The sequence below is a fragment of the Lontra canadensis genome, unplaced genomic scaffold (genome assembly GCF_010015895.1).
Source record: "Lontra canadensis isolate GAN:19392208 unplaced genomic scaffold, GSC_riverotter_1.0 scaffold41, whole genome shotgun sequence".
Taxonomy (NCBI): Eukaryota; Metazoa; Chordata; class Mammalia; order Carnivora; family Mustelidae; genus Lontra; species Lontra canadensis.
This window is the reverse complement of record NW_022631035.1, coordinates 17,407,638-17,546,036: the sequence shown is the minus strand read 5'-3', so window position 1 is coordinate 17,546,036 and position 138,399 is coordinate 17,407,638. Positions and strand designations below refer to the sequence as shown.

Genomic DNA, 138,399 nt, shown 5'->3' with positions numbered 1-138,399 from the left:
TCTTGTTCCAGCCACTGACCACACTCCACTACCAGTCAATGCAGGTCATTCCTGTATCTTTGCCTCCCTTTACCCCTTTGGTTGCTGGGGGAGCAAAGCTCAGGACTAGCATCCTAGCTGCCAGCCTGGGTCTCAGTGACTTTCGGAAGAACAGCCTAGGATGTAAGCCCTGGCCTGGGGCCTGAGGGAAAGGACTGGGAGGATGGCCCCTTGCTGCCTAGAGGTGTGAAAACCCCGGGAGTGGAGGCCTGAGGGCCTGCATTTTATAATGAAGTTGTGTGGGTCCGGTGCTACAAAATGGCCACTTCTGCCTTGGTGAAAAATTCCTGAGCAGCCAGCCTTCCTGAAAATTCTCCTTTAAGACTTAGCTTTCTGTTATTTAAGGCTGGTGTCATTAGTTAGAAGCATCTGCTGAAAGATTGGGAGCAGAAGAAGTTGTCAACTCCAAGCCAGACCAACTGTAACACAGAGTCAACAGCCACCCTGGAGGAGGCCAAGGTAAGCCCCACCTTCCCAACCGCCTGAGTGCCCCGACGTGGATCCTGCCCACTGGGATTCTGGTCGTTTGTCTCAGGTGTGTTGGCTGATCTGGAAAACCAGTATTTCTAACTGAGTTCCTACTGTGTGTTGGCAGTATGCCAGGATGCCAAATCTGTGCCGTCTCATGAAATCCTAGGAGCCCTTCAAGATAGGAATTACTGTATCCATTTCAAAGAAGCTAAGGTTAACAGAGCTGAAATACCTTTTTCTAGATTCATGCAGTCAACGAACAAAAGATCCACGGTTTAAACTTGGGGCCTTCTGACACCGGAACCCTGCCTTGTATTTTGTCAAGGCTGAGAACCAAGTCTGACGCAGGGAAAAGAGTTTGAGTGGTTGGTTCATAATTTAGGGTGGGGCTTGGGGTTCACAGAGCATCCAGGAGACAGGGAGAGACCGGTCGTATTGGGAATGGTCACCCTCTGAGCTGGCAACAGCAACCCAGACCTTCTCTGCCCATGCTCTCTCTTGCTGCTCCCCACGCTGCCTATTCTCTCAGAGTTTACAAGTCCCTGTATGTGAGGAGGGGACTCAGCTCCTCTAACCCACCTTATGTAGCCCCTTCCAGTGTTTTCTGGAGTTGTTTAACTTGGAGTTCATGACATGTTGGGGTTAGATGTTCAGAGAGGGCAGGTGACTCACCCAGATCACATAGCTTATCTGCAGTAGTGGGAATGGCGGTGAAGGGACAAGCCTTCAGGAGGGAGGCGGCACTTGGGGCTGAGGTGGGGGGGGTGAGAGGAAGGATCATTAGGTGACACGTGCTGAGGGCTGGGTGTTGGTGAATGATTGTGCGCACACAAGCCACCTTGTCTTGGCACTGCCAGGGGCCTTGCCCCTTCTGGTGTGGGCCAAAAGCTCTGTCTCACTTGGTTCAAGACACTGGTGGAGACAAGGACTGTTCCCGATTGACGATCTCCCTGCAGGTAAAGTAACAGTACAACACAGACAACATACACGCCTACGCCGTACGCACTCTGACATACCCCGTCCCAGATGAAGACGAGAACCTCAGGGCCTCCCAAACACACAACACCCCTCCAGCTCCTACAGGGCTGCACCTCCCCCCCCCAGTGTCTGGACCTGTGCTGGGGTGTGTCTGACCCGTGGTGTGCATCGTAAAGCAACATGCCAATGGTAGCGGTTATTATTAGAATTCCCAAACCACAGACAGAGAGCAATTCATTCCCCATCCCCCACCCCGAGTGCTCCCACCCTTACTTACCACGACAGAGATAAACAGATGCTTTGCACACACACTGTCTTGACAGAATCCTTTCCACCTCCTAGATAAGTTCTAGAATGCTCTCTGCTGCAGACTGGAGGTTCACCCTTCCTCTCCCTATCGAGGGCCTCTTTCCTGCTGCTTATTTCAAGAACTGATACCAGCTTCTGCTTGGAAAAAATACATTCCATCTTCTTGACCCTAGACCAACAGAAATGAGTGTCTCGTGTCCCAGTGTCTTTTTTTTTTTTTTTCTGTCCGGTGTCTTTTGAATCTCCCTCTCTTATGGGCTTTATGTCCTTTAACCTGTTCATCAAGCTCTCACCTTGGGCCACGCAAAGGGACACAGTGGTGGACTGGACAGACAAGACACATTCTTGTAGGAAGAAGACAGATGGTAAATGGTATTGTGGTAGATGCTATGTGGGATGTTAACTGGGTCACACGGCAGTGTCCCTGGGAAGGGGAGGTGGGATCTTTAGATGGGGTGGTTGGGGGGGGTGTGGCCCTCTGAAGAGGTGACATTGGCACCAAGCACTGAGGAGTCAGCCATGCACATAGCTAGAAGCAAGATCGGCAGCGTAATTTGTAGGGCTCAGTGTAAAGCGTTCTTTACTCAAAAACTGTTAAGAAGTTCAAGACAAGAACTTAAAGCAGAGCATAAAGCAAAGCACAGGGCCTTTCCAAGCAGAATGGGGGTGAGGGGCCCTGAGGTTGCTTACCCACAAAACCAGGTCCGTTGGAAAGACAGTCTTTCTAGAAAGAGGGCTCATCAAGCAAATGCAGCAGGAGCCACACTGCCCATCCTGTCTCCTTCTCTGTCTTCATCCCCACCCTATTTATGTTAAGCCTCCTCTGTGAGGCCAGGGATGGCCACTGTTGGAGGCACTGCCATTCCGGAGTGAGCCACACAGGCAGAAGGCCCGCTCTTTTCATGAGTTCCCTTAAGGAGGGTTGGGTGAGGGGTGGGGGGCAGACAGGAGCCCATAAACCAACAGAGTTGCAGAGGGCAAGAGGCTAGAGAGGGACCCCACTTCAACTGCGGGAAGGTCAGTTTCAGGCCGGGTGGTTGCAGAAGGCTTCTGGCGCCAGGGACGTGTTGTCTGTGATTCGCTCTTCCTTGTCCTGTTTAGACCCCTGGTGCTCCTGGGAGCCCCCCAACACCCCCTGAGCCTCATGACCCTGGTACTGCCCTGCCCCTGACACCCCGGATAGAGAGCCACTCAGAGGAGGAAGATCCGAGCGGGGCTGGCAGTGGCCTGGGCTGGATCAGCAGGGGCTCCCGGACCCAGAGCCCCGGGGGCAGCTCGGTGGAAGCCGTGCTGGGCCGGAAGAAGCACCGCCGGAGGCCTTCCAAGCGCAAACGCCACTGGCGGCCCTACCTGGAGCTGAGCTGGGCCGAGAAGCAGCAGCGGGATGAGAGGCAGAGCCAGAGGGCCTCGCGGGTGCGCGAGGAGATGTTTGCCAAAGGCCAGCCCGTGGCGCCCTACAACACCACCCAGTTTCTGATGAACGACCGCGACCCTGAGGAGCCCAACCTCGAGGTGCCCCACGGGGCCTCCCACCCAGGCTCCAGCGGGGAGAGCGAGGCCGGCGAGGACGACGGCCGGGGCCGCGCTCACGGCGAGTTCCAGCAGAGGGATTTCTCCGAGGCCTATGAGCGCTACCACACGGAGAGCCTGCAGGGCCGCAGCAAGCAGGAGCTGGTTCGAGACTACCTCGATCTGGAGAGGCGGCTGTCTCAGGCCGAGGAGGAGACCCGGAGGCTGCAGCAGCTGCAGGGGTGCGCCAGGCGGCAGCCTTGCCGCCAGGTGGAGGAGCTGGCTGCCGAGGTCCAGAGGCTCCGGACAGAGAACCAGCGGCTGCGGCAGGAGAACGCCAGGTGGAACCGAGAGGGCGGCGGCCGCGGTGGGGAGCCAGGCACCTAGGGGGGAACCCCCCCCCCACCACCCCGCCAGGATCAGGTCCCGTTTCAATGCACGCTGGGGCCAGCTGGGGCTCCAGGAGGCAGGTGACAGATGAAAACCACTTCCGGCCCCTCTGTGGCCCCTGAGAACAGCGAAAGTAGGTTCAGCCTTCCACCTGGTCATTTCTGTAATTTGGTCTTTGATGTCTTATTTTTCACAAAGAAATTAAAGGATTTTCACGATCCCAAATGGAAGTGGCTAGGATTGATTTCACTGGGGCTGCTCTGAGAATCAGAGCATACTGTGTCCCAGAGAGGTTTGGGCCTGTGGTCCCAATCCCTGCCTTTCCTCAAGCCTGAGAGGCCAGCACACCTCTGTCCTGGGGAACCACCGAGACCTCTAGGATGCCTGAATTCTGCTCCGTGTGTCCGGGAACAATCAGGCTGTTCTGAAGGTATTACAGAGGATGAGTCAAGGGGAGGGGGTGCTCAGGAACCACCCGGTTGGGCCAGAACTTGACTTAAGATGCCAGATTGCTGTGAGGAGCTGCGGGTGTCCCTGGAGGGGAGAGGGCTGGGACTTAGGAGGGCTTCGGTCAGGCTTTGTTCCCAGGCTCCCTGTCCTCCCCATAGCGTGGAGGGCCAAGCTGGATGGCTTGTGTCTCCTTGTCCTTGGCAACCCCCTGGCCCCATACCTCGAAGCCAGTGGCTGGGCAGGATGTTAATCATCAGTTTTGCCCCACTTACCTCCTGGAAGGGCACTTACAAGTATGCCCTCAAGGGACGTTTTCTACTTTTCTTTTTTTTTTAAGATTTTATTGATTTGAGGGGCACCTGGTGGCTCAGTGGGTTAACCCTCTGCCTTCAGCTCAGGTCATGGTACCAGGGTCCTGGGATCGAGCCCCGTATCGGGCTCTCTGATCAGCAGGGAGCCTGCTTCCCTCTCTCTCTGCCTGCTTCTCTGCCTACTTGTGATCTCTGTCTGTCAAATAAATAAATAAAATCTTTAAAAAAATGTTTTATTGATTTGAGAGAGAGAATGCACACGCATGCATAAGTAGGAGGGGCAGAGAGAGAGGACTAAGTACACTCCGCTCTGAATGGGGATCTGGATGCAGGGTTGGCTCCCACGACCCTGAGACCGTGACCTGAGCCGAAATCAAGAGTGGGACCCTTAGCCGGCTGAGCCACCCAGGTCCCCCAAGGGAGGTTTTCTCCTAATGGAAAAAAAGCCCTGGGTGGGCTGGGGTGAGGGCGTAAATCAATTCTTAGCAGAGCTGGTGGCCTGGCTTTCCCACTGCTCACTTCCGCTCTGTGCCTCCTGCTTCTCTTAGCCTAGTCACCTGTGTGGTCCCTTCCCTCCTTCCCTCGTTCCCTCTGAGGTGAGCCCCTCACCTGTCTGCGATATCGACAGCTGAGTTAGCTGGGACAATGCAGGTCCCAGCCACGCGCCAGGTAGTACTGGGCTCTGAAATGAGCTCATCCAGCACCACCACCACTCCCCTGCCGCCCCGAAGACCACCCTTCCCCAGACACCGGTGTCACTTCATCACTGTGCCTGCCTCCATATTGGTTGTCAAGTTCAGGCAGGGGTGGTGGAGAGGGAAGTTAGCCAACTCATCCATGAGCCTGTGTCCCTCGGCCACACACCCCGTGCGCGGGGAGGGGCGGAGACCTGGCCAGTCCAACCTAGCTTCCATTCCAGAAGGCTCATCTTGACAGGCCACACTGGGCAAGAGAAGGGCTCAGGCCTCTGAGCTGCTGGGATGGAAATGTTGACGAACCCTGTGTTGTCTGGACAACTTTCATTTCTGCCCTGCCACACCCAGGCCTTGCCAGCGCCTTCAGCAAGGGAAGCGAGGCGAGAACTGATTCTAGGAAGGGACAGTTTTTCAAGAAAAGAGCAGACTCTCCTGTCCCTGGTGGGGGTGGGGTGGGGTGGGGGTGGGGTTCTGCCACAGATTTTAGCCCCCTTCTCTTTGATCCCCAAGCAGCTCAGGAAAGACCAGAGGAATGACTGTCCCCACTTTGCAGATGGGAAATCCAAGGCGCAGAGCAGGTGGGAGAGGCTTTCTGAATTCCTAGCCTGCCATCCTCCTTGGAGTGCCAGCTGGGGATCCGAAGGCCGACACCCCCCCCACCCCGCCCACCCCCACCCTGCAAGGCACTGGCAGCCCCAGGCAGCCTCCCAGCTGCCACATTCCTCAGCAAGGAGCCTGGGAGCCCAGAGGCAGAGGTTGCCTGGTTGGACAAGGTTGTTTACCCGGTGGTGTGCCGTGATTAGGAGGGGTGAGGAGATTGCAGAGGGGGCTGCAGGAGGGTTGGGGGAGGGGTGTGACGGGAGGGAGAAGTGCTGGGGGTGTGTCCTGGAGGCGGCTTGGGCCTGCGCGTCCCTGAGTAGGCCAGAGCTGCTGGGCGGGGACAGGTGAGAAGATCCGCCCTTCTTGGCTCAGAAGCTGAGGAGCCTGGAGATGGGAAAGCCCCACCCCCGAGAGAGAGAAATAGAGAGAGAGAGAGACAGTCACACACTCTCTCTCTCTCTCTCAACCTAGGTTAATATTACCAAAGGCTGGGTCAAGAAAAGAAGAGTGTGAGCAAGGAAAGTGTCTTTACTGAGAGGGGTCGGTGAAGGAGACTCAGTGTCCCCTCCTCCCCGGATCTGGATCCCTGACCTCAGTGCCCAGGAGCCCCAGGGCTGAGCAGCACTGGGGTTGGGGGGTGGCTCTGCCACAGGTGGTGGCCAAGTGTGGGCCCCACCTCACCTTGCTTCTCTCACCTTTTCCCCTCTCCGCCTGCTTGGTCCTGAGGCCTGGGCTTCTTTCTACCCCACAGCAGTGACAGAAGCTCCAACTTTACAGCAACCCCCACCCCACCCCACCTCTGCCACAATAGACACACCTCCTCAGCTGGGGAAATTGGGGCTTAGACACATTCCCATTCCCTCTCCAGGCCTTTTAGAACAAATGTTTAGTGTCTGCCTCCTTCATGCCCATTTGCTTTCCAGGATCTCCTTGGTCACCTGGGCCAGGAGAGGGAAGACCACAGAGGCAGATACATTCCACGGGAGCGAAGCTTCCCACTACCCCTGCGTACCCTCGCCCACCTCCTCCTCTCTTCCCCATCAGGACTCCTTCCAGCTCAGGTGGAAACTCCTGTGTCCAGAGAGGGGGCAGGAGGCGTCTGCAGGAAGTGAAGAAGGGGGTCTGAGGTGAAGTGATCAGGATGAGGGAAGAGGGGGCCAGTTCCCACCACTCCTGCTGGGTGTAAGCAAGGATGGCACTGGCCCTTTAAGTGGGGGTGCCAGCCGATGCCCTCCCCCAGCCAACCCAATTCGTGGGCACACTGAGCATGTGCAGGAGCTGTGCAAGCGCAGGGGAGGGAAGTGGGGGGAGAGATTCCGGAGGGAACTCCTTACCCCCCCCCCACTTCCTGTAGCTGCCCCCACTATCCTTCCTGGGTCTGACAAAGGAGCCCATGGTGCTCACCCAATCCTTTCCCCCACTTCAGGCCCCGGGTGGGTGCTGCCCCCTTGGGACTCTGGGCGGGCCCTCTGGGCCCTGGGAAGTCGGGCAGACCCCTGCCGCCCTGAGTGACACACACACTCAGCCCAGTGCCATCCCCACTTCTCTGGCGTGGGCGGCAGATAATCTTCCTGGTGCTTAATGTGTTTGATATCATTCCCTTGGCACCAGCATTTTTAAAAGAACCATCTACCTGTGACGAAACTGCTCTGAAAATTAGAAACAGCCAAAGAGATGAGGTCCCTGCCCACACCCACCCTGGAGCTTGCAGTCCACACTCAGAGGAAGCAAAGAGCTTGAGGTCTGTTCGTGCCTGTCCGCCTCCCTCCCTGGTTCTTCCCTTTCCCCTACAGGCAGTTGGCTTCCCAAGTCCAAGGCTCTGCTGCTTCAACTGGCTGCACCGTCTAGACCACCTTCCCTCTTACTGTTGTCCCACCTCAAGCCACCCTGTTCCTGCAATGCCCCCCCTATACCTCAGCCCTTCTTCACCTCCCTGCCCCCCTTGGCACTTGTTCTCTTCCTGCTTTAATCTCTTAGCTCCAGATTCCCTTATTTCTTTTTATTTTATTTTTTCAAAGATCTTATTTATTTATTTGAGAGAGAGAGGGAGCACAGCAGGAGAGTGTGAGGGAGAAACAGACTCCCCGTTGAGCAGGGAGCCCGATGCTGGCCTCCATCCCAGGACCCTGGGATCGTGACCTGAGCTGATGGCAGATGTTTAACCAGCTGAGCCACCCAGGGGCCCCTGGGTATCTTCATTTGTAATCGAGGTAAAATTCACATAATAGAAAACTAACCGTTTTAAAGTGAACGATTCAGTGGCATTTAGTGCGTTCACAACGTGTGCACCTGCTGCCTCTGTCTAGTTCCGACTTTATCACCCTAAAAGGAAACCCCTGTCCCCCATGAAGCGGTTAGTTACTCCCTGCTCCCACATTTCTCTAGCCTGGGCACCACCAATCTGCCTTCTCTTTCTATGGATTTACTTATTCTGGATATGCTGGTGGTAAAGCCAAGAGGGAAAGACTGGTCTCCTGGGGCTTGGATTTGAAATGACCTGAGAGGACCTGAGGGCATGTTTTAGAGGGAGCACTGTACCGGGAGGCTCAGACCTGTGATCCATCCCAGTTCTGCTTTTAACTCAGGGGCTTCCTTTCCTTTGTTCAAGGGCATAGTGGGGATGGGTGGGTGGAATGCTTCAGGCCAGTCAAGGATCCTGGCCCTCCAGGGCCTCTCCATGGCCAGCGGGCTTGTGTCTGGGAGTAGCAGCCTGGCCTGAAAAACAGAACACCTCCTTGATCCTCTTGGCTCCTCCCTGCTGGATCCAGGCAGAGCCGGTGGGTCTGGGGCACAGTGTGATTCATACTGGGGGGTTTGGGGTCAGATGCATGAGACGAGGCCTCTTTGGCTCGGAGAGCTTGAGAAGCTCACAGCCAGTCCTGCCTGACCGTGTTCGAGCCATTGACTGCTGTGTTCTCCTGTCTTCCTGAAAGATAAAGCAAGTTAAGGTTTAGCAAAGTGCCAGTAGTGTGGGAACGCTCTCAGATGGAAGTGGCCATAAACGTTTACTACTTGCAGGGTATTGTGTAATCAAGAAGGGAATAGCTCCATTCCAAGATGGTTCTTGGGAGTTCCTCTGGCCACCCCCTTCCCTTATCTTTTAGAGATCATTTCCATCTTGCCTTCTCTTCTGGCTTGCCTACCATGACAGCTTTTGTGGGGGGCTAAGAGGGGGCCGCCTGGACCTTGAGCCCTTGAGGGCAGGTGGGAGTGGGAAGCATGGCTTTCCTCTCCCCAAGATAAGATGCCATTGCTGCCTTCACCTGGAACTCAGTTCACTCATGTCTCCACGGCTGACCCAAAACAGAAAGGCCTTTGTGGACCCAGGGAAGGGAGTGGACTGCACAGGCCTTGCCTGGCGGTGGGACAGGGCGAGCAGCTGGTTCCCAGTTGGCCGCAGTGTCCTGGCTGCCTGTGGGTGCGGACATTCCAGAACCCACCTGCCCCAGAGATCCTCTCTGGACCCCATCCAAGATGGGCTGCCCAGATCAGCCCTCATGATGACTGGCATGGGTGCCCTGCCCTGCTTTGTCCTTACTGCAGGGGCTCTGAGAGGAAGGTTCGAGAAAGACTAAGTCGTGAGGGACACATTATGAGCCACGTGGGGCATCCAGAGCCAGCCTCTGCCACAGCCTGTCATTCCAGAGGAAAGGAAGGGAAAGGGGTCTCCATGGGCCCATAATTCCCCTGGCTTTTACCCCTTCCGCCTTCCTCCCCCATCCCTTGGGCTCACCTTCTGTCCACACACACCCCATCAGCCGCTCAGACTCCTGTACCACAGCGTGAGGATCTGGTCACAGGTCCGCACCTTTGTGCCTGAAACCAAGCCCTGTGGCTGCTGGTCTGGCCTGCTCCCTCTCTTCCCACTGGGTCTTCAGGCCCCACTGTCCTGCCTAGATGCCCCCCTTCCTTTGCTTCTCAATCCCAGCCTCAGTTGTTTCCCCTTGGGCCTTTGAAAAGGAAGATCCTTTTCCTCTGGGCCCCTAGCCCAACTGTCCTCTCTTGTAATTCCCATCAGCTGTATCTGTAGCCACAGGCATCTCCCGGGATGTCTCCTGGGACTCATCCCACTTGCAATCCCCCCTGAGCAACTCTAGCTTCCTGACCTCCCTGGGCAGCACTCCTCAGCTGCCTCTCCTCCCCGCTCCCCTAAGGCTCCAGGTGCTGGGGGCCTTGCCCCTTCCCACACAAATGTCTACACAAGTGTGTGGTCCTAACGCCCTCGAAAAATTTTTTTCACCACCATTTGAAATGCCACATTTATCATAAACTACTTTCACATGTCCGTTTGTGAGTTTTCCATTCTACTAGTTCTCCAACTTATTTTCTCTTTTTTTTTTTAAGATTTTATTTATTTATTTGACAGACAGAGATCACAAGTAGGCAGAGAGGCAGGCAGAGAGAGAGGAAGGGAAGCAGACTCTCTGCTGAGCAGAGAGCACGATGAGGGGCTCAATCCCAGGACCCTGGGATCAAGACCCGAGCCAAAGGCAGAGGCTTTAACCCACTGAGCCACACAGGTGCCCCTCTAACTCATTTTCTTACAAGATTTATCTATTTGTTAGAGAGAGAGAGAGAGAGAGAGAGAGCGCATGAGCATGCGTGCATGTGCGGGCCCTGGGAGGGGAGGGACAGCAGGAGAAGGAGAGAGAGAATCCCGAGTTGACTCCCTGCTAAGCTGGGAGCCCAGTTCAGGCTCCATGCAGGACCCTGAGATTACGAGACCTGATCCAAAATCAGGGGTCCGACTTTGGACCCACTGAGCCACCCATGTGCCCCTCCATCTCATTTAGTGACAAAACTAACCACACTTTAAAAAATTATCATGTGGGGCGCTTGGGTGGCTAAGTGGTTAAGCCTCTGCCTTCAGGGTCCTGGGATCAAGCCCCGCATCAGGCTCTCTGCTCAGTGGGGAGCCTGCTTCCTCCTCTCTCTCTCTGCCTGCCTCTGTGCCTACTTGTGATCTCTCTCATTCTGTCAAATAAATAAATAAAATCTTAAAAAAAAAAAAAAAAGCAGCTTGTCCAGATCCCCTCACCAAAGCACATCTTTTTTACCCCCCAAAGCGGGTCTCTTATCTATTTACCTATCATCTATCTATCTACAAAGATACAGATAGATAAGCAGATATCGACATAGATGTAGGTATCTTCAAGAGATTTTTAGACATCTAATTCCACATCAATCTTGAGGCTGGGTTTCCTTTCTAAATCTGCAACTCTGTCTCTTGCATTCTGTAACTGTTTGTAAGGGTGTAGTTCAGTGGCATTAAGTACACTCACGTTGTTCCGCATCCATCACCACCATCCGTTTCCAGAACTTTTTTCTTTTCATCTGCCCAAACTGAGACTCTGTATCCACTCAACAATAACTCCCTATCCCACCCGCCCTCAGCCCCTGGCAACCACCATTCTTCTTTTCTAGAAGCCTTTTGAGATGATCGATTCCCTGCTGCTTTCCATCCAGCTGGAGTACAGCTTCCCTCTCCTTGCCCCGCTCCTTTGTCCAACAAAGTATTTCTCTTCAACTTCACTGCCCATCGGAATCACCTGGAAAAACATTTTAAAGCTCCAATGTCTGGGTGCTGCCCTCCCCGGGGAATTCTGATATAATTGGTCTGGTGATGCTGTCCAGGCATCAAGGTTTTTAACGGGGGATTCTCCTGTGCAGTCAGGGCTGAGAACCACAGTTCTAAAGAACTCCAAACATTCTCTATGCCCTGCTGTCTGTGGCCACATATCCCATGTGTGGGGTACCTCTCACTTGCCCACATCCCCAGGAGGACTCCTAGGTGTCATGACCTCCAGTTTGCAGATGCCAGACAAGGAGGCAGGATGTTTGGGGAGCCCTGGAAGACATGGGGTGGGCAGAGTTTGGATTAAAGAGGAAAGAGGTATGAGGGCGCCTGGGTAGCACAGTCTGTTAAACCTCCAGCTCTTGGTTTTGGCTCAGGTCGTGATCTCAGGGTCGTGATCTCAAGGTCAAGGTCATGAGATGAAGCCCTGCCTCGGCTCCATGCTCGGCATGAAGTCTGCTGGAGATTTTCTTCCTCTCTTTGTCCCACCCATATGTGTTTTCTCTCTGTCAAATAAATAACTACATCTTGGCGGGGGGTGGGGGGGGAAGAGGAAGGATGTATTTCCATCAATCTCTCCCGAGACTCCTGGCCTCCATGGATGTGCCAGGGCTTATGAGGTAAGAGCAGAAAACATGCTGCAGGCCCCTCCAGCAGTCAGATTTTGAAATCTCGCCTGGCAAGGATCTGTTGCCTCACGGCTGCGGCCACAGCAAAGCCGCCCACGGCGTGTGTGCATGATGATGACTTCTGCCCCATCTGGGCAGGGGGGCCTCCAGACTGGGAGTTTACCCAGGCCTCCTGCTACTGGCATCCAGCTGTGAACAAGTGAGAGAGCGAGAGAGAGCGAGAGCACGCGCATGCGCGCGACTGTGTGTGTGTGTGTGTGTGTGTGTGTGTGTGTGTGTGTGTGTGTTTGCCAGGACTTTCAGAATCAAATGCTATCCTTGCTTCCATTTTTACTGGGACATTTCTTCATGCTCACCCAGAGCAGAGGGAGGACGGAGGAGGCCCCTTGGAAGCTTGGGCCTGGAGGATTTTCTAGAGCCCCTGGGCTACTCCAGTGTGGAAATGAAGAGCACAGACTCTTCCCCGGGTTTTTGTTTTTTTTTTTTTTTAAAGATTTTATTTATTTATTTGACAGACAGAAATCACAAGTAGGCAGAGAGGCAGGCACAGAGAGAGGGGGAGGCAGGCTCCCTGCCGAGCAGAGAGCCCGATGCGGGGCTCCATCCCAGGACTGTGGGATCATGACCTGAGCCGAAGGCAGAGGCTTTAACCCACTGAGCCACCCAGGTGCCCCCGGGTTTAAATCCTACCTTATTCTGCCCACAGCGGCTCCCCGCCCACACAGAGCAAGGACAGGCGCCTTCTCCATGGCCTGTCTGGGCACCCACACCCTCCTCTGCGGGCGAAGAGATGGCATGTCTCTCTGGACACACCAGGAGCTGTAACGTCCCTCCGACAGATACTCACTGGGTGTTTGGTGTTCTAGGGCCTCGGGAACAAGGCACCATGAACTGGGTGGTTTGGAGCAATGAAAATGTGTTTTCACATGGCTCTGGAGTCTAGAAGTCCGGAACCAAGGTGTGGGGAGGGCAGGGCTCCCTCCAAAACCTGCAGGGCAAGAAGCGCTCCTTGCCTCTCCTTAGCTTCTGGTGCTTTGCTGGCCTGGCCATCTGTAGTGTCCCTTGGTTTGTGGCTCTATCTCTCCAATCTCTGCGTGTCTGTCTGTGTCCAAATGTCCCCTTTGTATGAGAACACCCTCGTGCTCGCTCTGGCAGCACATATAGTAAAATAGAAGGACACCCCAATTATCTCCTTTCAACCTGATTACCTATGTAGGTTGTATTCTAAGGTATTGGGGATCATGATTTCAACATATCTTTTTTGTGGGCGGGTGGTGGGGGGGACTTAAGTCAGTCCGTAACTCCGGGTGTCCATGCGGTGCCCAGCACTGCGCCAGGCACTGGGGATGTCACAGAAAGCCTGATGGACATGGACCTTATCCTCTCTTGTGTTACCTATAGCTTCTTCCTTTTTAAAAGAATTTTTAATTAATTAATTAGTTAATTAATTATTTATTTTTAAAAGTAGGCTCCACACCAAATGTGGGGCTTGAACTCACAACCCAGAGATCAACAGTCCTGTTCAGGGGCACTCGGGTGGTTCATTCAGTTGTGTCTGCCTTCAGCTCAGGTCATGATCCCAGAGTCCTGGGATTGAGTCCTGCTTTGGGTAGGGAGCCTGCTTCTCCCTCTGCCTCTGCCTGCCACTCCCCCTGCTTGTGCTCTCTCTCTCGCTAGCTCTCTCATTGTGTCAAATAAATAAAATCTTTATTTTTTTTATTTTTTGAACATTTTTTTTTTTAATTTGAGAGAGAGCCAGCACAAGTGGGGTGAGGGGCAGAGGGAGAAGCAGGCTCCCTGCTGAGCAGAGAGCCCGATGTGGGACTCAATCCCAGGACTCGAGGATCATGACCTGAGCTGAAGGCAGATGCCCAACTGACTGAGCCACCCAAGTACTGCAATAAATAAAATCCTTTAAAGGGGCACCTGGGTGGGTTAAAGCCTCTGCCTTTGGCTCAGGTCATGGTCCCAGGGTCCTGGGATCAAGCCCTGAATCAGGCTCCTTGCTCAAGGGGAGTCTGCCTCCCAGCTCTCTCTCTGCCTGCCTCTCTGCCTACTTGTGATCTGTCTGTCAAACAAATAAATAAAATTAAAAAAAAAATCCTTTAAAAAGAAGAAAAAAATAGTCCTGTGTGTTATACCAACTGAGTGAGCTGGGCGATCATTCCAGCTATAGCTCTTTATTTAATTCTAACTCTTCAAAAAAAAAAAATGTATGTATGCATTTATTTATTTATTTATTTATTTATTTATTTATTTATTTAAGAGAGGGAAAGAGCTGGGTGATGGGCAGAGGGAGAGGGAGAGAGAATGTCCCGCTGACTCCCAACTGAGCGTGGAGACCCACACAGGGCTGTCTGGATCCCATGACCCTGAGTTCATGACCAGAGCAGAAATCAAGTTGGACCCTTAACTGACTGAGTCAGTCACCCAGGCGCTCCTTAATTCTAACTCTTGCTCACAAATACCCTGAATACCCTGGAGTGTCTTTCATGAGTGTATTTGGGCGATATGATGAGATTCCCATTTCACGGATGGAGGGACCAAGTCTTGGAGGACAGAAGTGACGTGTTCAGGGTCACATGACTAACAAGTAATAACACAAGTTAACAATCAAATTCAGCTCTTGCTAGATACCAGCCAGTGTGACCTCACACACTTCATCTCATCTGATTGCCACAGACATTTTTTGGGGTGAGGGAATTGAAGTAAGTTGCCCAGTGCCGTGAGGCTAATAGAAGATTGCACTGGATTTCAACATAGATGGTCCAATGCCTGCTTCCATGCTCTCTGCCACCACCATATAGTTCTCTACAGTGTGACATGACCTTATACCTTTTTTGCTGCTCTCTGCTCTACGCCAGCAAGTCAAGCCTGATTACTCGTGTACCCTCCATGCCTAGCAGAGAGCCACTCTCTGCTCTTCCTTATCCAAGTTCTCTGAAGCTCCTTCTCTCTTCCTCTTCTTCCCTCCCGTTCCTTCTCACTCCAGACAAAGTTGCTTTTTCAAATGTCTTATTTATTATACATAACATTTTATTTATTTAAAAATATTTTTTTAAATTTATTTATTTGACAGAGATCACAAGTAGGCAGAGAGGCAGGCAGAGAGAGAGGAGGAAGCAGGCTCCCTGCCGAGCAGAGAGCCTGATGCGGGGCTCGATCCCAGGACCCTGGGATCATGACCTGAGCTGAAGGCAGAGGCTTTAACCCTCTGAGCCACCCAGGTGCCCCAATATTTTATTTTTTTAAAAAAAGATTTATGTTTGTTTATTTGACAGAGAGACACACAGCATGAGAGGGAACACAAACAGGGGGAGTGGGAGAGGGAGAAGCAAGGTTCCTGTTGAGCAGGGAGCCTGATGCAGGGCTCGATCCTAGGACCCTGGGACCATGACCTGAGCCGAAGGCAGACGATTAATGACCGAGTCATCCAGGCGTCCCTATATACAATATTTTAGACATCAAACAAACACCCATGTATGCACCACCCAGTTTAAGAAATAGCAACATTACTATTACTGTTGAAGCCCTAGCATCTTATCACACCCCACTTGCATTCTGCCCCCTAGGGGGGATGCACCCAGGATCCTAGATTGGTGACAATCATTTCCATGTATCTGTAGAAACACAGAGTTGCTTTTGACTGACAGTAGGAATTTGTGAGCTTGATTCTTGACAAGAAAACATAGCAGGAGGTGGGGAATCAAGGTGGTGGTGTAGCTTGAATTGGATCTCTTTTGCAAATATATTATGCCAAAATACTTCAGACAGAAAAGCCTATAGAATGAGAGAAGGAACTTCCCCACTCAGGAAATGAAATATTAAAAATGATCCCCAGGGTTTTCCTCCCTGATGGAATCCTTCCCGATGAACCACCCACCTAAATTTGGGGCTTATCCTTTGGAGCTGAAACTTGGGAGAGAAACAGGGGGCTAGAGTCATCTGTGGGTGGGAAAGGACATCACTAGCAGAGAGAACAGTAGGGCGGAGACTCAAAGGAATGAGTTCAGGAAGCAGCTGTTGGGCAACTTTGGGAGGAGAGGTAGGGAGCTTGGGAAGGTAGATAAACAGCCATCCCTGTCCTCCTTGGGGACTTCCCTTCTGAATTTCCCTCTGTCATTGCCCTAATCACCCGGAATCCTAATCATTTGTTAGCATGACTCTGAGATCCTGAGGGTAGGGACCCTATTAATCATCTTTGCCATCCTAGCATCTGACACAATGGCGGGCACAGATTAATTTTTAAAAATCAAATATTAAATTGATTACATGAGTGAATGAAGAGCTGTTCAATTGATTTCAGCCTGCCCTGCGGGGGTGGGGAGCTGCTGCTGGTGGCAAGAGGACAGTCAGAATGGGAAGTCTGAGCGGGAGTGTTTTTGTAGAGAATTATCATTTTCCTACACCAAGTGCAGGACACCACTGTCTCCATCCATGCCAAGCAGAGGCCTTGCTTCTTAACGCAGATCAGTTAAGGGTGAAGATTTGCTGTGTAGACCGATGTTCGATGATGTGGACGACCGCATGGACGGGCTTCCAGCAGCTTCAGCCACACCGGTGTCATTTGAAACCCTTTAAACTCTTAGCTCTGGTTGGAGGGAAGCAGATAATCAGCCTCCCACAGGATTGGACCTATTTCTTTTCCTTAAAAACAATCCTCCAAGCCTTCGAGTACCCACCCGTGTGTGTGCTCGCTATGCTGTTAAGTCGGCTTGCTGGTACCGCGGAAGCCCATCGTTTGCATTCCTAGAAGCCCCTCTCGGGGCTGGGCATGCTTGGGTGGGTTTTGAGTGGTGAGAAGTGCTGTTCTCAGAGGCTGCATTCCACACAGGGCCTAACAAACAGATAGAATGCGTCTGCAATTAATGGCATCTCTTTGTGCGCAAAGAATTCACGAGCTGGGGGCTGGCTGTTTGCTCTCTCTTCCCAGCCTGATGTGTGCACCACCATCCTATCCTGTTTTAACCAAACCTTGGCTTAGAAAGCCCCCTTTTCTGTCCCACGGAAGGGACGAGTGGGCTAATATGAAAAAGACGAAAGCATCAAGCTGTCATACAGATAAGTCTTAAAAGGTTTCAGATAAAGAGCAGGTTAGGAAAGGACTTGGGCAGTGTGATCCGTAGAAATTCAGTCGAAGGGATTCTGAATTTGCAGAATGCGGATTAGTGAAGTCGTTTTGTGCCTTGCTTCTCTGTTTCCTGTAATTCAGATTAGATATGCAGAGTGCTGAGTAGGGCTAGGGGCTCCTTTGTTGCAGCCCTTCCACAAATGCCCCCCAACTTGTGGCAGGGTGGGGGAGGGGTGTGGTGGGGCATGCCCTGGACTTAGGATTTGGCGTGGAAAGACTGGACATGAACCCTGGCTCTGAGGCTTTTACTGACCCAGTGGTCCTCATTCACCAAACATTTATGGACTACCTAGCACTAGGCTGGCGCTGGAAAGACAAAAATGAATCAGACAATTTCTTCCCTCTCCTGCCCCTCCCCCTTTTTGTTTGACACTGAGGAGTATTTTTATGTTTTGTTATTATTTGTTTATTTTTAGAGAGAGAGAAAGAGAGAGAGATGGGTGGGGAGGGGCAGAGAGAGAGAGAATCCAAAGCAGGTCCACGCTCTGCATGGAGCCCAACGTGGGGCTCAATGTCATGACCCTGAGATCATGACCTGAGCTGAAACCAAGATTCGAACGCTTAACTCACTCAGCCATCCAGATGCCCCGAGAAGTATTTTTTTTTTTAAAGATTTTATTTATTTATTTGACAGAGATCACAAGTAGGCAGAGAGGCAGGCAGAGAGAGAGGGGGGAAACAGGCTCCCCGCTGAGCAGAGAGCCCAATGTGGGGCTCGATCCCAGGACCCTGAGATCATGACCTGAGCTGAAGGCAGAGGCCCAACCTACTGAACCACCCAGGTGCCCCCCGAGAAGTATTTTTAACATGAAATATGTCGGGCAATCAGAAAAGTATAAAGTAATAAGAATAATAAAATGAAGAGCTATGATAAGAACCACCTGGTTTAAGAAAACTAGAAAAACATGTGAAATCCCTCGTGCCTATCTCAGTCCCCTCTCTCCCACTAAAATGGTACCTCTGTTCTGCATTTGGTATTTATCATCTCCCCCTGTATGTCTACTATTTGTACTCCTTAGGGATGTATGTGTAAATAATATGTAGTGGTTAAGTAGTTTTGTTTGGTAAGTTCATTAAATTTTTTTTTTTTTTTTTTTTTAGTAATCTCTACACCCAGTGTGGGGCTCGAACTCACAACCTTGAAATCAAGAGTTGCATGCTCTACAGATTGAGCCAGCTAGGAGCCCCTGGAGTGGTAGGCACTTTAAAAATTCCTGTGGGGGCACGTAGCTGGCTCAGCTGGTGGAGTGTATGACTCTTGATCTTGGGGTCATGAATTTGAACTCCCCCCTATGTTGGGTATAAAGTTTACCTAAAAACATTTATTTATTCTTTAAAAAAAGATTTTACTTGTTTATTTGCGAGAGAGAGAGAGAATGAGAGAGAGAGCATGAGCAGTAGGGGGAAGGGGCAGAGGGAGACGGAGAGGCAGAGCCGTCACTGAGCAGGGATCCCAGCTCCGGCCTCGATCCCAGGACCCTAAGATCACGACCTGAGCTGAAGGAAGACGCTTAACCGACTGAGGCACCCGGACATCCCCTTAAAAATATTTTAAAAATAAATAAATAAAATTCCCATGAATCATACAACCCAAATACTTTAATCACTTGCTCTTCAGTCAAAAACACTTTAAGATTTATGTGATACAAGTTGCTCAATTTATTTGTCTTTTATTACATTAGTGTAAAAAAAAGTATACTTTTATGGAAGCATAACATTTAATACAGACAAGTGCATAAATCTTAAGTACAAAGTTGATACATCAGTGTAATCATACCCAATAAAGAAACAGAACATTCAGCTTTCAGAACTCCCTAAGCCTCATTTTTAATCACCAAGAGTACCCTGTATCCTGACTTCTAACATAGATTAGTTGGTTGTCCAGCACTTTGTCTGAAAAGAAACATGCTATCTGTACCTCGCTTTTGCTTGGTTTCTTTCCCCCAGCATTATGTCTCTAAGACGTATCTGTATTGTTATAGGTAGGAGTAGCTCATTATTTTTCATTGCTATATGGTATTCCCTCACATGAGTGTACTAACGTGCCTTAATTCATTCTGCTGCTGCTATTGGACCTTTGGATTGTTTCCAGTTTGGGGTTCTTATGATTAATGCTGCTATGAAGATTATTTCCCGTGTCTTTCTGTGTGCACATGCATACGTTCCTCTTGGCCCTGTATCTGGGAGCGACACTGCCAGGTGTTACTGAATGCATTTATTCAGCTGGAAGGGAAACTGCTAAATTTCTCTACCAGTTGACTGTGAGAATTCCTTTGCTCCACATCCATGGTGGGGAAGGGCTTATTTATTTATTTATAAAAGATTTATTTATTATTTGACAGGGAGAGAGAGAGTGCAGTGGGGGGCAGAGGGAAGAAGGGAGAGAATTGCAAGCGGGCACAGAGCCTGATGTGGGGCTCGATCCCATGACCCTGAGATCGTGACCTGAGCTGAAATCAAGAGCCAGATGATCTGGGAGCCTGGGCGGCTCTGTGGGTTAAGCCTTTGCCTTAGGGTCAAGTCATGATCCCAGAATCCTGGGATGGAGCCCCGCATCGGGCTTTCTGCTCAGCGGGAAGCCTGCTCCCCCCCCCCCCAATTGTGATCTCTCTCTCTCTCTCTCTCTCTCTGTTAAATAAATAAATAAAATCTTTAAAGAAAAAAAAAAAAAAAAGAGCCAGATGCTCAACCCACTGAGCTGTCCTGGCACCCCAGGGCTTCTCTTTTTAAAGTTAAACTCTACTGGGCACTTTATAGGGCCTCTTCTTATTTTCCTATCACATCCAACCCATGAGGAGGGTATGGCCGTTATCTCTGTTTTACAGATCAGAAAACTGATCCTGAAGGTCTTAAGAAACTTCCTCAAGGCTGCCCAGTGAGGGCTAGAGCAGGGCCCCCAGGCTTCGTGGTCTCTAGCCGCTGTGGTCTGGAGCCCTGTCTGGTAGAGGTGGGGGACCCACAAAAACACATCACATCCTGGGAGGTGGTGAGACACATGCTGGAAGTACATTGTTCGAGGTACCGTGGTGACCCCAAAGCTAAAGGAGGTTGGTCCCACTGGGTGAGTCAGAAGGAGCCACAGCAGAGCCCTGCATTGAACTGGATCCTTGGACAAGTCAGCGCAGCCGCACAGCGCCCACCTCAAGGGGTCCTAGTGAGGTTTACTCGCTGGCATCAGGGAAAGCTCCTGGGACCTTGTACAAAGCTGGTGTTCGGTGGAGGGTTGTTGAAGAACCAGTGAACATGGAGGACTGGGAGAGTTTCACAAGGTTATGGTCCTTCCTGGAACCACAGGGATGGACAAAACGACCGCTGTAGGCCCCTTTCATCCTGAATCTGGGAAAGACAGGAGAAAGCGGGAGTAAAAGTCCGCTCCACCATCCGAGGCAGGAAGGACTCCCACAACCCCACCTCCCCAGCCCAGCCCACTCTACTGTAGGAGGGGCTGTGTGAGAGCAAATCTTTCCTTCCTTCCTCTCCCCTCCTTCCTTCCTTCCTTCCTTCCTTCCTTCCTTCCTTCCTTCCTTCCTTCCTTCCTTTCTCCCTCCCTCCCTCCCTCCCTCCCTCCCTCCCTCCTTCCCTCCCTCCTTTCCTTCCTTCCTTCCTTCTCCCTCATCCCTCCCTTCCTTCCTTCGTCCTTCCTTCCTTCCTTCTTCGCTCCCTCCCTTCCTTGTTTTTCTTAAATTTATGTTAGTAATCTCTATGCCCCATGTGGGGCTCCAACTCAAGACCTGAGATCAAGTGAGCCAGCCAGGCAGTGGGAGAGCAACTCCTTTCTACCCAGGAAGAAAAAACACCACAGGGTCTCTCCCGGCCCTCCTCGGCACCCTGAACCCCCTCCCCAGCTCCATCCGGATTCCCAGACCAGCAGCAGAAGGAACTGGAGTCTAGGAGCAACAACTTCTTGCGAAAGGCCCTGGTGGGCTGGGTACGGGTTGAGGAGGGGTGTGTTTGTTTTGAAAGCCTGGTGCTGCTCGAGTCCAGGGAGGAGGAGGGGAAGAGGAGGGAGAGGAGGGAAAAGAGAAGGAGGAGGGAGTGAACGGGGGAGGGGTAGGAAGAAGAAAAGATGGGGAAGAGAAAAGAGAGGATTAATTTGCTACTCAGACTCTGGGGCTGAGGACTGAAGCCTCTTCTTGCTTATCCCCTCCCTTCCTCCACCAGGCGTCCTCCTAGGGAGTAGTTTTGGGGCATCCACGGTGGGGGAAGGGGTACAGGGAAGCTGAGGGCTTGGGAGTGTGAATTTAGACCCCGGCAAGGATGAGCGAGCCGGTTTACACACCCCGTGCGCCGAGATTTGGAAGACACTCGGTGGGCTGACCGCCTCCAGGTCCCGGCTGTGCCTCCGCCAGGGTCGGCCAGAGCTGGCTCAACAGCGGCACCTGCTGGCCGGGGCCCTCCCTGCGGGGCGGGGCTCCCCGTCCGCCCAGGGAGCCCCGCGGGTGAGTCACTCGGGCTCAGGTCCTCGGCGGCGTCAGCTGTCAGGTCAGAAAATGTCGGGGGCGAGGAATGTCCCCAAGCGGCGGCCTCGGCCCTTCCAGTCACCACCTGTGCCCCTGATTCTGCCCGATAGACTCAGCACCCCGACCGAGGGTCTGCCACGGGGCCGATCCAGGGACAGTGCTGGGGAAGAGCGGGATAAAAGTCCCTAACTTCGGAGCCTCCGGTTTGGGTAGAAGGGTTTTGTTTTGTTTTGTTTTTTAACTTCTTTTTTGTAACTTCTTATCTGGAAAAATTTCAAGCTTACAGGAGAGTTGCAAGAACTATACAAAAATCCTCCACATACCACTTACCCAGTCGCTAAAATATACCCGTATGCCATCACCAGTTGTTAAAATTTTGTCCTATTTGCTTCAGCTCTTACTGTGTGTGTGTGTGTGTGTGTGTGTGTGTGTGTGTGTGTGTGTGTGTGTTTCCCTCCCAAACTGAAAGTGGCCACCATTACTGTCCTTTGCTCAAAAATACTTCAGGGGCTATTTCCTAAGAACGAGGGCATTCCCTTGCATAACCACAGTAGACTTTTCAACTTTGCGGAAATTTAACCTTGATCCAATACTTGTAACTAATCGACCGTGCATATTCCAATGTTATCAATCGATGGAGTAAAGGTTCCTTAGAGCATTTCCCATAGGATCCAGACTAGGATCACACATTACATTTCTTGAAGCCTCTTCAATTGGGAGAAATTCCTTATCTTTTTCCATCTTTCACAATTTTTCAGAGTAGAGCTTCCCCCACCCCTCCCCCGCTTTCTTTTAATTGAGTGCTTCTCAGTTTGGGTTTGTCTGGTCAGGCCCCACACTCTTGTTGGAAATACTGCGTAAGCAATATTATGTTCTTGGGGATGGGGATCTCCACCTTAAGAGGTTTTTGGAACCGCTGAATCCCGAATTTCTTTCTTTCTTATTTATTTAGTTATTTATTTGACAGAGAGAGAGAGAGAGAGAGAGATCACAAGTAGGCAGAGAGGCAGGCACAGAGAGGGGGGAAGCAGGCTCCCCGCCCAGCAGAGAGCCCGATGATGATGCAATGATGCGGGGCTCCATCCCAGGACCCTGAGACCATGACCTGAGCCGAAGGTAATCCACTGAGCCACCCAGGTGCCCCTGAATCCTGAATTTCTAAGGACTAACCCCCGGAGTTATCTGTAAAAACTCCAATCAGATTTTCAACACAGGTTAAGAATGACACTATTAATTATATGTGTGTTTTCTTTCTGTTGATAATAGGCTTAGGCTCAGGCTCTGCCCCCCTTTTTCTCTCCTTTTCTCCCTTCTGCCTCCAAACTGCCTTTGAAATTCAGCAGCTCCTGTTGAAAGCATTATTCTTTTTGAAGGCCACTAGGTACACCCTACTTGTCCAATGTCTTTTTTTTTTTAAGATATTTTATTTATCTTAAATAAAGGGAGAGAGGGAACACAAGCAGGTGGAGTGGGAGAAGGAGAAGCAGGCCTCCTGCTGAGCAGGGAGCCCGATGCTTGGCTCAGTTCCAAGACCCTGGGATCGTGACCTGACAGGAAGGAAGGCGCTTATCCGGCTGAGCCACCCAGGCACCCCTGTCCAATGTCTTCATAGTCCTTACCCTCTTGACTGCCTCACAGCGCCTGGGACTCACTCTTCTTCCTCCCTGAAACCTCCCGGAGCTGAACTGCCTCAGCCTCCACCCATCCTCAAATGATACCAGCAAATGACCCGCAAATGACAAAATGCTAGCTTGTGGCTGCTGGGTGCTCTGGGAGTTGGTCCTGCGGGAGGTGGTTTACCTGGGGAAATCTGCAGGTCCTGGTTTTTCTTGTGGCCCCCTGAAACCTCAGTGGAGGCATCCTCCCAGTTTTAATCCACAGCTGGGTTTCGGGGCTTGTTTACCTCCGTGGGAGAGCTCTGCCTTCTTCTTCTTTTTTTAAAAAAGTAGACTCCACACCCAGCGTGGAGGGGCTTGAACTCACAACCCTGAGATCAAGACCTGAGCTGAAATCGAGAGTCAGACGCCTAACCCACTAAACCACTCAGGTGTTCCAGAGCTCAGGCTTCTAGTGGCTTCCACATCCCTTTCTTCTTCACCCACTTAGTAGTGCAGCCCTGAATCTCCACTCTCCTGTCTGGACTGGCCCTGTGGATGCCTTTCAGCTTCTAAGACTCCCACATGAAACTGTTTACTTCTTTTCCAATCCGTAGTGTCGTCCTTGTGCCTGTTGTGACTCACTCGCTCTCTGTCACCTGCTCTTCAAGCACTAGCTTGAAGCTTCAAGCATGAGCTTTCACCCTTACATCAAAGCCATTATCTTTCCTCTAAAAGATACCTCCCTTCCCTCCCCTCTGCTTCTCTTCTGGTCTCTTGTTTTAAGTCTGTAACTGGTCTTCAGTTTTACCATTTCTTTCTGATGTGCCCAGCTGGTCCAGTCCCTCCAGCTACGCCTGATCCCACCAATGACGAGGCTTCAGTCTCATCATGTTAGCATGGCTCCCACACCTTGAGAGGCTTGGCAGTGGATCCTTCCAGACTCCCATCCTCCCCCTTCTGGGTCCACACCCTGCATTCCAGTCATACCCAGTCTGTTGTGTTTCTCCCAACCTATCATTGCCACTGGACTTTTGCACAGGGTTTCTCTATGTGAAGGGCCATTCACCACCCTTTTCTACCCCCTCCCACTAATTTGGTCAAATGCTCTACTGTCACTCTCTCTGTGAAGACTTCCTGACTTCCTGACATCCTCTGGTGGTTCTACACTTGTATCTGGAAAAGAGGGGTCCAGCTCTGGCCTCCTCCAGCTCTATCCCTCTACAGAAGGGGAGGAGCCCACTGGGAGCACTGTCCAATGGCATTTTCTGTGATGATGCAATTGTTCTCTGTGAACACTGTGCAGTATGGTAGCCACTAGCATGTGGCTATTGAGCACTTGGAATGTGGCTCACTGTGACTTAGGAACTGACTTTAAATTTATTATTATTTTTTAAAATATTTATTTATTTGTCAGAGAAAAAGGGAGGGAGAGCACGAGCAGGGGGAGCAGTAGGGAGAGGGAGAAGCAGGTTCCCTGCTGAACAGGAAGCCTGACGTGGGACTCGATCCCTGGACCCTGGGATTATGACCTGAGCCACAGGCAGACACCCAACTGACTGAGCCACCCAGAGGGCCTGGAACTGACTTTTTATTTATTTATTTATTTAAATATTTTATTTATTTGAGAGAGAGAGAGAGTGACCACAAGTAGGCAGAGAGGCAGGCAGAAGGAGAGGAGGAAGCAGGCCCGTTGAGCAGAGAGTCTGATGTGAATCTCGATCCCAGGACCCTGAGATCATGATGCGAGCCGAAGGCAGAGGCTTAACCCACTGAACCACCCAGGTGCCTCGGAACTGACTTTTTAAATTTTATTTCATTTAAAATAATTTAAGTCAAAATTTAAGTAGTCTTATGTGGCTAGAGGCTACTGTTTTGGGAGAGCATAGAACTTGACCATGCCTTAGGTACCTGGGGTCTTGGGGTTCCCTGCCCAGAGGGCCCCTAGCCCTGTTTCCAGGGTTTGCACAGACTATGTCCCAGGTTTATTTTTCCAAGGACAGACTGTAGAGTTGGTGTGTATATGTGGGTAAGGGTGCTGTTTATGGGGGTATGGGTGGGGCTTGGATATGTGGCCGTGTGTGTGTGTGTGTGTGTGTGTGTGTGTGTGTGTGTGTGTGATTGTGGCTCCTCTTCATGCAGGACAGAGCCTAGGGTGGGAAGGGAACTGTCATGTTCCAGTGCATAGTCCTAGAATGCTTTTTAATTTTTTTAATTAAATTATATTAAATTTTATTATTTTTCTTTTTTAAAGATTTTATTTATTTATTCCTGAGGGACAGAGAGAGAGAGAAAGAGAGGCAGAGGGAGAAGCAGGCTCCCCACTGAGCAGGGAGCCCAATGAGGGACTTGATCCCAGGGCCCTAGGATCATGACCTGAGCCGAAGGCAGACGCTTAACCATCTGAGCCACCCAGGCACCATAGAATTTTTTTTAAAGTAGGCCCCATGCCCACATGGGACTTGAACTCATGACCCCCAGATCAGGAGTCACAGATTCCACCGACTGAAACAGCCAGGTGCCCCAGTCCTAGAATTTTTTATTTGAATTTGGGTTTTCAAGTCCTCGGGCATATTCTTCTTACCAGGGTAAGAAGATAAAACTTATTTATTTGTGTTGGCTTGGTTTATAACTTTTAAATATTTAAATGAATTGTAAGTGGGCTTTAGTGGACTTCTGGCCCTTGACCCACAAATTTCAGGAGTGGGGGTTTTTTTGGTTTTGTTTTTTTAAAGATTTCTTTATTTATTGGAGTGCCTGTGTGGCCCAGTCCATTAAGTGTCTACCTTCAGCTCAGGTTATGATCCCAGGGTCCTGTGATAGGGCAAGTCTGCTTCTCCCTTTCCCTCTGCTCCTTCCCCCCACTTGTGCTCTCTTTCAAATAAATTATATATATATGTATATATATATATGTATATATATATGTATATATATATATTTAGATTTTATTTATTTATTTGACAAACAGAGATCACAAGTAGGCAGAGAGGCAGGCAGAGAGAGAGGGGGAAGCAGGCTCCCCGCTGAGCAGAGAGGCCAATATGGGGCTTGATCCCAGGACCCTGGGATCATGACCTGAGCCGAAGGCAGAGGCTTTAACCCACTGAGCCCCCAGGCGCCCCAATAAATCTTTTTTTTTTAAAGATTTATTTATTTTAGAAATGAGTTATTTATTTATTTTAGAGAGAGAAAGCATGTGCGTGGGGGTGGGTGGGAGGGGCAGAGTGAGAGGGACAAGCAGACTCCCTGCTGAGCCAGAGGGTGGGTGGGTGGGGGGAGGCGGGGAGGGCTCAATCCCAGGACCCTGAGATCATGACCAGAGCTGAAATCCAGAGTTGGTGGCTTAACTGACTGAGCCACCCAGATGCCCTTCAGAAGTGGGTTTAAGGTTAGTTTCTTTTTTTTTTGTTTTAAGATTTTATTTGTTTATTTGACAGAGAGAGAGAGAGAGATCACAAGTAGGCAGAGAGGCAGGCAGAGAGAGAGGAGGAAGCAGGCTCCCCACTGAGCAGAGAGCCCGATGCGGGGCTCGATCCCAGGACCCTGAGATCATGACCTGAGCCAAAGGCAGAGGCTAAACCCACTGAGCCACCCAGGCGCCCCTAAGGTTAGTTTCTTCTTAAAAAAGATTTTATTTATTGGGTAAAGAGACAGGAAGAGAGGGAACATAAACAGGGGGAGTGGGAGAGGGAGAAGCAGGCCTCCCGCTGATCAGGGAGCCTGACTCGGGGCTCAATGCGGGGCTTGATGCGGGACTCGATCCCTGGACCCTGGGGTCATGACCTGGGCTGAAGGCAGATGCTTAAAGACTGAGCCACCCAGATGCCCCTCAGAAATGGGTTTAAACTTCGTGTCTTCACTAACTAACTCTCTGGCACACAGAAACTCCCCTCATGCACCCTGTTGTAGGCTGTCAGCTCTACCCAGGCAGGCCTGGGTCTAATTCCAATCTAATCGAATTAGAGAATTCTATTCTACTAATTCTGGGGCCTGGTATGCTGTGGGCCCACCATAAATCATCATTGGATAATGAGTATAGAGTCTCAGCTGCTGGCCCAAGGCCTTGGCTTTCATAACAGTGGCCAGGGGGTCAGCTGGCTGGCTGGCAGTGGGGGCTGGGGTGGGGGTCTTCCAGAGCTGGCTGTCCCTGCTCCAGCGAGAGCAGCCAGGGGCACTATGCCCCCAGACCTGTCTTTTTTCTGACATTTTCTTGACCTTGGACAAGTCAGTCTCTGAGCCCCCGTCTCCCCTTCCATAAAAAAATAAAATAAAATAAAAATAAAAAATGGGTCTAATAACACCAATTACAGTGTGTTACCAAGAGGATCAAAATAAATGAGACCCTCTCACAGACCCAATGCCTGGTATTTCATTATATCTCCCATAAATGCGCCCTTAGTCAGCAATTACTGTATGCCAAGTACAGGCTCTGTTCCCCATTGTAGGTGCCCCCTAGTCCTGATGGGCCTGGGTGCTCCCAGTGGCTCCCTCAGCCCACCCTCCGTCTTAGCTCAGCAACTCTGAGCACCCAGGCGCCACCTTTCACGTGGCCTCTGGCTGGCTGGGGCCTCATCTGACTTAGTTTGTGTGGCTTCAAAAATGAAATTTCCCCCAAAACCACATTTTTTACTTTGGGTGGGCTAGCAGACCTGGCTGGGACAGACAGACAGACAGACAGACCAATGAAGGTGACAGCTGTGGTTTGTGGCCTCTCAGATCAGACACACTCCAAAGCTTGACAGGGACCAAATAACTTCTTGGCAGACTGTTTCGTGTTAGCCAAAAAGCTTGTCCCCACTTCCCTCCCTCAGGGGCAGCAGGAAAAGTGAGCCAGCCAGTGTGGGTTTGCATCCTGGCTGTGCCATTTTCTAACTGGGTAGCTTGAGTTGTCGCACTGGTAACAGCCTCAGGAGCCTCATTAGGAAAATAGGACCAGAATAATCTTTCACTCGCAGGGCTGTTGTTTGTAACTCGTCCTTTGGGTCCCCTCTTCCCAGACTCATTTGTTACCTCCAGACTCAGTCCTTTGGTGTTCACGCCTCCTTTGACCTTAGAACTAACTACTGTCAAGTTTTTCTTACACACACCTCTCCCTCCACAAACTACAGCTGTGCCCTATAATGATGGTAACATCATCCTTCCATTTTTAGGGCCCTGTGTGCCAAGAACTTTCTACATAATTTTTTTTTTTTAGATTTTATTTATTTATTTGACAGGGAGAGAGAGATTACAAGTAGGCAGGGAGGCAGGCAGAGAGAGAGGGGGAAGCAGGATCACCACAGAGCAGAGAGCCTGATGTGGGGCTCAATCCCAGGACCCTGAGATTGTGACCTGAGCCAAAGGCAGAGGCTTAACCCACTGAGCCACCGAGGTGCCCTCTATATAATACTTCTGATATTCTATTCCAAATATTTTCTAATTTCTGTTAGGAGTTCTTCAACTCATGAATTATTCGGAAGTACGTTTTGACATTTTGAAATGCATGGGGTTGTCTTCTCTTTTTATGCTGTCTTTTGATTATTGAGTTCTTTTTAAGATTTTATTTTTAGGGACACCCGGGTGGCTCAGTCCATTGTCTGCCTTTGGCTCAGGTGATGATCCCACGGTCCTGGGACGGAGCCCCTCATCGGGCTGCCTGCTCAGCAGGGAGTCTGCTTTTCCCTTTCTCTCTACCTGCCGCTCCCCCTGCTTGTGCTCACTCTCTCTTGATCACTCTTTCTCAAATAAATAAATAAAATCTTTAAAAAATTTTTTTATTTTTAAAAGATTTTATTTATTTGTTTATTTATTTGACAGAGAGGAAGAGAGACCACAAGCAGAGGGAGCAGCAGGCCTCAGGCAGAAGGAGAGGGAGAAGCAGGCTCCCTGCTGATCAGGGAGCACTTTGTGGGACTCAATTCCAGGACCCTGGGATCATGACCTGAAAGCAGCTGCTTAATTGACTGAGCCACTCAGGCATCCCCAATAGATTTTATTTTTAAGTAATCTCTGCACCCGACGTGGGGGTCAAACTCACAACTCTCAAGATTAAGAGTCACATGCTCTTCTGACTGAGCCAGCCAGGCGCCCCTTGATTATTGATTTCTAATTTAATTATATTGCTGTCAGATAATGAGATCTGCTGGATTGTTTTGAATTGGTCGGAACTTGCCTTGTGATCTAATATGTGGTCACTTCGGTAAGTGTGTGCCTGAAAGCAAAAGTGTGTTTGCCAGTTGTTGACTGGAGAAATCCAAGTATTCAATCAAATTAATCCTGTCAGTTATATTGTTCAAATCTTCTACACACTTACTGATTTTTTTGTTGTTTGTTTGTTTGCCTGCTTAAACTACCAATTCCAGAAGGAAGTGATTTAAATCTTCTTTTATATTGGTGGACTTGTCTGTGTTTCCCATTATTTCTCTTTATGATTTTGAAGCTATGTTATTAGGTGCATATAACTGTAGCATAGTTATACATTCTTGACAAATTGAGGCAAGCAAGTATCTCATTCTCTCTCTCAGCAAGGTGGGTTTTTTTCTTTCATGTTTACCCAAGGATGTTACCTTTTGGGTCCCTTGACTTTGGAGAGGAGCAGATTTGTGTCTGCTCCTCCTACCTTACCAGGCCCCAGATTTTGTCACGTTCCATTTTGGATTTGTGATTTTGGGGATTTTCTTTTCTTGCAAGCTTGGCCTTGTATTGAAAATATCATGTGCATGCGTGTGCACAGACACAGACACACACGCGTGTGCACATGCGCGCACACACACGCACACACTTTATCTAGCATTTCTAGTTGTTTTGTACCAGAAGGGTCTCTGGACCTACAGTCAACCTTATTGCTGGAAATAAAAGTCTCTGCTAGCTTTTAACTTGAAATTTTATTTACTATTTAAATCAGTTCTATAAGGGGCACCTGAGTGGCTCAGTTGGTGAAGTGTTTGCCCTTGGCTCAGGTCATGATCCCAGGGTCCTGGGATCTAGCCTCCTGTCAGGCTTCCTGCTCCATGTGGAGCCCATTTTTCCCTCTCCCTCTGCCTCCCGCTCCCCCTGCTTGTGTGATCTCTCTCTGTCAATAAATAAATCAAATCTATAAAAAAAAATTCTATGCATAAAATCCTATCACCATTTTTTTGTAATGAGAAAACTGAGGCTCAGTGGTTTTTGGATTGGGTTCAGATCCTAGCTCTGACATTTACCAGCTGGGTGGCCTTGGATATAAATCAGTCATTTCAGAGGACACCGAGCTCAGACAGAGGACACAGCGGTTGGGCCTGACTGCAGGGTGGCTGTCCAGCTCCGAATGACATGCGGAAAGCCCCCACTATGGCATCGATGCTCGGAAGACATCTGTGACCATTTAACTTGTGATCCCCTGGCTTCTTTCCAGTCTCTAGGCCTGGCTGTCCATAGGGCAGGGATAGGTGTCTGGTACTAGGGGCTTGTCCTCTCTTCACTGGGAGATGTGGACAAGGATAGTTCAGCACCTGCTGGAGAGTTCCCTGGTGGACCAGAGAAGGCACATATGTGGAGATTCTGATTCGGATGCACTCCTGGCTGTGGGCACATGTGTCCCATGGGTTATGGCTCGAGAGGGCTTGCCCCCTTGTTCCCTTGGGCTGTTCTCTGGTAGGTTACACAGACAGGACAGTGGGCTTACTTCCCTTAGCCACCACAAGTTGCCAGCAAGAGGGACAGACAGCTCTCCTTGGTTAGCAAACAACTTGCCTTTATGTTACCTTCACTTTCTGAATAGTGAATAAATACATATGGTTCAAAATCTGAACAGTTTAGAAAGAAATGCATGGAGAAGACTTGCTCCCACTTCTGCCCTGTCTACCCTGTTTCCCTGCTCCTTATAGGTGACTACTTTTGTTACTTTGCTGACATATATTTATGCATATATATTTTTAAAGATTTTATTTATTTATTTGACAGAGATCACAAACAGGCAGAGAGGAAGGCGGTGACGGTGGGGGGGGGGGAGCAGGCTCCCCGCTGAGCAGAGAGCCTGACGAGGGCCTCGATCCCAGGACCCTGGGATCATGCCCTGAGCTGAAGGCAGAGGCTTTGACCCACTGAGCCACCCAGGAGCCCCTGCTGACATATATTTAAGCAAATACATTTATTCTTATATCCACCTCCCTTTCTTACACAAAAGATAACATAGCATATATACTGTTTTGTGCGGCATTTTTGCTTCCAAATATATCCTGGAGATCTTTCCATATCAATACTGACAGGTTCATTTTTTTTTCAGCTGCCTATTTTTTCATTGTGGAGATGGATTATAGTTTATTTAACCCTTCATTGTCCAGTATAGTAGCCACATGTGGCTATTTACATTAAATTTATTTTATTTTATTTTATTTTATTTTTTAAAGATTTTATTTAGTTATTTATTTGACAGACAGAGATCACAAATAGTCAGAGAGGCAGGTAGAGAGAGAGAGAGAGGAGGAAGCAGGCTCCCCGCTGAGCAGAGAGCCCGATGCGGGGCTCGATCCCAGGACCCTGGGATCATGACCTGAGCCGAAGGCAGAGGCTTTAATCCACTGAGCCACCCAGGCGCCCCACATTAAACTTATTTTCAATTAAGTCAAATTTGAAATTCATTTCCTCGGCGACCCTAGCAACATCTCAAGAGCTCAGTATAGCTACCTGTGGCCAGCGGCTGTCATGTTGCACAGCACAGACAGAATGGAGCATACCCATCGTTGCAGAAAGTTCTAGTGGATTGCTGCTTTCACGGATCCCCCGTAGCGGGACACCTGGCTCATTCTGTCTTCAGGCGGTTCAGTGGTGTTCAGTGGTGATGCCGGCCATCCCTGGGATGCAGGAGAGCTGAGTGACAGCTGCTTTGGGAGTGCTGGGAACTTCAACCTCAGATTTCAAAATCTGGGAGGCTCCTGCAAGAGAGGGGCTATGTAGGGGGGGGGCGGTGCATGGGTGGCTCAGTTGGTTAAGCGTCTGCCTTTGGCTCAGTTCATGATCCCAGGTTCCTGGGATCGTGCCCTGCATTGGGCTCCTTGCTCAGTAGGGGGTCTGCTTCTCCTTCTGCCTCTGCCTGCTGCTCTGCCTGCTTGTGCTCTCTATTTCTCTCTCTTTCTCTGTAAATAAATAAATAAATAAAATCTTAGAAAAAAACAAAAGAAGGGCTATTAGGTTTGAGACAGGGTCTTGACCAGGGACTGGAAAAGAGAGTAGCCCTAAGGACAGGCTTCCTGCTTAGCTCTAACCCTCCCCCTCCTCCCTCCATCCCGGCCAAAAGGCAAGCCTGTTTCCTTTCATTCACAGTTTAAGTCCTGCACTGCAGATACAGGAAGAGAAGAGACACAGCTTCTTCCCTGGAGAAAGAGACAGACACACCTGCCTTGTGACATTTTCTTTCTTTCTTTCTTTCTTTCTTTCTTTCTTTCTTTCTTTGACAGAAAGAGAGAGAGATCACAAGTAGGCAGAGAGGCAGGCTGGAAGAAGGCTCCCTGCTGAGCAGAGAGCCCGATGCAGGACTCAATCCCAGGACCCTGGGATCATGACCTGAGCTGAAGGCAGAGGCTTTAACCCACCGAGCCACCCAGGCGCCCCTCTTATGACACTTTCAACTAGGCCTCACCAAACATCAGGAGGCTTTGTAATACCTATAATATAGCAGAGTGAGGGTTTGGGGTTGCAAATTGGTGCAAACCTTTTTTTTTTTTTTTTAAGATTTTATTTATTTATTTGACAGAGAGATCACAAGTGGGCAAAGAGGCAGGCAGAGGGGGAGGGGGAAGCAGGCCCCCTGCTGAGCAGAGAGCCCGATGCAGGGCTCAATCCCAGGACCCTGGGATCATGACCTGAGCCGAAGGCAGAGGCTTAACCCACTGAACCACCCAGGCGTCCCGTGTTGGAAACTTTTTGAGGGCAATTCCAAATCTACCCAGATTACCAAAAATCTACCCCAAAGTGCATAACCTTTGACACAGCACTGTCATCTTTATAAATTTGTCCTATGGATACACAAATAAGTACCGACAAGGATATGTATCGAGATATTTCCTGCAGGCACCCTTGTCTGTTGCAAGAAAAGACAGACACAACCTGAATACCCACTAGGAGAGGAATAGTGAAATAGATTGTGGCGGAGGACTATGCAGATTTTGTAGAGGCAGATATGTTACTAAGTGAAAATAGCAAGGTGATAAATTGTGGAGCGTATGCTACCATTTGTGTTAAACTACCCCCAGCCACTGCTTCTTTATGCCTGAAACATCTCTGGAAAGATGCATTAAAACTGTTGTTCTTTTTTTTTTTTTTTTTTTTTTTTTAGATTTTATTTATTTATTTGACAGACAGAATCACAAGTAGGCAGAGAGGCAGGCAGAGAGAGAGGAAGGGAAGCAGGCTCCCTGCTGAGCAGAGAGCCCGATGCGGGACTCGATCCCAGGACCCTGAGATCATGACCTGAGCCCAAGGCAGCGGCTTAACCCACTGAGCCACCCAGGCACCCAAAACTGTTGTTCTTTTAAACTGAGGACATGGGGGCACCTGGGTGGCTCAGGGGTTAAAGCCTCTGCCTTCAGCTCAGGTCATGATCCCAGGGTCCTGGGATCGAGCCCTGAATTGGGCTCTCTGCTCAGCAGGGAGCCTGCTTCCCCCCTCTCTCTCTGCCTGCCTCTCTGCCTACTTGTGATTCTGTCTGTCAAATAAATAAATAAAATCTTTAAAAAAAATAAACTGAGGACATGTATGTGTTACCTTAAAAAAAATTTTTTTTTTAAATTTTAAGAGGTACCCGCTGAGTAATGGTGAGCAGGCAGAGGAAGGGAAATTCCTGGGGAGACTTGATCAGTCACCTGACACTCATTTGAGTGTCCCCAGTGACTGCCCAATTCCTCCATACGAGGTGACAAGGGCACGACGTCCAGAAATGTCACCCATGCTGTGACTCCATCTCCATCACCTCCCGAGGCCTCGCCCTGTCTTGGCTGTCATACTTCCTGCGCCCAGAAGGGGGAAGCACAGACCCACCAAAGCATCGGTTCCAAACTTCACCAAGCATCCCTTCTAGGATTTCCTCCTCTGTGGACCCTGATTGGAAAGATATTTCCTGCCAAACCAACCAAAGTTATTAGGCAATAACTGATTAAATTCTCTCCATTTTTGTCCCCCACATTTCTGGCCAGGGTGCACACAACAGAGTGTAGCCTTGGTGAGCTCATCATTTTCCCCGTAAGCCCATTTCCCTGTTAGCCCAGCCTTGTTCCCACCAGGCCTTGGGTGGCCGTGGTTAGCCAAAGCATCCCCAGGGATTGGGGACTCAGGCTGGCAACTGCTTCATTAGAGGCTTCCCACCCTGCTCGGATCTTCAGCTGTGGGGCTCAACTCCCACCCTTCTCCTACCCATTCAAAGAAGTAGCTCTTTGACAAGAAGACTCATGAACACCGGGTGCCTAGTCTGACTGGTGGCAGTCACTTCCCCAGATGTGTCTGGAGTCTGTCCCTTGCTAGGGGTGAGCAATGGGGACTCTTTTCATCTGCCCCAGATTCTCCAGGGGTGAGTGCAGTGCTGGGCATACAGCTGGTGTAAATTAAAAGTTTGTTGTTGTTAAATGGAAAGAGACAACCATCGAGGGGACCAGAGACTAAATTCTTAAAAAAAAAAAAAAAAAAAAAAAAGGAGGTCCTAGTTAATCTCAAGGGCAAGAAGCCAATGACAAGACTGGACCATCCTTGGATGAAGATAAGGGTCGTAGGCACAGCATGGGTCACCTTCTTGGCATGCCCCAGGAAAATCCTACTTTGTCTTACCTTCTGGGTCCCTGGCTGGGACATGAAATCAGAAACCACATCTCTCTCACCCACTAGAGGTGCCGGTGACCTTGGCAGAAGAAGCGCTTAAATCAGGTCGGTCTGGTAGAAGGGGCTGTTTCATCTCAGGGCCTTCCTTAAAATTAGATAAATTTCCTAGCTCCTGCTTAACTCCTGTCAGTGGTTCTGGATGGGTTGGGGGGTGGGGGGAGGGAAGAGGAAGCTCTAAAGGGAAGGGTCACTTAATGGCCTCTGGTGTGGCCTAGAGGAAATCCAGGGCTCCTTTAGTGGGCCCTCCCTCCTTAATGTCTTGAAAGTGCAGGGAGGGGCAACTGGGGATAATGGGGAACAAAAGGAGCAACTGAGAAAGAAGGACCTCAAATAGAGCTTGGAGATTATGTCTGAGACCTGGGGTTCTACAGCCCCCCCCCAGTACTCCCTCACCTTTCTGGTCCACCCTGGATGAGAGAGGCAGTGGGGGCTAGGACAGCAGCCCCAAGGCAGTGTGGATTTTGAAGATGGGCAGAGAGAGTCCTCCTCTCTTAGTAGTTGTGTGCCTTTGGGCAAGTCACTTAACCACAACAAGCCTCAGTCTTCCCATCTCTAAATGAAGATATCAACACCTACCTTCCCTGGTCATTGTTGGGATGAATGAAAGGAGGCCTCTGGAAGCATTTCTGTAATTGCTAGAATTCAGGGATTATTATATTCTCCAAGGTGAGAGGCCACCTTAGGTCCCTGGAAGTGACAGCGTCAGGAGATTTTTTTTTCCTCCTCTGCGGTGCCTGCTCCTTTCTCAGCCAGGATGCTGGCTTTAATCCTCTGTTCCCCAGCCCCCGCGCTTCTCCTTGAGACCGCCTTGGTGGTCTCCAGATTCTCTCGCACCTCGCCTTTTTCCATAGGCGCCCCCATTCTACGATGCTGGGGGTGTGGGCATGCGCGCAGAGTTGGTCCAGGGTGAGACAGGTTGTGGGGGTCTCCGCTGGCCTGAATCCGCGCCCCCGCCCCGCCTTGGGGTTCTCATTTGCAGATGGTTCCCTCCGGTCCTCAGCTCCTCTCCGGACTAAACAGAGGAGGACAGAAACAAGGGGTGGGGGGCCCGAAAGGGGGTTCCCACCTTCTCAGTCGGGAACCGAGAGGGGGATCCATCCCTTGCGCCCCAACGCCGCACCATCATGGGTCTCCAAGCCGCGCTCGCAGCTGCTGGCAATCCTCGACCAGGAGGTCTGCCCCGCTTGACCCACAGGTCGTGACCCGCCCCCCCTCCTCCCCTCACCCAGACCCCGCCGATCCCCGGTTCCGAGCGAGCGGGAGCATGCGGTTCTAGGACCCGGAGGCGCCGCCGCGCGCGCCGCCGCTTCTGCCTGGCCTCGGCCGCCTCCCGCTCCTGCAGGTGAAGCGGCGCCCGCCGCCCCCTCTGCGGCAGGTGAAGCGGGTCGGCCGCCCCCTCCCCGCCGCGCCATGGCTGCGGCGGGCCCCCAGCCCGCGCCCCGCGCCCGCCCCCTCCCTCCAGCCCGCCCCCCGGGGGCCGGGTGCGTAGCGGCGGCGGCGGCGGCGGCGAAATGCGGTTTGCGCGCTCGGGGAGCGACAGCAGAAGTTAGAAAATCGCCGAGGGGGGAGCCCGCGCCGCAGCTTCCTGCCCCCGGCCCAGCCCTCTGGCCCCGGCGGCCTGCAGCCTGACTTCCTCCCCCCCACCCCGCAGCTCGCCGCCCGGCTCCTCGGACGGGGCCGCCCCGATGGGACGCCGCGCCCCGGCCCTCGCGCGCCGCTGAGCCGAGCGCCGCCGAGCCGAGCCCGCGCCGCAGCCGCCCGCCGCTGCCCTGCTCACCCCGCCCGCTCACCCCTAGGCCCTCAGCCGCGTCCCCGGTCCCCCGGAAAGCTGGATTTCCGAGGCTGGAGGCGCCTGGCCGACTGGGTGGGGACCACCATGGGCAACGCGGCAGGCAGCGCGGAGCAGCCAGCGGGCCCCGCCGCGCCGTCCCCCAAGCAGCCCGCGGCGCCCAAGCAGCCGATGCCCGCGGCGCGAGAGCTGGAGGAGAGGTTTAACCGGGTTCTGGTGAGTGTGACCCGCTGGGCGCGGGCGGGGGGCGACGGGGGCTCGGCACGCGTCCCCGCCGCCGGGGGCTCAGGTACCGCTTGGAGATCCCTGGCCCAGGGGCTGCCCCTACAGGGGGTGGGAGTGACCGTGGGTGCTTTCAGAGTGACTTAGCACTCCCCCCCCCCCAAAACTTTCTTCTGCAGTCGCCCAGTCTGCTTCCCCAAGACACCCCCTTCCCTGGCACTCCTGGGTCTAAAGGTCTAAACAAAAATGTCCTGCGAGGAAGTTGGGAGCCTAGCACGCAAGGGGGTCCCCGGGGGATCCCCTTCCGCACTGCACGCAGACCGGGCCACGGGGCGCAGCTCTGGAGCATCTGCTGGTGTCTCAGGGCTAAAGATGGACGGGTCACATCTTAACGTGCTGGGAGCTGGAGACCGAGTTCAGGTGTTCGGTCCTGATTCGTTCGTGCCTGGGCAGCTGGGAGCTGGGTCCTCAGATCACGCAGAGGGAGCGTCTGTGTTTCTCACCCTCGACCTGTGCAGGAGAGATTGCCTGTGGGTCCTTATCTTGGGCATTTCCTCCAGCCCACTGAAGGGATTAAGGTCAGGAGGGGTGGGGTCAGGATGGGTTGGCCACTCTGGTTTGGGGTGGTGCAGAATTCTGGAAACCCCTGTCGACTCACCTTCCCCACTATCGCCTGCTGGAGGAATTGGGGGGCTCGGAGACTAAGCCCCTGGGGAGAGAGCCATCAGCTGGCGCTGAGCCTGGAAGCAGTCAGGATGTGTTTGGGGAGGGGCTTCAGAGCAAAATCAGGGCTCCCTAAGACCTGGTGGGAGGCAGAAGTAGGGAGGGGGAAGGGCCACTCATTCTCACTTCCCTCTCCCTACCTCAGCCCTGGCCCAGGCTCCCTTCTCTAATTGCCTGGTGGCCTGTCTGCTGTCAGCTCCCTTGCTGGACTCTGGGTGACAGGCGAATGAGGCCGTGCTTTTTCCCAGGGGCACTTCGCAGCCTAAGCAGGCTGGCACTGCAGGTCTGAGCGTGGGAGCCCAAGGGAGACTTAGGTAGTTGAGCAAAGCTGGTGTGTGGCAGTGCTCAGTCCTTTGTCCCTTCCACCTCCTTGACATCATTTCCCCTCCCTTGGCCAGTCACTGGGCAGTACTTGCCAGATTCTCCGCGTGGCCCCTCATCATAGTTTCTAGAAATCTTGGCTGCCCCCATCCCAGAAGGAAGGCTAGGAGGGGTTTGGAGGAGCTATCGGGTACAGTGGGATCTGGTTGGGGAGAGGGAGGGGCCCGGAGGGACACCTCACACCGGGTCAGGCCCTGATTACCCCATCTCTCCACCTGCTTTCCTTTCCCCAAACCCATGGCCTGGCAAAGCTGAGCTGAGCTGAGCAGATGGGGGAGGGGGGAGAATGAGGAGAGACAGTCTCTGGGGGACCATCTGGGGAGCCTGAGTTGGTGGTGGATCCCTGGACCCCTGCCAGCCTGACAGGGGGGGGGGGGGGGGTTATAGGTCTGTCCTTCCCCCTTAAGTGTGTGTCTGTGGACAGGGGGGGGCCAGGCTGTCAGAGGGAGGTTCTGGCCCCCGTCCACTCTCTGTTAGGTACACACTAGTGGGCAGGAGCGGTGTGGATAAATCAAACCAGTGGGAAATCCAAAAGTCAAATGGTGAGTTTCTGATGCATGTGTAGTTCTTGACTGCCCTGCTCGCGTTTTGGCCTTAGCTCTGATTGGCTGGATCTGATGCTAACTGCCTTTGGGAGTCCCTGAGTACCAGGGCGTGGAGGGCAGAGGCCCAGGGCGGGGTCTGAGAGGGTGTCTTGGTGGAGAAAGCAGCGGTGGCTGGGTAGAAATCTAGAGCAGCAGCACCCATTGGGGCTGAGCTTTCCACCCCAGCCCGCAGGAACCCCAGTGTGTTTACACTTGGCCTTCTTTCTGGGGAGGGATCAGTCTGTCCCTTGTCTTGTGTGAGCAGAACACATTCCACCCAAGGTCGCTTGGCTAAGAACCTGGCTCCCCTCACTCCCCATCGACAGGGGCATGAGCCCCGCCCTGGGGTGACGGCCTTGGCCCCTGCCTGCAGCTGCCTGGGCTAAGTATTTGGCTAAAACCACGAGCCTGGCAAGCAGTATTGCAGGGCGCGTCTCCATCGGAGCTCTGCCTCTGTGGCCAGAGAGGAATCCTGTCCTTACTGACTGTCTGAGAGGAGGAGGAGAGCCTCAGACAGCCGAGTGATGGGCCCACTGCCCGCCAGGAATCCCCGAGTCTTGACAGCAAAAGCATAGCCCCTTTGCATATTGTCACATGGCCCCAGGGGAGCTCTTCCTTTAGCTTAATGGCAGCCCTTTGGTTTCTGGTGGGGAGTAGGATCTTGAGACCCCAAACCATGCCTTGGCTCCTGGCTGTGGGTGAAGGGTGCTCCTACCAAGGCCTACGCCAGACAGGAGATGGAGCTCTCTCTCCCTTTCCCTGCCGTGCCCTTCTCCCATGCAGGGGGGCGGGCTAATTTTCTAAGGAGGCTGTGAGAGAGAGGGGTGCCCCTGCTTAAAAAGGGGGTGGGGAGGAAGAGCAGGTTGAGCCAGGGTTTTCCGGCTGCTGCCTTAGCAACAGTGGAGGAGCGATGGCTGCCCAGAGACATGGGCCTGCTGTAATGGTGGGAAAACCAGCCCGCCAGACGCCAGGCTCTCGCCTTTCCTACACTGTGCCCAAGGCTCGTGTCTTCCTTGCACACCTTCCCCTGTAAAGGTCGGGGTTTGGGATGACAAGGCACTCTTTCCAGGCCTTCCAGAAGTTCATGCTTCTGGCCAGGCATAGGATACCCCTGATCTGTCTGGTCAGGGAGGTGCCTGTGACCTCGGGGCCAAGGGACCAAGGGAAGGTGCCCCGGATGTTGGGCTGGAGGTCGAGGGTGATGCTGACCGACATGGAGGCCGAACCATTCAGAGAAGAGTTTTCCTGCTGGGGCTTAGCCCCCTGACATGCCCTTAGCATGTGCCCAGGGGTATAGACATTTGGGGAGGTTGTGTGGGGAGGTCAGGATGGCCCCACTCAGGGTGTGGATCCTGGAAGTCCTGCTTTCAGCGGGACCCCTTCCCTGAACTCCCTGGCCTACATTGTGTTGGCCAGTGCACTTCTCTGGCACGAGGCAGATGAAGTTTGGGGACATGTAGCTGTAGATAGGGGTGATCAGGCCCTGAACCTCTCATCTCTGGGGTGTCTTACACGGAGAACCCCAGTGGGGCTGTGGGCAAGTGGGCACATGCTGGGCTGGGCAGGCGCTGGTGGGTGACATTCTTAGCGGGCCAGGCTGGCACACACTGACCCTGGAAGCCCAGGGATGTGGTAGGCATGATTCATGGGGACATCTGGGTCCAGTTGGCAAAGAGTTGGGTGAGATGGGCAGGAGCAGGTGGGGCTGCTCTGGGGGCTACCTCTGCATTTTTCCCAGGCGCATGGGGCCCTGGAAGGTGGCTCAGGCCTCCCCGCCCCTGAGAAGGCCACTAGAGGGAAAGGCAGAGTAACTTCCTGAGCTTTGAGTTATTACACTGGGGCGTTGGGTTTTCTCTTTGCCACTTACTACCTGGGTGACCTTGAGCAAGTTACTTGACCTCTCTGAGCTTCAGTTATCCCCATGGGTAGAAAGAGGCTGGCCTCTGCAGACCATTGAAAGATTAAGTGGAGTTTGCCTGACACAGAGCAGGTGCTCCAGAAACTCCCTGACGGTGAGGAAGGGGATGACATGGGAGAGGGTAGGGCCCTCTCCAAACTGGAGGTTTGGGATGACAAGGCCTTCTAGGCCCTTCTAGACTGTGCCTTTCCCCTCTTCCCACCTCCATGACCGACACCCACCAAGGCTGCCAACTTCAGCCATCACAGGCTAGGCTGCCCTCGCTGCCATCATGCAGGTCAGCAACAGTGGGGCCTAGACCGAAAACTGCCTGGCGGCCGGAAACCACAAGAGGGAGGGCCCACCTCTCCTGAAGGGTGGGGCAGTGGTGGTGCTAACGGTAGCTGTGTGCACATGGGGAGGGGGTGGGGAGGCCTCCACTTCCCTCTGAGACACGGTGTGCTTGTGTGTGGGGGGGTTCCCCAGTGAGTAAGAGCTCAGTGTGGGCAACAACAGGAAGCGTAGGGTGCTGGGTGGCAGGAAGTGGGGCTGGCTGTTCTTGGTTCCTCAGACAGGGGGGACCGGGGCCAGGCTGTCTGCAGGAGACCCTGGGGGCTTGGGACTCAACATTTCTTGCTGCCTTCAGTGAGAAGGAAACTGAGTCTTCTTGAACTAGATTGCCAACCAGATCAGCTTGGGCAAGCGACTTAATCACTTTGTGCCTTAGTTTCCCCTTTGTGAAATGGGGATCATCAGAGTATTTGCTGTGTAAGCTTCTTTTTGAGGTTTAAGTGATAGGTAGATAGAAAGCACTTGGAATGGCACTTAGCCCAGCGTGGACGTTTGGGGAATATTTACTGTCATTGCTGTAATTCTCCCCCCAGGGCTTGGGTCGTCTGGGCAGTGCCTGCCATCCTGGCTCCCACCTGGCTTGCGCTTGTCCCCGCCATGGGGACCCTTCAGCCCTGATGGGAGAAGCTGTGAATATTTTCGGGTTCTCGGCACCTAATCCTGAGGCCAGTTGGCCCAGAGCCCTCCTCTAAGTCTGGGATTGCCTCTAACTGCCCCAGAAAATCTATATACTGGAATTTAAAAACTTGGACAAAATGGATTGTTTTTGGAGATGCACTGAGAGCTCTAAAAACCAAGATCGAGGCCATGGAGAGTTGGGCGGAGGGGAGATGCATGGGGAAGTGGGGGCTCGGGGGCACTTCCTGGCTTCTGGGCCCATCAGGCTATGGAGGCCCTGGAGGGCTGGTCTGAGACTGGGCCTGGTAGCCAAGTTCAAGGGCATTCTGGGACTCAAAGGGCCAGACGTCATGAGGAGAGGGTGGGCAGGTGGGCTGGGACAGAGTCTGAGCCCAAGCTGAAAGTGAAACCGGAGGGTGTGGCTGTGTCCCGAGGCAGACAGAGCCGCTCAGTCTCCAGGGAGACCCCTCCAGATGTCAGCACTTGGGGGGCAGTGGGTCGAGGCAGAGCTTGCCAGGGGCTGGTCTTGGAGTAGTGAGGCTGGAGGCCCCTCTTGACCCTCAGGACGGAGGGGCGGGGAGGGAGGACGGGCCCCACACATTCTAACAGAAAGGTTGGGGAATCAGCTCCTTTTCTTGGCCACACCCTCCGAGATGGGTCTTTTCTGCCTCTTCCTCTGACCCAAAGCTTCAAGGGCAGCAGGGAAAGGGGTCAGTTCAAGCCAAGCCTTGGAGGCAGGTCTGTTGGGTCCGGACGTGTTCACAGATTTCTGCTTATCACACCGGGCCTCCCTCAGGGTCTTCAGTGGCACCCATCCCATCCCCCAGTCTGGGAGACACCTTTTCACAGTGTGCGTCACTGGAAACTATTATTACATCAAAACACAGCTTCTCCCTGAGTATTTCCAGGAGCTCTGGGCGCCGTGAGGCAGAAGGGAAGTGTGCCTATTTTACGGAGGGGGAAGCTGAGGCTCAAGGAGAAAGAGAAGTCGGCAGGCTAGGTGGGCCCAGAAGCTGGATCTTCTGAATCTGGCCCAGGTTCTTCCTCCACCCTCTGTCCCCTCACAGGAGGCATGTGTAACCCCCCGCACCTGGCCTTCCCTGTCCTTTCCTGTCCCATGTGAGCGCATCAGCCAACCCTCGGCTTCTCTCCCAGCCCCCCACCCCATGGGACTGCCTCCTTGCAGAGGGCCCTGAGTCTGGGGTCTAGGGCCTGATTTTCCAGGAGGGTTTTGCTCCCCCCTGAGCGAGTGGCACCCTCTGGTTCCTGTCACGCTCCTCAGGGTCCCCGTCTCCTCGGTGGGCTCAGTGAGGAACAGCTGCTCATTAGTGCTCCGCGCTGTCATGGCTATTTCTGATTTCTGAGCCTAAATGTAGCCCATCTGGCAGGCGGGCAAGTAGCCTCGGGGGCTTGAGCATGCCCAGGTGGGGAAGGGGCAAAGGAGTGGCCTGCCTGCCACCATGGTCAGAGACAGGTGGACCCTGCTGCAGAGGCCTCCCCCTCCCCAGTAATAACCCCGGGGCAGACCCCAGGGAAGAGGGCCAGCGCACTGGTTCAGTCAGCTCTGGGCTCAAAGCTGGCCTGGCTGCCCACTTCCTGGCTTTGTAACCTTGGGCAGTTCATTAAACTAATCCGTCCTTGTACTTGTGAGATGGGACCGATGGTGCCGATGGTGGCGAGGGTGTCCCCTGCGTGGGGGGGGCTCAGAGCAGTGCCAGGCATGGTAAGCGTCCAGGCAGAGCTGGCTACCACATTTATTGGGGACATTATTAGCATTAGTTGCGGTCTCTAGAAGGGCCACTGGGGCCATTCCAGGAACCAGACAGATCCCTGGGGTGGGTGATGGCTTGGAAAGACCCCTGTTGGGAAGCAGGTGTCCCTGTAAGGCTCTGTTGCTGGAGCTTATCCACCCCTCTCACTCCTGCTCACTCCCCTTCCCTGCCACCCGCCTCTCCGAGTCGGCCACCGTTCCATGTTCTCTGACATTGGTGGCCCCCCCGGCTGCCTCCTTCCCCCTGAGCCTTGCCCTGCTCTGCCCTGCCCCACCATGGATCTCTGTGGGGTGGGGATGGATCAGGAGAGACCAAGGAGAGAGAGAGACAGGGATGGAGAGTGGTCCAAGGGAGGCCTTCCCCCTGCTTCAAGGGCCCTTCGTGGGCAGTGGGTGCTGTGGTGGCAGGAGCCGTTCTGGCCCCTGGCGCCTTGGGGGAGGGCAGCAGATGAGACAGCAGCGGTTTCCCTAATCCAGGGGCTCACTTTCGCAATCGGGAGAAGAATGACGTATCCTCATCCCCAGCTGGCCTGGGGGGCCCGGTGGGTAGGCAGTTTCACCTCTCAAGTGGGGCCCTGGCCGGAAAGCTTGGGCAATGAGGGCTGAGAGCACCCAGCTTCCTGTTGTCTGGGACTGACCCAAAGCAGTGATTGTTTTGGGGGGGTGAGGTCTGGCCAGAGCCCCAGAACTGGGCCCGGCACCCTAGAGAGGAAGCTGGCTACGGAGCCTCGGGTGGGTGTGGCCCCCTCTGTGCTCCAGCTGGGCCTCCTCTCAGGCCCACGTGACTGAGGATGTGTTGTGAGCCTCCAGAGCTGGTGACAGGGGCCCCTTGACTCTGGGCTGGGGATTCCTGGGGACTCCCACAGCCCCAGTGGGACAGAACTCCTTGAGGGCAAGAACTGTCTTTAGGGCCTGACTCACAAGAGACTGTCTTTTAGCCTGGGGTTTATGGAATTGGGGTCGACTGGCACCATCTTCTGTGTCTATTGGGAAGACACATGAAGTTCAAGGGGGCCAGGGACCCCCTAGAGCTGGTGGCATGGGACAGGACCCTGTGTCTGCCCTAGGAGGGAGAAGCTGGCCAGGCACATCTGTGGCTGGGGGAGGAGGACCAGGCAGAGCAAGGCTGACCTTTCATAGCTCCTGAGGGGAGTCCCAGCCTGGGCTACCAGCCGCACAGACCCAACGTGTCGGCTGCTGGCCGCAGTTCCTGTGGCCGGGTGACCTTCCCCGGGAATCCCCCTGCCCGTCCAGCTGTGATGGGCCTGCTTGGAATTCCCTGCCTGTCTGACTAGCTCCCTTGGCTCATGTCTCCTGCTTCCAGAAGCGATGAGGACGGAGGGGGCTGGAGAGGAGGGTTGAGGAGGAGACGTCCAATGCCATCCTGGCAAGAGATTTCCCGGTGTGTGTGAGACACTGGTGCCCTGGGCCGGGACCGCATGCAGTCCCCATGGTTTCTGGTGGCGCGCAGGAGTGGGCCACAGCTCCTGTGGCTGGAGACGGAGCCTGCCCAAGTGGGAGAAGAGATGGTACCCCCTATGGCACATGGGGAAGTGAGTCCGGGGCTGCCGGAGGTCCCAGAAGTTAGGCTGAGAACCCACGCTCCGAGTGTCACGGCAGACACTCCGGGGAGGTGGCGTATGGATGACAGAGCCCAGGCTCTGGGGTCAGGCAGACTCAGGGCCAAATCCCAGTGTCACTTTCTAGCTTTGGGCCAAGGGGAAGGTGCTCTGCCTTTGGGCCTCGGTTTTCTCATTGACTAATGCTGTTTATGTCCCAGGGAGAGAGGGTGACGGGGATTCACGTGGATGACAGATGTCCTAGGGACCTGACCCCTCATGGCTCCTCTGAAAATGCCCATACCTTGTCCCTCCCACTGGGGGCCCAGGCTCAAGGTCATTCCCTTGTCTCTCCCCCCACCCCAGAACTGCATGAACTTGCCGCCGGACAAGGTGCAGCTGCTGAGCCAGTATGACAACGAGAAGAAGTGGGAGCTCATTTGTGACCAGGTGGGTCCCAGGCCCCTTCTGGCAGCGGGGTACACTGCCCTGGCCAGGCTGGGGCTGGCAGGAGAGGGGGGCACTGCCACATTGCCCATGGGGCCAAGACCCTGCCCAGAGGCCTGCGTAGCATCTGCAGAGTGTGCTGGGGGTGTCTTCAAGACTCTAGGGTCTCCTTCCCTCGGACATGGGTCTCTCCAGGGACCTTATGAGTCCCTAGCAGGGCTGGGTATGCCCTCTGAAGGGCTGGCAGGGGTAGTGTGGGCCGTCAGTCCGTCCAGCCCGGCCATGTCACCATCCTCCTTGCAGAGCTTCTTGGAGCAGCCTCTGTTGACCCTCCAGCTCAGGGCTGGGGAGGAGAGGGGGCAACCCCAGGGCTGGGCCTCTTTGACCCCATGGGAGGTGAGGAGGAAGGGGCAGGATCCCTGTCCTCCTTTCCTGGGGGCCAGAGGAGCTACTGTCAACCAAGCAACAAGCCAAAGGTAACCGTTCCCAAGTGGCAGAGTGAGAACTAGACGCTCGGTCTCCTGGTGCTTGGGCAGGCATCTGGCTTTGCCACGTCCGTGGCTCCCTGGCTGCCCTTGCCTCTCTGGCTTCTAGGGCTGCTGTCCGTGGTGGCAGGGAAGGCCCCTCTCCCTTGGCTGGGCCGGGTGGGGCCTGGATGCTGCAGTCCTTTGGCGAGGGAGGGAGGCAGGGGGTGGGGAGCTGGGGAGCAAGAAGCCTCCCCTGGGAGCGAGGGCTGGGCCTTCGGCTCCTGCTAATGGACCAGAATGGGATGAGCAGGCCATGATGGAGTCTGGGGGGTAAGGGCTGGGCCACGGAGGGAGGGCAGGGAGCTGCTTCAGAGGGGGCTGTGTTTGGGGTCCCTGCCACTTGGCCTGGCATCTCAAGCTGGGGACTCAGAGGCCTGGGAGAAGTGGGAGGCTGAGGGGGGTGGCTGGGTGTTATCTGGGGGATCTGGGTGGGGAAGGATGGGAGCTCCTCCGCTGGGGGGCCCTCTGCTGTGGCCCCTGCTTCTTTGTGTGAGTGGCTCTTAGAACCCTGGGTGGGGCAGGGAAGTTAGGAGCTGCTTTTTTGAGCACGGAAGGTGGGGACACGCAGGTTCCCACCAGCACAGGTGAACGGGACAGCTGGGAAGGGGCCCTTAGTGTGTTCTTCCTCCCCGGACTCCCAGCTCTGGACCGGTATGTGGCCCGGGGAGGGCAGGGGGCTGGGAAGGTACCACCTACTGGCCGGTCCGTGTCCCCTCCCTGCCCCAACCCTGGTCACCAGGGTGGGGTGTATGGCACTAGGGACACCTCCAAACCCCACCCCCCCCCGGACTGCACTAGGGCTGCGGCTTGTGAGGCCATTGTGGGGAGGAAGGTCCAGGACTGGGGTCTTCTAACGTGCCCTGGTGGGTGGTTTGGTTAGACCTTCGGTATTTCAGAGCCTGGAGAGCCCGGGGCCTGGGGTCAGAGCTGAGGATGGGATTCTGGGGCAAGGGCTGGGGTAGCTGTGGCTGGTTTCCTGTTCACTCCACTCCATCTCCCCAGGAGCGGTTTCAAGTCAAGAACCCTCCCAGTGCCTATATCCAGAAGCTGAAGAGCTACCTGGAAACTGGTGGGGTCGGCCGCAAGGTAGCGACGGACTGGATGTCTAACCTGGGGGTATATGTCTCCCCCTTTTTCTCTGTCCCTTTCCCCTTGCACCTGCCAAGCTCTGGGCAGCTGGAGTAACTGTGTGAATCAGCTTTTTGGTGGACTTTGTGGGTATGTGTGTGAGTGTGGGTGTTTATTTTTAGGGGCTGGAGGGGGCCCGGGGCAGTCTGCTCGGCCCAGCTGCGGATGCTTACGTGGGTCCACTCGTGTGTGCGCTCCAGCGTGTGTGCACACCATGTGGCCATGCGTGGGTGTGTGTGTACTATGTGCATGCTTTTGTGTCCACATATGGTTGTGAGTGTGTACCCTTGGGTCCATATATAAAGGTGTGTGCACCCCACGTGTCCATGTGTGGATGCACTGGTGTCATATCTGTACCCACGGTGCTTGTGTATGGATGTGCGTGTGTGCGTGTGTGCGTGTGTGCCACATGTCTGTGTGTGTACCGTGTTCATCCGTGTATGGGGCCATGTGTAGCCCGAGATGCTTGATCTGCCAGGTAGGTGTGTGGAGGTGGTGGGGGAGGCTGAGCGTGAAAGGCCAGTTATGGGGGGCGGGCAGGGGCTGCTGGCTGCTGCCTCCGCGCTCAATGGGCCTGTGGGAGGCCCTGGGCTTCACCCACCAGACTCTCTTGTTCTTGGTCCCCAGTTTAAGAGGCGAGTTCAGGAGTCCACACAGGTTCTGCGGGAGCTGGAGATCTCCCTGAGGACAAACCATATTGGGTAAGCAAGGGCTCAGATTTCCCTCTTCGGGGCCTGGGACAGCGCTGCCCCCAGGCGGGCTCCTGGGGCTTCCCGTTGCTGCTCCCCTTGCTACTGGGGATGGGCCCTGGCCGCGCCTCTTCCATGCCCAGCCTGGGCAGGACCTCTCTCCTGGCTGGAGCTCAGGGAGCCCTGTGCCCTGCAGGTGGGTGGAAGAGTTCCTCAATGAGGAGAACCGCGGCCTGGATGTGCTCCTTGAGTACCTGGCCTTTGCCCAGTGCTCCGTCACGTAAGCCCCCCCGCACCTGCCCTCATACGATTCCTCAGAGCCCGGGTCTGTGCCTTCCTGTCCCTCGTCCATGCCTCTGGCCGTGTCCAAGCAGTGCCGCCCTCGAGCCTACCCTGGGCTCATGCGCACCTCACCCGCGTGGTGGGTGATGCCACTTCCTCAGGGCCTGCGTGGATAGGGAGGGACATGGCCTGGGGTGGCCAGCTGGGACCTGGGACTTCCTCGGCCCCCTCCTCTGCCCAGCACAGCGCCGAGAACAGCCCCTGGTCTCCCCTGCATGTCCGTCCATCTCTCCCCTTAGCATCCCTCGCCCTGCTCTCAAGGGCCCCTGAGCTGCGGGCCACCCAACCCCATCCAACCCCTGCAGGTATGACATGGAGAGCGCAGACAATGGGGTCCCCGCCTCAGAGAGGAGCAAGCCCCTGGAGCAGTCTGTGGAAGATCTCAGCAAGGGGCCACCCTCGGCCTTGCCTCCCCAGTCCAAGAGCCGCCACCTGACCATCAAGTATGTGGGGCCCCTTGCAGGATGGTGGGGGGGAAGAGAGGATTCACCCCTAGACTGCTGCACCCTGCCAGCCCCACCCCAGGCCCTTGGGGGTGGTGGGAGCAGCAGCCTGGCATTGGGGGTCCCAGTAAGGGCCTCAAGCTGGGCTTGAGAGATGGGCATGTTATGAAGCCTTCCAGGGGTGGGCACCTAGAAACTGGAATCTGGGTGGGTCTGGGATAAGGAAGGTGTTTCTGGGTTGGTGAGACCTGTCTTGTACCCTTCTAACCCCCTCTTCTTTCCTGTGCGGCCTCCAGGTGCCCCCCCTCTCCCCGGTACGTAGCCACCTGGGGGCAGGTGCATGCCTGGTTGGCTCCCTGGGTGGGGGTGGGGTAGGGTGTTCAGCGGACACCCCTGGGTTCACCTGCTCTGGCTAGCCTCCCCACCCTAATGCAGGACATCCTGCTGGGAGGCAGGGAGAGGAAAGGAGACAGCCCAGGAGCCTCATGTGGGCCCCCAGCTTCTATCCTTCCAACATTGGTCTATGGGTCCAACTTCACATTAAGCCCCAAACCCTCACAATATGTTTCTTTGTTTGCTCATTCATTCAACAAATATTTTTTAGCCTTTTCTATGTATTAGGCATGGTGGCAGGTGCTCAGGAAACAGATCACCCTGCCCTTGGGAGCCCTTGGTCTAGAAGGGGACAGTGTTTGACAGGCTATCATGGAGGTGTGAGCAGGGGTTCTGAGAGGGGAGGTGGCTACTGGGAGAGATAGCTCTGGCATAATGTCTCGCAGATGGATATGGGCTCTACGGGCAGTGGTGGGGACAGGGAGGGGCATTCCAGGTGGAAGGAACAGCATAAGCAAAGACTCAGGCCCATCTGAGTAATGACAGGAGAAGGACAATGTGGCAGTTGGAGGGAGGAGGTGGGGCTTCCTGGTGTTGTTGGAAATGTGATAGAATTGTCAAGACGCACTGATGTGGAAGTCGTGATTGGCAGTTCTGCAACAATGAAAAATAATCACGTATTTCTTAGTGAAGAATAATCGAGGACACGCATAGCACTTACTATGTATCAGGCACTGTTCCAGGCTCATTTCATAGTCCAAAAACCCCATCAGGAAGGTACTATTATTACCATTCCTATTGTACAAATGAGGAAACAGAGGCACAGGGTGATCAAGTAGGCTCACCTAGTGTAAGTGGTGACCTGCGATTGGAACCCAGACCATCTGAATTCAGAGTTGGCCTTTTCGAGATGGCAGATAAGCCCAGGACGCTGGGAGCGCCACCTTGTGGAGAGCACTTCCATGGTGGTTTCCAAGCGTCTGTCTTCCCTCTCTAGGCTGTCTACCCCCACAGCACAGCAACACTTTTTGTACTTTCTTTTCTTTTCTTTTTTTTTTTTTTAAAGATTTTATCTATTTATTTGATAGAGATCACAAGTGGGCAGAGAGGGGGGAAGCAGGTTCCCCGCTGAGCAGAGAGCCCGATGTGGGGCTTGATCCTAGGACCCTGGGGTCATGACCTGAGCCAAAGGCAGAGGCTTAACCCACTGAGCCACCCAGGCACCCCATAGCAACCCTTATTGATGCCAAGTTGCGGTTAAGGGTCTTTGCCTTCCTCACTCCCTCTGCCCCCCTTGCAGCATGCCAGGCCCTAGTCCTAGGGACCGAGTGGTGCCCTCCAGTGGCCTCTTTAGTTGGGTGGATGGGAATCAGTTGCCTAATGTTCCAGATGTGCCTGGGGCGGGCCGGCGGTTGTGGGAAGCCTGGTGTAGGACTCAACCCCTGCTGCCTCTCCCCGACCCCACCCAGGCTGACCCCTGCCCACAGCAGGAAGGCCCTGCGGAATTCTCGCATCGTTAGTCAGAAGGATGACGTCCACGTGTGTATCATGTGTTTGCGCGCCATCATGAACTACCAGGTTGGTCAGTGGGCATGAGGCACCAGGGTACCTGGGAGCTGGGTCTGTCCTCACCAGGGGCTGCCTCAGCCGCCGAAGTTCAGGGACCCACTGTCCCGCCCCCCTGACCCTGTTCCCCACTGGAGAGACCTGGGGATGGGGGCTGTTGAGCGTCTTGAGGCTTGAGGGGAAGCCCAGATTTCTGCCCCCTCCTAGTCGGGCCCTCTGGACTGCCCTGGACATGACTGGGGTCATGGACATGCCTCCGGCAGGGACCTAGGCACAACCACCAGAGAAGGCTGAGCATAGCGAACTCAGGGACAGCCGCTCTGGGTGATTTTGTCTGGAGGAGTGGCTAGTACGGCCTGTCCTCCTTCACTTAGCAGGCCTTTGAGGGCTCCCTGTTTCTGGGGTGCTGAATCCTGACACTGGCTTTTGAACAAAGTTATTTAAAAAGAGGGACCAGGCTTTGGCAGCCACAGAAAAGGCTATAAAGAACTTCCCAGGCCTGAGGCAGTGAGACCAGAAGGCAGGAGCCCTGACAGTGCCTGAGGTGCTGGGTGCGACAGTGCTGGCAGTCCTGGGGGTCTGCCTGGAGGAGCTGACCTTTCCTCTCTCCCCAGTCTGGCTTCAGCCTCGTCATGACCCACCCGGCCTGTGTCAATGAGATTGCTCTGAGCCTCAACAACAAGAACCCCAGGTGAGGCCTGGGCCCCTCACCTTTCTTCACATCTAGAGTCTCCTACCACTTGACCCCTTGCCTTCTCTGCTCCCCAGTTCTCAGGACTACTGGCCAGGCTCATTCCAGCCCTACTCCCCATCAGCTGCTCTCACTGTCCTCCCCCAGTCAGGCCCACTCCCTCCCCTTGCTGTGGGGCTGACTTTCAAGGGATAAACTGGCCCCCCTGTCCCCAGGACCAAGGCTCTGGTGTTGGAGCTGCTGGCGGCCGTGTGCCTGGTGCGAGGAGGGCATGACATCATCCTGGCGGCCTTTGACAACTTCAAGGAGGTACTGAGGCCCCCCCACCCCCAAAGGGTGCTTGCTCTCTGGGGCCCCTTGGAGTCCTGTGGCTGGCAGTTGTGGCCTCTGCTGGGGGCAGCTGGGAGTGCTGGGTGGGCATTTGGGGAGCGCAGGGTGGGGATAAGCTGGAAGGGGGAAGCTTTCAAGGGCAGGTACCAGGTCATGTAGGGGCACTGCCTGGGGCGACAGGGACAACTATGGGGATCTGCTGAACCTCTGACCCTCAGCCTGGCTGGATCCAGACTGGACTTGGCCCACGCATCTCAGAGTTCCTTGAATACACTTCTGCTCACTCTGGTTAAGTAGATGCATGAGAATATGATGCATAAGGTGGGATGTGGTCATTCATTCCCTTAATAATATTTGTTGAGTGCCTACTATGTGTCAGGCACAGAGTGGGCCCTTGGGTTGCATCAGTGAGCAAAAGAAACAAAGAAGGCAGGGGAGGACAGATAATGAATAATACACTAAATGAACAGATTACATAATGTATCTGAGAATGGTGGACACTCTGAGGAATAAGTCCAGGTCGCTGGAAGGGCAGGGAGAATGGGTCACAGGGTGGGCAGGGAGGCCTCGTGGAGATGGTGAAGTTTGAGCAAAGCTGTGAGGGAAGTGAGAGGCTTGGTGTGGTGGGGATCTCAAGTAAGAGCACACCAGGCAGACGGAACAGCAGGTGCAAAGGCCCTGAGGTGGGAAGGTGCCAGGACAGCAGTGTGGCCAATGCAGTACGTGAAGGGAGGGTTGGGGGGGGATGGAGAGGGAGGGGAGGTTTTGAGCAGAAGAGCGATGTGGCCTGACTTTGATTTAGTGGGGAGGTGCTTGTAGAAGCACGAGGTGGAGGCTGGAAATGATTTGGGAGGTGTGTTGCTGGGGCCCTCGTGACAGCCATTCTCCCCATGCAGGTGTGTGGAGAGCAGCACCGCTTTGAAAAGCTGATGGAATATTTCCAGAAAGAAGACAGCAACATTGACTTCATGGTGAGCTCAGGAGGGTCTGGCTATCCTCAGTGTAAGGAGGAGCCAGGGGGCCCAGGTTTCTAGCTTCTGGGCTCTGCTCCTGAGTGACTGGTGGGAGAGGGAAGCTGGAGGGAGAGGACCTGGAAAAGAAATGTGGGTAGGGGCAAAGCTGGGTTAGTAGAATGAGAAATGGGGAAAAGGAGGGACTTGGGAGTAAATGGGGAACAGAAGGCTTGGAGCACCCCCATCTGGAGGGTCACAGAACTGCTTGTGGGCCTGCTCCCCAGGTGGCCTGTATGCAGTTCATCAACATCGTGGTACACTCAGTGGAGAACATGAACTTCCGTGTCTTCCTGCAATATGAGTTCACCCACCTGGGCCTGGACTTGTACTTGGAGGTGAGCCCTGCATCCCACCGCCCCCCCGGGACTTAACTGCGGCTGTGGAGTGTGGCTCTGGGCTCAGTGGCATGGGTGCTGAGGTTGGCAAATCTGGTTCAAATCCCGAGTCTGCCACTTCCAAGCCCATGTGACTTGGGATGGGTCTCTTCTCTCGGAGTCTCACTTTTCCCGTCTGTACAAGGAGAGAATCATAAAGATAACGATGACTCTAAATAGAATGAGGTAGAACATTTTCTGCCACCTTCTAGCCACGCGGTCCGTGGACCTGTTATCTCAGGCACCAGAACAGGCTCCGGGTGGCCCTGGGCCTGTCTGGCTTTGGGAGGATCAGCCTCAGACAGGTTCTGCCTCAAGAGCATAATGGGGAGCACGGAGATACTGGGCAGAAGTGGGAGCAGGCTCGTGTCGGACGGGCCCAGGGCCTAGAGGAGTTTCTTGCCCTGGAGAAGGTGGGCAGAGGGCCTTGGTGCTTCCTGGTCCAGCCTGTGCAGAGAAGCTGCAGGTACCCTGATTCCTTCGGGAGGCCTTTGGGATTGGATTGGGATTTGGATTTTTCTAAAAGCCAAAAGGCGAAATGCTGGAGGGGATGATCTAACCATACAAGGGAATATTACTCAGCCGTGTAAGGGGATGAAGTTCTGATACACGCCACTGCATGGATGAACCTTGAAAGCATTATGCTAAGTGAAAACAGCCGGACACAAAAGCCCAAGTACTGGATTCCTTTATGTGAATGTCCAGAAGAGGCAGAAGGTCTGCTGGCAGTTGCCAACGGTTGGGGGAGGGGAGAGTAAGGACTGACTGCTAACAGCAGGGTTTCTTCTGGGGGGATGAAAATGTTCTGGAATGAGACAGTGGTGATGATGGCACAACCCTGTGAATATACGAAAAACCACTGAATTGCATGCTTTAAAATACCGAATTTTATGGAATGTGAATTATATCTCAATAAGAAATTAAAAAAAAAAAAAGCTGGCTGGGGCTCAGACCCTTTCCTTCAGGCTCCCGGGCTGATGGCGGGAAGTCCTCTCACCTCGGGCCTCACCCTGCTCTTTCCGTCTTGGGGACAGAGGCTGCGGCTCACGGAGAGCGACAAGCTGCAGGTGCAGATCCAAGCGTACTTGGACAATGTTTTTGATGTGGGTGCGCTGCTGGAGGACACGGAGACCAAGAATGCTGTGCTGGAACACATGGAGGAGCTGCAGGAGCAGGTGGCCCTGGTGAGAGCTGCTCCTGAACTTGGCCTTGGTTTTAGGTGTGAGTAGGGGGTGGCTGGCTGCCTGGCCCCCGACTTTGACCCGAATCCAAATCTTGAATCCTGTCGCGTCTTTCTCAATGAGCCTTCGCTGGGTTCCTACCCTGCGGGACCTCTGAGGTAGGCAGGTCCCCCCTCTCCCTGCGCTCAGAGCCCGCACCCTGGCTTGGGTGGAACTAGGTGCCTATCTGTGGTCCTAGCCCAGTTTCCTCTCCACCCACCTCTCTCCTCAGTGGTGCCTGGGTTCCTCCTCCTGAGAGAACGTCAGTGCCCTCAGGATCTTACCTACTTGGGTTCAAGTGCCAGGCTCTGCCCACCCGCCAGGCACCGGGTGCTAAGCACATCCGGAAGCCTCCCCCAGCCCTGCAGGCAGGCGTGCCTGCTGCCGCCCCCTCACCGGCGGTGCCAATGCCCAGCGGCGGGTGGGAGCTCACCATGTGCTGTGCCACAGCTGACAGAGAAGCTTCGGGACGCGGAGAACGAATCCATGGCCAAGATTGCCGAGCTGGAAAAGCAGCTAAGCCAGGCTCGAAAGGAGTTGGAGACCCTGCGGGTGAGGCTGGGGGCAGAGGGGGCCGGGCCAGGGGCGGGCCGGGCTCCCAAGAACTCACCGGTTGGGGCTTCTAGGTTTGACACTTTCTCTCCCGGGACAAGAGGGTGGGGGCTGTGTGCCAGGCTTGCTCGGAGGCACTGACCTCTCCTCGCCCCCTGCCGGGCTCACAGGAGCGCTTCAGCCAGGCGACCTCCATGGGCGCCTCCAGGCGTCCCCCTGAGCCTGAGAAAGTGCCTACCTCCGTCCCGGCGCGGCCCTCCGCCCTAGAGCTGAAGGTGGAGGAGCTGGAGGAGAAGGGGTTAATCCGTATCGTGCGGGGGCCCGGGGATGCTGTCTCCATCGAGATCCTTCCGGTCGCTGTGGCAACTCCCAGCGGCAGTGATGGCCCGACTCCTCCGGGAGTGCCCACCCGCTCGCCCAGCCCAGGTAAGCAGGAGCTTCCGGCAGGGTGGGGTCGGCGTGGGGGGAACCAGGGTCTGGAGGGGGAGCCTGGGGACATCTCCTGCCCGGAGAGTAGGAGAGGTAGGTTCAGGGTTGTGGGCGTGGCTCAGGTGGATGCGGGGATGGTAGACCTGGACCCAGTGCGCCTGCGTAGGCAGGGGAGGTGGAGGCGAGACCACCTAGGCTCAGAATGTGATTCCGGTTCCCCCGTACCCCGCCTCCCCATTTTGGGTTCTCGGTTCTCTCCAGGCTCAGATCTCCCACTTGCCGCAGAGCCGGTTCCCGGAGGAGCACCCCCACCGCCACCTCCACCGCCACCGCCACCGCCACCTCCCCCACTTCTCGGCCTCCCCCACCAGCAGGAAGTCCCGCCTTCGGCACCCCCCCTGGTCTCACCCCTCCCTGGCGGCTCTGAGCCCCCACCCCCGCCGCCGCTGCCGGGAGACTTGCCACCCCCACCCCCGCCGCCACCGCTGCCTCCGGGCACAGATGGACCAGTGCCTCCGCCACCTCCCCCGCCTCCAGGAGGTCCCTCTGGAGAGTCGGGTCCTGAGATGGCCTCAGGTGAGTGGACCACCAAGGGCCGGGGGAAGATCCGGAGGTGCCTAGACCTCAGTGTCCTCCAGGACCTGCTGTATGGGGGTGGGGGGACCTTCTATTGCCTTCTGCCTGCCCTGTCAGGTCATTCTGGACCCTCTGTCCCACCAGCCACCCCACCTCACCTCCCCAGTGCTCAACCACTCTCTCCCCATCCCAGGAGTGAAGACCAAGAAACCCATACAGACCAAGTTCAGAATGCCACTCTTGAACTGGGTGGCACTGAAACCCAACCAGATCACGGGCACTGTGTTCACTGAGCTCAATGATGAGAAGGTGCTACAGGTAAGTGTGACCCTGCCTAGCTTCCAGTGTGGGCACCGGGGGAGGAGGGGACTTGGCCTGGACTGTGCTCCGTCATCTCCAGCACCCCATTGTATAGATGAGGGCGTGGAGGCCCAGGGATGGGGGTTAAGCTAAACAGGGTTAGTGCATCTGATAGGCAGTGTGTCCTGACTCCCTTGGAGGCTTTCCCCTCCTTCACTACAGAGGGTATATCTGCCTTCTACAGTCTGGCCTCTTTCCTCCTTTTTTAATTTTATTTTTTTTAAGATTTTATTTATTTATTTATTTATTTGACAGAGAGAGATACAGTGAGAGAGGGAACACAAGCAGGGGGAGTGGGAAGAGGGAGAAGCAGGCTTCCTCACAAGCATGAAACCTGACTTGGGGCTTAATCCTAGGACCCTGGGATCATGGCCTGAGATGAAGGCAGATGCTTAATGACCGAGGTGTCCCTCTCTCTTCTCCTTTTAAGCTTCTTTCCCACCACCCCCACAGGCAACCAGGGTTTCAACATTTTTTTTTTTTTTTTAAGAGAGAGCAGGGTGGAGTGCAGGAGTGGGGCAGAGGGGGAGAGAGAGAAAGAGTTCCAAGCAGGCTCCAGGCTCAGTGAGGAGCTCAACATGGGGCTCAGTCTCACAGCCCTGAGATCATGACCTGAGCCAAAATCAAGAGTCAGATGCTTAACCAACGGAGCCACCCAGGCACCTCTAGCCCTTCTAATTCTACTTTTAGTTTTCCAGAAGGGTTGTGTTCTCTTGCTTCCAGGCCATTGCTCATGCTGTTCCTTCTGCCTGCAATGCCCTCCCCTTTCCCCTTTTTTACCCCTGGCCAGTTCAGCTCTTCCTTCAGCTCTAAGGGCTTGGAGTGCAGGTCCCCAGGGTTGGGTGCTGTTCTTCCTCCTCGATGCTGTTTGTTCTCCCCCTGTCTCCCCCATCAAGGTCGAGCTGGGTTACTGGTTTGTTTCTCTGCTGGTGGTGTGGTCAGGGCTGGATGGCTGGTTCAGCCAGGAATGTAGCAGACCCCAGCCGGCCCAGCCTCACCTCCTCTCCCTGTGTCCTCAGGAGCTAGACATGAGTGACTTTGAGGAGCAGTTCAAGACTAAGTCCCAAGGTCCCAGCCTAGACCTCAGTGCTCTCAAGGGTAAGGCAGCCCAGAAGGCCCCCAGCAAGGCCACCCTCATTGAGGCCAACCGGGCCAAGAACCTGGCGATCACCTTGCGCAAGGGCAACCTGGGGGCTGACCGCATCTGCCAGGCCATCGAGACGTGAGTACCTCTGCCCTGTGCTTGGAAGTAACCCATCCCCTCTACTAGGCAGGGGCCATCAGGCTATCAGTAAAAGAGTCCCCAGCCGTGGGGCAGAGCCCATCAAGCTTCATGCTAACCCTGGTCAGGAAGTAGGGCTGGGAACCTTGTTCCTATTTTCAGGTAGAGAAAACTGAGAAAACTGAGTCCACTGGGCAGGGCAGACAGTTTGGTAGACAGTCCATAATGCGAGTCTACACCCAGACCGAGACATTCCTGTTTCCTCCCTGCCTCCTTGCCCAGCTGTGGGCACTCAGGCCCTGGCATTTACAGCTGGGCATCTGTCCCTACTGTATGATAGGGACCTGTGGCTTCCCAACTCCCAACTAACCTGACTGCTACCTCTTGGTCCTTGAAGTTATTGGCAAATCGCAGATACTGAAGTTCATTTATTCAGTCGAGAAAGTGGGGGGGGGGTTAGTCCTGTCCTCAAGAACTGGTGGGTATAGAGCGATAACTACCCCATCTTCCACCAGGTACGACCTACAGGCCCTTGGCCTGGACTTCCTGGAGCTACTGACCCGCTTTCTGCCCACGGAGTACGAGCGGAGCCTGATCGCCCGCTTTGAGCAGGAGCAGCGACCCATGGAGGAGCTGTCAGAGGAGGACCGCTTCATGCTACGCTTCAGCCGCATCCCGCGCCTGCCGGAGCGCATGGCCACGCTCACCTTCCTGGGCAACTTTCCGGACACTGTCCAGCTGCTCATGCCGGTGTGGGCGGGGCAGGCAGAGCGGTGTGGGCGGGGCAGGGTGGTATGGGCGGGGCAGGCAGAGCGGTGTGGGCAGGGCTGGCAGGGCATGTGTTCTGGGTGGATGGTGTGTTCTGGGTGGATGCGAGGCAGCTGGCAGCCTCCACTCCCCCAGGGGGCGTTTAGGAGTACTTGAATTTCCCATGGCCTTGCCCCCCACCCTGCCCCAACTTATCTCGACTCTCCCATTGCACCCCCAGCAACTGAATGCCATAATCGCAGCCTCAATGTCCATCAAGTCCTCTGACAAGCTCCGCCAGATCCTGGAGGTGAGTGCCCAGCGCGAGGGCCTGGGAAGTGGGGCCCACCCCATGACTCCTTGCCTGTTCCGGGTGCTGCGAGAGGGAGACCCCGGCCTTGCCCTGCACTCCTAGCATGCAACAGTTATGTTCCCAATTCTCATGTAGAAAGAATTAAGGCAGGGGTGGCAGTCATGTCTACAGCAGCGTACCTTAGACTCTTCCGGAGGGCCAAGTCCCCTCTGGGGATCACTGTGTGATTAGCAGAGCACCCACACCTGCTTAGTGGAGTCTAGCAGTGTCCCGGAGCCAGTAGAAATGGCTGTTAGATGGTGACACCCCAAGGGAATGTGAGCAGCGCAGTTCCGGGTAGGAATAGCAGAGGACAAAATTGGGTACGCCGAGGACCACCTGGCTGGCTCAGTCGGTTGAGTATTATGCGGCATTTTTTTTTAAGTTTATTTATAATTACTTATTGAAGAAATTTCTACACTGAATGTGGGGCTTGAACTCATGTCCCCAAGGTCAAGAGGGACATACTCCTCCAACCGAGCCAGCCAGGCGCCCCAAGCATGTGACTCTTGATGTTGGGTTGTGGGTTTGAGCCCCACGTTGGGTGTAGAGATTACTTAAAAATCAGATCTTAAAAAACAACATTGGGTATGCCAGGCACATAGGACAGACAGGTGCACAGGCTTGTACGTGGGTCATGAGCCTGAGGGGTGCATGCACGAGTGCAGTGTGGGCTGAGTGTGTGGGGCTGGCTTTTTGCCATGTCTTTTTGTGCAGTGTATACATGAGGGGGTTTCCTCAGCCCCGGCGCCCTGCTGAACATCTCCCTTTGCACCCCCTCTCCAGATTGTCCTGGCCTTTGGCAACTATATGAACAGCAGCAAGCGTGGGGCAGCCTATGGCTTCCGGCTCCAAAGTCTGGATGTGGTGAGGGGCATGAGGAGGGGTTCCCTGGCCTGGGGGTGGGGATGGGGAACTTGTTGCTGGTGGCCTGTGGCTGATGACAGGCCTGCACGCAGCTGCTGGAGATGAAGTCGACTGACCGCAAGCAGACGCTGCTGCACTACCTGGTGAAGGTCATTGCCGAGAAGTACCCACAGCTCACGGGCTTCCACAGCGACCTGCACTTCTTGGACAAGGCAGGCTCAGGTATGGGTGCCGGTACCCCCTTCCTCGGGTGGGGGGAGTGGCTCAGCCCCGGGGACTGATAGGGGTTTGAGAAGTGAGGGGCCCACAGGGTGTCATTGGACAAGAATGCCACCTCTCTGATTCCCTACTTCTGTGCTGCCCCATCCCCCACCCAGTGTCCTTGGACAGCGTCCTGGGGGATGTGCGTTCCCTGCAGAGGGGCCTGGAGTTGACCCAGCGAGAGTTTGTGCGGCAGGACGACTGCACGGTGCTCAAGGAATTCCTGAGGGCCAACTCGCCCACCATGGACAAGCTGCTGGCAGACAGCAAGACCGCTCAGGTGGGCCAGGGCTGGCTGGGCCCTGGAGGTGGGGAGGCGGGGGATGAAGGCCTGGGTCAGGGACACAGTGGGGGGAGGTTGCAGGGGGCCCACCTGCCTGGGGGAGCAGAGATGAAGCGGCCAGTGTCTTAAAGGCGCCCGGAGCTCCTAGGGGTCGGTGCTGGCAGGCCTGACGGGCTGTGCCCACAGGAGGCCTACGAGTCCGTGGTGGAATACTTCGGAGAGAACCCCAAGACCACGTCCCCCTCCATGTTCTTCTCCCTCTTTAGCCGCTTCATCAAGGCCTACAAGGTATGTGTGTCTGGTGGGCAGGCTGGACCCCTGTGGGGCCGTCCGGCCTCTCCACCTGGCCAGCGTGAAGGGTGGGGGATGCTTCTGTTCAGGGGTGGGATAAGACTCCCCTCACGGAGACCTACCTCGGCCCCTCAGAAAGCCGAGCAGGAGGTGGAACAGTGGAAGAAGGAAGCAGTAGCCCAGGAGGCAGGCGCTGACGCCCCCAGCAAAGAGGAAGCCCCAGCACCGAAGGTAGGCGGCTGCGCCTGAGCTCGGCGCTTTGCAGGGATACCCATCCCAAAGACCCAGGCCTCTTCCGTACCCTCATGTCTGGGAACAGACCCTGCCCCAGCAGCCTGGGACGGGAATAGCTTCCTTCTGCTCCAGCCTGCTGTGGGGGACCAGGCCGGCAGGTGTTCTAGGGTTTGGTGGCCTGGGGAGAGGGGATCCTGGAGCTGCAGCTGTACACCTTGCGTGACCACCCCCACTCCCTCATCACCACCCAAGGTCCGGAGGCCGCAGATGGACCTCATCTCTGAGCTGAAGCGGAAGCAACAGAAGGAGCCACTCATCTACGAGAGTGACCGCGATGGGGCCATTGAAGATATCATCACAGGTGAGGCTTTGGCTGGACCTGTTCTATCCTCTGTCTGTCCTTCTAATGCTGTTCTCCCCCCACCCCAACCCTAGGGGTCTGGCTGCCTCACTGCTTCTTGCTACTTTTCCTATCTTTTTTCCTTTCTCTCCTCCCTCCTCCCTCCCAACCCTCAGTGCTCAAGACGGTGCCCTTCACGGCCCGCACCGGCAAGCGGACGTCCAGGCTCCTCTGTGAGGCCAGCCTGGGAGAAGAGATCCCTCTCTAGCCCCCAGGTACCTGGGTAGCCTGGCCTCTGAGCCCAGAAGCTGCCCACAACCCTGGGGGCCCTCGGGGGACTGGGTCATGCTGCCCTCCCTGGGGCCACACGTGGCTGGGGTGTGCTTGAGCAGGGTCTGGTAAACATGAACAGGTCCCTTCCCACATGCACACAACCGGGGTCCCTACAAGGGTGAGGCCTGTGGCCTGGAGTTAGGGTCCTAACCCCGGGGCAGACTTCGGAAGGGTGAGTGTCTCTCTTCTTGGCTGCCAGATCTGCGGAACCAGCCCTACATCCGCTCAGACACAGGCCGCAGAAGCGCTCGCCGGCGCCCCCCAGGACCCCCCCTGCAGGTCACCTCTGACCTCTCGCTGTAACTGCTGTTTCTGCACAAGGACTCAGTGGGGAATGGGGGATGGCAAGCAGGGGGGCCCAAGGAAGGTGGTCCTCAGCTCGGCTGGGCCGGGCAGCCCCCTCTGCCGCTGCTGCCATTCTCCGCGATGGTCCCACCTCAAGTGGTCGGGTGCAGGGGCATGGAGGGGACAGCATCGCCAGCCCCTCCCCCAAATGCTGCTTGCAGCACCCCTCTCTCCCTAATAGCCATACTTAGCCTCAGCCGGAGCCTGGCCTGTAACTTATAAAGTGCAACCTTGCGCTCTATCCCCAGCTCCGGAAACTCTCCACGGACCTTATTTTTATACAAGATTAATAAAGATGTTTGCAAAAGATCCGCGTCCGCTGTGTGCCCGCCCCACCACACGCAGGCTGTTCTGCTCCGCAAACGCTTTACTTTTTCATAGCAGGTTTCTGCAAACAGGCTGGCGAAGGGGAGTAGGGCTGCTTCTGCACTAGAGTTGGGGGGGAGGGAATCATCCTCGAGAGGCGCAGATAGTCTAGTGGCTGGCCCACGAACTCTGTGGGAGGGCAGAGGGGTTGTGGGGAGGATCAAGCGGGCAGCTCCCCTCCTGAGACTCCGGATTAGCCCCACCTCAGTCCTCCGGTCTATGTGCCCCGCCCCGTCTCCGCCTCCTGAGACTCGGTCCCAGCCTTGGTCAAGTCCCTGCATGATCCCAGGTTACTTCGCCGGCCTCCTCTCTGTTTCCTGGAGTCGACTCGCACGCAGTGCCTGCCCCTCCCCTGTCTGCCCCGCCCCGCCCCCTCGCTCTGCTCTCACCCGGGCTAAGCGACCTCTGGGTGGGCACGAGCTTGTGGCGGCTGGAGTGGCAGGACTTGGGAAGTCGGACATTGGGGCGCGGGACTCGGTGCCCCATCACGTCTTCTGGGGGTGTCCACACGGCCAAGTTAGGTATCTGAGAGTAGGGGCTGTGCGCACCTGGCCCGGGGAAGCCGGTGGGAGGAAAAGGAGAGGCTTATTCCTGACAGCAGGTCCCTGAGGGAGGGTCCCCCCTCTGTCGGGTCCCCGCCTGGCCCAGGGCGCACCCGCTTTGTGCAGTCTGTGCAGGGAGCGCTCCAGCTCGGCGCTGGAGAGGCCGCTGAGACGCGCGGCCTGGCAGAAGAAGGTGAGGCCCACGTGAGGGCGCCCCGCGCTGCTGCGCCCTCGGGACCCGCCCTTCCAGCCGGGGTTCAGCTGCAGAGCCCGCTGCTTCTTGGTGTAGTAGCTTGAAGGGACAAGTGGGGGGCAGCCTCGTCAGACACCGCCTCCCCCAGTCTTCTCCATCTCACAGGTGGGGAAACCACCTCAGGACAGGAGGCCACAGGAAACTGACCCGGCATTCGGGGCTCCCATCTCCCTCAGGGGACCCCTGCAGGGGGCAGCAAGTGCTCCCCCATCCTGGGTCCTGAAGCTGGGGACATGGGCCTACCTCATCACTTCCTGCACCACCCTGTGAGGCAGGAGGCCCTGGTTCATCAGCTTGAACAGCATCTCTAAGAACAGGGTTTGCAGGCCCTGGGGGTCCCAGAACTGGCTGTTCCTCACCTGGCCTGGGGGCAGAGATCGGGGTTGGCGGGGCGTGTGAGGAGGAGCTTCCCCTGGTCCAGACCCTTCCCACCCCCACCAGCCTAGCCCCTCACCCAAGCACTGAGCCAGGCGGTAGCTGTCAGTGAGGACACCCAGGAAGTCTTTGAAGCTTACGGTTCCATCACCTGGGGAGAGAGAGAGAGGAAGGGGCACTGGCGGTGCCTCCCCGCCCCCCGCCCCCCCCCTCCTGCAGAAGGCTCACTCTGCATGTGCTTTAGGGGTGTGTCTGCAGCTCCTTCCAGACACTAGAGAATCCAGTCCCACCTCCAGGCAAATGTCAACCCAGGTGGAATGGGGGAGAAATAGCCCTTGCCTTGGGGGATCCCCCAGTCACGAGGATTAACACAGCAGAAAGGTTTAGGGCTATGGGATAGGTGTGTTGATCAGAGCAGGCTTCCTGGAAGAGGGAACTCTAAAACAGGACTGGGCTGGGGATTCTGTGGGTAAAGGAGACCTTGTCCAGGGCTAGAAGTGAGGGAGGACAAAAGGCCAGGGATGGGGGGCGCCCACCATCCAAGTCTGCCTGCTGCAGGGCCTCACACATCTCCTGTGGGCTCAGCTGGATGCCCACATTGCGCAGGGTGGCTTTCATGCTGCGCATGTCCACAGAGCCTGTCGGGCCGGAGCTGAACAGTTTGAAGATCTCCTGGAACGCTGCGGGCGGGGAGGGAGGCAGGCAGCAAGGGGACGGCACGCAGGGGCTGGGACGTCTGCCCACTCCAGCTCATAACGGGACTAAGGACTTGGGTCATTCCCACCGCGGGGGCATGAGAACATTTAAGAACAGCAGTGGCTGCTGTGTTGGCCCTTGTCAAGGCCCCATTAAAAGTCTCAGGTCCAAGACTCATGTCTGGACATTCAACATTTATGTCAAGGTCACACCATCAGTAGACTGGGCAGTGCTGGGCTTCGGACTCCGGCTCTGGGGCTCAGTGCTCAGAGGCTCACGGAGCCCGGCCGGCCCCGGCAGGGAGCAGGAGCTGAAGATCACTGGTGGTGGGTGAAATGACTGCTTCAAGGGGCCCCCGCCAGCGGTACCGTGGCTTTGGGGCCCCCAAACATAGACCCCACAGCTCCAGACTCTGGAGGGGAGCAGGGAACTCAGATTATTTTTCCCCACCCTCTCTCCCAATTTCCTTCCTCCCTCTTTCATCTTTCATTTGTGCAGTCCATCCACCCATCTCTCTCACACACACACACACACACACACACACACACATCAGTGAACCCTGGAATTGTAAAGATTAGCCAGTTAGACTGGCATCGAGGGACAGTTACATGATCACCAACTTCTCACAACAACCCCAGTCTCTGGGGAGAACACCCCTTGCCGTTCTGCCGGGAGCACCCCCCTATTCTCCTCTGCTCCCTGTCCCCCGGCCTCACCTGCCAGCAGCCGGGCTGTCAGGGGCAGCAGGCTCTCCTCTGCAGAGCTGATTCAGGAGGAAGAGGGTGGAAAGGACTTTGCACCTGCTGCAGAAAGTTGCCGGGGCCTGGCAGGCCTTAACCCAAACCCTGCACCTTGGACCTGGTCTCTGTTCCCTGCCCTTACCGCTGAGACCCGGAGCCTGACCGCACTGAGCTGGCAGCTGCAAGGCGCTTGAACTCCCTGGGCCTTTGGGAGCACTGCTCAGCCCCTACGCCTTTGATGGATGCTGGCTCCCTTGGGCTCAGTGGGGGGGCGGGCTGCTGAGGCCTCCCCTTCTGTGTCCTGCAGCCCTGCTCCCCTCCTGGGTCCTGTGTGGGCAGTCTTCTAGGCTGCTGTGGGGACCTTGGAGGCAGAAGATGACAGGGGTGAGGGGCCGGCCCGCCTGAGTGCTCAGACTAGGAGGGGAGGAGGAGGGCCCTGGGACCAGGCGTGTGGGGGCTCAGGCTCAGCTCTACCTTCTCCCAGGACCCTCACACCATCCTGTACCCACAGGGGGATTCTGCGGACAGTAGCTTGTCCCAGCAGGCCCTTTGCCAGCCCGGTTACCTGTACATTCCCTGTGCCAGCGTCGGGGATTTCTTGGTCTTCTGCCTTCGGCTGCCTGAAAGGCAGAGTCGCAGACTTGAGGCTGGTCCAGTGCACCGGCCCCGCAGCCCCTAGGTTTGTTTTAGCTGCTGTTGGCATCGGGGCACTCTGTCCCTCGACACAGGCCCAATTCTTCTGGCAGGGGGTGGGGACCTGCTGCCTTACACTTGAGTTTCTGCTCCCCTTAAGGCATCTGAATTTGCGACTGCACTCCAGACGCTAACATAGGCTGGCAGAGGCCCAGGGAGAAGAACGCCTTAGAGTCTGGAAGTGAGGGCATGGGAAGGAGGGGTACAGCCGGCTGTGGCCCACTCCCACCTTACCCCAGGTCTCCTGGCGGGGAAGGGTCTCCTCTTCCAAACCATGCAAATTCACAAACCACAGTTCACAAAATACTCCAAGAAGATGCTTCCAACAGCCCAGCCGCTCCCCAGATACTCACCTCCATATCTCCTCTTTCCAGTCTCCGCACCCCCCACGCGCCCCCCCACCCCCACCCCATTGGCCCTGGCCCATTCCCAGCTGTTCATCCCTTCTTAATCCCACCCTCCTAGGGCCTGGGTGGGCAGGCTTCTAAGGATCAGCAAGGCTGGGTCTTCACCTGGAGCCTTAGTGCTGGTGGGTCCGGAGGCTGACAGGGCCCAAGCGAGGCTCTCCCTTCCCCTTCTTCCCTCTTCACACCCGAGTCCCTTCCCACATTCTGAATTCCCTTCCCCCCTTTGCTGCCAGCTCTCCCACATTGCCTGTCCTCCCTCAACGTGGGAAGGCTTGTGCATTCGTGTGCATGTTGAGTACACGTGTCTGGCGCACAGGCAAGTGTGTTGATGTGTGCTTGTGCACACGGCCAGTGTGGAACTGTCTTGTGAGTGAATGTATGTCTGTGCATGCCCGCATGGTGCGTGAGTCAGCGGAGGGTAGGTGTGTACGTGTGTAAGTGTGTCTGGGTTGCACAGGGAAGCACACCATTACATTCAGGCTCGCTCCTACATTTTGAGATACTTGTAGCTCAAGGCTGTGTGGCCCCTGGAGGGGCAGTCCTTTGGCTTATCTCTTCCCCTCCTTTAAGGCCCTGAGCACTGTCCATTCCCCATACCAGGCCCTCGCTGTGGACAGAAGTGGGAAGAATTCCTTTCAGACTTGCCTCCTCACCTGGCCAGCTCACCCCCCCAGAGGCCCTCTCCAAAGATGATCCCAACATGTCTCTGGCTTCAGGCCAAGAGGAGGACCCACTTCACGACCTAAGACACCGGAAGACTTGGGGCGCCTAAGGGCCTCAGTGGGTTAAGCCCCTGCCTTCAGTTCATGTCTCAGGGTTCTGGGATTGAGCCCAGCATTGGGCTCTCTGCTCAGCAGGGAGCCTGCGTCCCCCTTTCTCTCTGCCTGCTTCTCTGCCTACTTGTGATCTCTGTCAAATAAATAAATAAAATCTTAAAAAAAGAAAAGAAAAGAAAAGACACCTGAAGCCTCAGACAGGGTCATGAGTCTCTTCCACTGGCTGAGAGTTCTGGAAGGGAGTGAGGAGGGGCTAAATAGGGCTGGCAGAGCCCTCAGGGACAGGGTGGGCAGGTGGGTTGGGGCAGATAAAAAAATAGGGGTGGGTTGAAATGAGTACTACAGGACGGGTTAACTAACTAGAATTGAAATAAAGTCTTGAAAAAAAAAAAAACCCATGGAGGGCGGCATCCCTAAGAAATCGAGATCAGGACGCCGCAGCCACATGAGCTCACTAGTCCGGGAGCATTTGCACAAAAAGTCTGAGCCGGGGGGGCCAGCACTGGAGGCTTTTACTGGTTTTGTCTAGTCATTTCATTGGGGAAGTGGGGGACGACATCTTAAAATGGATTTTCAGCAATAATGGATTCCCTTTCCTGGTTCCTGGCACCGAGCTGCAACGCAAAAGAGAGAGTGTCACTTGGGCCCCAGTGGCAGGGTCCGGGAGGGGGCTGAACCCAGACGCCTCTGCGAGGAGGGCCCGCGGGGGGTGGGGGGGTAAGAGAGCCTCTTCCTGCCTTACGCGGTTGGGCAGGCTGGCTCTCTGTTATGTCCATTCATCACCAGGAAGCCAGGGGTGCTGGAGAGCACAGTTCCCCTCACATTCTGCTCCAAGGAGGCATCCTGGGCCCTGGGCCATCGAGTCCTCAGCAGGACAGAGGCTAGCCGGAGCATGGCCCATGAAGGTGAGGCCACCTGCCTTCTGGGGACCGAGCTTCCTAATGCTAGAATGGCCCTTCCCAGGGCCGAACCCAGGTCCTTGCCTGGGCCCAGAAGTGCTCACCCTCCATGGTCCCCGGGCCTCCTCCAGCCCTGGCCTTGGCTCTGCCCCTCAGTCCACCGGAACCTTGTTTCCAGCAGCCTTTATGAGGTCACTGAGTTTGAGACATCACAGCCCACCCCGTCCCCTCCCCAGCCCCTCATTCCATTTCCCCACCCCTACTCAGCTGCGTGAGGAGTGGGCCCACCCACACATCCCAGCACACCCCCTTTGCGGGAAGCTGGGGGCCAGACTCACTTACCCCTTCACGGATCCTTTAGGAGGAGGGGACCTGGCTGGCTGCTGGAGAAGCTGCACTTCTCCTTTTATGGTGGCCCTCTTGATCCCTGGCTTGCTGAAATCCAGGTAAGGGTGGAAGAAGTTCTTGTCTTCCTGCTTCCAAGCTTTCTGTGACTCCTCAGTTTCCAGAGATTTCTCCAGCAAGTCCTTAGTGAGCTTTTCCTTCTCTGGCTGGTCCGTTACCAGCTGGGGGGCGGGATCTGTAGAAGGTGCCTCGGCCTTCTGAGGCAGAGCTTTGATCATGTGCTCCAAGTTGGGCAAGTCCATCTTGCTGGAGGAGGCCACGGCCAAGGAAGAGGCAAAGTTGACCAGGTCGGCCAGGTCGATGCCCGGTGAGGGATTGGAGGAGGGCGGTGGGGGGTTTGATGGCTGCTGGGAGTCGGCGGCGGGCGGCCCTGGCTGGGCACTGGGGTTTTCGATTTGCTTTGTGCAGCACACACAGGCGTCCTCGAGGTCAGACTCCTGGTCCTGACAGCTAGTGGTCTTACCTGTGTTATTGCTGATCGCCCGCCGCAGGCTGCGTTCTGAGGCCTGGATGTGTTTGTCTGCCCAGAAGAGATGGTTAGAGGTCTGCACGCGGATAGAGCGATGGTTGGTGGACGCCTGGTCCTCCTCTGGCAAACTCACATAGCTAGAATGCGACCTCACACTCCAGAGGCTGGTGTGCCGCGGCGTGTGGGGCTGGAGGGACTCTGTCCTAGACTCCGGCTGCTCGGGGTCCCTGGGCTCAGGCTCCGGCTCTGGCTCGGGCTCAGGCTCCAGCTCCGGCTCTGGCTCTGGCTCCGGTTCCGGCTCCGGCTCCAGCTCTAGTTCCCGCTCTAGTTCCTGCTCTAGTTCGTGCTCTATGTCCAGGTCCACTTTGTGAGTGCGATCCAGTTCCAGCAATTCTTTCTCCAGCTGAAAAGTTTCAACTGAAGTTGAAGAGGCCCCTGGCCCTGAGGTCCTTCTGGGACCAAATCTCTGTCCCCCTCTCCTGAGCCTTCCTCCCCTCCTGGTCCCTCTTGCAGAGACCCACCTGGGGCAGGGAGACAGTATGGGGCGCTGGCGAGGGTAGGTGGGAACGAGGGCACCAGCATGGCCTGGTGCAGGCTCCCGGGATTGGCAAGGATTTCGAGAAGATGGGCCCTAAGGAGTCCAGCCCCTTACCTCCCACCTCCCCCTAAGAGGCGCTCCTGCCCACGGTTACCTCGATCTCCTCTTCCTCTTCGAACGGCTGCTGTTGGTTTAGGTCACTGCTACGAAAGAAGGGGACAGAATGGATGACAGGCTTCCGGGGGGTGGGTGGGGTGGTTTTAGGGGGGAATGGAGGTCTCTGGGGCCCTCAAGATTCCCTCTCCTGTACAGAGGCTGGCAAGACCCCCCGCAGCTCATCCACTCCCCTCACAGTCCCTGCACCCACCAAGAATTCTGGAGCAACATTCTCTATCTTTAGTGAGTTTGGGAGGTGCCTGGAGAGGCCCTACCCCAAAGAGGGATCCAGTCAGCTGGAGGTAAGGCCCAGGATTCTTCCTTCTGATCAAGTATTCCCATGAGCCAGTGAGCTCCCCCGGGAGGACTGGTGCCCAGAAGGCGGCTCCCAACAGAGGGAGAAGTCCAGGGCGACGCCCTCCTCCTGAGCTGCCCAACCCCAGCCTGGCAGATCTCAAAGGCAGGGGTGTGTGTGGAGGCTCCCCTCAGCTCTTGTTGGCCATGTGCTGCTAGCGTCCTTCCCCTCAGTGCTCAGCCCCTGTGACTCCCTCTCCTTTCTCAGGCTTCGGGTCCCCCCTCACCTCAGGCCACTCTACTCAGAGCAAGGCAACCAGAAGGGCTCAGTTCCCATCCATGTCCCCGAGTGTACCCCACCACCCCTCAGTCCTTCATTAATGTCAGAGGCTGGACACAGAAGCAGAAGGGGGGGGTGGTAGGACTCCTCTCCCACCCAACACTGCCCTTGAGGAGATATTGGAAAGAAGCAAGATGGAGGGAGATCTTGGGTTGGGGGGGGGTGGTATATGAAAGTGTGGCAGTGGTGGCAGGGGGTAAGGGTTGGTGGTCCTGGAGGGTGGGGGACTGGCTCTCACTGTGTCTCCACAATGTCCACTGACTCCTTGCCACAGCAGGGGAATCCATTGGCACCTGGCAGGGAGAAGGAGGTGAGGGCCAGGGAGCTGCAGGGGGAGATGTCCCTGGGGCATTCTGGAACCCTGGGCAGGTGGTACTGCTCTAGTTACCCCCTCCCTCCCTCCCTGTCCTGCATCTCAGCTCATTCACCACCGCCTCTCCCATCCTGCCCCTTGCTCCCTCCTCTCTCCAGAGTCAACAGCCCTGCCCTCCTCATCTGCTCCCCTCTGCGCTATAATTTGCCTTTCCTTTCACTCTCCCCAATCCATCACCCTTCTCCCCGAGGATGGATGCTAACAGGTTTCACTGCTGTTTCTTGAGGGCTGCTAGCCCAGGCAACGGGTTGGGCACATTCTGTGCTTTATCTCATCGATTCAACACAAAAAATGACAAGAAATTCATTTGCCCAAGGTCCCTCAGCCGAGGGTTGCCAACACCAGGAGCTGGATGCAGATTTGAAAACTCTTCACTCCCCTGCCCCACGTGCTACCTATGAGGCGTCTGTAACTGGGTGGGGACCCCTAAGAACACATCCATTCCTGGTCCTTGGCCCCCTTTCCTCTCTCTTCTCTGGCCAGGCTTCAGATCTGGCACTCCCCCTAATCCTGGCCCCTCCTGCCCTGAAGTCCTTCCTCTCCTCCAGGCTTCTCATCCTGGGGTCACCCACCTGGGGAATTTTTGCCCCAGGCATTTGATCTGTGGGGATGCTGACTGCAGTGTTCTCATCACTCTCTGAAGAAGAGGTTGAGCATAGCCTTGGGGAAGGTTTCTGCACCCCAGTCGCCTCCCTGGAGCTTGTATCTTTTACTGAAGATGCTTCTTTTTCATCATCTGGGGGTGGGGGGTGGGGCACCAGGCTGTCCCATTCTCCCATGTTCCCCAGGGTGGTAGATGGGGGTCGATGGTGGATTGGTCATGGCAGTGGGAAAGCCGGATCTCCCTGAGCCTGGAGTGTGGCAGGAAATGATGGCCTTGGCTCTGGTTGAGAAGAATCGCTCCCAGGATTATATCCAAAGGATCAGTGTGCCCTGGCCTCCTCCTAGAGATGTAGAGGCTGCTTCTGTGTCTGGGATTTGCGACATCCATGTTCCTCCTGGGCCTGGGCCTCTTGGATCAGCTGCATGGCTGGGCTAGGAGCGTACTACCACTGTCAGGCTCCTAAGAGCTGGCTCAGTGGTCTCTGGACCCTTCCACCAACTTGACTGCCATGTTCCATTGGCTTCCTGCACGTCTCTCTTCATTTCTAGCTCCATCTGCCCCCAGTGCTGCTTTTCTCCAGGCCTCTCGCCTCAGTGCCTTCCTTTGCTTGCTTGCAAATTTTCCCTCAACAATCTAATCGACACCCATTGCCTAGACCCTTCCATGAACAGAATGGGGTGTGGATAGGAAGAGAAAATATTAGGTGTGAGCCTCATCGTGGCACTGGAGGGGTGGAAGCAAAAGTCTGAGGTTGACTCAGCTTGGGATTTCTGTGCCCAACTTGGGAATGTTCTGTCAGAGACTCAGGTGACATTCTATAGCATGTGAAATGATTTGTTTCCAGCCACTGGATGCGTGTATAGAAATGTATATCCTGTAACCATCCTAAAATCCTATCGGTGCTAGTTTTTTGTTTTGGTTTAGTTTTGTAGATCCCATAAGGTTTTCTACAAAAACAATAATGTGTGTGACTCAGGGCGCCTGGCTCAATCAGTTGCTAGAGCACGTGACTGTTGATCTCAGGGTTGTGGGTCCAAGCCCTGGGTTGGGTGTAGAGATTACTTAAACAACTTAAAAATAAAGTATGTGTGTGACTCAAGAGACAGTTTTACTTCTTCCTTTCCAAATTGGATGTCTCTTATTTCCTTATTCTGCTTTAGTGTACTGAGAACAGTGTTCAGTACAATGCTGAATCGAATTGAGAGTGGACGCGTTGTTTTGTTCCTAATCTTAGGGAAGAAGCATTCAGTATTTCACCACTAAATATGATGTTAGCTGTAGTTTTCCCTCAAAGATGCCCTTTATTACGTTGAGGATAGTTCTCTTCTATTCCTAGTTCACTTAGTTTTTACAGATTTCTTTTTTGGAGAGAAAGAGAGAGCACGTGTATGCAAACAAGGCAGGGGAGGGATAGAGGAAGGAGAGAATCCTAAGCAGACTCCACGTTCAGCGTGGAACCCAACATGGTGCTCCATACCAAGACCCTGAGATCATGACCTGACCTGAAATCGAGTTGGACACTTAATCAACTGAGCCACCCGGTGCCCCTTAGTTCACTTAGTTTTTAGTTAGGAAGAGATGTTAGGTTTTGTCTGATGCTTTTTCTGCATTTATTGAGATGACTATATGTTTTTTCTTTTATATTATTTTATTTTTCTTTTGTTTTTTAGTATCTCTTCACCCATTATGGGCTCGAACTCATGACCTTCAGAGTAAGAGTCGTATGCTCTCCCAACTGAGCCAGGCAGGTGCCCCTGTTTTTCTTTTATGTTCTGTTAATATATTATATGATATATATATATATATAATATGCTATAACACAAACAATGTTATATATTATTCTGTTAACAATTCTCTTATATTCTGTTTATGGTGAAATAAATTAATTTTTGAATGTTAAAATCAATCTTACATCCCTACATTATTGAATTTGATTTGCTAACTATTTTTTTTAAAGACTTTATTTATTTGGGGTGCCTGGGTGACTCAGTTGGTTAAACAACTGCCCTCGGCTTAGGCCATGATCCTGGAGTCCCAGGATCGAGTCCTGTATCAGGGTACCTGCTCAGTGGGGAGCCTGCTTCTCCCTCTGACCTTTCTCCTCTCATGCTCTCTCTCTCTCAAATAAATAAATAAAAATAAAATCTTTAAAAAGATTTTATTTATTTGACAGAGGGAGAGATAGCAAGAGCTGGAACATAAGCAGAGGGAATGGGAGAGGGAGAAGCAGGCTTCCCACAGAGCAGGGAGCCTGATGTGGGGCTCGATCCCAGGAACCTGGGATCATGACCTGGGCCTAAGGCAGACGCTTAACAACTGAGCCACCCGGGTGCCCCTGATTTGTTAACTTTTTTGAAAGAAATTTCACATGAGGTTCATGAAGTATATTGGTGCATAATTTTCTTACATTGTCTTCATCAGGTTTTGATACCAGAATAATGTTGGTTTCATAGAATGAGTTGGGAAGTATTCTCTCTTCAGTTTTCTGAAAGAGTTTGCATAAAATTGGTATAATTTCTTCCTTATGTTTGGCAGAATTCACAGGTGAAGCCTGTGAACCTGGGCCTGGAGTTTCCTTATCCATGTCATCTAAGTTGGCGAATTTATTGGCATAAGGTGTTTATAGTATTCTTTGTTATCCTTTTCATATCTGTAGATTCTGTAATGATGCCTCCTTTTTCATTTCTCACATTGGTAATTTCTGTCTTCTTTCTTTTTGTCCTGTTCAGTTTGGCTAGAGATTTGTCAATTTTGTTGATCTTCTTGAACCAGACAGAGATATGTCTGTTTCTTGCCTGATCATCGTAAAGTGACATCTGCCAGGGAATCAGTCCTGTAGTTACAGGTTCCAAATCAGCTTTTTTTTTTTTTTTAAGATTTTATTTATTTGACAGAAATCACAAGTAGGCAGATAGGTAGGCAGAAGGTGGGGGAGAAGCAGGCTCCCGGCTGAGCAGAGAGCCTGATGCGGGGTTTGATCCCAGGACCCTGAGATCATGACCTGAGCTGAAGGCAGAGGCTTAACCCACTGAGCCACCCGGGCGCCCCCCAAATCAGCTTTTTATGATTTCACTCTTAAATATGAACAGCTAAGCATGACAACACATTTGAGGAAACTGCCCACATGCAATTGACAGACCAAGAGAAAAGATGACTATAATACCAGAGGTTCTAACAGAAAGGAGCTTTAAATATACTCTAAAATCTTGAGATTCTGAGATGTAGATATTTAGCAATAGGTATTACATCCAAAAAGCAAGAATAGGATGCTCTTAAAAAAATTAAGAAAAGAAAGAACTTTTGGCAAAAAGACTAGGAAAATATAGCAGAAAATTTTCGCAGGAAGTAGAACCAAAATATCAAGACAATGTGAGAGAAAATGATCAAGAGGCAGTCAGTTCTGAGTATAGAAAGGGGATCTAGAAAGAATAGAGAACATGGAAAAGGAATGAGAAAAATTTTCATGAGCTGAATGATGTCATTGGCTTAAGAGGGTTCACTGAAAGCCCTGCACGATAGGTGACAAAAGATCCTTCTGTCAAAGTTCATTGCACCAGGAACAAAGAATTCTTAAATGTTTCTAAAGTGAAAAGACCAGTCATCTATCAGGGGAGGAGGGTCAATTATACTGGCAGCAATGTTAGCAACAACGGCTGTCTTTAAAATTCTGAGGAAAATGTTTTTAACTTATAGGTTTATATCCAGCCAAACTATCATTTCAGACATGGATGGACTCAGGAAATTTACTTCCTCTTTTTTAAAGGAAGTTATTTGACGATGTGCTAAAACAAAATAAAGGTATAAAACAAGAGAGTCAGGAAGGAAATAGGGGTCCACCCCAGGAAATCAACTAAGTTCCGGGATTTTAACTGTATAGAGGCAAAAAGATGAAGGGTTCTGGACAGTAGATTTCTGAAACAAAACCTGACAGAATAGTTGATTAGATGTAGAGGGTGGTGAAAACTAAGACTATGATAAAACCAAAGAACATAAGGAAAAGGCAACTAGAAACTCCAGGAAAAACAAAAAGCTGTAGAGAAAGAAAAGGTAACTGTGGTACCTTTCCTGGTTCTGCCGTGAACAGTAGTTAGGAGTCACAATAATGTAAGTCCAGTTTTCAACTTTCAGAATCAACATATAAATATCAATTGGAAAATATATTTGTGGCTTTAGGACAATGTAAATGTTACCAACCTTGATATTTAAAAAAATAAAAATACAGGTTAGCATCATTGGGAGGTGGGAGAGAGGAAGTTGAAGGGAAGAGTCAAGGGCACTAAAAACTTCATATTACTATGTGTGGTATGAAAAGATATTATCTAAAGTGATGAAAAATAAAGACATAAGTATATTAAACTTACAAAGGCACCAGCAGATCTAAAAATGATGTTGGGAGAATGGGGGAGGGTGGCTCCATTAGAGCAAGAAGGTGATAATATCTAAAACTGATAAACCAAGAAAGAGTCCATGAGAAGATAAGAAGGTAATTAGGCAGAAAATGGTTCTAATGAAACAATCGTGGCTGTTCTGAGGAGTGAGATTGGGGGTGTGTTATAGGGGATACTTGCTTTTCATCACCGAATATCAAGCTCTTCAGGCTCTTTAATCATATGCATCTATTTCTTTGATAAAATTAAATATTGAGGGCACCTCAGTTGGTTGAGCAACTGCCTTCGGCTCAGGTCATGGTCCCAGAGTCCTGGGATCAAGTTCCACATCAGGCTCCCAGCTCCATGGGGAGTCTGCTTCTCCCTCTGACCTCCCCTCTCATGCTCTCTCTCACTCTGTCTCTCTCAAAATAAATAAATAAAAATCTTTAAAAAAATTAAATATTGGGGCGCCTGGGTGGCTCAGTGTGTTAAGCCTCTGCCTTCCGCTCAGGTCATGATCTCAGGGTCATGGGATCGAGTCCTGCATTGGGCTCTCTGCTCGGCAGGGAGCCTGCTTCCTCCTCTCTCTCTCTCTGCCTACTTGTGATCTGTCTCTGTCAAATAAACAAATAAAATCTTTAAAAAAATTAAATATTGAACCCCTGACTAAGGGCCAGACACTGTGCTAGGGGACACAGTGATGAACACACACAGTTTGTGCCCTCTTGGGACTTCCAAGCCTGTGGCTGGGACCATAGAAGATCCTCCAATCTCTATTTCTTATTCTTTTTAAGATTTAAAAAAAAGATTTTATTTATTTATTTGACAGAGAGAAAGAGAGAGATCACAAGTAGGCAGAGAGGCAGGCAGAGAGAGAGGAGGAAGCAAGCTCCCCGCTGAGTAGAGAGCCCAATGCAGGGCTGGATCCCAGGACCCAGAGATCATGATCTGAGACGAAGGCAGAGGTTTAACCCACTGAGCCACCCAGGCGCCCCCTTCCAATCTCGATTTCTTATTCCCACTTTTCCGGAGCTCTAGATCGAACTCCAGTCACTGATAGCACATTTCTCCCTAAGGGGGCGGATCTCTCCCTTGTCAGAGCCTTGGATGTCTCCTATTCCTGAAATGTCCCTTGTTTTCTATTGGGAAGATACTCAGTGCTCACTTTTTCCTGAAGACCTTCAGGACTCTACCCCGTGGCATCTCCTCCAGTTACCCCCGCCCAGACCTGGTCCCTGCAGACCTTTGAGCACAGGACTCTTGTTGATTCCTTAATCAGAGGGGGGCAGACTGTGTGGGCTGCCCACTTTTTTTTTTAAAGATTTTATTTGTCAGAGAGGGAGAGAGAGCACAAGCAGGCAGAGTGGCAGGCAGAGGCAGAGAGAGAAGCAGGCTCCCCCACTGAGCAAGGAGCCCGATTTGGAACTCGATCCCAGGACCCTGGGATCATGACCTGAGCTGAAGGCAACAGCTTAACTGACTGAGCCACCCAGGTGTCCCCAATGGGCTGCCACTTTGAATCTCTGATCCCCTGCAAATAAGAGTCTGCAAGGTGGATTCTCAGCAAAAGCCTGTGCAAAGAGCTGAACTATTGATCCCTCTCACCCTGCCAAGCCACGTGGCTTGTTCTCCATTTTTAACCTCAAGTTTATACCCTGCGTGTTTAGACTCGAGTGTGGCCAACTCGCCTGCATGCCCAATCCATCTTCCTTCCTAATCACTAGCGTCATGATTACCCTCTCCCCTCTGGTAATCGCCCCCTCCCCGATAATCCTTCATTCTATCACCCAACTTAGAAACCTGGTTATTTGTGAACCCTCTCACTTCCCCAGCTTCGGACCTCCTTACCTCTGATGTTGACCTTGCATAGGTCCCTTTCTCCACTCCCACTCCTACTCATCTCCTAACACCAAACTCAACACAAACCTAGCACTGATCACCTGCCGGCACTCCATGCTGAGTGGTTCCCGTACATCCTATCCTCTTCACCACTTTATGCCCAGTCACGACTCTGCTCTCACAGAAGGGGAAACTGCCCAGGACACACATGGGCTAAGAGCAGTGCCATGACTGGCTCTGAACCCCATGATGCTAACCACGTGTTGTTTGAAATCTCTTTCGGCTTCTAGCTGGACCACTGCAACCATATTTCCCTCCAACTTGGGCTGCTTAATGACCCCAGAGTGACCTGCCTTTGGTCACATCCAGAATGTAGAGTGGCTTCAGAGATCCTGTATGGTCTGACCTCTGCCCTCTTGTTGCAGTTCCTGGTATCCAGCTCTCTCCTTGCTCTAAGCTCAAGCTCCCCCAGAGCACAGCAGATCCTTTTGTGCCTCAGTGCCTTTGCACCTGCTACACTTCAGTTACTTAGGAAGTCTTTCCTCTGGCAAAACCCTACTCATCCCTGACAGGCCAACCCACCTCTCCAATGTCATCATCTGTGTAACACAGCTAGCTGTCCTAGCCATATTTTAATTTTTTGTTAACTCCTCAAACTCAGGGCCCAGCACAAGAGTAAAAGCTGAAAGAGATGCACCAAATTTCACAGGGGTGATTTAAGGCGTCTGCATCAGTGGGTCACCCAACGGGTTTGGGAAAGGGAAAAGCTGCTCTCCGGTTGTTGGTTCTTGGCACAATTTAAATGCTGGCCCACGTCCTCCTGGGTGAGAAGGTCCCGAGAAGAAAACCCCCACCTCAGTGGAAACCTAAGGGGCAAACAGCTTTGCTCATTGTTACAGAGCAGAGTGCAAGGGACGAAGGAGGTGCTCAGTATTTGTGGAAGCCAACTGCTTCCTTCTGCAAAGGCTCCAATCAACCAGAAACAACTGAACATGACTTTGGGGTTATCAGCCGTTTGGGACAATTTATGAGCCGTTTCCTGGGCATAAGGCCACGATTCTTTCCATGTGCCCAGAATCCCTGCAAGAGTGGGCTGACTCTGCAGCCTTTACTCCAAAGCATACTCCGTGTGCAGGGCACAAGCCTGTGCACCGCGCAGGGCCGAGGCTGGGCGCGGCAATCTGGGGATGAGGGCATGGACGTTTGGGGTCGACCTACCTTCCCCGCGCCCCGGGCTTTGGGAGCAGGGGGAGGGGCCCCGGGCCGATTCCCCGCCCCGCCCCCGACTTTCACTATCCCCGCCCCGCCCGCCCCCGCCCCTCGGGGCACGCGCCAGCCCGCTCCCACCTGTCACCCCCATGCTGATCGAGGCTCTGTCGGGGAGGCGGGGAGCGGGCTGGTGGCTACTGCCCCTCCGCCTCCAGTGCGCTCTTTGGTTGGGGGCTGTGGGGGGCGCTGGAGATGCTGCGGGCACCTGCGCCTGTGATGTCGCCGCCTCTGTGACGTCCCTGCCCCCGACCCCAAGGACGGAGAGGTAAAAACAAAACAAAACAAAACAAAACAAAAAACCATAAACCAAACTCGCTCAGGATTCGGGGCGTGTGGGAGGGGCAGCCGCTGTGGGGTGTCCTGAGCAGGCTGAGCCACCCGGAGCACTCTCTCCAGACGTTGGGCTGCTCTGCTCTTCTGCCCCGCAGGCCCAGAGGGAGCCGCCACCGGTAAGCTTGGATGGCCTTAGCACCTGCCCCTTCCTGGGGGGCAGGGCCCCTCCAGGAAGCCGCTGAACCTCGAACCTGCAGCCTGCACCCCAAGGTCTGCATGTGCCCACGTGCACACAGCTACCTGAGCAAGGCTTCAGGGGGTGTGGAGCCAGACGTGATCCCCCCCACCCCAAGTAGCTTCCATCCTCAGAAGGGCACCTGTCCTGGAAAGTCATCTCTGCTAGCTCAGGGGTGGGAATCTCAGCTGGCTCCCAGTTCTGCTCCTTGGAAGCCAGGCCTCAGGGACAGGAGAGGATGGGGCCGTATTCATTCCAGGCTCCTGGTACACCCCCCACCTCTCCACGGCCAGCCATTGCCCAGGTCTTGGCGCCCTTTCCTCCTCAGCCTGGCAGTGTTTGGCCAGGGACTTCCCTACTGCCACTGGGTGGGATATCTTATCTTGCCTAACTGGTCTGAATTGATAGGCCAAAAGTGGGATTGGAAGCGCCCACTGGGAGGGGTGGTGGGAAAAGTGACCTCATTCAAGGGTTGTAAACAGTCCTTGCCCAAAATAAATGGCAGAAGTGAGAAGATGCCACCAAGAAGGCAAAGGGAGGCAGCTGTTAGGATCTGAGGTTCTGAAAGCAGGAAGGCGAGAGTGGGGACAGCCACGGCCTAACACATTTGTCATCACCCCAAACTTTATTGCTTACAAAGAGTACCACCCAAACTCTGCAGTATGGAAAGGCTGCAGCTCTTCACGTGCTGGGGGCTAGTGGGGGGGGGTCTCTCCCTGGGGAGCAGAATGGCTTGATGGGGATATCTGGACAGAGGCCACTTTGGCAAGAAACCGGGATGGGCTTCTCCCCGAGGAGAACTCCCAGGGGATACCCCTCACCTCCAGGAGCAGAGGCTAGCCAGCCCCCACACAAGGATTCACAGTTGATTAATGCTACATGAGTCCTGATAAGCCCCCCCATCGACAAAGAGACTGGGCTGGGGTAATGGGGTATGGTGTGGGGGGGCTCATCTTAAAGAAATCTGGAGGTTTGAGGGGTCATGTGCACGGAGACAGGTCAAGATTCGAATCCCTTCACCCCATCTCCCAGCCTGCTGATGTGCGTGCAGAGCCACCGACCTGCCCTCTTGGAGGGCAGCCGTGAAAGTGCTTTGAGGTCATCAGAGTGCAAAGTGCGGTTGGCAATGCCCCCCAAAGAGAGGGGCACGGCAGGGCCAGAGTGAGTGTGAGGCCCGGGCTGTGTCTCAGGAAACTGGGGTGCATGATGTCTAAAGCCACTGCCGGGTGGGGACAGGAACGCCGGCGCCTGCCATTTTCTTGCACACGGATCACAGCCCGTTTGTAGGCCCATCTGTAGGCCCAGCTCCTAGCGGGCTGGGCTCCTGCCACCCTTCACTCGGACAGACCGAGAGGGCAGAAGGCCAGTGAGCCATGGGCCATGCCAGGTGTGTAGCCATGGCTCAAGGCCTGCTGCTTTGGGAGAGACTGGTGGCTAGCAGCGACGGGACACATGCCTGGGGACTGAGAACCATTTCACTTAGACACCTGTGGTCCTGGCGGAAGCTGAGTCCAGCTCCGGACCTGTGTTGCTATGCCCTGATGCTGTGTCGTGGTCTCCTAGGAAGACTTCCCAGCGTCAGGAGTCCCTGACCCTGTCGGCAAAGTTCCTAGATCAAAAGGGGCTTTGATGGCCACACAAGGGGGTCAGAGGGCTCCCCGTTCACCCCACGGTAGGTACAGATGCTGGTCCGCTCCTGTACCAGACCTGGGTGTGGGTCCTCAGACACTTGACAGCCTCCCATCTGCTCGGAGGCTGAGGGACTTGCCCACTCCTTCCCGACCCAGGCCGGAAGCTACGCTCCCCTGATAGCCAGCAAGGGTCCACTGATCCAAATAGGTCAGGCCAGCTCCCGGGGACCAGGGCAGAGCAGACCCTTTTCACTCCCCACTTATGGGAAGTGGTCTCCTGCTGCCCTCCTCCTCCCCATGTGGGCACAGGGTGCTCTCCTGGTGGGGTCAGGCAGGGCACGGGACAACCTTGTCCCCCTACTGAGCCAGGGGGTGGCAGGTCCCTGGGAGCAGGCTGAGCCCGGGTGCCAGGGGCAGAGCCGAGCACCGATGAGGCGGCTGCCTCCCTCGGAGTGGAGTCAGCGGTGTGAGGCTAGCTCAGGGCCTGTTCTCCAGCTGGCCGTGCTTGACCCTCCAGCTCCAGGCAAAGCTGCCGTCAGGGGCCAGGGTGCAGTGCAGGTCAATGCCCGAATCTGGCACCTCCATGTCATAGCGCACGGGCTGCCCGTCCTTGGTCACCAAGCTGAAGGCTGCGGCCGGGATCTGGGGGCAGAGCAGACCAGTGAGTCTGAGACCGTGGCACGGGCTCAGAGGCTGCCTAGAGGTGCCTGCTGAGGTCTCCCGCCAGCTAAGCAGGCAGTCCTGAAGGCCTAGAGGACTCCGAGAGGTTCATCCGGCCCAAGTGTAGGTCCTGAGGACCTTCCATTGCCACTGCCCGGCCTGCCCTGGGACCTCGGGGGAGATCTGAAGCCAGCCACTCCCTACATGCCAGTTCTCCTTATTCAAAAGCCTTCCTCCCAGAGGGCTCGGCCAGGTACACGGGCTCTAAGTCAGCATGTACCTGCCCCCTTACCTGGCTGCTGATGCCAGTTGCGATGTCCCCCACCTTGACCCGGTGAAACTCCCGGATGTGCAGGTGTTCGCCATTGAGAGACTGTATCTGGATTTTCACACCTAGAAGGCAGGCAAGGTGACGGTCAGTGGAGTGGCCGGTGGCTCCCTATGAAGCCCCAGGCAGAGGGACACAGGACAGCCATGAGGAAGCTGACGTAACATTTAGGATGGAGTGGCCCTAATGTCACACACCTGCTGGCTCCTCCTGGTAATTTTCTGTCAACCCTAGAACTGGGCTTACACAACACAAAGAACTAAGGTTGGCTCTTTTGGGGAACTAGTATTCCAACTTGCACACAAAGCAGAACGGAAGTGGAAACGCAGACTCTTAAATTAGCTTGCGGTCAACTCAGGCTGTAACGTTCTCTGAGTTGGAGAGGCCATCGGCAAGGCCATGGGGGCCTGAGGCTACATGTCACACCGGTGCTGGGAAGAGCTGGGGAACGGGGAGCTGCTGAAACCCTTATTCTATCCAAATCACAGCGTAACCTATGCAGCCACGCTGGGAAATATCTCGTCTTAGGACTTGAAATTCCAGAGGAGAATCCCAGCAAACTTGCTTGCTGCTGATTCTTATCTTGTTCCTTGCTTCCCTTCTGAAGACATTATTTCTTGACTCCAGGCCAGGAGAGACCGCTTTGTGCCCCCAGCGAGGGGCCTTCTGGAACTCCATCAGCAGCCCATGGAGACAATGGGCCTTCGCTGCCTGACCAGGAAAGGTTGTTGGCCAATCAGAGAGGGCCTTTGCTCTAAACCGACCTAATGGCCACTCCAGTCTGGGAGCCTTCCTCCCCCCTCGCCTGCCAGGGGAAGGGAGACCTAAACTCCCTTGGACTCCCCAGCCCCAGGTGGCTCAAGTCTCGTGGAGTGGCTGAGCAGTTGAGAGCTGGGCTGTACCGTTGAAATAGCTCGGCGTGTCAGTGGGCCGCCCCCGGGCCAGCACCATGTTCCAGCTGGAGCTGCGAGCCTCGGCCTGGCTGTTCCACGAGTGCACGCCGGAACTCAGGGTGTCCCGCGAGCTCTGGGAGGCCTTTGATGGGTTCTGAAATGACAGCGGGTGCGACTCAGGCTCCTGGGCTCAGGGGGCTGTCTCCGGCCTTTGGTTCGATTGGGGGCGCAGGGGCTGTGGGCCCTCCCCTGGGGGGTGAGGAACTGCTCACGTCCTGGGCTAGAGTGTGGCTCTACTGGGCACTTTTGGGGCTAAGCAGGGGGCTGAGCTGAGGAATATTTCTAGAAGAACCCAAGCCCAAATCTTCTTCCCACTATCCTTACTAGCCAAACCTTTCCCCAGTTCCCAGGTGTGCTGAAGACGGATTGTCTCCTCCTGAGAAATCATGACCCCTGCCCTGGTGGGGAGCCCTTCCGAAAGGAAGGGGTGATTCCCTTCAGCCTCCCTTTTCCACTGCTCGCATGTAGTCCACTCACCAGCGGGACACAAAGGGTCCGCGGCCAGCTTACCTTCTCACTGTCGTCGGACAGAGAGAGGCTGTCAATGCTGAGGCACGAGAGAATTTGCTCCTGCTCCTCCAGTGAAAAGGGCTGGGACAGGCTGTTCAGAAAGAGTTCTGCAGAGAGACGTAGAGGATGGCTGTCAACCGGGAGCAGATGGCCTGTCTGTGTGTCTGGTCGCTTGGACCGCAGGAGCGGACCTCTGGGGGCAGGTGCACAGGCCCTGGGGGAGGTCCGGGCCTGTGCCCGGGGACCCGGGGGCCGCGGCCGTGGCTGCCCGTACCCATTTCCAGCTGCTGCAGCTCCTGTTCAGGGAGCGTCGCCTTCCGCTCCATTGAGCTGGGGGTTTTCACAGGGGCTGGGTCCAGGGAGGACAGAGGCAATGGCTCCCAGGTCCCAGACTCCTCCTGGCCCCAGTTCAGGCTCGGAGACTTGTTCCGCTCCGGGGGCTCTGGCGGTAGTGGAGGTTGGAGCTGAGGGGCCCCGCCTGTCGTGTCCTCAGTTGCCTGGGGCCCCGGAGTCCCCGGCGGGAGCTCTCGAGGCTGGGCATGCGGGGTCTCCGGGGTCCGGGGAGAGTGGCCTTGGCTGGGCAGTGCCTGGGCTGGGTGTGGTGGCGGATGTCTTGGCTCTTTGCATTCTCCCCTCCAAGGGCTCTTCAGACCTCCCACTGCAAAACAGAGCACGCTCAGTGAGGTGGAAAATGGGCCAGCCTGGACTCCGGGCCAGACCAGGTGGCCCTTCCTGAGCAGAGGGCTGGGAGCAAGCAGCAAGGGGGAACTCTGGTCCCTCTAAGGGACACAATTTAGGAGGGCGCTGTGTGGCCTTGGAGGAGGCCTCTTCCATAGGGTGGCCTTCCACAATGGGAATACGACAATATTTCTATCTATTCCATCTTCCTTCTAGGTAACAATCATAAATTTAAAATGACAGCAATGGCTGCAGGAAAGGACTCTGTCACTAGTAAAGAGAAGATTTAAAAAAAAAGCCCTAGGGCGCCTGGGTGGCTCAGTGGGTTAAAGCCTCTGCCTTTGGCTCAGGTCATGATCCCAGGGTCCTGGGATTGAGCCCTGCATCAGGCTCTCTGCTCAGCAGGGAGCCTGTTTCCCCCTCTCTCTCTGCCTGCCTCTCTGCCTACTTGTGATCTCTCTCTGTGAAATAAATAAATAAGATCTTTAAAAAATAAAATAAAACAAGATAAAAAACAGCCCTGAGGTCACAGCGACTTCAAGTTCCCATGTAAACTGGCCTCCTTGACCTCCTCCTGCCCCCTTCATCTCTCTTAACCCCCCGCCCCCAACAGTCTTTCCCGAGGGACTATTGCTCTAGAGTGCGGGGGGGGGGGGGCAGCTCATCTGTGTTTGGGGTGTGTGTGTGAGGTCTCTCTCCTGTTTTGTTTATTCCCGTGATCCCCATAACCACTGCCTTTCCCTTGCCCGCCTCCCAGTGACATTTTATTATGTTTGATGTGTCCCTTAGGGTCTAATTATGTTTCTGCAAAGTGTATGTTGTTTTTATTTATCAATATTTAGTTTACAAAAAAGGGATTGTGTTCTAGGCCTCGTTCTGTCCATTTTTCCAGCACCACAGTTTGAAAATCCCACCAGGCTGCTCTGAGAACACTTTCTTTCACTGCCCTGTGGAGTTCCATGGGACACACCTTGCCCTTGGCCCCTCTGAGCTCCCGGGAAGGGATGTGCCCCTGCACCCTCCTCCCCTCCCATAAACGACTCACAGGTCACGTGCGCAGATGTTGGCCCGCGTGCTGCGAGGTGTCCTCCAGCAGAGCTAAGGGCCCCTGCCGCACACCCACCCTGCCACTGGGTGCTACTGACTTTCTGCCTTTTCTCACTGACTGGCTGGGAAGTGCCACCTGGCTTTATCTCACAGTCACTGATTCCTCATCAGATCAAGCCCCCCTCTCCATGTTGTAGTCTCTGGCCCCCATTGGCTGAGTATCGAGGCACAGCACAGAGCACTTCTCTTCACCACTGGTCTTCCAACAAGCCCATGGTGGGTGTCATTCCCATGCTTTAGATGGAGACACCCAGGCCACCACGATGCTCAGAGGTCAAGTACCTTGCCCCTGATCACGACACCACACTGTCACCTCTCCCCCCACTGCAGCCAGTGGCGGACTCTTACCGTGGTGCAGCGCCTGGCTGACCTTTCCCCCCAGCTCCACCGCAGAGGCCCGGCGGCCAGGCTCTTTTCTCAGCCCCTCCTGGATGACCTGGGCAGTGAGCGGGGTGCAGGAGGGCGGGATCTCCCTCACAGGCGGGGGCTCGCTGGCGATCTGTGGGTCAGAAGGCGACATGTGCGGCCTGTCTCCCCTCACTCCCAGCACCCAGCTTCCTGTTCTGGCTCTTCTCCACTCTCCCCTACCCTGTGGTGCTGGAGTTGGTCATAAAGACTGGAGAGGGCTGGGACTTTGCCAAGGAAAGGGAAGAAGGGGGCCAGGCAGACCGCGACAGGGTCAGGCGGCAAGGCCCAACCTGCCATGAACTTGAGGGGATCCCTCCCTTAGGCTCTCCCCTGGAGCCCGCAGACTTGGGTGGCAAGTATTTGAGTCAGGACCCCACATTTAGGATGAGGCCTCTTCCTGTTCCCATCTGCCGCCAAAGAGCAGCCCAGACCGAGGCCACCGCAAGCCCGAGGCTGGGTCTCTGTCTTCACCCTCCCAGGCGCTGGCACTGACCTTGAGGCAGAGCGGCCCCCTGAAGTACTGGGTCCACGGATGGTAGCCGTTGAGCATGTGCAGCATCATGCAACAGCTGCTCCAGACGTCCACCTTGGCGTCACAGGGCTGGCCCATCACCACCTCTGGGGCCATGTGGGTCTCCGTGCCGGGGATGTAGTCCCCTGGGAAGGAGGCGGGAGACCAGAAAGTCAACTGTGAACTCGGACGGGCAACAGCCTTGGCAGTGACCCCCACCCCCAGCCCCCAGCCCATTCCTGAAATACCTGGAATTTGTCTCTGTTCAAGTACCTTGAATAGAGAGGAAGCTTCTAGACCAAACTTGCCAGGGGGTAAGCTAAGTCTGGGGTCCCGCTGGGAACTGGTACAAAGGCTGTATCACTCAAAACAGGGACTCGACCCTATGGACCCCATCCTTAGAATACTTTTTTTTTTTTTTAAATGGGGAGGGCCCTGGACATTGAAAATTAGGTTGTAGGAGACTAATTAATGGTTTGATGTTTCTGAATTTTAGAGTGGAGAGGAAAAAAAAAAAAGAAAACTTTAATGCATAGAAAACTAGAAGGATCAATACCAGATGTGAAGATTTTCTTTCCCCCTCTGGTGATTTGTATTTTTTATTTTTGCTTAGTTCTACTTTCTGCAAAAGATTTTAGAATAGAAATTATTCTTGTAGTAATTTCTAAAATAGAATTATTAAAAAAACCCACTAGTTATTTTAAAGTGACAGGCGGGGGTCCGTCTTCAGTCTGTTTCTTCAGAATTACCAACACAATCCTTTAATAACCGAATCACTTCTAAAAGACTTTTTCTTTTGGTCAAGAGGAAATAATTTTATGCTTAATGCTATAAATGAAAAAAGCAGGGCACAAAACTGGGTTATAGCGGCCCTAACTACGTACAGGGTTAAAAAAGAAAAACGCTGACCTGGAAGGAATTACTTAAAATGTTCATGATTGTCTCTCTGGGCAAGAGGAGTGTGGAGGCTCCTTTTCTCCTCCTCTTCTATAGCATGTAACTCTATAATTGCCAAAAATTTTACAGTGGATGTGGATTATTTTAATAACCAGAAAACTGGGGGTGCCTGGGTGGTTCAGTGGGTTAAAGCCTCTGCCTTTGGCTCAGGTCATGATCCCAGGGTCCTGGGATCAAGCCCCGCATTGGGCTCTCTGCTCAGCAGGGAGCCTGCTTCCTCCTCTCTCTCTCTCTCCCTGCCTCTCTGCCTACTTGTGATCTCTGTCTGTCAAATAAATAAATAAAAATTAAAAAAAAAAATCAGAAAACTGTGAGTTATAAACAAGCATTTCTCCAGCTACAGAGCCTAGGCCCCTCGGTCAGCCATCCTGTTGTGCTTCCAGAAACTCTGCTCAGAGGCCCAGGAGGGCTGAGGCCACAGGCTGGGAGCACAGCTCCCCAAATAGGCGGTACAAGTGGGTTGGAGCCATGGGGGCTCCACGGAGAAGACCTGTTGTTGAGGGGCTGAAATATAATGGAGGACAAAATGTGCTTCCGTCTCTGACTGCTCTTAGGGAAAGCACGGGAGAAGATATGGGGCCAATGCTGAGTCAAGGATGGGGAGGGTGGTGGGGGGCGGGGCTTACCTGTGACCAGTGACTTCCCCAGGCCATCAGGTTGAAGGCACACAGCATGGCCGAAGTCGCAGAGGGCGGCACGGCTCCCGTCGCTAGACAGGAGCACATTGTCAGCTGCCAGGCCACCCCAGAGAAGAAGAGGAACAGGTGAGTCACTTCCGGCCCCAGCCCAATCAGGACCTCCAGCGAGGCCGCTGCTGGCTGACCCCAAGTGGCAGCTGCTGTTCTGCTGAGTGTCCTTACTCATGAGGAAGGCAAGAGTGTTACCGGTTCCGGCTAGAGGCAGGCAGCAGGCGGCTGTCTGGGGTACAGGGACAGAGTTTACTCCTGGGACGCTGCCATTCAGCTCTGCTGTCCCCACCCTCCCCCAGTGGTCACCAAGACAGAGGAGCTGTGTGGGCAGCGCTGCCCACTGGCGACTACGGTGTCAGGCTGAGGGCTTGGGAAACATACTTGCTCTTCCCAGCCTGACTCAGGCCCTGCCGTGGGGGATGGCCAGGCAGGCCCAGAAGGATCGGGAAGGGTGAGGTAAGGAAGGAGCCCACTGGGGACCAGAGCGGTTGGGGGATGAGCCTCACCTTTGATATCTCCGTGCAGAATTCTTCGGGTGTGGAGGTATTCCAGCCCTTCCAGAGCCTGGCCCAGGTAGTAAAGGGCCCGGTCCTCCGGCAGACAGCCCTTCTGCTTTATGAGCTGGCCCAGCGAGCCACCTAGGAGACCAAAGGCCAGTCTCTACATGGGGCATTTCCAGGCCTGTAGGCAGGCCAAGGACAAAGGGCTTCCAAGGACAGGTGGTGGGAAAGTAGGCCTTTTCTGCCCACGTCACAGGGTCAAGAGGTTAAAAATGGAGTAAGTGGGGACCAAGGTCAACCTGGTCAAGACCCGGGAAAACCCCAGGTCTTGGCTCTGAGCTGCGAGGGGGAAAGAGTGGCACCTGGCTCCCTACCTTCCAGCAGTTCCATGAAGATGTTGACCCAAGGACCTTCCTTCACAGCTCCATACAAAGGGACGATTCTGGGGGAAGTCAATCCTGCACATGCCACCAACTCCTCTGCCCGAAAAACTTCGATGCGCACCTGGCGGGGCCCAGAGGTAGCTGTGAGTCAGGGTGCGTGCCCAGGCTGTTTCCCTAGCATCCTGGCAGGACTCCCTAGCATCCTGCAGGGAGACTCCCAATCCCCCCCGCACCGCCCCCCCGTGTCGATTCTGAGGCCAGGCAGGGCCCTGGTGGGCCCACTGGACTCTCAGAGACTAAACTGTGCACCCTGGGGGTCATGTTCAACTTCTAGTAGTTGGTTAAAGTTCTGCACTGCGGATGTGTGTGGAAACACTTAGAATCACACAAAAAATTACAACCCTTATCCAGGCTCCTGGCATGCTGCCACGCTCAAATCTGCTAAACACAGAACTCACCCCCCACCACCACCCAGCCCAAATGGCTGGGCCATTTCTAGGACGTGGGACCTTTTGTTTATCAACATCCACATCTATTTTCCCCAGAGGCCGGGTTTCCATCGTATCTGCAGCCAGAGCCGATGTAGCCAAGATCCTGGCTCTTGTCAGCACCCTTCTCAGCACTTTTCTCAGCTCAGAATTATTTGTCTTTTCCCCTGAGGACGAAAATGTCCATGTAGATGGAGCAATGCTTGTTTATTCTGTTTGCAGCTGTTTCCCCAGGATCTGGGCCTAAGATGAGGCTTCTCAGGGGGAGGGGTTTGGCCAAGGCCCCTCCTGCAGGGACCACAAACTCCTCTGTGTAGGGGCCAGCATAGTATGGCAGGAAGAAATAGGCCTGGGACACAAACATCCTAGATGAGAGACTCTGGCTTGGCCGTTTCCAAAGGTAGATCACTTCCCCTAAACTCTCTTTGCATAGGCAAACGGTGGTGACAGTGGTATCTGCTCCCACGTAGAGTGAGGATTTGGAAGGATGATATTCAGCACCAGGCCTGACAACCCATAGGTGCTCAGGAAATGTAAGGCACCCCCTTCCTCCAGCTCAGATAAGAGCAGCTTATTAAACACTTAGTATTCCTAACAGAGCCGTGTCCTCCTTTCTGGCTGGCGCTGGTTCTCCGTGTTAGCCTTGAGAGGCACCACCAGGGGGCGCCCGTGGCAACCAAACCAGCCTGGAAGAAATCACTCAGGACCTGGCGGGGCTTGGCTGGGAGACCTGCTGACTTGGCAGGAGATCTGCCGAGGTGGGGCTTTTGCGCTTTTGGACTTTTGCCTATCAGTGGAAAATGTCTTCTGGTTACAGAGTATCTGGTTTGGTTCATCAACTCGCATAAACTTTGACTCTTTGTCAGTGTTTCCAGCTCTGAACCTGAGCTGGAAAGAATTCGCCCTTCAGGACTTGGATTAGGTGCTGTTTTTAACTCTCTGGCAGTCTGGGGCACCCCAGAGGACTCAGCCGGGCACTGCAGTGTTTGGCAATGGAGGGAAACAGTGGTGATGGCTGGCTGTGGGGCATCATGTAAACTACTAGCTCCAGACGGTTCGGTTTCGGCATCAGCTTGTGCTCCAGTCTTTAGGGAGCTGGGTTTCTGGAGGCTGCTGTGATCTAAGTACTTCAGGGGGGATAACGTGGAGCAGGAAAGGAAGGCGAGGGTGTCTAATCAGATTTCAAAATTTGAGAATTGTGCAGTGCCCACCGAGGCATACATCCCATAAGTAAATAAGGTTATGAACAGAAGAAAAATTTTCTTTCCACTTTTGCATTGTTATTCAAATGACCACCAAGTCGTCAGGCTAAACACTACTTTGTGACCTAATTACTCAGTAAACGGAACTTTCAGGTACTTGTTTTGACCTGGGATGCCATGAAAAATGACTGACACTAACGGTTGCGAAGAACATTTGAGAACCTCTGCTTTAACTAGGAAGACATCCCTAAGTCCTTGGGAGTGCCCCAGTAATGTTAAAACATGTTAAAAACATTCTCTTCACTGGGTAGAGTGTGCGACCCTTAATCTCAGGGTTGTAAGTTCAAGTCCCAATGTGGGGCGTAGAGATTACTTAAAAATAGAAATCTTTGAAAACAAACAAACAAACCCAGATACAAGGGGGTCAGAGGGGACACTTCAAAAATATAATGTGCATTAGGGAGAGCAAGCAGAAAGGACAGACCTGAGGGGGTGGGGAGAATGCACCTGGCCTTCCTGCTCATCCCTGGACTTCAGTGCCCTCATCGGGGTCCTGGGATGGAGCCCGCACTCAGTGGGAAGTCTGCTTGGGATTCTCTCTCCCTCTCCTTCTGCCCCACCCCCCACCCCTGCGTGGTGTGTGTGTGTGTGTGCACGTACGTCTGAACGTGCACACACATGTGCTCTCCCTAAAATAAATCAATAAATACCCCTCCCCCCAAACTAGTATTTACTGCCCACTTCACACACGCCAGGTCCGGTTCTAAGCGCTTTGTAAGCATCAGTGTTTGCATCTTACAGCAGCCTGTGGGGCAAGGAAACTGAAGTCCAGACAAGTGACTTGCCCAAGGTCACTGGCAGTCTCAGAGGTGGGATTTTTGGTTAGGGAAGCCTGACTCCAGACCTGCCAGCTACCCTGCTCCACGGAAGCCCTTTCCAGGAGTCTAAGCTTTTATATCCAGACTGTTTTTTTTTTTTTTCCTCCCCCACATCCATTCAGGAGCGAGCATACCCCGGGGCGGGGGGAGGGGGGGAAGTGTGGTCAACCATTACTTGGCTGCCAAATCCACAAGCCACCTCCCTCGGCTTAGTGGCCTGCATGCTGACCCTGGGCATTGATTTCTCCTTCTTGAGAGTCTCCCCTCTTTAGTATTTGTATCCATTTTATTTCATCCGTAAAAAAAGTATTTGTATCCATTTTATTTCATCCATAATCATGATTCTGTATATTCTTTTAAAGATCTCAGGAACATAAAATAGGTGAAAACACAGTACGGGGCCCATAGGAGTCCAATGAACAGAGGGCTCCCCCCTTACTCCTCACCATGGAGCTATTCTCCCCTTAGTCCTGGGTCTGCTTCCTCAACACGTGTCCGGGCTGCCCTCACTCAAGTACCTTGCTGATGGCGGCTTCTACCACCTTTAGGCCACGGAAATGTCCCTCCCCCATTACACCCCCAGCTCCTTTGGGGCAGGTGCGTGGATTCTGCCCTTCCGTGTCCAGCCCCTGGCACGGTGAGCTTGGTAACAGCTGGCTGGATCTGGCCAAGGCCACACGAACCCAGATCAGTGGCAGAGCCAAAAGGAAGCTTCCAGAACTCCGTGCTTGAGCCAGATGTGTGTGTACACACACACCACATACAAGTACACCACAGAACAGAGTTCCAGGAGCTCGTGCGTTCTGGAACTTTACCCACTGACTTCTGCACTGGCTGAGGAAAAGCACTAGAGAGCTGTCTTTGTACCAAAAAACGAAATGTGACCATGATCTACTATTACATGAAAAACATGGCACGGCCTCTAGAGTACAATCTCATTTTAATAAAAGAAACTACATGTTTATGGGGCGCCTGGGTGGCTCAGTCGGTTGGGCGTCTGCCTTCAGCTGAGGTCATGGTCTCAGGGTCCTGGGATCGAGCCCTGCACTGTGCTCCCTGCTCAGCGGGAAGTCTGCTTCTCTCTCTCCATCTGTATCTCCCCCTCCCCCTGCTCTCTCTCAAATAAAATCTTTTAAAAATAAATTATATGTTAATATAAATATAAATATATTTATATTAACATATAAAAATCAAGTCTAAAAAGTCAAAGGGCAGGTACCTCTGCGAATGGATTGGGGAACAGGGATACTTTTGTGTTTTGGGATATCCTCTGGATTATTTTCTAATGGGCCTATGTTTATTTGTGATTAAAAGATCAAACAAAACCTTAAAAAACAAAACCCCCTACATTAAACTCTGGACTCAGGGCCAACTGGCATCTGACCTGAGGCCACTGATGTTCTAGAAGGAGGACCAAGGAAGTGCTGTTGTACCACGTGCTGGGTCCTCCTCAGGGAACACTGGAGGAGGGTGCACAGACTTGTTCTGACCCCCTGTGCCCCCTGACCTCCGATCCCTGTCCCCTCCCCCAACCCTACCCTCTTAGCCGGGAACTGTTTTTCAAATCTTCCAGCTGAAAATGCAAAAATGCTAAAGGACGCCTGTGCCTGCCCCACTGCTCCCCCCAAGCCCCCGCTGACCGCCTTGTTGGCAGCTGTGTGGGCCGTCCAAGAGCCATCCCACTTGAGGTCGTGGGGCAGGGTAGGGGACAGGGGGTGGTGGGCAGATTCTGAGAGCGGCCAGCTCGAGCGGGCCTGAGCGGCAGTCCAGCATTGGGAGCCCACTTGGTGTGGCTGGAGCTTTTCTGCCTGCCTTGGGGAGGTGAGAAACGGAGTATCTGTCCTCTTCTACTATATCAGGGTTGTTTACCTTGTTGCCTGGACTCCGAGAACCTCAGCAGGGCAACAGCTGAGCAGCCCAGTGACTAAGCTCTCCCCAGCACTGGGCCTGGGTTTCCAGGACGCTTCACACTCTCACTGTCCTGCCACCCGCCCCTCAGGAGGGACAGCTGAGCCTTCTCCGGTGGCCTGTGTGTGGGGTGGGACTGTGGCTGAGGAGGTCAGGCACAGAGCCCTGGCTTCCAGGGGAGGAGGCTGACCCGCGCACTACCAGACTGTGCTCTGGCCCAGGGCGGAGCCTGCTTGTTTGACAGGGTATGTCTAAAGTTTGGGGTAATACCTACGGATAGTCCCCTCCCGGCCTGTTACCCGGCGACCCAAACCCCCAGACTTGAACATCCTGGCCCACACACAAGCCAAGGAAGGCAGGTGATTCACGTCCCCACGTGTGTCCTCAGCGCCGAGAGCCACAGCAGTGGTGTCCCCTGTGCACGGGGCCTGAGTGGGCGGGCCCAGCCTGGTCTGGCTACTTGGTCTTCTTTCCTCTTGGAAAGCAGAGTGTCCCTGACAAAACCCACTTGAAAACAAGATCCATCACTACACTAGCTTATGTCCTTTTATTGTGAGCCAAGAACGTGTCCCAGGGAAAGGTTTCTCATTTCTGCCTCCTGTGGCCCTCGGCACTAGCTCTGAGGCTGAGTTTGGGCTGGGGACAAGGTCAAGGGAGCTGAGAGCCAGGGTAGGAGAAAAGACATCTGAAGGAGAGTAGGCCCGACAGCAAGGTCTGCATTCTGCTGCGGGTCCCGGACAGGGCCCTCTGACCAAAGGAGGCCTCAGTGACAGGCCTCGCTGTGTGGCTTAAAGCAAGGCACATGACCCTCTCTGGTCTCTAGGTCTATCACTGGGGAAATGAGGGAGCTGGAGAGATGATTCATACTTCTGCTTGCATCAAATCCTAGAACCATGAGCCTTCTCCCCCAGCCCCTTCCTAAAGTTCACAGCTGAACTCTGGAGACAGACAAGCCTGGGTCTCTCGATGTAAGTCGCATTTCCTCATAATGTCCACCTCCCAAGACTTCTTATTCCTGCCAATGGGAACCAGAGCCCGGACCCAAATCAGATCTGACTCCCCAGTGCTCACCTCACGCAAGAGGCACCTGTTAGGTACAGGCTATTGCTCTGGTCATTACCTTCTGGCCCAGGTGCGAGCGCCCCACTGTGCAGTTTAGGGGTTTTAGCTCAACATGAATCCCACGATGCCAACTGCCTTCCAGGTTTGGACTTGTCCCTGAAGGCCCTGGCAACAGGAGCGGCCCAGGACATGGGCACACTTGCAGACTCCGACACGTACGCATACCAAATGCAGCTCCCAGGCTGGGACATGTGGCTGACACTGCTCCCTTCCGGGGCCAGCTGACCCCAGGGTGCCCAGCGACAGCCAGCCTCCGTTAACAAGTCAGACCATGGCTGCCCCGGGATTGCCCTCACAAGAAAGGCTGCTCTGCAGCTCCCAGAGCCCGGCCATAGCTTTTTCTTTTCCGCATACCTTTTTGACGGCGCACTGGAAGCCGGTCTGCTTGTCCTCCATCCTGTGCACTTCTCCAAAGGAGCCTCTGCCCAGGCAGGGCTGGCGCATGGCCCAGTGGACCTCCTCTCGGTACTCATAATCCACCGGCTTGAGTTTCTGGGGTTGGCAGGAGAGAGAGGCCCGTGTCAGTGGCCACGGCAGCAGAGGGACGAAGGGTTACAGTGAGGAAGGCTCTCTGGGTGGCAGTCCTCTTGCCAGGCTGCAGGGGTGGGGCCCTCATAACCAAAAACATCACCAGGTCTGAGGCAGGGCTCTGGAGGGGCAGGACCAGTGGGGGTCACAGGCATAAGGTGAAGGCAAAGGAGAGCTTCGTGGGTGGCCCAAGTCTAGCTGATCCTTGTGACGAAAGATCCTTCTCCCCAGGCTTTGTGGTTGTGGAACAGAAATGGAAGTGTCAACAACCTTGACATTGAAAACATATAGCTCAGGAGCCATAAGGTAAAGGAGGGAGAAGGACTGCGAAGAGGGCTAGGGGGCAAATGATCATGTCACAGATGGATGGAAGAAGGCCCCCAAATTTAAGTCTGCTGAAATGACTTAAGATTAACAAAGCTCTCCAGTAGAGAACTGGGGTGGGGGGAGAAGGCAGGTTTCAGGGTTAGTGCGGGTGCACAAAATCCTTGTCTTTCACAGCAGGGGTGGGGAGTGAACGTCTGAGGTTGACAGAGCTAATTCCTGTTTCTCAGAATACGCACCACTGATACAACACACACACGCACATGTGTGTTCATGGACACATACACGACAGCGATAGCAACAATGAGCCAACCAACCAGAAGAACTCAAGATAGAAACATCTAGAAGGCCTGAGAGCAACCTGGAGGTGGCGTGGGGGATACTGCCTCTTGCCAAAGCCTCGCACTTTCCTACTGTCGGACGTGTTGTCACGCGCACAAGTGACTTCCATCGAGAGTGAAGACCCTCCCCCCACCAAGGTGAGCGGATCTGGGAGGTTTCCAGCAAGGTTCCTTCCCCCAAGCGGGTCCCACCTGACTGCCAGCCGCTGCTCTTGGCCCCAGAGTGGGTGGTCCCCAGGGCAGGTGTGTGGGGGCTCCCTTACCTCTGTCAGCAGGACCCCCTCGCTGTCTTCTGTCTCAGGGCTGGGCTTCCGGGGCTTGGAACCTCCTGCCGACCAGGTCTTGGCCAGGCTGGCCAGGCTGTGGGCCCGGCCGGAGCTCACGCTGCCCTGCAGAGCGTGCACAAGGTACTCTTCCACGGAAAACTTCTCCCGCGGGGTGCGGGCTGGGCAGCTGGGCTCGAGGCGGGGGCCAGGCACCGGCTTCTGACTGTCCGCACGGGCCAGTTTGCCCAGGTGAGGGCCAGACAGGGGCTGCTGGTTATCTACACAGGTCAGTTTGTCTAGGAAGGACTCTAAGGGGTGAGGTTTCCAGGGCTGGAGAGGGTGGAACGGGAAGGGATGGGGTAGTCTGCTGTAGGGAAAGGGGTGAGTGGGCTGGGGCAAGGGGCCGAGATCCTGGGGGTGGTGGAGTTTCCACACATGATTCAGACATTGCAAGGGGCTGATGAGTTTGTGGAGTTCTGAGCGAGGCAGGGCTGGCCGTAGGCCCTCCTCGAGTTTCTTAAAGCATAGTTGGCCGAGGCCTGGCTCCTTCAGAGGCTTGGTGAACTGGAGGGCGTTTCTAACATACAGAGGGCCTAGTGGGGATTCATCCTCCTGTGGGGAAAACACAGGTATTAGGACACAGGGCCAGAGCCGAGGCCCAGGCACCAAGCCGAAGGCCCTGTGAGCCTGGCATCTGGGCTGTGGCGGTGACTCTCACCTGTACGGGGACTGTGCAGCTCTCTTGCTCCGGGGTTCTGGGGAGCGGTTTGGCCAAGGCCACTCCGGCCTGAGCCAGGGACTTGGAGCTCTTCTTCCTGCGTTTCTTCTGGGCTTTGCTGCGGCGCTTCCCCTTCCAACACACACGGGCCATTTTGCCCTCCGTCGCATGGGCCACATTGTTGGGGATCTGATCAAGGCTCTCCGACTGGCTGTCAGAAGGGACAGGTACGCATGTTGAGAGCGTGAGGAGGCAGGGGGGTGGAACGGCTCAGGTAACTGCAGTTAAAGTCCTTGAGACCCAGATGTCAGATCCCTGCTTGGCGAGTGCTTGTATGAATGTGGGAAGGTGCCTAAAGCCCAAGGAACCTCAGTTTTCTCATTTGTAAAATGGGCATAGGATTTCCTGCCACGCAGATGAAGCTGGGGTTTAAAGGAAAGTGCTCACTTAAGAAGCCTACCTCAGCATCTAATCCCCAAGCAAGCTTCCAACACACAACAGTTATTACCACCGTAATGGGGTGCATGGCCGTGATGGGGCACACACTGCTCTTCGGTGGGAATGGGTGGATACAAGGTTCCCTCACTGCTCTCCAGGGTGGGGTGTCCCTGGAGAGGTCCTGGGGGGCTGTGGGGGCGCACATAGGCCTTGGAGGGCCGCACTCCACAGTGGGCATTCTCAGCTCTGACAAGGGCTTGTTTCCATAGCCTCTGGGTGGGGGACAGGGAGTTTGGGCACCTCCACCCCCTTTGGTTCCTGGAGACACCTGGTTTCTGGGAATGTAAGTTGCTGCATAAACACAGACACTATGGGGGCACCTGGGTGGCTCAGTCGGTTAAGCGTCTGCCTTCGGCTCAGGTCAGGATCCCAGGGTCCCTGCTCAGTGGGGAGGCTGCTTCTCTCTCCGCCCTTATGCCCCCCTCATGCTTATGCCCCCTCTTTCTCCCTCTCTCTGAAATAAATAAAATCTTAAAAAAACCCAAACAACTCAAAAAACAAGCCTGGGCTGATGGCCGGTACCAGGGAGCCTTCCCTCCTCGGATGGCTAGAGACTGCCTACCACCATGGACGCAAGCTGGCTCTTGGTATTAAGGCACCAGCCACAGATGAGTGTCTGAAAAAGCCGCTGCTGAACGGCCGTGTAGCAGACCACAGCCTCAGCTGCCCTCCTGTGGCCTCACTGCTGCCCCCCACAAAGGAGGCAGAATCACACCAGTCCTAAGGGGCTGCCAAAGGCCTAGGGGCTCTCAGGCAGCTGGTCTTTTGGCTCCGGCCCCTCAGAAACCCCCGACCCTGGGCCAAAAGGCACTGGGGACAGTGCAAGGCTTCTCATCAAACACTGAGCAATTCTTGGTTCAAGGGCAGCAGCCTTCCCCACAACCTTTTTCTATCACTAGCACTTTCCAAATCCCAATGATAAAAAAGTCTGCCTATTGGTAGAGGCAGGAACTGTCTCCGAGTTCAACCTGCAGCTGGCCAAAAAAATCATCTTTGGGGATGGGGAGCCTGGGAACAGACTGAGCCTCACTCTGGCTTCCTTTCCGCGGGGCCGCCCAGCTGCGAATCTGTTGGTCCCCCCTCCTGTTTCCAAACCCTCATCCCTCCTTGGATGTGTCTCGCAGGAGAAAAGACCCTAGCAGGTTTCTCCCACAGTTGGAGCGGGCCCCTAGGCGCCTGCATTCGCGGTCACGCACCAGCGTGGGAAACAAGGGGGAGCAGCAAGGACTCTGAGGAAAGTAAAAATAAAATGTCAAGCTGATAGGACCCAGAGGCAGTCATCCACACGCCGTGAAAAGCTTTTGAAAAGCTCCTTTGGCTGACAGAGCAGTTCAGCCAGGAAAACCTGGGCAGGTTCCAAGAGCCGAGCCACAGGTGCTGGAGGAGGGAGCCAGAGGTCACTGGGGAGCGGCCCGGGTGAGCAGCCGGGGAGGGAGGGCGCGGTTTCGGTTCCCTGGGTCCCACTCGGGCTGGCCTCCTCACCTGTACTGTTTGGACCCAGCGATGAAGATCCGCTCTGAAAAGGTGGGGCTGAACTCTTGGCTGTTCTCACCTTGCGAGTGAAGGACAAGAGGTTAGATGAGCAGGAAGGAGAGGAAGAACAGGAACTGGGCGCTGAGGAGAGACGCGTCTCACGGATACCTTCTCAGACCATCTGCCTGGCGGCCCGCCCCCTGCCAGCCTTCTCTCACCCCACCTTCCCACTGAACAGGAGCAGAGAGGGTGCTGAGGGGTGCCCTCCTTGCTTCACTATCTGTGCTGCTTAAGTGAGATCCACGGAACACACCCAACGCGGCAGCTGGCACATAGTAACGGCTCAACAAACGTCAGCGGTCATGTCCATCTACGTATGCATATGTGTGTACTGGGGCCATCACCTCCCCCATGGTTTTAATTTGTATTCTCTCATCTCTCCTCAAAAGCCAGCCAGACGGGAGTGGAAGAAAGGGGAAGGATGTGGATATGTGGGAAAATCCCACCGTCTCCCCAGGCTGTACCCCAAGAAAGCTCCTTGGAGGGCAGGGGGTAGCGAGGAGCACTTCCGGCCTCAGCCAGGCACCCGGGAGTCTCAGGCTCTGGTGGCAGCCGCCATGCCGAGTCATGCAGAAGTACTGGGAGTGGAAGCAGAGACGACCCGGCAGGCCCCACCCCCCATTGGCCTATGTCCCTGTGCCGGGCCCCGCAGGCCGAAGAGCAGGTGTTCATTCTCTGGGGCGGGGCCACCTCAACGTGGAAGGTGGTGAAGGGCCTAGAGGCCCCAGAGGGGCTTTCCAGGAGACCTGGCCTTTCCTGTCTGGGGCTTCTCCAGAGATGCTCAGGCTGTCCAAGGTCACAGCACAAGGTCAATGGCCTGCTTGATGATCCTGCCAAGAGCCCTGGGACCGGTGAAGTCTCCCGGCTCTCCTTCCCTGCTATGGTCATGATGGACAAAGGCCTCCACGCACCACTCCTCCCTTCTGTGTTCTAGTCCCCAGCACGGTGACAGCTCCCATTTCGACTCATTCTTAGCTTACCCCCCACCCCAGCTCTGTCTTGTGAAAATCTCTGATAGCGGTCACCCTGACTTCCGGCCCCTGTGCCCTGCCACCTTGGCACAAGGACTGCGCCTCCCCCACTCCCCCCGCAGGCCTGCCTGCTCTCTGTCACCAACCCTGGCCCTTACATTCGGCCTGGGCAATGATGGAGATGGCGGCCAGTCCTCCCTCAGAGCCTTCCTTGGCGGTGCCTTTGGTAATCACGTCGTTCAGGATGTCCCACTTCCCGCAGAACACGGGGCTCTTCTCTACAGCCTCGAGCTTGGTGACGGGGCCTTGCTTCTTCCCCATTGCCTGTGTCTTCTCCTTGGCTTTGGCGAGCTCCTTCTGCTGCTGCCCGGCAGCCGAACCAGGGGCGCCCGGGCAGGCCATTTCCATCACTGCCATCTCCCAGGCTCACGCTCACCCTGAGGGACCAAAACAGACTGGGTTGGAGGAGAAAAGCAGGGGAGAGGCTTTTGGCCTCTTTCTGCCTCATATACTGATCTTCCAAACACCCCAAGTGGCCAAGGAATCAACCCTTGGCATGAGCCTGCACCCCGGCTCCTCTTCCTACTAGCCACATTGCCACAAGCAGACTCCTCCACTCCACCCAGCGAAGCGGGTTCCAGCCCACTTCCTCCAGGACTGCCATGGAGCGGACATCTGGGTTTGTTCTTTCTTGTTTTTATAAATAACGGCCGAATCTCTTTCTGTTGTTTTTTAATGCTGCGTTTTGCTCCCCTGGAACGCGGTGGTAGAGTCCATACTCCAAGACTGCCAGTGACCTCAGGGACTCTGCACAGACCTTGCCTTCCTAGAGGACGTGTTTACACTGGCCACGGTGGCTTTTCTCCAAATGGGGAAAATCAAGTTTTTGTTGCGTAGCAGGAGGTAGATACACGTATGTGTGTGTGTATAGAGATTTACGTGTGGGTATATACATTTTATACATTTCATATATATGACATACTAAGAGGTCTACAAATCATCATGCAAATGGCAGTGCCTGCACTTGGCTCCTCTCCCAGGACACATCTGTCTGTGGCCTTCCAGAAGGAACTGACAGGCTTCCTTCTGTAACGTCTGCACTCGTTTGCTGAAAACCCCTCCCGGGTATCATATTGGTAGTGGAGCTTAATAATTAATTAGCACACCCAATGCCAACCTACACCTCTAGGACTCTGAAGACAAAGCACAGGGCTTCCTGTCTCCCCGGGTTCTATCTCCAGCAGTCCTGTGCGTTCCCCGGAAGCCCTGGGGGAGAGTGAGCCCAGGGCTGAGACAACCTTGTGCAAACAGCACGCAGACTCGAGCTGTCATGAAAGAGATCTGCACCAATCTGGGATCGCTACCACGTGGGAACCTTTTGAAATGCTGGGCCTGCGTGCTCCCGAAGCGCAGGTCCCTCCAGGTCGGGACTTGCTTTCCGCCAAGCCTGAGAAGGCACCACATTTGGAGAGGTTTTTAATAAGTGCTCTCTGCTGGCAGGCTGGTCTAAAGCTGTGGCTAACAGATGGAGTGTCCCCTGCTGGCCGGGCACTCAGCCCAGAACACAGCTCTATTCGCTCTCCGGGCAGAAAGGCAGGCCGCGTGAAGGCAAACCATCCACTGCTGGCCCTTTGCCCTGGGAGGCGAGGAGCTGACCTGGGACTGTGGGGGGCTGGGCATCGCTAGGTTGAAGCCCTCTTCCTACCGAGTCCACGGCCCTGCAACAGCCACGAGGCACTGAACCAGCCCGACTGGGGGGCGGTGGGTAGGGGGGGTAGGAGAGGGTGGGATGGGCTGGTTGATCCTTCCAGCTCTGCCTTCAAGGGTCTGCCGATTCGGAACTCAGAGCAGCACCAGCTTTCAGCACAGATGTCTAGGCTCCGCCCTGAATGCTGGATGCTGGGGAGGGGCATGGGCAGCCTCATCGTCACCTGATGACCTTGAGAAGTCTAAGGGGTGCTCTGGCTTCCAAGTGCCCAGCTGTCTCCAGCCTCTTATTTTTTTTTTCCTTTTAAAGATTTATTTATTTATTTAAGAGCGAGAAAGAGAGAGGTGGTGGGGCAGAGGGAGAGAGAATCCTCAAGCAGACTCCTGGCTGGGTGTGGAACCAGACATGGGGCTCAATCCCAGCACCCTGAGATCAGGACCTGACTGAAATCAACACTCGGCCGCATAACCAACCGTGCCCCCCTGGGGCGCCCTGTCTCAGCCTCTTTGCCGGGGGAAGATGAGTCTTAAGAAAAAACCCCAAGCCCTCAGACCTAACACTATTAAAGATGGGCCGAAAAGGACCTCAGGAGTGCTTTAATCTCATTTTCACTCCAACAAACTGAAGCTAATTAGGTGGAAACTTGCCCAAGGTCAGCCAGCCTTGTGTGGCACTGCAGGCCCAGGACGTAGAACAGGCCCAGGACCCAGAAGCCCTAGCTCCAGGCTGTGGCACCCCCTCCCAGAGTCTCCTGGGCTCCAGGCAAACCCCAGGGGGGAACTCATGGCCTTGTTTGGTCAGAAGGCTCCTGAGGGCGGGGTTGGTGCCCTCCTAGCAGGGCATGGATGAGATGATCAATGTTGGCTGGATGCGGGTATCCGAGGACAACCTTCAGGGACAGGATGACCATGAGCACCAGGGATGAAGAGAAAGTCCCAAGTGAGGAGTGAGAGAAATGAGGCCAAGCCATCAGGGCTTGCTGCGAGGGCACCCAGCTGTCTGAGATCCAGCTGTTGTGCGGTTCACACGGCCTGTCTCAGCTGGACAGGGCTCATCCTGAGCTAAGGCCCTTTGGAGAGGCTGCGGGGCTGCCCCTCACCCCCCAGGAGCCATCACGTTGCCTCGGCAGTGAGCTGGGCTGCTGGCCAGGGGCCCTGATCCTTGTCTCCAAGAGCATGCCGGGCTCCCCGGGCCCCCTCTGCAGTGCCCGGATGACTCACCCAAGAGGCTGGCAGGCAGACAGGGGAACAGGCAGGCCGCTGAGAGGCTAACCCAGCAGCTGGCAGCTGAACCTGTGAAGGGCACGGGAAAACAGGCTGATCCTCACCTCCCAGGGGCACAAAATCACAGCCTGGGAGCTGTACAGCTTCTCCAGTGCCACATGACCATGACTCAGACCCTCCCTGATAGCCTCCAAGTTCAAGAAGCTATTCTAAGGATACTCTGGCCTGACAGCAGCTCTTCTACACATACACACATGTTTGCTCCCTCCCTCCTTCCCCACTTCTACAAGGGTGCTGGCCTACAAAAAATAGGGTTCTGCATTGAGCCTGGGACTTCTGGCCAGGCGGCCTTCCTAGGCCTGGTCTTTGCCCCTGGCTTGTTTTCTGGGGCTTGTTGCCCCAGACCACTTCCCTGCAGCTCTGCCCCTTCGTTCTCCTATAGCCTGTGGGACGTGAAGACTGAGCCAGTTGTGTCTCTGCCTTTGAAGGCGAGTCCAAATCCCAATCCATTACTCAGTCTGGACGCTCGCCCCGGCTCCACTCTGGCCTCAAATGCATCCTGCTCCTTTGCTCACTGTCAGAGCTGAAGATGTGGGCACTGGTAATAGCCAAGCCCACTAAGTTAACTTACAAGGCCATGGAAACCAAAGGGGAAAGGAAAGTCGTGTTACAGGTTCAGTATTCTTTTAGGACATGTACACTGCTCGTCTGTCTTCTCTGGGGCCTCGATGATCCCCTGGAGAAATCTGGGCATATCTGTGATCTTCGGGCATATCTGTATGACATGCCTGCTGTGGGCAAGGCTCCTGGGCCCTGAGACAAACTTGGCTCCCTCACCAGCTAGTAAAGCTCTGTTGTCTGTGTTGGGACTTTTTTTTTTTTTTTTTAAAGATTTTTTTTATTTATTTGACAGAGAGAAAGATCACAAGTAGGCAGAGAGGCAGGCAGAAGTGGGGGGGTAGCAGGCTCCCTGCTGAGCAGAGAGCGTGATGCGGGGCTCGATCCCAGGACCCTGAGATCATGACCTGAGCCGAAGGCAGAGGCTTTAACCCACTGAGCCACCCAGGTGCCCCCCTCCCTTTTTAAAAGTAGGCTCCATGCCCAGCGTGGAGCCCAATGTGGGGCTTGAATTCACCACCCTGAGATCAAGACCTGGGCTGAGATCAAGAGTCAGATGCTTAACCAACTGAGCCACCAAGTTGGGGCACCACCAAGTTGGGGAGTTCAAGGACAGCTTCTGGATGGTCTATGACTTGCAGAAACTATATACGGTTTGTATTTTTACAGGGAAGAGGTCCATAGCTTCCATCACATTTTCCAAGGGTCCGACATTCTGCGGAAAGTTGCTACAGTCTCTTTAGAAGATCAAGGCCATGATTTTGGCACTGCTCTTCCATGACAAAGAAGAGCTCAATAATGTAGCAGTTTCCCACCTGACTGCAAGTCAAAATAATCAGATGATTCTAAAATGCACTTGCCCTAGACCTCCTGAAACAGTTGCTGGGCAGTAGGCCCAGAATCTGTACTTTCGACAGGTTCTCTGGGTGATTGTGTGCCAAGGGGTCAGAGACTACCATCTGATCCCTGGTCTATACTGTAAGGCCGTGCTGTCCAATATGGCAGCCATTAGCCACATGTGACTATTTACACTTAAATCGATTAAAATTAGGGGCACCTGGGTGGCTCAGTGGGTTGAGCCTCTGCCTTTGGCTCAGGTCATGATCCCAGGGTCCTGGGATCGAGCCCTGCATTGGGCTGTCTGCTCAGCAGGGAGCCTGCTTCCTCCTCTCTCTCTGCCTGCCTCTCTGCCTACTTGTGATCTCTGTCAGATAAATAAATAAAATCTTTTAAAAAATCGATTAAAATTAAATAAAACTTAAAAATCAGTTCCTTCATTACACTAGTTACCATATTAGTGCAGATAGAGAACATTTCCATCACTGCAAGAAGTTCGATGAGACAGTTCTTGTTTAAGACTATGATAGTAATGTTTTCTTTGACAGTGAAATTTCTGTTCCTAGGATTCTGTGACAAGACTGGAATTTAGGCTAAATGAATTGCCGATTAACTGGAAGCTACAAAAATGTTTTATTTTGATCTTCATTGATGATAACCTTCATATTTCAGTTCCCTTTTTTAGTAAGTGCAGCAAAAACACCAGACTAGGAACCAGAAAAATCTGGGTTCTAGCCTTGGCAACTTTAAAAAAAAAAAAAGCAAGTGGGACCATTTCTGTCAAATGAAATCATAGCTCAACGCCCAATGACATGTAACTCACATGAGAACCAGCTGCTCTGCCAGAGAAGGTAGGCAGGAGCCTCACATCCTCAGCTTCCCTTCATCCACCAAGGATTTCTGTGGAACACTAGGTCCTCTTCCGAGGAAGAGAGTTTGAAAACCAGTGGCCTAGGAAACCTTCTGAGGTCTCTTCTAGTTCCCCAAATATAACCGACTTGTCAGGATCATTTGAGGGCAGGATGACCAATTCAGAACGATCACTCTTGATATTCACTAAGCCCCTACCATTATTGACCTCATTTTCAGATGTGAAGACTGAGGCTCGGAGAAGGCCAGGGGCCTGCCAGACCAGCCATATGGTTACAAGTTGCAGAGGTGGGGCTGGGCCTACGCGGCTGTCTCCAAGCCCGCACACTCAACCTTGAGCAGGCCGCGGAGAATTCCTCTCTCAGCTGCTTCCGACTTGTTCTGAGGACTGGAAGAGGCAGATTATGTGACATGCCAGTCGGTCTGCCTGGCCCACAGAAGACGTTGAATTAAAGTTCATTCTCTCGCCCTTCATCTGCCTCATAAATGCCATTATTGAGACAATGGGACTTCGCAGTGTGGGTGCGACAGAGTCAAGGGTGTTCAGCTATAGCTAAAGCATTCAACACACTCAGCCTCGGGTCTCTGTATATAAAAGGCAAATAAAAATCTCTGTTTTACAGGCTCATCTTGGAAATGTCCACCGAGGGACTAGGGCGGACCAGGGCAAATCCCTCTCATGACTATTTCATCTGGAAGTAAAAACTTGTCCTCCTCTGAATGCCCAGAGGGGACAAATAGCAGAAGTAGAATGACTCAACTTCCTTAATAAGATATTAGTTGAAAACCAATCTTATTCTGATGCTTCCTCTTTTAAGCCGTCAGCTTGCCTGGCCACTAGGCCACACTGGGCTGGCTTCTGCCTATCAAGAATGAGGGGCTGTGCAGGAGGGGAACCAAGGTCAAGTGCAGGCAGAGTGAGCTGGCCTGGCCAACACAGCCATCCGGTCCAGCAGACCCAGAGATCCTCGTACACGCTCAGTGCTGGCTCCCCTTTCTGCCCTGCCTACTCTCCTCAGACTCCCCCACCCCCGGCCTCTGTTCTGGCCAGCCTGCTCCTCTCACTTGCCTGAGCACAGCAGCAATGGGTAAGCCTCGGATTCTTTTCCTTGGTCACCTTCTTGCTCTGGTAGAGAATGCCTTCTTCCTTTTTTAATATCCATCCTTGGGGCACCTGGGTGGCTCAGCGGGTTAAAGCCTCTGCCTTCGGCTCGGGTCATGATCCCAGGGTCCTGGGATCGAGCCCCACATCGGGCTCTCTGCTCAGAGGGGAGCCTGCTTCCTCCTCTCTCTCTCTGCCTGCCTCTCTGCCTACTTGTGGTCTCTGTCTGCCAAATAAATAAAAATAAAATCTTAAAAAAAAAAATCCATCCTTTATCACCTAGCCCCTCAACGAAGCTCTTGCATTCACTGCACAAGTGTTCAGGGAGGCCCCCTAAGTGCCAGGGCCTGTACTAACCGGGATCATTCGTTCGATGTTATCTGTGTGTTGGGCATGCGCAATGTGCTTTATCCATTTCGATAACTCACAGAAACCTTGCAGGGTGGGTGATACTATTCCCATTTTACAGATGAAGAAATTAAGGCTCTAGGAGATGAACTTTCTGCAGAAAAAAATGAGTGCCAATTTATACAACTAGAGCAACTACCATGGGATTAGAGCTAAAGCTTCCTGGCCCTTTCCTTGGGGACCCAAGGATTCCCAGTTCCATTCTAGAAGAAAAGCTTGTTGGCAGAGGCCCCTGGAACGTCAAGGGCCTGAGCAGTATTACTACCATGTGGCTATTACTGCTCCCATTTTGCCCACAGGATTTGCCTACTGTTCGTATTTAATTGCTTGGCCTGTGTAGGCAGGAAACACAAGAACTGAAAATGAGGGGTCTCCTGTAAAAGCTGAATCAGTGATAAACTGGTCAGACTTCTAGATGGGTTACACCACCACATGTTCCTGAGATGTTAGAATGTTTGACTTGATTAGTTTTAACAGTTTAACATTCTATTTTCTTAAAAAAAACAACAAACCTCCCCCCCCATAGAAGGCACTCATGCAGGGTTTCTAAACCAGAGAAAAACAGAAACCTTGATCACTCTAACAAAAGGCAAGGAAAGAAGGAAAAAAGTAGCAAAGGAAAAAGGACACTAAGTATAAAATGAGAACAGAAATGAAGGTGGCAAAAGTAAGTTGAAGTATTAAGGCAGGATTAATCACAAATAGATTAAGCCCAGCTATTAAAAGACAGACAATTAGATAAGATTTTAAAAGATCCAGCTAGATGCTTACTAAAAGAGACAAAATAAAATTATATAGAAAGACTGAAAATAAAGGATGAAAAGAGATATGCTAGAACAATACTAACCAAAGACATGTAATATTCATATCAGACAAAATATTTAAGATGAAAGGCTATAACTTATATGCAACCAATAAAGAGCCTCAAAATCCAAAGGCTGGAGGCAAGTTGAGGCTTTATGGATGAGTGAGGTCTCTGCTTTGAGTGTCCTGTCAAACAGAGCTGCAGGATCTTTTTTCTTTAATTTAATTTTATTTATTTATTTGAGAGAGAGACAGTGAGAGAGAGCGTAAGTGAGGAGAAGGTCAGAGGGAGAAGCAGACTCCCCGTGGAGCTGGAAGCCCGATGCGGGACTTGATCCCGGGACGTGAGCTGAAGGTAGTCGCTTAACCAACTGAGCCACCCAGGTGCCCAGAGCTGCAGGATCTTAATAACACAGCCTTCTTCGAGCATGGGTTGGGTCTGCTGGAGACTGGGCTCTGTGCTGAGTACTGGGTGTATATTGAGGAAGAAGACCCAGTCCCTTAAGGAGCTCATAGTCTACCAAGGGAGAGACATGGAATTAGAAAATTACAATACAGTGTGGTCACACAGCAACAGACACAGACACGCAGCAGACGCAATGGGAACACTTGGAGGGACATCTAGCTCAGCCTGGTGGGTGTGAGGAAAGGCTTCCTAAAGTCCTCAGACTAAGTCTCAAGGGGTGAGCAAAAACTACTCAAGAAAAAGGATAAGGTATCCTAGGTGGAGGGAATGGCAAAAGTTAAGGCACAGAGGTGAGTCTAGAAGAGTCGCAAACAGCTCCAAGTTGCTGGTGGGCAAAGCTCAGGTCATTCGGGGGTTAAATTCTTAGGAAGAGGGGTAGAATTCGGAGGCAGAGTTCCAGAGGGAGGAACCTACAGGGTAGGGGGCAGATGTTGGATGTGGGTACTGACATGTAAACTATGTCCTTGGGACAGAATTCTCACCCCACATCTCCAGCCTGCGCTAACAATACTCCAAGCTCTGGGAGCCTTGCTGAATTTCCCCCCCAGGTGGAGAGGCCGAGTGAGGCTGGAGGCATCTCCAAACCAGCCTGGCACGCCAGCTTGAAGCCTGCATCCCAGGAGAGCAATTTCTGGCTTAGTGTTTCGCATTAAGGATCATTAAGGATAGGAAACGTGAATGCACCTCAATCATTAAAATCTCGCCGATCAATTTTAAAATAAAGACCTGTCATGCCCACAGAAACTCAGTCTTGCCAATTCCACAGGTCAAACTGCTAGGTGAGTGAAATGTACAGAACAAAATTTCTGACTGTCCTCCGGCTGCCACCACACGCCCGTCCACGCTGGCTAGCCCCACACGCGCGCAGAGACCCTGGTGTCTACAGGCCCCTTCAAATGTTCCAGGCAATCACCTCTGTCTATTCTATTAGCACAGGCCTCACCCACTTCCAGCTTCTCCCTGACCCCCTCCCATCCCAAGCTAATCTGAAAATATCCTGTCTTTAAGATAACCTCAAGTTCAAAGACATCTGGTAGCTCTGCACTACTTATGGACCCAGTATCAACTCTGTGGTCCATAATCTGTCTGACCACTATTTCCCTAAAAATACAGGGTTTGGCTGTGGCCAGTGCGATCTCCACACCCGACTCACTCGCTGCTCAAATCTATAGGTCTCTATGTGTCCCATGTCTTGTGGGGGCTGCCCTACACATCCAGCCTGTCCTTCACCCCCAAGCTGGACTTAGGTCTCCAGGAAGTCCCTCCCAATAGCTTCACCGAACTGTCGCCTCCTTAGGTCTCCAGGAAGTCCCTCCCAATAGCTTCACCGAACTGTCGCCTCCTTTTCTGACTGCCTATGGCACTGGCTCTCCTCACTCTTCTTAGCTTCACCCAGGCCCCCATGCCATCACCCTCCCTTACTCCTCAAATGAAATAACGCAGATGAAAGAACTCTGGAAACAAGATGTCTTACACCAAGAGGAGATAGCCATTTCTTGTGTGCACAGCTCAGAGAATTGTGTCTAGATAATGGAGCAAACAGAATTATGGAAAAAGATGCATCATGAGAGATGCTTAGTATATTTTATAATAGTAAAAGCTGGAATAAAAATGTCTGATTACAGGGGGAGGATAATTATTAATTAAATCATGGTACATCCATTAATGATGTTTACAAATAATTTTTAACTATATGGAAAAATGCTGATGGGACACAGTATTAATAGAGAAAAGATTCAGAAGTATATCTAGAGTATGATCCCACCTAGCCTGTGTCTGTATACTACATCAACCTTTATAAAAATGTACCCAGGCACCTGGGTGGCTCAGTCTGTTGAGCTTCTGACTCTTGGTTTTGGGTGGGGTCATGATCTCAGGGTTCTGGGTGTGAGCGCACGTCAGGCTCAGCAATTAGCACGAGTCTGCTTGTCCCTCTCTTTCCTCCTCTGTCCACCCCCACCCTGTGTGCATGCTCTCTATCCAAAATTAATAAATAAATGAAATATTTTAGAAGGGGCGCTAGCATGGCTCAGCTGGTTAAGCATCTGTCTTCAGCTCAGGTCATGATCTTAGGGTTCTGGGATCGAGCCCCACGTTGGGCTCCCCGCTCAGTGCGGAGTCTGTCTCTCTCCCCCTCTGTCCCTCCCCTCTCCCTGCTCATTCTCTCTCTCTCTCTCAAATAAATAAAATCTCAAAATATTTAAAAAAATAAAAATAAATAAAAATGCAGACACCTAGCACAGACACGCAATGGCTCACTCTTGGGTGTTTTAATTTTTTTTTATACTTTTCTAATTTTTCCATGTTTTTTCCAGACAGCATGTATTATTTTTCCCAGTTTTCATTTTGTAATAGATAATGTTTCCGAGTGTTTAAAAGATACAGAAAGGCTGTACAGTGAAAAGTGTATGTCCTTCTCATCCTTGCTCCATCCCTCTGAGGGGATCTCAGTTACCAGTTTCTTGTGTGTGTCCCCCCAGAGATGTCTTTGGGGGAGTATTACTTTTATAACAAAAACAAGCGATCACTCAAAAAAGGGTCTCGTTGTATGGGAATTGAAGAGGCATCTGGTTCACAGTGTGAGTGGGTCTTAATAAATATGTGATAATAAATACTCCCAACCCACAGCCCCCACGGAGGCCTCATCAGAATCGCTACGGCTGGTCAGCGAGTTCGGGCGGCAGCGCTACCGAAACAGAGGGCTGGAGATGGGCAAGCCCATCCCTCCTGGTTTTGGTTTTCATTTCTGTCTCTTTCTTGTTTCCCACTGGGGGCTGTTATGACTCAAAAAGTAGGAAGGTGCTCAAAGATGGCCCTGTCAGTCGTCCTCAACTCTGAAGGCCATGGCTTCCTTGCTTTTATGTATAGTCACCGAGGCCAAGTGTGTACAGTGGTGAAGGCCCGTGCTGGTGCTAAATATAAGAAATGCCCGTGGGCACAAGAGGCTCCATAAAGAGCCAGACACACAGCAGAACTGGCCCCGAGACAAAGCCCCCAGCCCCTCCTTCCCTGCTGATGTCAAGGGTGGGACCCGAGGGTTGGTCTGAATCTGGAAAACCCGAAGAAGGCAAGCTGTGCTGGCGAATCTCTCCTACCTTCTTTATATAATATCTGACCCTGTTTCTTTTTTCCTTTAAATTAGAGAATTAAAAAAAAAAAAGATTTTGCTTATTTATTTGACACAGAGAGAGAGAGAGAGACAGCGAGAGAAGGAATACAAGCAGGGGGAGTGGGAGAGGGAGAAGCAGGGTTCCTGCTGAGCAGGGAGCCCGATGCGGGGCTCGATCTCAGAACCCTGGGATCATGACCTGAGTTGAAGGCAGATGCTTAATGACTGAGCCACCCTGGAATCCCGTTTCTTTTTTTGATTTGTATTTTGTTTTCAACTACAAAAGTAGTATTTGTTCACTGTAAAAATTTCAACCATACAAAGTACTTAGAGGGACAAAAAAAAAAAAAAGAGAACTTGGCCTCATTCCCTCCTCTCTACAATGTAAATTTGGTGTAAATCCTTCTAGTGCCATCAGTATGTATATATATATATATATATATATATATATATATATATATCTATATATCTGGGACTATTTTTAAAAGAAACATGGGTTTATAGATAGCTAATATTCTAAAAGTTATATCTTTGACTTAACAATCGATTATGGAGAGCATCTGGGTGGCTCAGTCAGTTAAGCATCCAGCCGTTGATTTCAGTTCAGGTGGTCATTTCATGGTTGTGAGATCGAGCCTCCATGCTGGGCGTTGGAGTCTGCTAAGGATTCTCTCTTTCCCTCTCCCTCTGCCCCACCCCTCCATTCCCTCTCTAGAAACAAAATTTAAAAACCTAAAAAACAATAAAAAACCCACAGTAGATTATGGACACTTTCCTACTTCAATGTATGGAGATCTCTTTCATTTTTTTTTAATGACTCCATAAGATTCCATGGTAGAGGGGCGCCTGGGTGGCTCAGTCAGTTAAGCATCTGCCTTTGGCTCGGGTCATGACCTCAGGATCCTGGGATCAAGCCCTGTGTGGGCTTTGTGCTCCATGTGGAGTCTGCTTGTCTTTCTCTACCCCTCCCCCGACTTGCTCTTTCTCTCTTTTTTTTTTCTCTCTCTCAAATAAATAAACAAATCTTAAAAAAAAAAAAAAAGAATTCCATGGTATAAATGTCCAATCATTTCTCCTCCTATTCTCCTATGGATGTTCTTGCAAATTGTTCCCAATTTTTCAGTCTTACAAGTATTACTGCAAAAACAAAACAAAACCCAAAAGCTCTTTATTCACTTTTTTGTGTACTTTTATAGGTAAATTCTAGGTGGTAAACACCTAGAACCGGAATTTCTGGGTGACCCTTCGCATGGTCACTCTTTTCTCATTTCTAGGTGTTAGGAAAGTGGGAAGCATTGATCAGTCCAGGAAAGGTGGTTCCCAAACATTATACGTCATTTGCTAGAAAGATGCTATCCTTGCCTTCAAGATGCCTATAATCTAGTAGGAGAGAGTGGCTGGCTGGATGAATAAAGGAATCACAAAATGATCTTGGGATCAGAAGAGCCTTTGGAAGTCATTTATTCCAACATATCACTTAATAATCCCAAGGATGGCCACTCAGCTACATAGCAGGATGGCCTTGGAGTCCAAAGATCTGATCTGGAGCTATAGTCTCTCACACTCTGGGGGGGTGACAGGTAAAGATGACTTACTCTGGAGACACAGCTGTCTCATTTGTAAAACAGGGATGCTCGAATGGAAACAATAGGATTTTATAGGACAGCTGAATGCAAGAAGCAATCTTTAAATGCCGAGTACTGTGCCTGGAACACAGTGGGTGCTCTGGTAAACGTTAGCAAAACCTCCAACGAGAAGGAAGCTGATACAAGACGAGCGGTCCTTTCCGGGACTGGAAGTACCAGTTGCTTGAAAGTCCTTGCTTCTGCAGAGCTGAAATCGCCTTGTAAAGCCTCTAGCCGGCAGCCCTAGCGTCAGGGGGAAGGTCTGGAATAGATACCATCAAAGGAGAAAGGGAGAGTCCCAAAATCAGAAGGGTAGAAGCAGTCAGCAAGGCAAGGTCAGCCTACGAGGGGGATGTTCTTTGAAGTGCATTCTGCGCGTGCCGTCCAGCTTCTCCCTCTGTTGGCAGTGCCCAGCTCCCAATGCACTGAGGAACGAGCTGCTGGTGCATGAGGAACCAGGACCCAGAATTCCTTGAGAGCTCAAGTTGAAATTAGCTGTCCCGTGGACATCTTTGTCCTGTGGACAGCAAGAGTCTGCTACTATGTGTATACATGCTAATTACGTGCCAGTGTCAATAATAATAGAAATAACGGTACCCATTACTTTTTGCTACATATTAGGTAATGCGTGCACTGTCTCTTGGACCTTCTCAAGAACTCCGTGAGCGGGGCACTAATATTGTTCCCTTTATACGGAGGAAGAAACTGAGGCTCAGGAGCTCAAGTAAATTAGTCTGACGCTAAAAAAAATTAGTCTGATGCTACTCTGCAAGGAATTGGCAGAAGCCAGATTTGTGCCCAGGGGCTCTTTTGTCAAAGAGGATTCTTAACATTAACATTCTGTTTTCACATGATCTAAAGCTTTAAAAAATTGAGACCCAAACACAGAAGCTGCTACAAGTCAAAGGTTTGTTAATGAGAAACCCAGGGACTGACCCAAGAGGGAGCATCTCCCTTAGCGAGTATAAACGCAGCCAGCCTATGTTCCGCAGCAAAGCAACTTGAAAATGGCAATGGGAAGCAAAGACTTCAAGCTGGACACGGGGCAGCCCCATATTCCTTAGTCTCCCCATGCCCGGGGTGGGTATCAGGTCAGGCACACTCAGGCCTGTTGCAAGGACCAACTCTATGACAAAGTTCAAATGTGCCTGGCATTTTAGAAGGTCTGGCTCCAGGCCTTCTGTGATTTTTGTTGCTGTTTGTTGTTTAATAGCAAAGCCTTGAGCATCAGCTAGTATCTTCTCAAATATGGTCATACTTTGTCTCTAGGGCCCTGATAAAGGGCATGGCATAAGCTCTGAAAGAAAAGTGTTACAAAAGCATTTTCAATTCAACTTTTGAATTCTTTGCAATTTAACTTTTGAATCCAACAGCATACAGAACAAGCCACGGGGGCATCCCTGATCCACACAGGCGATTATGGAATTGGTATGCAGGAGAATGGGGTGGGGGGAGGAGTAGTAGTGAGGAAAAGAAAACAAAACAAAAAACCAAAACAATCATATGCGTGTCTCATTTTATATAATAAGCAGCAGGGAATTTTTAATGTATGTTAAGTCAAAAAAAATTGCAAGTGTGTTCTGTGGGGTATTTTGTGTCATTACACATCTCGATTAAGCGGGGCTGCAGTATATACCATTTGGTAATGATCAATTTCCAAAGATTACAGCGCCATGAACTGCCCCAGACACTAAAATCATGCTAAACCCAATCAGCTTTCTTTTGATGAGTCAAAATGTACTTCTGGATCTTGTCAAGCCTTGAGGTCATCATTACAAGCATCATTTGGTTGTGAAAAACAGTTCTTCTTATTTAACCTTCTGAAGTGGATTCTGAGCAAGGAGCAGTTCCCTGGGCTAAGGTGAATCTCACTGAAATACAACCACTGCCTTCCTCTCTCTCTTGGTAAGGAACTCGGTTCTCCCAGGTGGAACTGGCTTCAAGCAGGGTCTACCTGCACTCAGAGCAGACAGAGAAAGACAGGTTCTGCCTCCCTGTGAGGGAGGAGGCTTCAAGTTCATTGTAGTCACTGGTGACTGGTTTTGAAATTGAGGAACTAGTTTGAGGAACTTCAGAATAAACAAGAAACCCAAACAACTCGGTGTTCCACAGAAGACTTCCAACGCACGGGGGTAATTGGAAGGAAGCACACGGTCCAGCTCTGCTTTTTGGCAGTGGAACCCTGACCATGGCCTCATTTCAGACGCTGCCCTACACAACCGTTGACAGAATTGGCCTGAGTGACAACTCGAGGACGTGAGCAACAAAGGTGACTTTGACATGTCCCTTTATAATACAGGGTCACACTCTTGTCCTCCTTTAGGAAGGGAAGAAAGGCCTGGGGCCTGTGGTATAACAGGGAGCACTCAGAAGCTCTCAGCGTATTCCTTGGTCAAGGAGGGGAAACCATGAATAGCCTGTGGCTTCTTCAGCCTCTTTTGGGCCAGGAGAGCCCAGCAGGAGGAATGTGGATGCTAGTCTTGTACTTTCCCTGGACCACAAATCCTTGGCCAGTGGATCCCACGCTCCAGGTGCCGTGCTGGCCAGCAGATGCCAGATGCCACGGTGACCGAGACAGACAAGGTCCTTGCCCTCACGAGGCTGTCACCATCATAACCCTGGAAAGGCTTTTTTGGAACGCTGAACTTAGTTACGAAGAAGCACAGTCATGGGTCAGGCTTTGAATCATTTGCCTGTGAACCTGTGTCAGAGCGGCACCAAGCACATGGGATCGTGTCACCGCCTTCTCTACGGCAGCCGGGAAGGGTGGGCTAAGTCAGCCCTATCTTCAACAGCTGGCAACCTGTTGTCTGCTTCTGCTCTGAACTATGTGAGCACACATTTCTCCCGACAGTGGCTTCACCTCTGCAAATACATTCCCTTCCTCCCAGACTGCCGACGTTTCCTGATCGTTCTCAAGCTCCTTTTCCAAGCTGACAGATCCCACCCAGGTCCCCGCAGAATGGGAGGTGGGGCTCCTGCCCTCCAAGGAACTCTGTGTGTGACAGTGCTGGATCAAGCTGGACCAGGAGGACCACCGGGTCGTGATGCCTTCCTGGCTCCTCTCCAGCCCCCAGAGTCGTGGTTCATGATTTAGCACCTTCAATGTCTATCCCCTCCCCCGCGCCCTGCTGCCACAGCAAGCTCCCTGAGAGAAGCATCTCCGTTATTCTTGTTTTCATATTCTAGCACCATATGTGACATTCCTGGCAAAGGCTCACTGAAAGGATGACTGATACACTCCTAAAGAACACACTAGTGTCCCGGCTCTAAGAGCCTGTCTGGTCTGGCATCCGAGTGTGCAGACTGTCCCATTCGCCTGGCGAGCAGAAGCAGGCAGAGCCTGGTGACCAGGGGTGGCTGTATTCTGAATGCACCCCAGCAAGAAGGTGTCACTCAAGCTGGCTACTGAGCTGCCCTCATCCCCTTTCGTAAATGCTGAACTTGAGACCCAATTACTCCCAATTCTTTGAGAAGATGACCTTCCTGTGCCAGACAACATCCATCTGGGCTCCAATGTGCACCTATATCCTCGACAGGAGGTGGTACACAAATCTCCAGCTTTTACATTTATCTATTTATCTCTAGAAAGCTATTCCTGCCTCTCAAAGTACATCTGCCAACAGTACAGTCCCAACAGTAGGCTGGGACTACCGGGCACAGGCTCAAGGAGCCCGGTTCATCCAACTAACTTCTTGGGCCAAAGTATTTCTAATCTTAACTTTTAAGAGCATCTTCATCTGAGTTTGGCTAAGGCCCCCTTTCCTCCTAAACCTCCCAGTCATCCCTAGTATTGACCAGGAGACCAGTATTGACTAATTCTGGCCCAGTGAAAGGAAATGTCAATGACAGCAGACAGTGGGTGGTGAATCTCAGATACAACAGCTCTTTGCATGTACAGGGGCCATCATCCAGACGGGACATCATGCTTTGCCCACAGGGAAGAGCTTCTTCACTAAGAGTTGCTGGCTGAATCCAGTTGGAATGACCCCTGACTACTCTGGCTTTTCTGGTCACCTACATCCCATGGGCAACATGTCCCTTCTTCACAGTGGAAAGATGCAGAAGAGCTTCTTGGTGCCCGGTGGGTTTGCACCATCACGGTCAATCATTAATAGGATCTGAATACCCACTCTGGGTAAGACACTGCTTGGGGAGGTAGGATGGTGCCCTAAAGGTGCGGGCAACCTTTGAGACTTCCGGGTAACCCTGCCCAGAATTGTTTTTTCTTATCAACCTTGACCTCCTTTTGGTTACACAAACTCATGGTATGAGAGAGTGTCAAGTGAATAGCTTTCTGTTGACTTTTTCTTAGGCTTAGAGCAGCTGCTCTGGTTCCACCCTTCCCAGGTTTGGCAGAACTTGCAGCAAGACTGACAGTGATGGGGTCAAGGGAGGGGAATAAAGGAGGAACTAGTTAAAAAATCCAATTCCTACTCTGCGAGTAGTTCCCTTGTTCAGTGGCGGCAGAGCATGGTGAAAAGAGCCCGGACTTTAGTTCAGATTCTGCCATGAACTAGCCATGTGACCTTGGGCAACCCACTCAGCTTCTTGGGCCATCGTTTTCTCTTCTGTAAAGTAGTGGAGAATGTGAATGGTAATGGTCATTTCCAGGCTGTAATTCTAACAGCTTTTTCTTGACAGAGTGGTTAGGGCCTAAAGGTTGCTTAGCCATGCTTGCCTGGAAATGATGGCTGGCTAGTTCGGATTGACAGGCTGTGGCTCTGGGGCTGAGGAGGGGGTCTAGTAATACTAGTTCTTTTCCTGAGGCTTCAATAAAGTCAAGCCCACTTTGTGGGTAACCCTGGACATTGCCTACAGATGTCCCTGACCATTAGCTGTCAAGTTCAACACCAATTACACGGGTCCAGAAGAGAGAGTTTTGAACAGACTCTTTGTCTTGGTGGATGCCTGGTCATGGCCTTAGTGGGAAGAGGGTGAGCAGAAGCCATAGCAACCAGAAACTCGGCGGGGCAGGGATGGCTCAGGACTTTCCTCTGCTGCTTCTTTCTGAGTCCAAACACCAGCGCTGGATGCGTAGACAACTGAAGTGGTGGCAGGCTTGGAATGACAGTAAAATGACAGTTTCTTGAAGTCCAGGGTTTCATCTAGCCTTTTCAATCATTGGAGCTCTTCAGAGCCTTCCAACTCAGGTGGCAAAAAGAAAGGCAGCAGGTAGAAAAGGGCTCCCTAAAAGGTCTTTCACACCAAAGCATGGTTTGCACTCTCTGCTCTTTGCCAAGGGGTTTCCCAGCTCCCCGGAGCCAAAGCTCCCCTCCTGCTTCTTTGCTGACTGTCACTGGAATGGGGCCATTTTCCACCCTCAAGGTGGCTGGACTCAGGAGCGCAGTGACACCGCTGATCTGGGCTCTGTGCCTCGTCCACATGACCCCCTCCCCCAGCCAGGGGATCCATCTCTCTGTTGGTTGGCAAGCCTTGGGAGCCTCCCATTTGTTTCCTTATCCCTGCCTCCAAAGCCCTTCCGCTGAAATGAAAGTGATCTTTGGTAGAGGGCTTTTTTTTTTTTTTAAAGTTTATTTATTATTATTTTGTCAGTAATTTCTAACCCTACCACGGGGCTCAAACTCACACCCCCCAGCTCTAGAGTTGCATGCTCTTCCAACTGAGCCAGCCAGGCGCCCCGTGGCAGAGGGCTTCTTGACAAGGTCTGGTTAAGACTTCCTCTGCAGTTGTGCTGGGGAATAAGTCGCCTGTCACCTACACCCCTGCATGGGTGACTCACCTTCTAGAGAAAGTGCTCTGCTCACCTAAGCAAAGCTGCCTGGAAAATGACTAAGGCACCTATCAAATGCACTCCGTGAGGCCACGCAGTTAGTGAGCCGGGCCCAGACGCTCTGCCTCTCACCTCCAGCCTGAAGTCAAGTGTGGGGCTGCCACTCCAGGCCTGCTGGTTTCATTTTCATCTGAACTGAGCTCCACATGAGGCTTGACATCCGGTGATCTATTTTTTCTAAAAACTAGGTTCACTTTAGAAATGACTCTCTGGCCATGAAGACAGCTTCCCCAAGAGAAAACAAAATGTTATTTAAAGGGAACGTCAGCCTGGTGGGAGCCTGTATTTTTGTTTTGTATTAAGAAGAGGAAAAAGGAATTTAAAATGTAGTGCGAGACATTTTTTCCCCCTTGGGAAAAAAAAAGTCACCAATTCCTTGGGGGATTTAAAGGAAGATCTGGAAGTCCCTGACTACAGATCCAGGACCCCCAGATATGGGAGTAGCAATAAGCTGACAAAGCTGTATATATAAGGGGGAAAGGGCGGCGAGCTGGGGGGTGCCACGCAGTGGCGAGAACCTTGCCCCACGGAACCAAAATCTTCCTCTGGGTCCCTCAAACAAAGAATAAGTCCTTGCTGACTTATATTCTATACAGTATTTTCCCATTTTTCATCTCCAGAGCTTTAGCTGTGGGACCTGCTTCCCCGTATGAGGGTGGGAGGTGGGCAGAAGGGAGTCCTCAGAAGGCCCAGCCCAGCTTCTGGCTCAGAGTCCTGGGAACACCTAGGGTGCCCTGGGTGTACGTTCACCAGCTCTGATCGGGCACAGCCCGGGCCTCTGTTGGCTCCTTTGGAGGGTGGTGAGGGCAGTGTTTAGTACACGACAGGGAGAACGTGACATCGAAACCCCGGCCCCGAAGAAACGTCCTCCGGAGGTCCTCCTGAGAGAATGACTCTCCCCTGTCAGGCGGTCTGACCCTTCCTGACATCGTCTTACAGAGGAAAGGCAACGAGGACTACTGCTATTACCACCACGACCACCACCACCATTTGTAGGCGTCATGTTCTGGGGCTTATTAGGTGCCAGGCACTGAGCTTAGCACTTGACATTTATTCTCTCATTTTCTACGCAAAACAATCCCATGAAGTATTTCTGATCCCATTTACAGATGCGGCACCCAGTGCCGAGGGAAGTGAAGTGATTTGCCTGAGTCACACAGGCAGACAGTGGCAGACCTGGACCTGACCCAGGTCTGTCTGACTTGACAGCCGAAACCCCCGCATCTGAAATTGGAGACACCGTGGACTTGCCCTATCAATTCGGCCCGATCACCTGACCCCTCCACGTTAATTTCGGCATCTGTCAAACGAAAAGAAGCAGACTTGTCGGGGGATGTGTTCTTCACCTTTCAGCCTTTTATTCATAAGTAATTATGAGTAACCGATGGCCCTTAATAATCATCAGCAATACTTATGAATATTAATACTTGTTAGCATAAATAGATAAATAAGGCGGCCACCCTGGTTTAGTGACATTCACAATTGGCACGTTTTGAGGGAAACAAAACAAAACAAAACAATTTATCCTTTCATGAGAGGGTTAGTAGACAAAGCAGTGAACTAGAGGTCCAGAAATGTGGGCTTAGATTCTGGGCATGATAGTGCTGTCTTGAATAATCTCATCCACTTTATTCCTCCTAATGAGGGTTCCTTCTCCTGATCTTTGGTCCTGCCTTCCTTTACACCAGTACCTCCCAAAAATGGCTACAGAGTACCATGACTCTTGATGCCATGTAATTTTAAGGGATTTCTATCAGGATGATAAGGGGTTAAAGGACGTAAACCAGCAAGCCAGGAAGAGGATCTTTTAAGACTAAGAAGGGCACACTGGCCACTGAGGAAAAATGACTTTTCTCTGTAGTGTCACTCAGGTGAGTAAGACAAGCCCAGAACTAAAGGCTCCATACCCAACATACTGGAACGTCTCACTCAGCTCAACTGAAATGCTCTACTAACCAAATTGCCCTAAGTTTAGCCTTCTATTTCTAATCTACTGCTTTCAACATTTCAGTCAGCATCACCAAGTGCATGCAAAGCCTTCACACGTGCATCACTTCAAAGGCTCACTTCAAATGCTCAGCCCCCACTCCTTTCCCTTCCTCCCGTTGTGCACAGAGGCCAGAGGGCCTGGCTTATCCATATGGTTCCCCAAATCCACTGACATGGAATAGTCTCCCTTCCCGCCAATTTCACACCGGTGCCATCAAAAGTGCCCATAAGGCTCAGATGTTTCCAGTTTAACTGAAATACTAAAATGGGGCAAACAGGAAGCATCAGACACAACTGCGGTAGTGACTTATTAATCACGAAAGCAGAATTTTAGTTGCATTTTAACCTTTTGCCAGGAAAAAAAAAAAACAGCTTTGAGGTGATGGAAGCCATCGGTACAAATACGCTGCCTAGACGAGTATCAGGCTGACTTATACTTTAATTTAGGACTGAGTTTGGCTCTATCATTTTCTTAACTATTCTCCCAGAAAGAGCATCTGTCAGGCCAACCAATATGAATCTGTCAGCTCTTCATCAAGGCAGGCAGACCTGCTAGAAAAGCTCATGTACTGTCCACTGAGACAGGAAAAAAAATAGGAAATTCAAAGTGATTTCACGGGCCAAAGTGATAGAGGGCTCTTAAGAGGGTGCCAACAACGAAGAAAACAGCCCTGGATGAGGCTTTGCCTTTCCCATCCCTACAGATCTCTCACCAGGCCTTGGCTGCGATGAACTGTTACCATAAACCAAAAAAAAAAAAAAAAAAATCACAACAGTTGCCTAGAGTTGGGCAACCAATCAGGGCAGGCCTGCTTCTCAACATTAAATGATATACAAACACTCCAAGCAGATCACAAAGGAGTCAGTGTTCAACAGGAGAACCAAAATGAGGAACCAAACCTCCATCTGTTGAGGCGAAACGGCCAACCAGACATTTTTGTTTAATAGATAAAGGCTCATTTGGCAGGGTCTCCGTCTTGTGGTGCCGCTCCCACAAACCCTAACAGACAATACCAGGGGCCAAAAAAAAAACCCCCTTCAGAACTGCTACTTATAATCTGGAAACAGGCAGAAGGTGACCTAAAGCTTAGCAGCTGATTGCTGTCTGATTTTACAAAAGTGTTGGAACCCACACCTGGGTACGTATCTCTAAAATTAAAGTCTGAGACTCTAACTTTTATTTTGAGACCTTCTGAGAAGTTCACCACACCCTTCAAAATAAATGAGGATGTCTTCAAGGTGTCAGAGGTCTGGCATCACTGCACCCCAGGAACCGATTTTGACATCACTTAAAAAACACCAAGAGTAAATTCAAACACATCGTGACATGACAAGCAGCTGTCCTCTCATGGTGAGGGCAAAAACACCACACCAAACGTCTCCCTTCTTCTTGCAACTAAGTCCCATCACGTGGTCCTGGTCCAGGGGAAGAAATCTGGGTAAGACTCCAGTGGCCCAGGCTCTTCACTCTGAATCCTAACTATGATGTGTACCAAGCACCCCCCCCAATCTGCTTCAGGTACCTCACCTATAAAACAGGACAATACTGTCTGTGTTTTCACCCAGACGTCTCAAGGAAAAAGGAGGTTACAGGTAGGAAGATACAGAGTAAAAAAAAACACATCACTAACACATCACTAATGTTAAGATATTATCTCCCTCTAATCTTTCAGACAGACCATGTTTCTAGTCAAGGGGTTTTCAACATTTTTCCTGGAATGAACTTCAGACTGCTATTTTGTACTGGGCCCCACTTCTCATCATTTAATTTGACTTGCTTTTAGACTCCTTTTAGACAGGTGTTCACTGTCTCCAGTGGACAAAAATAATTTTGCCATTTACACCACGGATTTCTGCACATTTTCTTCATTCATCCTCTTCTCCCCACAGTACTTCCCCCATCCACCTTTTAAGACCGGACGCAACATTTAAAACTCCAATTAGGAAGGAAGCGCCTTTTTCCAAGTTACCCAGTACCAGGGAGGCTTCTGGGCAGGTGGGACTCTGCGCTGGACAAGAGGCCTCTTTCTGCCTGGTGTCCCACGGGCTTCCAAGATGGGAATATTATACCGGAGCCCACGGATGAAGTCCTGAGTGGAGCGGAGAGGATTACAGAGGGTCAGGGTAAGAAAGAGGATGCTGAGAGTGGCCAGCACCGGCCCGCTGGTGCCAAGGGCAGGCTCTTCTCCTTCTCCCCGCCTCGGGGTGTGACCAGAGAACTTCCCAAGGGAAGGCCGAGGGTTTCACTGCCAGGGCAGGTGTGAGGGCGCACGACAGGAGCGCTTGTGCATCGGCCACCTTCCGTCCCCGACCGAGGCGAGTTCCCACCCTGGAGGAACCAAGGGAGAGGAGCAGGACGGGCGGGCTTCGCGACGGGGCAGGAGAGCGCGGGGCTAAAGAGGGTGCTGGGGAAGGGGAAGCAGGGCGCCCCTTGGCGCGCTCTGGGCGCGTGTGCGGCCTGCGGGGGTGCGAGGCGAGCACGGCGTGCGACCTTGGCCCTGGCAGCGTGGTGTCAAGCGAGCGCTCGCGGTCCGCCGCCGAGGGCCCCCGCGCCAGTGTATCTGACCGGCCGCGCCGCCGACCCCCACCACTCCGGGCGGCGGGCCAGGCCGCGGCCTGGCCCCAAGCTGAGGGGCGACTCATCCCAGCCGCTCCCTCGACGCCCCGCTCCGGACCCCGGGGTCCCGCCCAGTCACCTACCGGCTGAGCGCCGATCTCCCCAACCAGCGAGTGTCTCGCGCTCCCCTCGCGCCTTCTCCCGCCGCCGGCCGCCGACCGCTGGGCTCCGGGACTACGGTCGCCCCGCCCCGGTCTCGAGCCCCGCCCCCTCACCGCCTTCCCGGCCGCCCTCGGGGCCACGCCTCCCCCGGCGGCTGCAGATTTGCCACTCTTCGCGCCTCCTTGCTCTGGCCTCACCTCGACCCTTGGCCCCGCCCACTCCTCCAGTCTGACCAATGAGCCGGCGCGTCCCGGCTGGTCCCGTCGTACGGCCCCTAGCAAAGATTGGCTAGGAAGGCCTCGTTTCCAGAAATGGGCATTATTTCCGGACAGTGTTTATAGAACAGAGATTGCTAGGCGGACGGATTGACAGAGGCGGAGGCGGCCGGGGTGTTGGTGGAACCACACATGCGCATTGGGCTTCTGGCAGTCTTTTTACGGGTTGCGTGTTTCTGGAGGTTACGGGAAGGAAGGACGAGTGTGCGCATGCGTGGGCACCCCAAGCTAGGGACTCAGGTTACCTTGGAGACGGCGAGGCGCTCTCTCCTGGGTCTGGTTCTGCTTCCTCTCTGCACTTATCCTGGGCTGCTGAGGAAGGTGTGGAGTTGCGGGAGGGGGGGTGGTGGTGGGTGGGTAGCGGGGGGGGGGGTTAGAAGGTTAGAAACACTTTTATTGAGCACTTACTGTGTGCCTGGCTCTGTAGAATTCCCGACGACGAGTAAGACAGGTTCAAGTGCTTTTCCTTGAGAAGCTTGGGGAGCCTAGGGCCTGATGGGTCAGATTTGTATGTTGAAACCCAGGTCTGATGAGAGAGCTTGCGGATGGCTTGGTGCAACCTCTTCCTACAGTTGGAGGAGCAACGTGGTGGGAGCGCAGCACGAAGCATCTGCCAGCTGGGTTTAATTGTCACAGGGCCAGAGAGTAGACTGGAACTTAATCTATGGGAGAAAAGGGGCTTGGAGTTCGAGTATGTTCCAGGGTGTCACCAGGGGTTCCTTCTGACGGGGGTGGGTGGGGGGGTGGGTAGTGTGGGGGAGTGGTTAGCGAGCTGTGGGTAATTTTTCTTTTCTAACTTTTGCGTCTCTGTACCACAGTGAGCTTCTGTTTTATTTGTAATAAACAATTACAAACTTTTAAAAAACAGTTTGTAGGGACCTGGGCACCCCGTCCCCTTCGGTGGTCCATGGCAGGTAGGTCTGGTAACTGGCTCCAGGGGTAGGGGTAGGCAGGCCCCATTCCCCAGGTGGTCTTGGGAAGTAAGGATCATCCCATTCCTGGAAGTTTTAGAGCGAAGACCTGTTTAGGAGTTCTCATTTTCAGACAGTCGGTGGTAGCTCAAAGCTTATTTTTGGAGATATAAGTTATTGGGGGGTAGGGAAGACCATTTATTTAGTCAGGGGTCGAAAACTCACAACCTAAGGGCCTCACCCACACACTCAGGCCACAGATATGTTTTGTTTGGCTGGCTGAATGTTGGTTTTTGTGTTTTTTTTTCTTTGTATGTGTGTGTGTGTGTGTGTGTGTGTGTTTAATTTGAATGCCTTAGAGCACAGCCTGCAATTCCTCCCAGCCTCTGCCTGTGTTATCTTATACCCAACCACTTAGCTTATGTCATCCTTCTGGCCCCTGAAGCATTTGAGGTTGTGGTCCTTAAAATGCCGGGGCTTTGGAGCTGGATAGTGTCTGGTGGCTGACTGGCTCTGTCTCTGACCTGGAGCGGGTGGGCAAGACGGAAGCTGGGGGGTCCCTAAAACTCCTTCCAGCTCCAGGGTTGTTGATATCAGTCACTACGGGAGAGGTGGAGCTTGGGCAGATGGTGGTTTACAGGTCGGTATCAGTAAGCCTCGATCCTCAGCTCGCCTCTCCCACCACCTGTTCGCCTCTGGGCACAACACTTCTCAGGAAAGACGTGGGCACAAGCCAGAGTCTGCAGACGCTCCCTGACTTGCCATCATTCCTTTAAGACACCCCACGCCCACGTACTTTACCCAGATTCCCCTGACACTTCTTTGGGTCTGGGTTCCCTGCATGCATCCAGTACCCCCATCCAGATGATCTGACCTTATATTTTTAAATTTTTTAAATTAACATGTAATGTATTATTAGCCCCAAGGGTACAGGTAGATGATCTGACTTTAAATCTTTAAATATACTCATGTGTATTAGTGGGAGAGAGTTACTTGTTGGCCCAGAGCTGCAACTCCCAAGAAGGAATTTCGAATCAGGTTGCAGCAAAGGGACAAATCCCTACGGGTGAGGAAGGCATTTGGGACAAGGGGGTGCTTCGTGGTTTCGGCTACCTTTCTCAGGCCTTTCCAAGCCCCGATGTGTGTGGGGTGAGGTAATAACACAATTCCACTCCCGGGTGAGCACTGCGGAATCTCTGAGCCTTGAGATGGCTGCACTCCTGGAAGGAGAGCTCCAGGGCAAAATTACTTCCTCCCAGTCTAGCTAGTTAAGTCACGATAACCTGGAAAGGCTTCTAGCCTTGAGTCACTTGCGCAGCCCCGGCTCTGCTTTAAATAAAAGAAACTGACATTTGTGGAGTGACTCACACCTGGAGCAGTGAGCCAGGTTCTCAGTGTTCAAGGATTTCCACATCCTGCCCCAATCGTTCAGGTTTAGAAAAGGGGTAACCTGTGCTCTTCCTCAAACGAGGAAGGCCTGGGGCCTCCTCAGCCTGGCACTGTGGATGTTTGGGGCTGGGTAATTGTTGTGGAGGGCTGTCATCTGCATTGTAGGATGTTAAAGAACACTTCTGCTCACTAGCCTCCAGTAACACCACCCTCTACACCCGGTTGAGACAACTAAAGATGTCTCCAGACATTGCCAAGTGTCACCAAGGAAGCAAAATTGCCCCCTTCCCAGTTGAGAACACTTACAGTCAAACCCCACAGAGTAAGTACTATTATCACCCCCATTTCATAGATGAGCAAACTGAGGCTCAGAAAGTTGTGACTTTCATAAGGTCACTTTGCTGTAACAGATGAGCTGGGGGGCGCCTGGGTGCCTCCGTTGGTTAAGGATCCAACTCTTGGTTTTCGGCTTAGTTTGTGATCTCGGGGTTGGGAGATGGAGCTCTGTTTTGGGGCTCTGTACTCAGCAAGGAGTCTGCTTGAGATTTTTTTCCCTCTGCTCCTCTCCCATCCTCCCTGCTCATGTGCATGCTCTCTCTCTCTCCCTAAAATAAATAAATACATCTTTAAAAAAAGAGAGAGAGAGAGAGAGAGAGTGAGCTGGGATTCAAACCTGTGCAGCCCCAGAGCCCTGCCCCTCTGTGTGCAGGACTCAGCAAGGAGTCTTTGGGCTTCAAGCAGCCATTTGCCCATGAGTTCTGTAGAAGACTGCCTTTCGTGCCTCAAAGAGACAATGCTTGGAATTCCTTTGATCATTTCTCCTCTTCTGTTTGCTTTGGAAAAAAGGAAATTATATTATGGGTTTTATTGCCTTAGTCAGCACGGTTCATGGTGTCCAGCCATGTCTGGTGAGAAAGTGGCTAGTGAATCATCTGAGTATCTGTGGGTCTCAGGCCCCAAATTCCTGTGAGATCCTGGAGCTATACTTGAGAAGAACTCAGATGTGAGGCTGAGATCAGAAATGATTGGGGGCCAGGGGTGGATGTTTCCTGAGGAGGGGCAGTTCTTTTTTCCTGATCGGAGCCTGCCCAGGGCCACAAGTGTGGTGCCGTCGCAGCCCTCCCTTGCTTGGACATACCATTGTGGACACCCGGTCTAGAGGTGTATGGGGGGCTAGGGAAGCAGGAGAGGGAATGGATGCAGGCAGGGGTGTGCTAGAGCTCTGTTCCTACTCTGCCTTCAGTGACCTCATGTTGGTAGCTGAACACTGGATGAGAAGAGAGTATTTACACTGTGGGAATTGGCAAACGGTTTAAGCCACTGTTACCCACCCCCAAGCCGGTTGTTAAATACTTATCCGCACACCATTGCATGCAAATCCTGGACCCTGGCTGCCTCCCACCAATTCTGCCACACATAGGAGCTGGAAAGGGGCATGGCGAACCATGGAGTTATTGGGGAAGAGGAGGAGCCATGGTGATGTGGGTAAGAAGAGGTGCCCGTCTCTGCAAAGTTTGGAAGGAAGGTTGGGGGGCTCTCTGTTGGGCACTGGGCAAAAATGACCTTACCAAGAGTAGGTCCCAGACATCCTTTCTGATACCCCTCCCAACTTAGGAGCCCTCTTAAGGAGCCCTGGGTTAAGGCTTGACACAAATTCTTCTTACTTCCTAATTGGTTATCCCCTCTTAACTCCCATCCCTGCCTCCAGTCTCCCCTCTGTACCACCCTCAACCCTTCTGGTGGCTTTAATCCTCCTAAGAGACCACTGTGGTCATGTGTTCCATCCCACTGTGTCCCAGCTTCTCTTGCCCTTGACCTCCCTGCCTTTAGCTTCTTCCTCTCAAACTCCAAATGCGATCAAGTCTTCCCAGCCAAAAACCAGACAAAGTATAACCGAAAAACCTTTCTGTCCTGGCTTTCCCCTACACTGTTGGCCCAGTCTTCTTCCCCCTCCCAACTCCCAAACTTCTTGGCACTCCGGGTGTCTGCTTCAGCTCCCACTTGCATGTACCCCTTGCTATCTTGTTTCTGGCCCACCACCCCTTATCTCCATGGACCCCCACTATTTGCACCCTGGTCAGATGACCTCGTCCCAGCTCCCACCTGCAGACACCACAAATGTGGTGCTCTGAGTACCTGCTGTGTCAGGTTCTGGGGAGTGCAAAACCTCCAGACCCGTCCCTGCCCTTCTGGAGCTTCCCAGTCTAGTGGGTTGACTGACCTTGACCAAGTGACTCCAGATGAGGACTTGAGTCATTCCAGGTGATGAAGGCAACTAGAGGGAGGACAGAATGTCTGGCAGGGCCCAACTAAGAGGCAGAAGTCACTCTGAGTTTTTAAACATGCGAGGAATTAATGCAAGGGGTTGGTTACAAAAAGGATGGAATTGCTGAGAAGCCCAGAGGAGATGGCAAGGTAATCAGGAATCCACTGCTACTCCTGGGCTGGAGGTTCTTGAGGGGGAAGCAGCATAATCAGTGGCTGGGGACCAGGGTCTCTTGGAAGAAGCTGGAACCAGTGAGAAGACACAGCTCCATCCGTAGACATTACTCAAGACCAAGAGGGACAAAGAGTCTCCTTTCCTTCCACATTCTACTCAATGGCCTTCTACCAGGGCCTCTCATTAACCTGGGAGGTTGCAGGGATCAGTCATCAGTGCAGAGAAGAGAAGGTAAGGACCAGATGGGAGGGCACATAGCCCAGGACCAGAACAGGTATGGGATGAGAGAGGATAATTGGTGGTGGTGGTGGTGGGGGGGACTGACAGAGCGGAGAGGGTCAGAGAAGGCTTCCTTGAGGAACCAAGCTAGGACCTGAAATGTGGACAAGGGAAACTATTTCCAGACATCACTGGAATTTTTTTTAAAAGACAACATTTTTTTTTTAATTTTATTTTTTATAAACATATATTTTTTTTTCCCCAGGGGTACAGGTCTGTGAATCGCCAGGTTTACACACTTCCCCACACTCATCATAGCACATACCCTCCCCAATGTCCATAATAACCCCATTCCCCCCCAACCCCCCTCCCCCCAGCAACCCTCAGTTTGTTTTGTGAGATTAAGAGTCACTTATGGTTTATCTCCCTCCCAATCCCATCTTGCTTCATTTACTCTTCTCCTACCCCCTTAACCCCCCATGTTGCATCTCCTCTCCCTCATATCAGGGAAAAAGACAACATTTTTAAAAAAATATTTTATTTATTTATTTGAGAGAGAGGAAGAGAGAGAGAGAGGATACATGCATATGAACGGGGGTGGGAGGGTGGTGTTGGGGGGGTAGGGCAGAAGGAGAAGGAGAAGCAGACTCTGCTGAGCAGGGAGCCCGATGTGGGACTCAATCCCAGGACCCCGAGACCATGACCTGAGCCAAAGGCAGACGCTTAACCCACGGAGCCACCCAGGCGCCCCCAAGACTTAACATTTTTAAGAGCTGTTTTAGATTCACAGCAAGATTAAGCAGAAGGTGCTGAGATGTCCCCCATATACAGCCTCCCACAGTATCAACATCCCCCACCCGAGGGGAATTTTTTAAACAACCAATGAACCTACATTGACCTGTAATCACCCAAAGTAAGTAGTTTACATTAGAATTCACTCCTGTAGCTGTATAGTCTATGGATTTGAAAAATGTGCAATGACAAGTATCTATCACTATGGTATCATACCGAGTATTTTCACTGCCCTAAAAATCCGCTGCGTTCTGTCTATTCATTCCTTCCTTCTGCCTCAGCCCTGGTAACCACTGATCTTTGTACCGTCTCCATAGTAATAAATAAATAAATCGTGATCTATCCAGACAATGAAACATTATTCAGCACTAAAAAGAAATGAGCTATGAAGCCATGAAAAGACATGCAGGGAACTTAAATGCTTCTTACTAAGTGAGGGAAGCCAATCTGAAAAGGCTACAGACTTTGGGATTTCAACTGCATATTGTTCTGGAAAAGGCAAGATGGCGGCAACCGTGAAGAGATAACGGGCATTTGGGGCCAATTCTCTTGCCGGACTTTGGAGATGCCGTACATGCTCCTTTTCCTTTCCCCACTCCTCCCTCCCCACTTTTTTTTTTTTTTTTAAGACAGGGAGAGACAGAGGGTGGGGAGGGGCAGAGGGAGAAGGAGAGAGAGAATCCCAAGCAGGCTCCATGGTGTGTGTGTGGGGGGGCTCCATCTCACAACCCTGAGATCATCACCTGAGCTGAAATCAAGAGTTGGACACTCGACTGACCGAGCCACCCAGGCATCCCTCTTTCTCCCACACTTCTTCTCCTTCTTCTTTTTTAAAAAAAGATTTTATTTATTTATTTGAGAAAGAGAGAGAAAATATGAGTGGGGAGGGGGAGAGGGAGAAGCAGGCTCCCTGCTGAGCGAGCACAGAGCCAGATGTGGGGCTCAGGGCTCCATCCTGGGCCTCTAGGATCATGACCTGAGCTGAAGGCAGATGCTTAACCAACCGAGCCACCCAGGCACCCCTCCTTCTTCCACTCTTAAAGACTGAGGCACTCCCCATGTTTTAGTCCTAAGCACCCCAGTTCTCTAAACTTTCTCCCTGGGAGTTCTCTTCCACTCCTGACTTCATTTAATCATTCAACAAACATTAAATGAGTACCTATTATGTGCCAGGCCCTTGATTAGGCCCTGGTGACAGAGAGAGTTGAATAAGTCATGAAGCCTACACTAGAGGAGAGAGAAGGTTGCCATACAATGTAGAGGGTGGAAGGAAGCCCTGGTAAGACAAGAACACATAGAAGAGATCAAAGAAGGCTTCCAGGAGGAGGTGATACTTGAACCTATTGCTACCAAGTATAGGAGCAGTAAGCCAGGTGACAGAGGTGGAAAGAGCATTCTGGCAAAAGGAATAAAGCATGGAGCCAAGGAACATGTCAAGAGACAATGAGGGATTGGGTGTGGGATACAAGGACGAGGAGAGCAAGCTTCTCAGGCTGGTTCTGCTGGCTGCGATCTGGATTGCAGAGGGCCTTGTAGGCCAGATTTAGTAGTCTGGGCCAGAGGAGAGACAAAGAACATTTCCAGGACAAAACTGTAGAGACATTTCTCTGTCTGCAGTGTGAAAGGTTTGGGGGTGGGGTGGGGGATAGGCTATAGATTCAAGGCCAGTTGGAGGGCCTTGTGATAGACCAGGTGAGAGATGAGAGGGGTGGACTAGGGCAATGCAAAGGGTTGGAGAACCAGGAGAGATTAGCAAAATACAGAGAGACTCAGAACTGAGAAAATAAATCAGATGATTGGGCGTGCCTGGAGGCTGGGAGGACTAAGTCTGGGATACCACTGTTGCTCAGGAGCCATAGGAGAGAGGTTCTGGGAAGAAGAGGTGTGCCAGCTTTGGACATAATATATCTGACTTCCCAATTAATACCTTCATCTCTGACCTTGATCTTGAGCTCCCAACTGGAATTTCCCGGGGCCCGTGAAGTATTTCAACTTCTAGCCACCTGGCAACTCCGGCTCCGTCCAGACGTGCCTCAAACCTGCTCCCTGCCCATCTCTCTCTGTTAATGACCTCCCCTTGTACCCCAGGAGCCTCCGTTGCCTCCTCTTGGCGGCTCCCCCCAAGCCAGGGTGACTTGGTCTCCATAATGCCCTTTGTGTCTGTGACCTTCCTCTGTCCCCTCCTTTCTGTCAGTGCCCTGGTGAGGTCTCACTGCTTCCTGTCATTTCCATTCCAATCCTTCCTCCTCTGTCCTGTGTCTCCCTTGCTCAAAACTCTCTCAGTGCCTCCCCATTGCTTACTGATCAAGGACAAGCTCGCTGTCTGGCTCTCAAGGTCCATCCCAGAGTCCAGCCCCCCTTACTTTTTTGGCTCTTCCTTTTCATAAGTTGCCTGCAGAGCCCCTTCTGTACTGCTTACCGTTGTCCCAAACCACCGCATGGGTGGTGCAGGCGTACCTGTCTGCTTCTGTCTGCCGAATCACACCCATCCCTCAAGGCCCCCATGAAATCTTCCTAAGTATGGCATTTCCCAGTTGATTGCCTGCCTCACCTCCTTCACAGACAACGAGTGCCTTGAGGCATCTGGTCATCGTCATCATCACCTGGTGAGTTGGTATTCAGTAAGTGTGTTTTTTTCCCCCCATGATTACATCTGTTCAGTTTATTTCTTTTTTTAATTAATTTTTAAATTAACATAGAATGTATTATTTGCCCCAGGGGTACAGGTCTGTGAATCGTCAGGCTTACACACTTCACAGCACTCACCATAGCACGTACCCTCCCCAATGTCCATAAGTAAATGTATTTTGAACCGAATTGGCTCACAACCTTTCCTCAGATCTAGAACCTTCTGTGGCTCCTTATTGCCAACGCCTTCAGAAGCCTGTTTCTCCTAGTGACTTCCCAGGTTCCATTTTAGGGATCTAACCTCGCTCCGCCACCCCCCGCTCCCCAAAAATATGTCCCACATTCAATTTCCATTCTCTGCTCAAAGTGTGAAAAATTAAAACACAAAAATGACGAAAAGACATCCTCTCTGCCTTCCCTAATCTACCAGGGGTGGCTAAGCTGTGCATACTTTGTTACTATAATAGTAGTTTTAAATGGTATCTTTTGCTTGCGGGTTATCTTGCCTCTCCTTTTTTTAAAGATTGGAATTCTGGGGCACCTGGGTGGCTCTGTTAAACCTCAGACTCTTGATTTCGGCTCAGGTCATGATCTTGGGGCTGTGGGATCGAGCCCCATGTCCAGCTGCGTGCTCAGCTCGGGAGTCAGCTTGAGGATGCTCTCTCTCCCTCTCCCCCTGTCCCTCCCCTTGCTTGTGTGCTCTCTCTCTCTAAATAAATAAATAAATAAATAAAATCATTTAAAAAAAAAGATTGGAATTCTAATTTTGCTCATGGGGTAACCTGTTTTTAAAGGCTCCCTTGCAGCTGGGGGGGGGCATGTGACACAACTCTGGCGGGCAAGATGTACCTTCGAGTCTCTGGGTGGGGCTTCTGGGGAAACCTGCTAAAAATGGCCAATCCAGTGGGCACATGCCGTTTTTTGTCTTTTGGCTCATTATCCTTCTTCAGTGTGGAATGTGGCCCCTCTGCCAGGAGTTGGAGCAGCCGGTGTTTGCCCATAAGAACGAAAACCTCATTCTCAGATGGCAGAGCAAAGAGGGGGATGGGTTGAGTCCCCGATGGCCTCCGGGAACCAGGGTGCAACCCAGGACTGCCCACCTCCTCGGGACTGCTGTCGCCTAGCTCCTGCTCCCTGGTAAAGCCCCTGCGGTGGAGTTTCTGTTACATGCAATACTGACTCGCAGACTGAGATTCATAAAATGCAGCCGTCTTGAAAATTCCCAACCATGAAAGATGGTCTGAGAATGAGATCACAGCATCAAAAACCCTCCTATGTGATAAGCTTGTGCTCATGAGGGATCATGCACCACGTGGACAGGGTACAGAAGACGGGTCTGTAACCCAGGTCAGTTGAGAGGGCCACTCCCATTTTCCGAGAAAGGGAACCTCTCCTGGCAAAAGCTGTGCAAGGAGACAAGTAACTTGATGGGCTAAGAGGGAGAGAATGCCAGAAATTTCAGTCGAGGACTATGTGATTCTGCTGCTAATGGGCCAGTCAGGACCAAGATGTGTTTTACTTAATTAAGATCAAAGATGCTCAGATAAGGTGGAGGGAAAACCCAGACGTTGAGATTCAGAGATTAGAGCAGATGTCAGCCTGTGGAGATGAGACCATTTTCTCAGATCTCTGCCATCCAGATGGAGCTTTCCTATAAACCACAGCTTCCCAAAGTGGGGTACCCAGTCCCCTAGTGGTGCACGGGACCCTGTATAGTGGCTCGGAGCTCTAAGTAACATTGATGTCATGCTGAGAAAGTTCTTTTCCAATTCTTTTTTTTTTTTTTTTAGATTTTAATTATTTATTTGTCAGAGAGAGAGAGCGAGAGAGCGAGGAGAGCACAAGCAGAGGGAGAAGCAGGCTCCCCGCTGAGCAAGGAGCCCGATGCGGAACTCGATCCCAGGACCCTGGGCCAAAGGCAGACACTTGACCAGCTGAGCCACCCAAGCAGCCCTTCAATTCTTTGTTTGATTTGTCTATTCCTTGAAGAGTTGATGTGTGATGTGGGCACTTCGTACAAATTTCAGAAGACGATGTTTCTCCCATCTCTGGCCACAGGTTATCCTTTTTTGAAACAGCCATTCTTACCAGTGTCTTGGGTATTTTTCTGGACCTGTTTTACACATCTACAAACACATAAATTCATAAAGCCTCTTTTGTTTTTTAAAGATTTTATTTATTTATTTGAGAGAGACCACGAGAGGGAGCAGGGAGAGGAGCAGAGGGAGAGGGACTAGCAGACTCCACGCTGAGCTCAGAGCCTGACTCAGGGCTCGATCCCATGACCCCAAGATCACAACCCAAGCCAAAATTAAGTGCTGGACTCTTGACCAACTGAACCACCCAGCCACCCCATAGCCTCTTTTAAAAAAATTAATGGAATACATGACTGCTCTGTTCCTTGCTTATTTCACTGTACATATCAGTGAGTTCCATGAAGGACATAAAGAGTCTCCTATTCTTTTTTTAAAGACTACATCCTATACCATTGTGTAGCATGTAATTTACTTGGTCCCCTAGTGATGGACTTACCTGTTTCCAACCATCGCCTATGATAAGAATTGTTGCCTTATGCCTATTTCATTTTGCATATTAATTAATCCATGCATTCAGTGAATGTTTACTGACCACATACTTTATACCAGGCCAGCTCTAGACACTGGGGGTAGAGCAGTGAACACAAAGACCCCTGTGCTTGCCTCAGGGAGCTGCCATTCCATAGCGGAGAATAGACATAGGATGAAATCCCCAGGAGCAGGTCACACTTTTTGTCAATCCTTCCAATTAAATCAGGAAGAAAGTCTCACTTTGATGCCAATGTATCTTTAACACCTTTTTCTAACACTTGCTAGTCTTTTTAGACAGAGTAGTGGTCCAAGGATTAGAGTTTTTGGCAGACCACAGAGCCTAGATAGAGTTTAATAACCATGTTTGGTTTTCATTGGATTTATTTTTCATCGCGGAAGATACTGGTTTTCCGTCAACAGTCAAAAGACGAAGGTTCCTTTCAAAGTAGTCAAGTACCTTTCGAAAGAATCTAAGTTAAAAAAAAAAAAAGACGAGTCAACTTTGAGAAGAGTATTAAGTAAATAATAACACAGGTGGAATTCAGGGGTAACCCCATGAAGGTGATATTCAAATGACAGGCGTGAGGCCATCACTGATGTAAACAGAACACAGAGAGAAGGTGAGGCTCTTCAGGCTGTATTAGATGTTTATGTTTGTGTCCTCACTCATTTTTGGTGTTGAAAGGGTCTTGTCTCTGTCTCTTTCTTCCCAGGCAGTTTATTTATTTGTCATTTATCATTTGCTTTGATTTTACTGAGTTTCCGGTCACAAAGGTCTGCGTGTGTGTTTGCGCATGCGCACGTGGTTTAGTGAACTGTGAGCAATTTGCCTTCCTTCAGAAAATCTCTTCCATTTGGATTCCCCAGATGCCCAGGGCCTCTTTTCCTTGCTGGCTCTGCAGATATTTGGAGACGCCCCTGCTGGGGATGCTCATGCCCTACACTTACTCAGATATTCCTAATCTGGCTGAGACTTGCTCAGTCTCTTAAAATACACTTCGATGAAATAACCCAACCCAGGTAGGCCTTTGAGGAGATTTCAAAGCCAAAACCTTCTGAACACGTCCCCAGCCACGACTGGGTCTGTCATCACCCACTAGCTTGTTAGCTCAAGACGCAATTAGCTTGGTGGTTGTGAAGGGAAACAAAAGTGCATTTCTTAAATGTGTCCTTTATGCCAAGTAGGTGGTAGTGAGTCTCTACCAGTGGTTGTCAGCTGTGGTCAGAGGGTGGGCTGTACCTCAAGGTCCTGTGGCTGGGAACCCCTGTGGTGGGAGATAAGAAGGGCCAGGGTTAATGGAGGGTAAATGGGTGGGAAGGAGGGAAGGGGCACCTGGGACCTTGGAAAATAAGAAACAATGAAAAGTAAGACCATCTGTTAATGGTTAAATCCTTGAGATTTGGAATCTGGTGGAGCTTGACTGCTAATAATTGATTACTGAGGACCCACCACAGAGGAGGTGACTCCTGACTGAAACATTTTCTAAGTGCTAACTCAGCGGTTCCCAAACTTTTTCTCTCACTCTTAAAAATTTTTGAGGACCCCCAACGAGCTTTTGTTTCTGTGGATTATAGCTGGTGCTGTGATGTTGAACAACTGGTTCTCTGGGGGGAAATACCCTGATTGGTAGCACTTGCCAATTCCCATGGTGTAAAGACTTCCGCTGAGACCAACTTCGAGATTCCAGCCTAACATCACGGAACATGAAATGCGAAGACGTGTGCACAGTAACTCTCAAGTCAGAATAACTGACTCTAGTTGACTAGAACGTTTATCACTACTTAAGGTGTTAGAAATGAAAACTGAGGAAATTTTGAAATATGCAATTCACTAAAAATAAGAATAACAAACCCATTACATGCAAATAGAAATAATATTCTTTGTGAAAAAACTGGATTTTCCCAAATAAGAAAAATCTTTATTGAGAAAAGTGACCTTGCTTTTTTATATTTTTGCAACTCCCTTTAATGTCTAGTTTAATCAAAGGCAGCTGGAGTCATACATTTTCTGTATTCAGTCTGTTGTGATGTCAGACATCGTATGGTCTCTGGAAAACACTGCAGAGCAATAAAGGTTAATAATGTCTCACTATTGCTCTGAAAATAGTTTTGGTCTTTTGGACCCCACCCCCACCCCAGAAAGAGTCTCGGGGTCTTCCAGGGGTCCTGGGACCACACTTTGAGAATTGCTTTCCTAATGCATTTAATTTTTCCAAACATCCCAATGAGGCAGGTTTCTTATTATTCTGATTTTACAGATCAGGAAACTGAGGCACAGAGATGTGACGTGACTTACCGGAGGGCACTTAGTAAGAAAATGGCAAAGTTGGGATTCAAACAAAGTCAGTTTCTAGAGAAGGGATTGAGTTGGTGACTGTCAGTTACTAAGTGAATGTGTGATCTTGGGGAAAATGAGCCTCTCTGAGCCTGAGGTGTTTCCATAACACCCATAACCCCATTGTCATCCCCAGTTTGGGTTAGACTTGACTTTCCCTCACTCTCAGGTCTTACTCATGGGTCCCTCGTCTCTGCTTCCTTAGCATTCTTTTTTTTTTCTGTCCACATAACCTTTATCCCACATAATTGTGGCATTGTGTAGTGGTCCCCATTGGATTGTATACTCCGCGAGGGCAGATACCAGGTCTACCTTGTCTCATCAGGATCTGAAAGAGGTGCTTAAAAATCTGCTAAAGGAAGAAGTGAGTAAATAAATGCATTGAGACTTCACATGAAGGCAGGCTACAGTCCATCTTACCCAGAGATCTGCCCTGTGGCTCCAGGGAGAAAGGGAAGGAGGAGTGGGGAAGGGAGTAGTCTGCTTATACACTCAAGCTTCTGGCATCGTCATAATCACAGGTCAGACCACAGGCTAAGAAAAGCCACCTCCTGAATTCTCCAAAGCAGTTCAGATCACCCACTTTCTGCCCGGAGTCAATTCTTACTCAATCTTCCTATCACTTGGCACTCAGACACTCAGCTGAGCAGTCTCTCCAGATGGTCTTCATTCTTCTAGAAAATTTAGCATCTCTGCCCCATGCTGCTGGGGGTGGGATGGGGAACTCTCTGCCTTTTCCCTTCATAGCCTGGGTTTTGCATATCATCAGCAACCTCCCTACCTGTTTCTAGAACAATTAAATCTTTTTATGTCATCACCTCCGGGAAGGGTCAGTCACGCAAGAGTGAAGTTGTCTTGTTCCAGTGCCCCATGCCGCTGGCGCCTGATTAATGGCTGCACTTCCTGAAGCTGGGGACCCTGAGGAGATGCAGCCTGGCAGGTGGGGCCAGTTAGATGGAGGCCATCTTCCTGGGCTGGAGCCGTTCGGCTTCCTCTTTCACTATCTATAACGGTCCTTTCCAGCGGTGACCTTCTAGGATTCTCAGAAGCCGCTGAGAAGTGTAATTGTGGGGGGAGGGGGCAGGCAGCACAGAGACAATCAACCAGGATTCGGCCTGGAAGGTCATGGGACTAAGCTCCGGCCCTGGAGACCTTTAAGAAGCAAAAAGGAACTGAGAAAACAGCCAGGAGATCGCCCAGCCTGGTGTTCCTGGAATTCTGCTTTGTGTGTGAGCTTCCCGCGGCTGCCAAGGCCCCTCTGACTAACAGGAGATGGGACTGGGAAGCAAGAGGGTGGGTGGAGAAGCGGCTTGGCCTGAAAGCTCGCACGGGCACTGCCGTCTGTGCCGACGGGCTCCAGGTTTCCTCCAGGGGCCAACGTGGGTCTCCGGAGAACCTCACCCATGAAGGTGGGTGGCTGGCTGCCTGCTGTGCAAGAGATGGGGCAAGTCTACGGGTTAGGTTCTCTTTCCACCCAGGACAAGCTCTCTGCCCACCTGGTCTGGAGCAGGCAATCAAACAGGCTGTTATCTCTAGAAGGCCTGCTTTAAAACCTGACCCTTATCCAGGAAGGAATAGCTGACTCTACCACCACTTTTATGATTCAGTGGTTGTCATCTTAAAAGGCACTGTGAGCTCGACTGATGGATTTCGGTTGGAGGGGGAGGACGAAGGAGTGGGAGGAGCAGTGAGGTTGGGATGTGGGTGTGGGTTCTTAGGAAAAGGTACAGATGGGATCAGAGCCACCCCTGAGGATGCGTACAAACCCAGGGATCCATGTCCTCCCTCCACCCAACATTCGTTGCAGGGGGAAGTCTCGCTAGAATAAAAACCAAGGGCAGCCTTGGTGTGTACCATTGTATCCTCACACTGCATCACAATCGTTCACACATCTGTTCCTTGCTCTAACTTGGGAGCTTCTGGAAGATGGAGCGCAGGGTTGTACTCACCTCTGTACCCCATAGTCCCACCCTGCACCTGATACGCAGGGATGGCTCAGTAGGCATTTAGGTATTACCTGAATGAATGAAGGAGGGAGTGAATGAATGAGTGAGTGAAACCACAAATACAGAAGCCCATAGTCAGGGTGGAGCTAAATGCAAAAGCAGTTGATTGGGGTGCATATGGGGGGGTGGGGTACATGTGTCCTGCTGTTACTTTTCCTTTGGAGATTGGGAGAATCTTCCCCTCTCAACCCTCAACTCCCTAGCTGCTTTGCTCTTTAAATGCTCAGATAATGTGGTTCATTCATCCATTGGACTAATATTTACTGAACACCTGCCATGACAAGCCCTGGGCTGCATGACTGGGAATGAATGAGCCCCACACATGGCCTGCTTCAGGAAGCCTGCCCAATGTCACTAAATATGTAATTACAATGAGCTGTGACAAGGGCTGGGACCTGGGAAGTTGCACAGAGCGAGAGTGACTGTGTAATTTAATATCCCTCCTGGAACACTATCTACAGTACAGGTGAGTGTCGCGGGTGGCATCCTCTGGGAGGCAGGTTCTGAGATAGGGATTTGAGTGCAGGAAGCTTATTGGAGGTGCTGTGGGGTCAATGCCTGTGGAAAGGAAGGGCCAAAGCCAGACGGGCCAGAAGGAGAAGCTGAGATGTGCGACAGTCTCGGTGAAGTCTTCAGCCAACCCCGTAGGGAGTTCAGAGCTCAGATGACCCTTTGGCATCAGATCCAGTTGAGGTGTGTGGCCTGGCTTTTATACCATCACGTTGATCTGTCATTGGATACTTGTTGCCTCTGGAAGGAGGTGTGACCTTGGGTGAGGCCGTCCCCAAAGAGGGCTGACAGTTGAAGGCATCTCTTGGCAACTTTCCCAACAACTCAGGATTGGGTTTGAGCCTCATAGACCTGCTGCAGGCACACAGATGACAGCCAGGCCCAGGCAATAGGCTGTCTCGGGGGCCCATGGTAGGAGCACCTGCTGGGGGTTTCAGCTGGAACCCTGTATCAATGCAGGGAGGCATGAAGCTCAGGCCTTATTCAGTCTGTAACCTCTTTATTGCCAGCTCTCTTCCCTTGCCTCACCTGTTTCCTCTGCTCTAGGGGAGAGTTGGTGGCTTTTGCATGTGTTATATCATTTCACATGCATTCTGTCGCTCGCTGCAGAAGCATCGTTATCATTTAATTTGTGGTGAGGTAATTTGTAATTATTTTTCTCACCCCCACATCCAAACTATCAGAAAGCTTTTTCATCATTACCTCCAAAACAGAGCCCCAAACCGTTCACTTTCTCCATCCTCAGCACCTCTACCCTAGCACAAACAACCACCTCCTCTCTCCTGACGGCTGCTCTTGTTTTGATTTTGAACCAAGATGGCTGACGGCATGGAGCTGCTGGAGGAACCGTGATAATTTGAAGAAAAGAATCAGAAGACCACTGAGGGAGGCTCCAG

At 52.8% G+C, this 138,399-nt stretch overlaps 5 protein-coding genes across 17 annotated transcripts in view; 2 read left to right on the top strand and 3 right to left on the bottom strand.

Annotated features, from left to right (window-relative positions):
* The window catches only part of HEXIM2 (HEXIM P-TEFb complex subunit 2), a 5,091-nt gene extending 1,380 nt beyond the window's left edge, over window positions 1-3,711 (top strand). For 4 of the 5 annotated variants that reach the window (XR_004384196.1, XR_004384195.1, XR_004384193.1 and 1 more), the window contains 2 exons: window positions 385-498; window positions 2,899-3,007. Coding sequence is in view for 1 of the 5 variants with exons in the window: in XM_032870999.1 (XP_032726890.1) it covers window positions 2,160-2,162; window positions 2,899-3,693 (798 nt within the window). In the remaining 4 variants the exon portion in view is untranslated. Of the gene's footprint in view, window positions 1-384; window positions 499-1,290; window positions 2,163-2,898 lie in introns of those variants that run through there. The other variant, XM_032870999.1, reaches the window with a different exon arrangement.
* Window positions 3,712-36,696: 32,985 nt separating this feature from the next.
* FMNL1 (formin like 1) lies at window positions 36,697-61,462 on the top strand. Of its 7 annotated transcripts, none has more exons than XM_032870987.1 (28): window positions 36,697-36,970; window positions 45,227-45,310; window positions 46,837-46,920; window positions 47,590-47,663; window positions 47,848-47,931; window positions 48,299-48,436; window positions 48,733-48,750; window positions 50,239-50,347; window positions 50,950-51,026; window positions 51,242-51,335; window positions 52,253-52,327; window positions 52,594-52,704; window positions 53,778-53,927; window positions 54,414-54,515; window positions 54,686-54,941; window positions 55,206-55,520; window positions 55,714-55,838; window positions 56,900-57,102; window positions 57,618-57,852; window positions 58,091-58,159; window positions 58,988-59,068; window positions 59,161-59,290; window positions 59,446-59,609; window positions 59,799-59,900; window positions 60,039-60,134; window positions 60,390-60,498; window positions 60,654-60,752; window positions 61,010-61,124. In XM_032870987.1, exons 1-27 carry the CDS (start codon window positions 36,842-36,844, stop codon window positions 60,743-60,745), a joined length of 3,306 nt encoding a protein of 1,101 aa, XP_032726878.1. In that variant the 5' UTR covers window positions 36,697-36,841; the 3' UTR covers window positions 60,746-60,752; window positions 61,010-61,124. The 7 variants fall into 7 exon arrangements, with proteins under 7 accessions (XP_032726878.1, XP_032726873.1, XP_032726875.1 ...); XM_032870982.1 differs by having other exon boundaries at window positions 46,837-46,950; XM_032870984.1 differs by lacking the exon at window positions 60,654-60,752 and having other exon boundaries at window positions 36,698-36,970; window positions 61,010-61,462.
* A 16-nt stretch (window positions 61,463-61,478) lies between these two features.
* LOC116875452 (EF-hand calcium-binding domain-containing protein 3-like) lies at window positions 61,479-65,148 on the bottom strand. 2 transcript variants are annotated; one of them, XM_032870990.1, is made up of 9 exons: window positions 64,693-65,148; window positions 64,270-64,488; window positions 64,104-64,150; window positions 63,228-63,371; window positions 62,771-62,842; window positions 62,560-62,680; window positions 62,177-62,355; window positions 61,911-62,069; window positions 61,479-61,650 (listed from the first exon to the last, which is right to left on the bottom strand). In XM_032870990.1, exons 1-9 carry the CDS (start codon window positions 64,698-64,700, stop codon window positions 61,523-61,525), a joined length of 1,077 nt encoding a protein of 358 aa, XP_032726881.1. In that variant the 5' UTR covers window positions 64,701-65,148; the 3' UTR covers window positions 61,479-61,522. The 2 variants fall into 2 exon arrangements, with proteins under 2 accessions (XP_032726881.1, XP_032726883.1); XM_032870992.1 differs by lacking the exon at window positions 63,228-63,371.
* Window positions 65,149-66,498: 1,350 nt separating this feature from the next.
* SPATA32 (spermatogenesis associated 32) lies at window positions 66,499-77,793 on the bottom strand. 2 transcript variants are annotated; one of them, XM_032870988.1, is made up of 5 exons: window positions 77,638-77,793; window positions 69,343-69,397; window positions 68,469-68,517; window positions 67,245-68,179; window positions 66,499-66,617 (listed from the first exon to the last, which is right to left on the bottom strand). In XM_032870988.1, the coding sequence occupies exons 1-5, from the start codon at window positions 77,648-77,650 to the stop codon at window positions 66,533-66,535; spliced, it is 1,137 nt and encodes a 378-aa protein (XP_032726879.1). In that variant the 5' UTR covers window positions 77,651-77,793; the 3' UTR covers window positions 66,499-66,532. The 2 variants fall into 2 exon arrangements, with proteins under 2 accessions (XP_032726879.1, XP_032726880.1); XM_032870989.1 differs by having other exon boundaries at window positions 68,469-68,514.
* An 871-nt stretch (window positions 77,794-78,664) lies between these two features.
* On the bottom strand, window positions 78,665-121,538 carry MAP3K14 (mitogen-activated protein kinase kinase kinase 14). The gene is made up of 16 exons (XM_032870979.1): window positions 121,413-121,538; window positions 98,318-98,596; window positions 97,138-97,207; window positions 95,158-95,368; window positions 94,437-95,051; window positions 93,335-93,472; window positions 87,374-87,503; window positions 87,006-87,137; window positions 86,437-86,541; window positions 84,836-84,999; window positions 84,283-84,433; window positions 82,424-82,807; window positions 82,150-82,256; window positions 81,589-81,733; window positions 80,651-80,751; window positions 78,665-80,340 (listed from the first exon to the last, which is right to left on the bottom strand). Exons 2-16 carry the CDS (start codon window positions 98,574-98,576, stop codon window positions 80,176-80,178), a joined length of 2,877 nt encoding a protein of 958 aa, XP_032726870.1. The 5' UTR covers window positions 98,577-98,596; window positions 121,413-121,538; the 3' UTR covers window positions 78,665-80,175.
* Window positions 121,539-138,399: the final 16,861 nt, after the last annotated feature.

Bases quoted from the DNA above. Each gene is read 5' to 3' on its own strand.
- FMNL1 (XM_032870980.1), top strand. From the start codon at position 36,842: ATGGGCAACGCGGCAGGCAGCGCGGAGCAGCCAGCGGGCCCCGCCGCG. The intron at 51,336-52,252 runs GTACTGAGGCCC...CTCCCCATGCAG, and splicing joins CCTTTGACAACTTCAAGGAG to GTGTGTGGAGAGCAGCACCG. The intron at 60,135-60,389 runs GTAGGCGGCTGC...TCACCACCCAAG, and splicing joins AGGAAGCCCCAGCACCGAAG to GTCCGGAGGCCGCAGATGGA.
- LOC116875452 (XM_032870990.1), bottom strand. The intron at 62,843-63,227 runs GTGGGCGCCCCC...CTCTCTCCCCAG, and splicing joins GCAGCAGGCAGACTTGGATG to GTGATGGAACCGTAAGCTTC. The intron at 61,651-61,910 runs GTGAGAGCAGAG...GCCCTCCCACAG, and splicing joins CCAGAGGTCGCTTAGCCCGG to AGTTCGTGGGCCAGCCACTA.
- SPATA32 (XM_032870988.1), bottom strand. The intron at 68,518-69,342 runs GTGAGAGCCAGT...CTTCTTTCGTAG, and splicing joins GTGGACATTGTGGAGACACA to CAGTGACCTAAACCAACAGC. The intron at 66,618-67,244 runs GTAAGTGAGTCT...TTTGCGTTGCAG, and splicing joins CCTAAAGGATCCGTGAAGGG to CTCGGTGCCAGGAACCAGGA.
- MAP3K14 (XM_032870979.1), bottom strand. From the start codon at position 98,576: ATGGCAGTGATGGAAATGGCCTGCCCGGGCGCCCCTGGTTCGGCTGCC. The intron at 95,052-95,157 runs GTGAGAGTCACC...TTTTCCCCACAG, and splicing joins GCTGCACAGTCCCCGTACAG to GAGGATGAATCCCCACTAGG. The intron at 82,808-84,282 runs GTAAGAGTCCGC...TCTGTTTTGCAG, and splicing joins CAGCCAGGCGCTGCACCACG to TGGGAGGTCTGAAGAGCCCT.